The sequence below is a fragment of the Rhea pennata genome, chromosome 12 (genome assembly GCF_028389875.1).
Source record: "Rhea pennata isolate bPtePen1 chromosome 12, bPtePen1.pri, whole genome shotgun sequence".
Lineage (NCBI taxonomy): Eukaryota > Metazoa > Chordata > Aves > Rheiformes > Rheidae > Rhea > Rhea pennata.
The window spans coordinates 17224200-17368378 of NC_084674.1; the positions used below are offsets into that span (position 1 = coordinate 17224200).

General features: G+C 41.0%; 1 protein-coding gene across 5 annotated transcripts; it reads left to right on the forward strand.

Annotated features, from left to right (window-relative positions):
- Positions 1–2083: 2083 nt before the first annotated feature.
- Positions 2084–103995, forward strand: PHF2 (PHD finger protein 2). Of its 5 annotated transcripts, none has more exons than XM_062585630.1 (23): positions 9672–9817; positions 10933–11031; positions 54447–54532; positions 59611–59725; positions 65083–65243; positions 68522–68663; positions 71083–71269; positions 71863–72025; positions 73490–73577; positions 74178–74284; positions 75587–75678; positions 77339–77428; positions 80102–80473; positions 81439–81558; positions 82886–83004; positions 83665–83843; positions 84073–84146; positions 86021–86178; positions 95263–95540; positions 97786–97881; positions 98839–98948; positions 100153–100414; positions 101442–101793. In XM_062585630.1, the coding sequence occupies exons 1-23, from the start codon at positions 9810–9812 to the stop codon at positions 101459–101461; spliced, it is 3126 nt and encodes a 1041-aa protein (XP_062441614.1). In that variant the 5' UTR covers positions 9672–9809; the 3' UTR covers positions 101462–101793. The 5 variants fall into 5 exon arrangements, with proteins under 5 accessions (XP_062441613.1, XP_062441614.1, XP_062441616.1 ...); XM_062585628.1 differs by lacking the exon at positions 101442–101793 and adding an exon at positions 103575–103995 and having other exon boundaries at positions 9674–9817; XM_062585631.1 differs by lacking the exons at positions 9672–9817; positions 101442–101793 and adding exons at positions 25115–25464; positions 103575–103995 and having other exon boundaries at positions 10961–11031.
- The last annotated feature ends 40184 nt before the right edge of the window (positions 103996–144179 follow it).

The window sequence follows — 144179 nt, forward strand, 5'->3', positions numbered from 1 at the left end:
CGCCGTGTCACGAGGTTTCAGCTTGCCTGTGGCTGCAGTGGAGAGCTGCACTTTGGAAAAGCGGCTCTTTTCAGGGAGATGCTCATGGAACTGGAAGGAAGGCCATGAGGATGTAATTTCTCACAGTTCATATGGGTTTGGTACTTTTGGAGAAAAACACAGAGCCCAACGCAATGAGCTGCTACATACGTGTTTCCATATCCTTTAAAATTAAAATACTGACATTACATATGGAAGAAGGCACTCCAGGTTGCAGATATATGTCAACAAACATACATTTATAGCGTGCAGAGAAGACGCCAACTTCTATGGGACTGTCTTATGCCAAAATGCACCGAAATAGATGAATGTTCTGCATAGGTCCATCCTGCAAAGCAGTGAGGTTTTGATAGATACATTACGTTGCAGAATAGTGAAGAACAGGTTTTAGAAGAGTGCATCTAACTTCTGTAATGGTCTCCTAGGCCTTTTCTTCTCCTCTTGCTCCATCCCCTAGACTTGCTCTTCTGCTTTTTGGGTCGGAACTCAAAGTAACTAAAGAACCACAATTGATCAATTTAAACTAAAGGAGGGCAGGTTTGTGGAGGGCAGATACTCATCCCGCTCAGCATGATGGAGGAAAGAGGTTCCTTAGTGCTGTCTCAATGTCACCCAGAACACCCGAGTGAGTGGCTAAAACGCAGGCTGACAGTCTTACCTCTGCGTTACCACGCTTTTAGCTGCCTGTGTTAGAAGCTTAATTTCACTCTCATAAACATCCATGGTGAACCCAAGAATGCCGTTTCTGACACGAGCTCAAACGTACTTCTGTGTAGCAGTGACCAAAGTCGTTTCTATGGCATGGAAATTCAATGGGCTATGTAAATAATTTGAATCTCTCTAATCATCCAAACAGATTCTGCTTATACTGACAACAGCCTTATCTCAGTAGAAAAACTTAGCATTAAAGTTACGTGGATGTCTGGATTTCCCTTGTCTTCTACAGGTGGCTTCTCAGGATTTTTGCAGGCCACTGCAACAAAGCAGAGAAGTATCCATTCTTTCTTTTCAGTTTAAGATAAGCAGAAGATGGTTTTTCCCTTTCCAATGGACATCACACAAAACACTTTATCCATCCGAAACAGCAGCCCCATGCCAGTGGCATCTCCCTCCGTGTGCCCTTCTCAGTGGCTCCCTCACTCCCAAGGGCAGCGTGTGAGCAGCTCTCCAACACGCTGCGGACATGCATCCCCCCACAGGCGCTCCCGCTTTGCCGGCGTCTTGGTGCTGAGCGGGAGGGAGGTTCTCCGCTTCTCCACGCGCGATCCCGGCGCAAGCTTGAGGGCTCCTCTTTCACCTGGGCGCCGCGGTTTACCCGCCTCTGCCCAAGACGAGGAAGCCTGCGTCCGCGCACCGCCGGGCTACACGGATATTATGCTCCTAAGTGGCACCTTGCCGCACACACCCAGTGCCCCACGGCTTTGCTTTGGTACTTTGCAGACCCTGGTGTTCACTGGCATCTTTCTGGTGCAGTAGCCCCGCTCCTGCAGTTGACGCAGTTGGAGTTTGGTAACTTTAAAGGCAATGATACAATTCCATTGAAGAAAAAAGTATTTTTTCCACGTTAATATGAACCAAAATATGTGCATTTTGTACGTGTTTACGCGCCCGTACCCCCTCACGGCCCGGGCACCCGGCACGGGGGTGTTTACTGCGCGCTCAGGGCAGTGCGGGCCACGGCATGCCCGCCCCGCGGGGCCACGCGTGGGCCGCGGCCGCCCCCCCGCGCGCCCCGCGCCGCCGGGCCCCCCTCGCCCGGCGGCGGCCGAGCGCGTCTGCAGGCCACTTTCTTTAAAAAGTCTCTCCCCGTGGCGAGGCAAAAAAAAAAAAAAAAAAAAAAAATCTATATTGCGGCGAGTTCCCTCGAGAGCGCCTGCAAACCCCGCAAAAGCGGCGGGGCCGGCGGCGGGCGAGCCCCGCGCCCCGGCGCGCCGTGCCCAGCCCGCGCCGGCCCCGCCGCCCCCCGGCGGCCGCCCTCGCCCCAGCCCCAGCCCCAGCCCCAGCCGAGGAAATATTACAATGTTGCAAGCTGACGTAAGGACATTGCAAGGAAAGGGCTACATTTCGGAGTGTTTATGAAAAGCCTCGGTACTGTACTGTCACCAGGGGGCATGCAATATAATGCATTTCGCCAAACATTTTGAATAATAATCATTTAACAACAACAACAACAAAAAAGCCCCAGTCCGGTCGGAGCTCGCAGAGCCAGAGGAACCATGCAGCCAAACTTTGGGAAGCCCTTTATTATTTTTCTGACATTGCTAGCTCGCCCTTGAGGAGCCGTAATTGCATTATCTGATTTTTTTCCCCCCTTCTTTCCTTCCCCCTTCTCCCCCTCCCCGCTCCGTCTCTCGACATCGCAAATTTGCGTGCATTTTGGAAGGAGAAGCCGCAAAAGCTACCTAGCGGCAGGAGCCGCAGCGAGCCCTGCGTGCTTGCCTGGGAGTCCGGTGTTGTTTTGAAGGGAGCTAACATGGCGACGGTGCCCGTCTATTGCATCTGTAGGCTGCCCTACGACGTAACCCGCTTCATGATTGAATGCGATGCCTGCAAGGACTGGTTTCACGGCAGGTAACACAAAGAGATCGGGCCTTTTCCCCCCTTTCGCCGCGATCCCCCCGTCTCGCTCGGTGTCTTTCGCCCCCTTTTCTCTCCCGGGCAGAGAGAGGGAGACGGTGCTGTTGGAGCCGCTGCTGTGTGCAGTTTTCCAACAGGCCTTTTTGGAGAGGAGGAGGAGGAGCCACTCTGCCCCCGTCTCCCTCTCTCTCTCCCTCGGTTGTATTTTTTTGTTTTGTTTTGTAAATTTTGCTCAATTCTCGGCACAAAGCTCTCCCCCCGGCCGGGGCTCCGGTGTCAGCGGGGTGGGGGGCTATTGTGCCTCCGGCGGGGCGGGGAGGCGCGGGCGCCGGCTTGTGCTCGCCGCGCTCCGGGCGGCTGCGCCGCGCCGCCGCCGGGCCGGGGCCGGGGCCGGGCTCCGCGCGGGCGGCGGCGCGTTTTGTGCCCCGCGGCCGCCGCCGCTGCTCCCCCTCGGCGCGGGGACGAGCCGCGGAGGGGCGAGGGCCGGTGGCGGGGCGCGGGGACCCTGCGCGCCGGGAGGCGGCCGCGGCTCCGCCGCCCTGTCACCGCGCTCCGACTCGCGGAGCCGCGGCCCCGCGTCTCGCCGGCGCACAGCGGCCCCTTCGCCCCGGCGCGGCCGCCCGGGTGCCGCCTGGGCCCCGCGGCGCGGCGCGGCGGCGGCGGGGAGCCGCGGGGCGGCGGGGTGTTTCCCGTCTGACAGGGCTGCCATCGCCGGGCGAGCCGGCGCCTTAACCCTTGGCGGGGCAGCGCGGCGCGGTGCGGGCGGCGGGGAGCGGGGGGGGGGGGGCGCGGCGGAGGGGCAGCGCGCACGGCAAGGGCGAGGGGAAGCCCCCGCGGGCTGGCGGAGCGCCTGCCCCGAGGCGGGGCGGCGGCCGGCTGCGTGGGGAAGACCCCGCACGCCGGGAGTCCCGCCCCTCCGCCCGGGCCGGGCGGCCGCCTGCGCCGGCGCCCCGCGGGCGGGCAGGGATCCCCCTCGCACCGCGGCGGCGGCGGCGCGGGGTTCGCGCCCGGCCCCACAGCGGGCGGCGGGTTTTCAAACCGCGCCAACGGCCGCGCGGAGCCTCACGGCTCGCGCCCGCCAACGGCCGCCAGCGGCCTCGCGCAGCCCCAGCGCTCGCGCCCGCCAACGGCCGCCAGCGGCCTCGCGCAGCCCCAGCGCTCGCGCCCGCCGCCTCCCGCCTCTGAGGGGCCCGCGGTGCCGCGCCGCCGCCGGGCGCCCGCGGCCTGCGCGGGGCGGGGGGGGGGGGAGGGGAGGGAAGGCGGCCGGGGGCGGGCGCCGCGCGGCTCCGGCGGAGGCGGCGCCCGTGCGGGGGCGGACGAAGGCGCGCCGCCGCCCTCCAGGCGCTTCTCCCTGAAGCGTTGTTGTGGAGAGAGGTGCTTTTGTGCGGGAGACAATGGCAGAGCGGCCACGCTCGAGTTAATGCTGCGCGACTGAACTTCAGCCCCCTCCCCCGTGAGAAACGGGGAAGTTTCAGTTCCAGCGGCTTGGGCGGAAAGCCGAGACTGTTAGAGTCCACAGAATCACCTGGGGAGCTGCCTCTAACGCGGGCCTGTGCGTCTGGTGTCCCAGCTCGGGTCCGGGGAAACCTCGGGCGTGCGCCAGCTGGAAGAACCACAGCAGCGGCCCTAAAATACTAGCGAAGGGTGATGGCAAGGAGCGAGCTCAGACTAGGAAGCCAGAGGCGGTTGGGAGAGTTAATAACCAGACGCTGGCCAAGCCGCCGATTAACTTGTGTCAGTGCGACTCTCTGGAAAGGTGATACTGAAGGATCACCTGTGACTGACGAGGAGCACCAAGGAGGAAGCGACCGGTGCAGAGAAGTTTTCTTTGCATCTGGTGTCGCGAAAGAGGACGATGGAGCGTTCCCGGCTCTGCAGCACTTCTCCCTGGGTGATAAAGATCAGGCACTGTGAGGGATCCAAGTATAGAAGGCGAAATTAAAATCCAGTAAATCACCTAGGTGAGTGCTGTTTATGACTGGTATTCAGTAAGGTTAAGCTGTGACTCTTTCCTTTTAACCGGCTTGAATAATTGCCTCAAAGTAGTTGATGGATGGAGCAGATGAATGCAAGGAGGCTCTCTGCTCTCTCTGCCCTTTGCCGATACCAGAGCAGGCATGATACGGGTTGCTTATTTCCCCCCAAACTAATTATGTACACAAAAAGCTGTTACAGAAACCTAACTGTAGCATTAGGGTTGATATTGCAACTTTTTTTTTTAATAAATGCTATTTGGAAATATGAAGCAAAATATTGAAATAAATAGTTCTAGTGAAAATGTTGGTAGTGGGGTAGTTTACATTTATGGTTCTAGACGTATCTTAAAGATGCACAGTTGCTTGTATTTATTAAGACTTAGGTATCTGTAACAGGGTGAGACTGATTTAGAGGCTTAAAAGAAGTTTCAATTATTGTATAGAACCTGAAAAATTAAGGTTTTTATACAAAATGGTGGTAAAGCGGACTCACAAAAAGCTGAGCCAAAAAAAAAAAAAAAAGTTAAGCTTCCTGTATACAGTAGTGACTTTTGATTAAAACTGATTAGAACTGATTAGGCGTAACGGGTCAAGAAAATGATCTTTGCGTTGTGTAGACAGATCAGTGATAATATCTCGTGAACGCACAAAGAAAGGTATTTTATTTTGTATTAAGAGCAGCGCAGAACTGTAAATCTGTTACAGTATCTTAAAATGGAAGTTGCACCTTTCTGCTCAGTTACAGAGAAGTTTTTCCTTTGTTCTTACAGAGGAGAATTATGTAGTAAAGAAAAATGAGAAGGATGAGACTTGTCATCAAGCCAAAAAATTAAAATAATTATATTTGAGAAGTATGTTAAGTGGTATAGTAGAAAATACCCTATATATGCCCCTATTTGATTTTATTTGTATTGTGGGAACTAAAAAATATTCAACAACAATAAATATAATTCAGGATTTAGTTATAGACTCAAAGCTCTGATGGTGTTAATGTTTATGTAGATACTATACTGCAATCAAAAGATAAACAAATGTGCAAGACTAAACACTATCAAGGAGGCGCATCCAAATTTTAACCTTGTAATCATACTTAGTTTTTTTTAATATGATATACGCTGTGCTTTTCAGGGAAAAAAAATCATTTCTATTTTATTTTTTGTAGAAGTGGGTTTACATGCTTCCCTTCTGACAGTAATTTCCAGATCTTTAAAGAGAAGTATTTCATGGACTTCTTTACATATCAGTCACAATCTTTCTCTCATCTAATGTTAGGTAACAGCTCTGTGGCAGCTTCAACAGTTGCAAATGTAAATTAATATTAGAAAAATATTTAACTTACATTAAATATATTTAATTTAATTTATGCACATTAGAAGCTGGAAACAGGGAGATGGAGCCATCACTACATGACTGGTTAGTAGTTTCCAGACTATTAAGTCTTAACTTATAACTTAGCTTATTAAGTCTTAACTCTTATTATCTTTTCTCAGGAAGGATTTATTTTGTAAAGCAACATTAGATCTTTCTGTAGAAATCATTACTTAATCCTATGAAACTTCCCAGTGATCACTCATTACTAGATGTAAAACTTTGTGTAGCATGCAAGATTATCCATCAGCAAGCTTTCTTCTATTTCTTGGATGCCTTTCATCATTCTGGTGTTAGGACTGCATGTAGTGATGTTATGCATTAGAATATGTGAACTGTTATGTGGCTAATAAGTTTCTTCTGATATACAAAGATCAGGCATCCATGTTGATTTTTTTAGGTCAGTAGGCTCTGGTAATCTTGCCCAAGTAGTGTTGCTGATACAAAGTAAGAAAGAAGTGGACAGAGTTTTTCATCATTAGCTCCATTCCTTTCTTTCTGGAAGTTTTTGGAGAGCCACACTGTTATGACCCCACATGTTACCCAGGCATAGGAGACCCTGAGGCGCTGTTGAACGATGGAGCCACAAGTATGTTCAGAGAATGCCATTTTTGTGACTTCTCATTGGATTGAGTTTGAATCATTTCCATGCTTGCTTGATGCCTGAGCAGCAAGAGGAAAGCAGCTTCAGGATGTCTGGAAAGGACAGAGGTGATCTCATAGGAAAAAATGCTGAGGCAGATGATAGAGGGATTGACTCCTCTATTAGTGAAGACTATACCTTCTTTGCCAGAGATTCATAAAGTTGGGATGCTTTTGCACACTCAGTTGTTTGTGGATTCCTAAGGAACAGTGCAGTTATTTTTTTTCTGCAGTAGTTTGTTAAGCTGGTAGAATCTTTCTGTAGTGCAGCATTCCCAAGTTTTTCTCTTGCAGAGACTGTGGTGGGTTCTTCATCCTCCATGGACCTGATAAATGGTAGTAAAAGGAAAATGTAATTTAGTTCACACAGGAGGTATTTACAGCATCACAGTGGTCACCAGTAGTCTCAGTTTCTGACTTTACTGTAGCCTGCTCTCACTAGGGATATTGCTGAGATATAACCTTAAATTTTAGATTAAGGTGTGGAACTCAAATGAGTGGATGAGCTATTCAAGACTGACTTTTATTTGCTGAGTTGATCATACACTTATTGCAGTAAACTCAGCTGCCCACTCTTGTGTTCAGTGTGCTGCATCTCCTATTATGACTCCATCTCAACAGCCCTGTGTCTCCTAAGATGCTCCTGAAGATCAGATGGCAGCTCTTCCTGATGAGCTGCACAGAACCCTCCTGTGAACAACTGAGTCATATCAACTTTAGGGTGCAAAATCTTATTTTTTTTCCATGTTTGTTAGAGGTGAAAACCTGTATAATGCAGATACTGCACATCATTTTATGGATGGCCATTTGATGCTAGATATTGTACATTAAGTGCCATTTAATGTATATTGTTTGATGTGGATGTTTGGTCTAACGAAGTCCTGCATACCACCATTACTGCTAGTCTCTTGCTTTCCTGCAAAAACCTAATGTTACTGCTTTCCTAGCTCATCCACCTTTCTGTTGTAGTGCCTCTCTGTTATGTGCTCACCTCTTGGGCCTTTGCCTGATGAGTTCCTGGCGTTGTTCTGCATGTTATCCCACAATAGGATTATGGGCAGTAGCAACAGTTGGGAGTTACAGGTGCCTCTCAACTCTGCAGCCTATTGGTATGGGATGCCGGGGTGGGGGAGGAAAAGGAGGGAGTTGCTTTATGCGTTCTGCAGTGAATCTGAGAATCGGCAGCTGCCCAGCCAGTCACTCTGCTATGTCATCTGTAGGCCTGGCCAGACAAATTGCTCTGTGCAGGCAGTGCTGCAGGCTAAAGGAAGTGTTTTCTAGGCCACATACGGTGCAGGCTTGCTTTAGATTATGTGGGACAAGATGGTTCACCAAGTGGGTAAAATAGTTTGGCTAAAGTATGTTGCACTTGTGCTTTTTGAACAGTACTGCCTTCTCACCTGCTGCTAGGTAATGGTGTTGGTCATGATCTATGAAATTTTATGTGGCTTAGATTTTGTCTGATTCAAAGACACCCTCTTTTCAAAACTATGGACCTTTTCTTCAGTTGAAAGCATCTAGTGTAGTTTTTCTGACAGTTTGTGAATGTAAACTCTTAAACATTGGAAAAAGTTATATTTACTGGCAATTCTCTAACTAATAAACTAATTTATTATGGAAGTGTTACAGAGCCTGACATTCATGGCAAGAGAAGCTATTTTGTCCAAGTTGACTGCACTAGAAATCAGTTCTCGATTATTTATTATAGCTGTAGGTTCAGGAAGGTAAATTATTTATTTTCTTCATTAACAGTAAGTATAAGATGCACCTGGTATCAAAGAATGGGATCATACAATCACTCACTAAACAAAATAACAAGAATACTTATTCTTCTACCCCATGTGTATTTAAACTGTGGAACTCATTGCCACAGGTGCAGGTGACATAAATAGCTTACTACAAGTGTAAAAGTTTTAGTTATCTAAGAGTAGTTCATGCAGTTACCATAGCAGCATGAAATTATGGTGGCTGTTAGTCAAGGTGCCTTGGTGGACAAATAAGCTCCACCTGGATTAAGAAATACACTCGTCTATTACCTTGCAAAACTAGAACATTGTGTATGGAGGAGATGCTGGGATGTTCTGCATTTTCTTAAATTTATCTGGTTTTTGCGTGGCAATGTCTAGTTCCTGTGTTTTATGTAGGCTTCTATCTTATCACCAACTTTAGCCAAAAATGAAGATTTGGTTAAAATTTTAGGATTAAGATAATCCTAAAAATGCAGTGCTATTTGCCCTAGTATTATCTCACTGGAGGGAGCTACTAAGGTTAACAGTAGATTGCACAAACAGGATTTTTCTATCCTGTTTTTCAATCCTTCACTCAAACACCTACTTTTTAAAAAAGAACTAAGTTTTAAGTTTGTAAGGTGAAGAAGTTCTGCAGTAGCAACGAAACTGTTACAAAATTTCTTCTGCTCTGGTTGAAATTCGTGCCACTTTAGTTTTCCTTTTAATAATGTAGCATTATTTATTCTGTAAGTTGAAAGCAGTTCAGAGAACGTAAGAACCTTTTCTCACTTCAAATCCTTTCTTTTTCTTCTTTTTTTGCCTTCTTCTTCTTCCTTTTCTTTTTCCATCCAGGACTGCATAGAAGTAGAAATATGTGGCATACGTGTACCAGGACTGGTGCTGGGTTTGTTGGCTTATATTATTGTATGGTCTAACAGTAATAATTCACATCAACTTTCAGATTTTGGGAGCCTGTCCAGATGGTAAAGCAAGGCAGTTTTATGTTACCAATCACTGTTGTCATCTTGATCCTCTGGCTTGGCTAAAACCTGCTAGTTTTACCACTTCATATCCTTTTGTGCTCTATAAAGAAACTAGCTTCAGAGTGGAAAATATATGAGAGTTTTAGAATGCCGTAGGAAACTTTCATTTGACCTCAGTGTCTCCTGGACCATTACAACCAATGCATATCAATCACAACTGCAAGATTACTTTGCAAGTATTTGTTAAAGTACATTCTCATTTTTATAGCAGGTTCTCAAATATATGGGCATGCAGTTTTATCTTGCAGAGAAAAATGCTAGAGTGTTCAAAACTTGTATTTAGTGTAAATTAAAAAGATTGAATGCTTATCCCTAAAAGTTAAGTTTACTTGGAAACTGAGATTCACCCTTAACTCTGCCGTGCTGGAATTCTAATGCTGACGTCCCCAGGAAAAGCACTTGGCACAGCACTCTGTTGTTAAACTATAGGCTTCATGTTCAGGTAAGCATGCAAAGAGAAGCAGATCAGCTTCCTTGTAGTCAAATGTTTTCATTTTTGAGTCTTCCTTTCTTTCCTGGAACACTGCCCAGGTACCAAGCTGGTATTAAGTGGGTGTTAGTACAGGATCTAGTACTACAAAGCTGACTTAGAAGCAGAGTGGTTTCTTCCATCCTGATAAGCTCTGTGCTGTAGGATTCAACATGACTATTAGACAGATCGAGGTTTGCAATGCCTGAGTGTCTTGTATTTAAATTTGCTACTTAGAAAACCCCCGAGGTTCCAGTTTGAAAAGATGTTTAACTGAGACACCATGAGTCTGTTTTTCCAAAGCACTGATTACTCCATGTGTTGCAAATAGGGATTTGGGATAACGACTGCTTAGCTGCTGTGAATGTCAGGGTTTTGATGTGTCAATCCAGAAATCATGGAACCCCCACATTAATGGATGCTTTAGAAAATATGAGCCTAAGTAATACTGAATGTGGTCAGGAATGTGAGAAGAACTGGCCTGCAAGTATGTTGACTGACAAATTAGCGGGCAGTAAGTATAGTCACAGAAGTGTTGTGTGTAGATTCTTTTAATATCAAAGGATTTTTACAAGAGAAAGGATAAAATGTTATGAATTCTAAGCACAATTCAGGTTTAATTAAAAAGAAACATTTAGAAAAGAGTATGAATTAATGACTGCTTTCCAGCAGCCTAAACCTGTAACTAGACTGTATTTAGTAAGCAGTCCTACACTCACCCAGGTGCCTGTTAAGATCAATAACAGCAGGACTGCACCCTTAGGAGGTGTTTGATTTTATTCAGAAAAGTTAAAATAATGTCATTCTTCAGGCAACAAAAATCAGTTCTGCATGCAAAGAAGGGCTAGTAACTGACCCTATTTTTCTTTACTAGAGGGCTATTTAGGCATAAAGAAAATAGATTAAAAAATCTTTGGAAAAAATGGTCAGAGCAGTTTTAACTACACATAGAGAAAAAATGCTGAACAGAAGATGTATTCCAGGATCATTATGAGACTTTCTAAAAGTCATAATTTTTAACATTGTCTAATATATTTTCTTCTCTTTCTGATTCAATATGCATCTTCCTACGAATGTATCCACCTAAGTATTTTGAACCTGTGTTATGTGAATGGAGTTGTTACAGTTCTGCTGTTCTCACAGCTGCTGCAATTGTTGTTTTATACCGGGGATACCTGCCTCAAGAGGTTAGTAATGGGTGTACAGAACTTTTCATCAATAGAGTAGGTTCAGATCTCGCTATGTTTCTAGAGGTTAGGTTAACGGCTGCTCTCTGGCCTTTGTTGGGTGAGTTGGCAGTCTAAGTCCTCTCATAACTTACAGAACAAATAATATACTTGCCAAAAAGCACCCTCAGTAAATCCTACATTTACTGGATTGAGTATCAAAAGTCAAATTCAGAACAAGGTCAGGACTACATGTTATTCTGAAAGCCTTGGTGAAGAGGCACTAAGCTGACTAAGAAATGGGATGTGACTTCTTGTCACTCATGGGGAAGATAAGCAGTATGAAGGAAAGTTAGTATAAGAAGTGGCTGCTTCAGTTCTCAGTATATCAACACTGAAAACTAATGACTGTTGGATATAATGGCTTGTAGTAACAGAAACGTAGACTTCAGCATGGATTGTACAACTGCACAAGGACTTTGGGTAAAAACTTGGTGCCTGAAGCGATGCAACTGCACAATTTAAAGTTAACTTTAGTCTGCCTTCATGAATTTTGGTCACGCTCTTAGATTGCACTGCAGGCATATGCAGAGGCTGCTGCAAGTCATGTTCTGTGCACAAGTGGTTTGCTAAGGCTGTCAGTCTTTTGTGTCTTGCATGAACAGAATGTACTTTCACTTTCAAAAGCAAATTATCTTTTTGCTTAAAGCTTTATCAGCAAAATTATGTTGCACTTCAAAAATACATTAAAATTGTATGTTACAGCAAGTATAAAATCCCACTGTTAGTTTGATATTTTTATTACAGTATCATTCCAGTGGAAAAAGTCCTTCAGCTAAAGGACAGTAACTTTCCAGTTGTAACGACTTATTTTCTTCTTCAACAGAAGTTCATTGTATCTACAATGTTTTACAGTTCCTCAAAATATTTTATTAAAAGAAAGAGTTGTGTGACATTAAAAGCATGGTATAATGCTGCACTATGGCAGTGCTAGAGACATTGCTGTGATACAGGTGTGCTAACTGTCTTTGAAATCGCCTGGATTTTTCATAGTAGCCATTTTTTTGTGTCTGATCTGTGACATGGAGTGTAGTAATGTGTTTATGTTAGAAATTCTTAGAATTGCTGGGTATGAACAGTTGTTCTCTAATCTTTTTTTTTTTATCTGAAAACAGTCAGGCAGTGCACAATCTGTTTTAGGATATCATCTATCCATTCGTTTCCATTGTGTCTAAACACCTTCCATATAAAATATTGGCAATAACAAGGTTTTTGGCAAATGTCAAAAAATCTCTGTCTGACTTTCTACTCTCTCTCTCTCTCTCTTTTTTTTTTTGTTTTTTTTTTTTTTTTTTTTTTTGTTTTCCCCCTTCAGAGTACCAAAAAAGCCCCTGGTTAATTACTGTGTTCAGTAAACTTTTTATTTGCAAAAAGATGTACGTGCTGCATTTGTGAAAAATATTGTAGACATTAACTGACATCAGCTGCAGATTTGTGAACATACTTTAAAACAATATTTCTGAAACTAAAAATGTGCAGGTCAGTCCTGTGTAATTTCGAGAGTCAAATTCAGTCTGCATTCCTTTCCAGATACACTGTACACAACTGTTGCTGCACCTGTAGTTATGATGGTAATGTCATAATAACAGGAGATGCAATAGGCCTGCCTGTCCTGTTGTACCTGAAATCATTCCTATTTGTTCCAAGGAAGTGATTTGTCAACCACTCCAAATAATGGCTGAATAATTTAGCCATTTCTGAAAAAAACTGACTGAGGGACAGTGGTGTCCACTGTCTTCATGCTCATAGAGAAATTGATTTGATCACACTGAACAGTTCCTCATTTATTCTGGTATTTTGCATTTGCATCCATAGCTGGAATTCTAGCCTGGGGGTATATTCAAGATTAGTGGGTAATTTTCTCATGACCTCAAAGAGAGAGAAACCCTTCCTGTTGAGCTCTCACAAGCATTCAATAGAGTTGATGTAAGAGGCTGAAAATGTGTGAAAGATACTCAACAGCAGAAGTAAGTGAAGTTCCTCTCTTCACTTTCTCTCAGACAGATCCTGAAAAAACATGGGTACCCACTTCTCCTAATTAGGCTGTGACTTATTAATGCACTTACAGATATGAACAGATTTGAGGGCAGTGAGTTTCACTGTGCAATTACATGCTAAAAGTTGCTCAAGTAACAGGTGTAGACCTTTAATGTATACTAATCAGCAGTCTTCAGTACTTTTACCATTATTTTTAATATGTAGTCAAGACAAGCAGAAAATTTAATAAAGAATATGCTCCAACATAAAAAGATCAGAACTTTAAAAAATGAAAATATTTTGAAATTTCCTTTCATTGGTCACAATTGTTAACATGATTTCTTAGATCTAGGTAAGAGCACTTGTAGTTATGGTTGTCTTTATGTTTCTCTTGAGTTGCTGGTGGATTTCATTACATTTTCTTCTTCTAGCAAGAAAATGCAGTACATTTACTTTCAGAGATAGCAATTTTTCCTAAAGTTTTCATCTGGCAGACTGAATGGATGTAACAAGTGGAAAAAAAAAAGTGAGATATTTTTGCTAAGAATCATTTGTTGTGATTTTTTTTTTTTTGGTTGAACCTCCTTTTTATGCTGTTTACATCTCAATGGAAAATTGGCAGGAACATTGTTCCTATGTTATATGTGCCATTCAGTGGTCTGGAAAAGCTGGACTTGATATGGCCAAATTATTACGATTTTTAAAATACATAGTTAATACATACCCGTTTTTTAAAATACTAATAATCTTCCACTGCTCCTTTGGCACAATTGCTCTATATTGTGTGTGAATTGAACAGTAATTTCAATGAGTTCAAAAACTAGATGATGTCTCTGGATTTCATAGCTTTTGCACATGTAGTACAAATGATTATAGTATGCATTTGTGATTGTTCATGTGTATAGAAATATACTCATTAAATGTGAGCCATGTGGTTATGATTTACCCCTTTAGCTCACTTCTTTATTTTTTCTAATATGGTGTAAAACAGTATCTCATTGTAAGTTTCAAGCAGTGGGTAGTGCAAAGTCTTCAGTATTCTGATGCCAGATACAACAAAGAACACAAATGTTTTTCATTATGTTTTTGGATGAATGCAGAGAGTAACACAGGACTACATGAAACAGTGATCATTATTCAGGCATGCAATCCCCATAGCCAGAATCTAAGCAATATTGAATCCTTTCTGTTGAACACCTCACCAGAGTCTCTAGATCAGGGCAGGAGGCGGAAGCAGAAGAGCTTAAAGTTCTGTTGCTGTATGGACTGTATCTGAACACTGAGAATAGATATTCTGGATCATTTACTATATCCATTTGTGATTTCTGCATTCAAGATCACTAAACATCCTTAAGTGCAATTGCAGCAGTTGCTAAGGAATATAAAATTAGAAGTGTATCTAGTGTACTTTTAATTTTTTATCTCAAAATGCAGTTTATCAGTTGGAATTAATTGGGAGCAGGACCTCTTGAACATCCAGATCATTAAAGACTACCATAGGTCCTTACAAACTGCCATCCATGTCCTTACAGACTACCACCAAATACTTCTATTCCTGAAGTATTTTATGTGGAATTAAAGAATGCTGTTATGGTGAGTAATACTACTGGATACCTGAACAAATACTAATTGAAAGCAAAATGGTAAATCTGTAGGACTAGTAAGTATTAATTCCATTGCCTCATCAGAAAAACTATGTCACAGAAGTACCATCAAAAACAGTAAGACAGTCAGGATGACCAGATAATCTAAGGCTGCTTTCCAACTGTGGGTAATGTATGTAGGAAAGAAGACTATAGGCAATCTCTCAGCACTCTCATCTCACTCATCCCTACGTGTTATGTGTGAAACACTAAAGCTTATACTCTACCTTTAGCTATTGACTAGAGATTAATCATTCTGAAGACTTCATTAATTCCTGTTCAGGAAACAAGGTCTCTCAGTTAAGCTATATTACTAAAAGTCATAGAGATGGTGGAGAATGTTAGGGAAGATCTCCTGAAAGAGATGAGAATGCTATTTCCTTAAAACTGAATGCAGGACATTTTGTTCTAAAATGGGTGGCCTTATTCTTGCTTAGATAGTTGAGGAGAGCTTGAAACACTGAAATTTGTTCTGAAATGATCCTATAAATTGAAAGCTTTTAATGTCAAAATAGTACTTCACAGAATATTAACCAACTTTTCTTGCATCAAAATATGTCAGCTGAATTAACGCACATCTAGTCTTGAGGAAAAGTCAACAAATCCCTTAGTGAGTTGTTCTAATGGGTATTGGTCTTATTATTGAAAAAAAAAAAAAAGTCGCATTTATTTCCTGTCTGAGTTAGTTTAACTTCAATTTCCAGACATTAGATCTTACTATTTTCTTGGCTGAGTTGAAGAGCTTTCTTTCTCACACAGATGCTTTCTGACATGTTAATGTCCTCCTGCTAAGGAGAGTCACCTTACTTCTTTAACTGCAAGATGATATAACTGTTTGTTTATGTTCTGCTGAAGTAGTAGTTGAACATTGCTCCTACAGTCAAAAAAAAAAAAAAGCTTAATTTTGCATTTCTCATACATACAGCTTTTTTTTTTTTACCATATTTCATTGAATGTCCTCATGTATCTTCCACTCAAAAATAATGTTTCCCTTTTGCTTTGCATACATTTGCAAAATTTATCAATCATAACCAGGAAATGTTTGTTACATGCATTTATCTCATAAAACAGTCAGATATGGGTTTATTGGTTATTTTTAAACTATGTAGTTCTGAAATTGTTTTTCTACCTTTTGAAATAGTTTGTGAATAATAGTAGCAGACTGTGCTCTGAATTTGTAGGAAAAAAAACCTCTCCAGTGTGGTAAACTAGCACTAGAACGTCAGGGTGTAAATATTTAGGAAAAGTCAAATCACTTGAAAGTAGGGGCTCATGGTATCTTTAATCCCAGCTATAACCTAGTAACTTTCAGCAAATGTCCACTGTGGAGAACATTTTATCCTAAACTGTAGGAAAATGTTTTGTGTTTTTGGGTCAGTTTGATTAGGTGTCCTGACTCTGAAGCCATACTCCATCTCTCTGAAACTGCCTGTCTTTTGGAGGTATAAAATATTGTGGTAGTTGGGGAAACTTATTTAGTGTTACTATTGTAATGGTTCACATTCTCTAGTCAGTCTGTCCTAATGCTTAGAAGATTGTAAAACTTTAAAATACAGCAGGACACTATAACAGTACTGTAGAAGAATAATCTTTCCTGAGCTCTACAAGAGGCATACTGGAACTATGAAGATGAGGTGCCCCTGAAATACTTGCTTAGTCTGCAAGAGGCCTGTGTAAACAATTCTCTGGGTTTCCAGTGAATTAAGAATAATAATGTAATTGCCTTCTTTAGAATCTTCTTTATTTATTCAGAAAAGAATGTGTGTCCGGATGTACAAAAATATTCAGCCCATTCCCTTCTGTTCTGACTTTGTCCTCCAGTTGTGTTTTTAACACGTTACAAACCATATCAGGGAAAAAAAGGTAACATTTTTTTCATCCGCAGTAGCATTTCACCCAATAATTTTATTCATAGTCTCCTATAGTCTTATTCTCATGTTTTCATTTTTTTTTTAATTGTGTTATCCTAGATCACTAATGACATCAATATATTAATTAAAACTTAGGTAATCTTTCCATAGTAACTCCAGCTGTGGCCTTAAAAGATCTTGTAGACTAAGTAATGAAAGTTGAGCAGTACTCGGATGAGAGGCCCACAGTGTTGATAAAAATAGTAATGAGGATTCAGTAAACAACATGCTGCCTTTTGAGTCTGTATTGAACCAATTATCCAGTGTTGTGCTAGAAGAAACTGTACTGTTGGAGGAGATTCCTCAGAATTAAACAGGAAGCCAGTGTTCTGACCACCTGTGGTCATTCGAGTACTTTTTGATGATTTGACCAGACTGAATTTTGGAGTGTTAAGTTCTGTTCAGTGGAGTATCCTAAAAGCTTTTTCTTTTTTCTTTTTTTTTTGTCTTTTTTTTATTTTTATTTGGGGGGGGAGGCTGCATGGGGAAGGGGGAAGGGGAGGACCAGCTATGCTTTTCTGTCTGCTTTCCTTGGTTCTTCAACATTTCAACATTTTCTTTGTGTTTCATACAACTGTGAAGCTTAAAGACATTCTGGAATTAAAATTGCTAAGTAAATTATTATAGTCCAAACTGTGTTAAATACTTAAGCAGTATGAAGACATTTATATTTTTAGACATACTGGTTAAACACAGAGTTTAATGCAGATAACAAGGAGATGGGACTGCAAGATTTATGACTGGCTTTACTCTTGATTTCCTCCTGAGTTTTTGTCAAATCAGTTAACCATGTTAGTCATGGATGTAGGATATAACAGTGATAAACAAGTGAACGAGTCATAGCATAGACCCATCTTACCCATAGGTTTCTAGCAAGTCCTGATTAGTTAAAGCTAAGTTAAGTGTTAAATTAGTTAGTACAAATGACGGGTAAAATGTCCTTTGTACTTCTCATTCATTTTCTTCATGCGTATTCCAATTAAAATATTAATAGCTTATATTTGGAAAAGAAAGAGCAATGAAAGTTGTTCTGGAAGACATAGTCAGAACAACAGAACCAAGGATTTGTTAGGAAGATCCGATAGCAGTGCCATGGTCTGCTTTTTGCTGGTTTTCATTTCCCTATGGTTGGTTGACCATCTGGATTATTTCTGATTCTGAATTATACAGTCACTGTTTTAGCCATCTTCTTAGGCCTTCTTCTGTCTTGCATTGACTTGAACTGTGTGGCAAATATGTATCAGTGAACTTTGCAGTATTTTGGGTTGGCAGAAGCCTGGCAAACTTGTCACTGAATGGAATCTTCCTCTGTTATTTGGTATCTTCAAGGTAGAATGTGTGTCTTGAACATACTGTGCTACTTCGCAGCTTGGCAGTGATATGGCATAACAGATAAATGACAATCTACTGTGATTTTTCTGAGTCTATGTCAGAATATTTAGCTCTCATTATATATGCTATTTGAATCAACAAATCTGTGTACAAGTTACAGTCTGCTGTCATAATCTTGGGTAATATTATTTGCCTTCTCTTCAGGTATTTTTTGGATTTCATTTGGGATTTCATTTTCACTCAGCAGAGGTAACCTGATTTCACTTTAAACATAACTCAAAGGTTTGTTTCTGATTAGCTTTATTTTTCCTACTGCATATCCACTACTTGCTGTAACTGGGAAAAATACATGAATTGCTTCTCTGGTCACGTGAAGTGATCTTTTCAAGCTGAATGTGGTTAATAGTCCTGGTTAGACACTGTAGGTATTACTGTAAGATGAATGTTATTGTGTCAGATTCAGTTTTGATGTTTGCAAACTGTGTCAAGTGAGGGGTTGCAAGAAAATTGGTTTCAGTACACATTTAGCCAAAGCCATGAGTTAAAATGCACAAAACAGCTTTGAGGAAATGGTCTAAAGCTCGATTTTGCACCAAGTTTATTTTACTGGTAGTATGCTCTGGTCCCATTTACAGATTAGGGCTGCTCTTAACTTGCATCACCTGCCCACAACAGGCAAGATACTGGGACACCGTAGCTCGGTGCACTTCTCTGGAGGTTCCCTGAAGTGGTCTCTGAGGCCAAATCCTCTCGCTGTTTGGCCAGGATCCACCAGCAGCATTGCACTTAGCAGCCTCTTCCTATGAGAGGGTGCCTGTGATTTAGAAAAGGAGAAGGAGAGGCAGCGTAGCAGAACAAGCACCCTGAAGATATAAATAAAGCTGCTACATTGTGTTTATAAGTAAACTGCAAGATAACTATGAGGCTGCATACTGACTCTCTAAATACTTATGTCCCATATACAATTTATATCACTTTTTACAATACTGCTGGATTTCTTCCATGTCAAAAATGTATCAATATTGCTGAAATTAAGTTACTTTAGTACTATTGGCAAAATTCTCAAAGGGCAGTAATAAGCAGTAATTGTAATTGTTCCTTCATACCAAAAACGAGGGACAGTAGGAAATTATCAACCCAGCATATCATTTGTAGTAAGGGATGCTTTTACCCATTATATTAAAGACAAGATAAGTCTTGAAGTTTTAACTGTTTTGACCTTATGTTTTTTTCCTGGGAAGCTTCCCTGAGGAAGGGGTTGACAAATATTTTTTTGTTGTTTACTAGTGGTAGTAGTCCAGTGGGAGGCAGAAATAAGGCAGAATGAGCAAAGTTATCACTTCATGCTTTAGTAACAGGAGATGTTTTGCAGATACTAAGTAGTAAGTATAAATGCTGTTCAGAATATTTTTTTCTACATTTTCAGGGAGAGAAAGTTGGAGAATCATATTAGAAAGAAAGGTAGGCTTCGACAGTGTGTTTCTTGACAGTGGTTAAACTGAATTTAGTAGCAAGCAAGGTTATATTATCTTTTCAGAGTCCTTCTGACTGCTGACAATCACAGTCTAAAACTGCTGTCTGCCTCCTCTTTTTACCTGATTTTTTTTGGTTGTTTTTGAATTTTACTTTTCATTGCATTCTTGGAACTACTAAATTCTGCACAAAGCAGAACTGTTTACTTTAAATGCAGAACACGGCTAACAGTACTTACTGCAAATGAAGTTCAGCTCCATTGGTCCACTTGTGTTCCCACAGAAGCCAGTGGCAAAATGCCTGTTGACTGCAACTGTGACAAATTCTGTCCTAAGTCTTGCTTGTGCCACAGTCCTTCAAAGGAGCAGGAATAATGAGGTTTAAATATCAGTGGTCAGTATGTGTGCAGATGCTTATGTCTGATTCCCTCTGAGATTACTGAGAGCTAAACATCTACTCAAGAACAGAGTTTAGCTCAAGGAAAGTTTCCTACTCACAAATCTGCTATTATCTGCTAGTGTTCTGGAAAGGGCAGGACTGCAGAAAAGCTGGCATATTCCACAGTAGCTTTGATTTAAAAGCTTGTCATATTGCAGCTTTTCAGATCACTGCTGTTAGGTAAACCCCCAGAGTAAAGTGACTTTTCCACTACTGAGAGAGTTAGTCACTCTGTAGCTGGCTTCTTATTATGAAGATCGGCAAGAGTGTTTGTGGTAAAGTACAATGCTTTTATTTTTTGAAAGTGAGCATACAGAGTAAACCTGCCTTGCAGCAAGAGCCATTCTGAACGTTTTCATTTAATAAACTACAGAATTATCTAAGGGGAAAACCAAACTGTGGCACTCTTTAGGTGTAAGGATTTTCCATTTCAGGGGGAGGAAGGTTGAACTCTGATTTTTCTATTGATAAGCCACAGGCAGGAAAACAATATCAACACTTCATGTTGTGTTTGTAAAATGACATAAGAAATGTCTGGAGAAAAAGAGAAAATGTATTGCTTCCCATGTAATAACTTAATAGCTTGCAAAATAAATGTCCTGGTAACATGGTTACCTTTCTTGGTTGCCTTATCTTTCTGCTATTCTTATGTATGAATTCAAGTAAATGTTCCATCTTGATACATGCAATATAATTTATAAATGCTAATTTAAAGCATAATATTAAACTTAAATAGAATTTTAATCATTTTAGGTCCTGTTACTTGTCTGTGTTCCTCTGCATTTCAAAATAATGTATTGTTAAGAAATGTTTAGGGGTTTCCATATCAGTTTGGAACAAATTAGTTGCATAGATGTGAGGCTAGCAGTTGCTAACACGTTTGGAATAATTTGTAAGTAGACTAAGAATTATAGGCAGCTGCAACTTGTGTTTCATATTGAAAAAAATACTACTACTATTATTATTTACTAGTAATGGAATCATTGGACTTAAGGGAAGGGTTTTTTGAGGGAAAGAATGGTTTTTTAGGTAGCTAATTTTGAATTTTATTGATAAAATTCCATTTCAGATTTACTTTTTAAACTTCTAAACCTTTTGTATTCTTAAATGACATGAAAGACGTGGTAAGTAAAGAGGAAAAAAACCCCAGCATCTTAAATACTTTTTTTTTAAGAAAGAGAAATGTCAATAGTGTAACTAGCAAATTACTGGTAGTGGCAAGTGCTGGGGGCAGTGATGATCTGGCTGTCGAGGTCTTAGGCAGGTCTGTTAGTGCCATGGGGCTGGGTTTGTCATCCTAGGCAGGTTGCCATGTATTTCACAGAATAGCGACTGGTACATTGTTCTGTTTAAAATGCCTGGTTGAATCAAATTCTGATACTTACTAAATTTATGGATTCTTTCATCTGTGTAATCAAAGGAGGGACCTGTCTGTTAGGTGTCTTGCCCAGAATCTTGAAAACTCCTAGGCAAACTTAACTTTCAGAATATTTGTATGTTACTTCAGACACTTGTTTAAACTCCAACTTTACATGATGTGCAAGTCTTTCAAAAGTGTTTGGCATCGCCCTACTTCTCTGTCAACTGCTACGAAAGTGGGAACTCCCGACATTTTTTTGGACCATTGCATGCTAAACTGTTTTGCAAATCCCATTGTGTGTTCTTTGGTTAAATGACAGTGAACCTCTTTTTCCTCCTTGGAAAATGGAAATCACAGTTGTTGCAGTCACTTCTACAGTCAAGCAGCCTTTATCACATGAGTAAGCTCTGGTTCATCTCAGTGTCATGTGAATAGTAATGCTGCATGTTTGCTGAATCAAGCTTTAAGATCTTATCCCAAAATAGACCTTAAAAGAACAGTTTTATAAAAAATAATACAAAGTTAATTTATAGCAAATTAATTTTCTAAGAATCATTTAGCAAATCCCTGGGAGCTTGCACTATTACAGTGTCTAGTAGGCTACTTTTTTTTTTTTTTTGCAAAGCATGATGTCTTTGGTTGAGCTGCTGTTCAGGAAGCTGTAATGATTAACTCACTAGATGCATGTTAATATGGTATGTTGATATTGCTCTGAAATTGTTGATAAACAATGATAAACATGAAATAATGCAATACACAGAAGGCATTTGTCCAGCATTGGCTCTTTGGGGCCTGTTTCAGTAAATAGGGATTCTTTTGAAGTCAGGAGTGAGAAGAGGGGTTCCAGAGTCAAGCCTTGTAGTTTAGTGTAGTAATTATTATTTAAATATGAATGAGGTTTGACTAGCTTTACCACATTGTGTCACATTTATTGTCAGTTGAGCATCATCAATAGACATGTCATTAGTGAGATTTTTTTGCAAACATGTATTTGTTGGCCTAAATACATTTGTCGCATTGTCTCGTGTGAGAGAAAAATCCCTCTTTTTACTGTTTGTAGAACACACAGCTGTTGTGAAAGAGCTTGTTGTGCTTTCACCTGTTGTCAAGTTAAGCTGAGCCTTATGCTGTCTCTGTAAATCCCTTATCAACCTATTATTTCACAAAACTTGTAAAAGTTAAACTAATATCTTGGCAGCCCAGGAGAGAGATGAGGCGTACTAGATAATCAGAGAAATATTTACATTAAGGGTTGAGTTATTAAGTAGAGTAAATCATTATGACATTACAGATGTAAATTAAATAGAAATAATAATTAAATTATTTGAAACTAGATATTAATTTTGGAAAAATGTATTTGAAGTCCTGGAGACTAATAGGGTTCAGATACAAACACAGGTTATGCAACTGAACAAGAAAAAAGAGTCAACAATGGTATGGGAGATTTCTGTTAATAATTTATTCAAAAGAACATCCTTAAATTGTATTGTGGATGATTTGAATATTATCAGTTCTTCATAAATATGAAAGTGATTTCCCTTTCTTTCTTCCCTCCTTGGTATACCATTGGTTCATCGCTGGTGTTTCGCGTGTGGGCAGCACAGTTGGCTTGGATCATTTGCTATGCAAAATAGAGCATGAAAAAAGCAATGTCAGTGTGCTATCAAGACTATGGTGTTTTATATATTTGTGTATGTACACATATAAAAATGTTTGTAGAAAATTATTATAGAATTATATAAAGTTTTATACACATAAAAATATGAAAAGGGATATTGTAGATGAAAATGAGAAACCAACAAAATGTTGATGTATATTTTTAAAGTAAGATCTTAGCATAAAATGCCTGTGGAAATTACAATTATAAGTTAACTCAGATTGAAAAATAAGTAATATAAATGGGCTTTGCAATTAAAGCAAACCAAACATATACAGTACTAGAAATTTTATTCATGTATATTTTAGTACAGTGGTTAATGTTGAACAAAGTTAATGATGCTGCCTGGGGCTTTGTTGTTGTTTAGTTTATTTGCAATGTGCTTATTTGAATTTACTTCTTGTTGTTGTATATGTATTTCACACATCTTCGAGTGCTCTTTAAGTGCATATGGCTTTGTGTATGATATACAGAGCAACTGGATTCTTGATTTGGTGAATAGGTGGTTTGAATGAATATGGCAAACTTTATATTCCTAAAATAATAGCACTCTTTGCATATTACAGTGCCCAAAGATAGCTGGATAAATTAGCGCTTGTTTAAAGAGTGGCGACGTAGTAGTCTGGACGGCAAAGTGCAATGTTCCCTTTTGTGGTGCCATATTTGTGCGCAAACACTTGTGGAAGTAGTACTCTGATCTCGGAATTGATGAAGTGTTTTCTGAGGCTTTTGAACAGTTTCTTCAACCAGAGAACAGAGCAGCTGTGATAATTACCAATAGTTTTATTCTGGACTACTTATGTAGCCTTGGTAACTCAGGTACCAAATCTTAGACTTAATGGACTGTGTAGATTCCAAAAGAGCATACACTAGTGTAACTTCAGCAGTAAAATTGCTCATACATTATCTATATAAATGAGCTCTCAAACCAGTGTGCAGGGTTTTACCAAAAGAGGCTAAGAAATCATTTAATCCTGAGCCACCCCTCGGTGAGATAAACACATTCAATTCAAACACATGCCCACTTTTCGGAGCTTGTTATTTGTATATTTACCTTTTCTCCTTGTAAAAATTTATCCTCCCTGAATGCAAATGCAGATGAGATTTACCTAGTTTGAAATCCAAACCATTTTTTTTTAATCTATATGGAGGAAAATTATATGAATTCTTTTTTGGCATTGGGAAAAAAAATCTCATTTCTTCTCATGTTATTGATTCAAACCGCATGGAGGTTTTCTTTCTAAAATGTCCCTAGAAACTAAAAATTATTCCTCCAAAGAAAACAAAAGTGAAAAAAATCAGCCTGAGGCAAGAGTTTTTGCTACTGAGAATGTGGGTGTTAAAAATCACAGATAAGCATGGTAGTTTGTCATAAAGCAAAATTTGCTGAAATTTTTATAGTAAAATTTTGTAATTTTACATATGCTGTGGAGTGAGGATTTACATACCCATGCATATAGTCATATAGGAAGGACTCTTCTCTTTCCTTCCTCCTCCTTTTACATACATGTACCTCACAATCCAGAAAGAGTGAGATGTATTTAAAATTTGGTAAATGCTTTTGTATAGAGCTAGAGTTTAAATCATGGCACTCCACGTGGGCTATGTAAGCAAGACAGCTGCTTGTTTTACAGCAAGCACACCTTGCTGCCGAGCCAAAAGCAGCATTTCTGTCTGCCTCAGAAGCAGCTGTTGGCTCATTTCTGAGCCAGTGAAATGAAGCTAAAAGGGTTTATGTGCTTGCAGGAGGGGGTGGGTAGGAAATGAAACAAGGTAAAAGGAAAAAGATGTGGACCGAGTTTTTAATGAATGTAAATTACTACAGCTGGCTTCAGTGCGGGCCCCCCAATTTACATTTGCTGAAGGTGTGATCCATGGGTTTTTCAAATGTAACTGGTGCTTAGAGAAGAGGAAGAATGCATGTTTTCAGTGAAAACGGTTGGATTTCTTTATCAGGCAGTCCTTCTAACTTTTTCTGTTGAGACACTTCTTGTTTTTCAGAATGCATAATTACTTGCTAACAGCTAATCAGGTCAGAGGGCTACCAAGATAGAGGTGCATGAATGAGGGTATTACTGGAAAGGTGGGGATGCAGTATAGCTTTTGCAAGTAGTAATGGTCTTGTTGTTAATAATGCCAACCTACTTGATTTACATACTGTTTTTATAATTGTTTTTGTAAATAACACTGCATTATGATTCAATGTTTTGGCTGGAGAGTATCATAATGTATGTTTTCTTAATTCTATTTTCAGCTGTCTGGAGTTTTCCATTGAATTCATGTTGGTCTCGTAATCACTAGGCAGAGCTGATGAACTGGAAATTTTCCTGCTGTTTCCTAAAGCTAGCAAGTTACTTTGAGACCCATCACAGAGTACTAATGGAAGCCTTCCAGATACTGTGATCGCCTGTTACCCTACTAAGATCTAATGCTGTATACTCTGAGAAACTGGCAGTATGTCAACTGAAAGGGGAAATAAATGCTAACCTGATGACCAGTGAGACTGGTATCCCCAACTATAGCATGTGCAATCTGCCTGTTGTTATCATTCAGCTGAACTACATGATTTGGGACAAGTACAGCCACAATGAAAGGGAACAACGTGTAAGTTACAAAATGAAAATTACTAAGGAATACACCAAACTGCAGATATGAGTTTATAATAGGCCAATGTTATGGAGAGTTCAGTTAAGTCATGGATTTTGCATGGCTAGTTTTACTTGGTCATTTTACTGTGGTGACAGGAGATTGTTGTAGTGACATTTGCAATATGTAACGTTCATTTTGTAATAAGAAACAAAATTTAAGGGTCGTGGAGAGATTGCAGTCGGTTTGTAAGGTTTTTACCTAATGGTTTATTTCCTGATATTAATGTGTTTGTCTTCTAAAGTTAATTCCTGGAATCATGGAGGGCAAGAAATTCTCAATAAGGAATATGTTTTACAATGTGGTGTTGGAATTGCTTTATGTTATGTATAATTATGTATAATGTATATTGCTACTGCATTAAAGGAAAAAAATAATTAGTTCAGTCAGCTGTATTGCACATAGCTCTCACTGCACAGTTCTTGCTTTTGGGCTCTGCTTTTTGTGGTCTTCCTCTCTGATGTGGTTCTCCCACGAAGCACTAGTGGTGAAGACTGGCCTACTTGACTCACTGACAAAACTTCCCGGCCAGTACAGAACTTTTTTTTTTTTTTTTTTTTTCCCTAGCACAAAGCCGGGAACGCAGAAGTACAGTGTCTTCCTCCTCTCTCCTTAGACAGCTTTTGTGTTACTCAGTGGTTTGTGAGGTGGCATCCCTATTTAATTTTCATCTTTGAATGCTTGGAATGGCAAAGAAAGTCTGAGTGTTTTTTTTTTTTTTTTTTTTTTTTTAGGATACTCTATTCTCTCAATGTCTGACTGGTGTCTTACAGTCTCAGTTCAGACCAAACTTCCACTGAAGTCAGCTACAGTGCTCTGTGCAGCTTTGGGGTAGATTGAGGCTAGAGCTCTGGATGTGTCTATCCTCCTTTTCCATCATAGTCTGTAGGCCAAAGTAAAAGTTGTGAACTTCAGTCCATTGTAAGTAAAGTCTTTGTCTATTAGCACATGACAGATTAAATTCTTCTGAAAACAAACTATGAAATGTTGTATTAAACTTGTTCGTTGAGGCTGTGACCTTGAACTGTGGGGTTTCAAGAAGCAGAGCAGTACATTATTGCTGAATTTGAGTTTATGACATTTGGCTTTGGAAAATATATTTTTCTCTGGTGTGTACCTGTTCTAGGCAGACCATTTAGCGGTGTAATGCTGGCAGAAATTTTGGTTGTACAATAACTTTAACTACTGTGATTCAAAAACCTTACTTACTTCTGTTTGATTTACATTTTTTCAGAATATGTTATATAACAGTAATGTTTTGTTTCTGCTGAGGAACAAAAGGTGCTTGCTAATAATAGACACTTTTCTGAAGTGGTTTTGACCTGTACTCACTTGAAGTGCTATATTAATGAAAACAAATGAAGGCTAAATCACAGCACTTCCTTGTGAAGAACAGTTTATGCTATTTTTGTTGCATCATTGTAATACAAGAATATTTTGACATTATTTTTCATAAGGGCTGCGTTATCAAGCTTTTTAAGGAGGAATTGTAAATAGCACAGATGACAAATTAAATATGGATCAGAAGATGTATTGATAGCTGAACAGTGATTTTTAGATGTACTGGTTTAGTATGTAGAGAGACAGAAAAGCTGATCCTGAACTCTTTGAAGAGTCAGCTCTGATACCAGTGTAAAACATTGATTTAGCTCGGTTGGTTAGAGTGTGGTGCTAATAATGCCAAGGCTGTGGGTTCAGTTCCCGTATGGGCCACTTGTTTGAGGGTTGGACTAGATGATCTCCAGAGGCCCCTTCCAACCTTACCAATTCTATGATTCTATGATTTCTCTTGTTGGTTATTTTAGCTTTACAGTTATACATTCCTCTTAAAACCAGATGTTAAGTATTGTGATGCCTGCTTTGGGACAAGGGCCTTCTTTTTGTTCTGTTTGTAGAGTGCCTACCATAACAGGCCCCCGTCTTTTTCTCCTTGCTCTGCAGGGGGGCTAATTTTATACAAGTAGAAGTATTGAAGACACTAATTACAGGGAATTGTGTTGATCATATAGAAAAGCAAAAATGTATTTCTTCCAAAGACAAACTCTAGTGTGCCCACTGGGGGCATTGCTACAGAATTACTATCCTTGCTAAGGCATCATGACTAATAATAACATAACAATAATGCCAAATATTCCTGTGATAGGCCATAGTGACTGACAGTACACAGAGCACTCGTGGCTATGCCCCAACTGATTGAGAAGCCGACATGCAGTTTGTGTCACATCACTTGCTATACAGCATAGTTACAGTGAATGTGAGTTTGCAAGTACCTCTACAGGCTAGCACTGACTCAGTGCATGCCATGGATATCGGTTTCTCTGGCTGCTCTTAATGCTGCTGTAAGAAAGAGCAAGTTAGGCTCTCAAACTGCTTTCTCAAAGCACAGTGCCTTGTGACTGCTGTCTGCATGCCACAGTACTTTAAAGACCCACTAATACTACTTGCTGGAGTCCTGTCTTGCTGAAGCAATTTGGTTTTAATTTAATTCCCTTTCCTATCTCATTCACTAGGCAGAATTTAGCCTAAGGTTTTCAACATGTAGATGAAAATGAGTAAATTGCTATTATTTTTTGTTTATTGTTGCACTTGACTCTCAGCATCTATTACAAAGAACACTTCATCACTTAATTATTAGCAGGTAGTAAATAATGGCTTATTTTCATTAATCCAGCACCTAATTTCATGTAAAAGTCTTGAAATGTGTGTGCAGTTGCATAGGGGGTTTGTAGTGATCTGGATGTTGCCTACATGGCCTGATGGCAGGCTGTGAGCCTGAAGGGGGAAAGGGTGAAGAGCAATTTTTGTATGTGAATCCAGTTTTGATTTTTAGCCACTAAAATGACAGTTTAAATCCAGGTTGAATCCAAAAACCAATAATCAGCTTGCAATTAGTGTTTATTCACGTCAATCTCTCAGTGACTTCAGTGGGAATTTTGCTGAGGCAATTTAGTATTTGCCCCATTTGTTTGTTAGAGCTCAGCTGTTGAGGAACTTTATATGAGGAGTTACTATGCTGACAGAAAACTCAAGATAGAGGAGGCAAAATCCTTATGTGAGGATCACAGACTTGGAGACACTGTGCCTGCAAGGTGAATGTAGGACTGGGCCAGGCGATGGACTGACTACAACAACTAAAACTACATATTTGGTTAAAGAATGTGAATCTGCTGGTTTGTTTAGGACAAAGTAAAATGGCCTAACTGCCATTTAAAATGGCTGTCATTACATGAAATCACCTTTCATTGAAATAGGCCAAGTCTCTCTTTCTCGCTACAGAACAGAAACACTCCTCAGATTCCAGGACAAAATACTTCAAGTATGTTTACTCTTTTAAAAGTATTTTTTCAGATCACTTCCCATGCTCCTTTCTGTTCCTTCATTCTTGGGAGCTGAATTGTTTTTGCACAAACTCAGCTTGCCTAGCGCTGTATTGTTTGAAGTCTTGCATTGCAAAGATCTGTGGTTTCTGGTGATTACAGGTCACAAATGTTAAAATAAACCCTAAAGCTGACAGATGGTAGAAGACCCAGACTGGCAAAGATATTTACTTACCCATGCTCTTAAATAAAGGAGTGAGATGAGGAATCCCTACTGAAATGTGAGAACAGCTTTATGAGACTTTATAAATACATGTATTATTTACTTTTTACCATCTTGCATCAAGTGTCCAGCTGAGGTTGGGATCTGTTGTGCTAAGTGTTGTATGAGCAACTGGCAGAAGAGATTGCTTCCTCCACAGTCCATATCACCCAGAAGATAGTACCAAAGTAGAAGATATTAATGTCATTTTATGAAAATGACTTATGCGCATGAATGCAGAAAGTGGATCCAGATCTCCAAGAGTAGCTGACCATTTCCTTATCATAAGACCATTTTTTTTTCTATAGTGTTGTTTTCCTCTTTCCATGTTTCTTTAAAGTGTGTATGCATCACAGATGCAAACAGGAGCCATTTGGCCGACGTGTAGGTCACAAAGCCAAAAATGTTTTGGTTTTGTGTGCGTGGATACAAAACCTGAATTCAAACAATGTCTGTAATCATGTGTATAAACAAGTAGGCTGGGAATATTTAGAAAGAATTTTCTTTGTGCTCACGCAGGAGATGCAACTGATGCTTACAGGAATACTGAGAAACGCTTCAGTGCTTTCAGAGATTCCAGACTGGAAGAGCATTTCCATTACACAGGATGCTAATGAGCAAGCATTAAGCTCTTCTACCTGAACAAACTGTAATGTGTTTCAGAGAAAGACATCCGAATCAAGTTTCCTACTGCTCTTACGCAAAGTCTTGCAACACTTTGTGGCCTCTTTTCTTAGATCTTGATCAAGACTCTGAAGGATGTATTTAAGCGGAGCGGAGGACTCTTTCCATTAAGGTTTTGGAAGCTGAGTTAGTGATTGTGAATGCAAATTTGATTAAAACTTGTACTACACTACCACTTCTCAATAGTCTAGAACACATACATTTGCAAATATGTCAGTCTTTTTTCACTATTATAAATGTTAGCATGTGTGTAGTTTTCATAGTATATTTCTCTGTAATGTCTAACATACCATATTTTTAAAGAGATAAAAAGTGGCATCTTAGAACATTATGAAGAACGATGAGGCTAGGTCTTTTGTTCTGTTGATGATCTGTGGGCTTATTATCTTTGACTTTAGGTAATATTGACCTATTTAGATTTAATGGAGTTTGAATACGGCCACTTTTGCTTATTTAAAAGCTAGTTCAGATTTTCCTTATTGGTCCTTCATGTCACAGTGCTATTATTGAGATTATTGCATCTGTGTCATGGCTAATTAGTAATCGCATATGGTGGATGCTGTATCTTCTTGGCTGTTAGTCACAGAGCTGTGTGCAGCCAGGACTGAGTGGAGTGTTTCATGGAAGGGACTGTGTATTGCACCTAGATGTTGGTGGAGTGTGTGTGGAAAGAGAGGTACGAGGTGTGTGCAGCCCACTAGCACTCTATCAGCCTTTGGAGAAATCCAGCCTTGCGTTTCACTCTTTTAAAAATATTGTGCTAACAAAGGATTGTATTGAGAGATCTGTACAGACGTGCTTGAAACACTTTCTGCTGAGCAGCGTACCCAACTGAAAGCTTTTCTGCGACACGCTTGCACGAATATTTCTTTAGACGATATCAAAACACCATTTCTTTTGACAGTTCTGAAGAGATAGGATGGAAGATGATATGACTGGAGTAGTCCAAATGCAAGAACGAAGATCTTTAGACAAGATATTGTTCTTAAATCCACAGTCACACAGTCTGTGAGCTCCGTGGAGACCCTGGCACTAAAAATGTTTAATAGCCACAAGCTAGTGGATCAAGCTTCTGACCTCTTCTACTCCTGGCGCATAGCTTTACTTCAAATTTTTGGCACTACAGTGTGACAAAAATGGTCTGTCCAAGTATTCATTTTTAGTATTTTATTGTCTTCATGTTTCATAGCAAAATAACATAGATGCTGTCACGCTGAGACAGACTAGGTTGGTATCTGTTTTGTTGGCATTAGCTAACAACTGGTGTAGTAGTTGAAGATGAAATGGAAAAATATGCATAAAGAGCAGAAGGTAACTGGAGAAAGAGGAGCAGGGAAAGATAAAGACAAAAAACATGTGCAAATAAATTCTTTTTTCACACCTGCAGACTATCAGCTTACATCTCATAGCACAATGCTTTGTTGCTCTCATCAAAATCTGTTGTTGCATAGCTAAGAGAGAGTGTAATGCTTTTGAATGCTTGTATAATGGTGCGCTCTGACAACCAGCCTGTTTGTAACCTTCTGCAGCTACCAGGTCATAATGAGCACTTGTAGGTTCCCTGCAATTTCCTTATGTCAAAGTAGCCCATAAAAACTGGAAGTTTTATTACTACGTCTGGCCAGATCCTTTTGTGGACTAATGCCATTTCTTTCAGCTGAGTTGCACAAAGAATAAATTGCCAAATAAGAGGATGATTTGGAAAGATGGATTATTTTTATATTATTTATTTAAAGTACTTCTTGCCTCTTTGTTTTAAGTTTACTCTAGCTTTGCATTTTTTCCTTAAGTTTTGTTTATTCCTGCTTTTTACCATTGCCTGTTTCTCTGTTCTTTCCCTTCTGACTTATTTACCACATGCTTTTGGAAAAATACAGGAAAATCCGGAAGAGAAGGAGTAGAACAAGAATTGGAACAGCTGTAAACACACAGGGCTGAGCAGTTTCTCCACCAAGCAGGTTGCATTTGTCAGAGCCCCATTTTCAGTGATGAATCCTTGGCACACTAACAGGTGTCTCCACAAATGTCCTGCACTAATTGCAAAAATTGTGTGTGGCATATGGTTGAGAGTTTGACCCAGGCTGGAACTGCCAGAAGACAAGGTAAGAAGGCAGTAGTCAAGCAAAGAAACTCAAGGACAAACTTCTGAACTACTGTACAGATTTGGGAAAGAAACTGAAATAATAAGGTCTAAGTTTTAAATGCAGCTATATCTAGATGAGTCCCTTGATTTCCATTAGCATGGTCCTACGTGACAGCCTGGTGTGACTGAGAGAAAAATCAGGCTCTGGTTTTCAAGTTTTCACAGGAAGGTGATGAATTTTGGATATAGGTAGTAATAAGTTGCTGTGCAACAAAATGCATAACCAATTCTCCCCATGTTGTCTCTGGCAAAGGTGACCTTTATTGCCTTTGATGTCAGCCAGACGACAGATAGTACAGTCAGCTGGAATTGTATGACTGAACACTGAGGTCAGTTTTTAAGCCTTTAATTATTTTAAATTATTTGAGAGTGAGATGAAATGATACTTTTATTTGATGTAAAATAACAAGGAGTCTCATCTGGCACTTTTAACCCCTAATCCTTCACCCACCCATTTAGAAACCTTCTCTTCAACCTAAACTTGTTTCTGGCTGGTCTATTCTTATGGCAGCATTGTCTTTTAGCAGTAGGAATTCAGAGAACTGGTCTTAAGTCTGCCACATATTTTCTGCATAAATTACAGCAAATCGTTTTAACTTCCTGTGCTTCAATTCTCTATGTAGGAGAAGGGGCTAATGCCAGCTCCTACCTCACTAGGATGCTGTAAGGATAAATGGACTGGTGATGATGGTAAGGCATTAAGTAGTGCAATGCGCTAGGTCTTATGACTGCAGGTATTTCCTGAGCACAGCACAATGTAGGCTCTTTCCTGCTCTGAGATGCCTTATACTAGATATGGCTAAGCAGTGTCATCTGATACTACAGTACAGAGCTGGAGAATGCTATGTTACCAGTGCTCTGTTGTGGTGACAAGGAGGCCAAGTAAGTCTCACAAGTTTTATATTCAAAGACTAAAATTTCACTAGTCTGCAGCTGGGTTGCAGGATTGTGATCAGCAGCATCATGTCCAGATGGCGGCCACTCACTAGTAGTGTAAGCCAGAGTCAATACTGGACCCAGTACTGTTTATCATCTTCATTAAAGATCTGGATGGTGTGACCTAATGCACCCTCAAGTGCGTTCTGCCTTGGCAAGTTTGCAGTGCATCTGCAAGTTTGCAGATGATAAAAAAGACTAGAGAAGTGGCTGATACACCAGGTAGTTGTGCTGCCATTTAGATGGACCTTGACAGGCTGGAGAGATGGACAGAGAGGAAGTTCAATAAATGGAAGTGCAGAGTCCTGCACTTGGGAAGGGATAACCCCATGCATCACTACAGGGTTTGCAAAAAAGAAGCTTGGGGCTTCTGGTGGATGACAAGCTGAACGTGAGTCAGTCATGTGCAAAATCTTGTGGCAAAGATGGCCAAAGGCATCCTTGGCTGCTTTAGGAGGAGCATGGCCAACAGGTTAAGGGGGGTGATCCTTCCTCTCTGCTCAGCACTGGTGAGACCCACCTGGAGTGCTAGGTCCAGTGCTGGGCTCCCCAGTACAAGAGACATGCACCTGCTGGAGCAAGTCCACCAAAAGGCCACAAAGATGATTTAAGGGCTTGGGCATATGACATATGAGAAGAGGCTGAGAGTGCTGTGTCTGTTCAGCCTGGAGAAGAGAAGGCTCAGGGAGGGATCTCATCCATTTGCATAAATACCTTAAGGGAGGGTGTAAAGAGGATGGGGCCAGACTCTTTTCAGTGTTGCCCAGTGACAGGACAAGAGGCAGTAGGCACAAACTGAAACACAGGAAATTCCGTCAACATAAGAAAACACTTCTTCACTATGAGGGTGGTTGAACACTGGAGCAGGTTGTCCAGTGAAGTTGTGGGTTCTCCATCCCTGGAGATATTCAAAACCTGCCTGGACATGGTCCTGAGCAACATGCTGTAATGGCCCTCCTTGAGAAGGGGGTTGGATTAGATGATCTGCAGAGGTGCCTTCCAAACCCAGCTGTTCTGTGATTCTTTGAACTGCAGGCAGCCAGGTCTTAAATGAAAAAGTGCATTGTTGAAGTGTCTCCACTGGAGAATGAATCTGGCCCTTGGCTTGAAGTTGTAATATCTCTTGTGTATTTACATTTACCTTAGTTAATACCTCCTCAAGGGTGCTTGTGTCTGACTAATGTGTTCTCAATGAGCCTCTGTCCCTCGTGAAACAAACCACAAGTGCTGTAACCTGGGCAACATCTCATCAAAGTTGTGACATCACATTTTCCTTCCCTAAATCAGCCCTGGTTAGTTATATGTGACCCACTATTTTGTATTTCTTTGTTTTCCTTCCTTCCTCTATTGCTAGCAGCAGCACAAAATTACACAGTAAACTCAGTATTCTTCCTTAAGTATTAATATAATAGCCAGTGAGAGACATGATACCCAAAGCATATGAAAAAATGTCAACTAGAAGGAGCCAGTTTCTGATGTTTCCTTGGTCTGTACATTGGAAGAGGTAGTTGGAAAATAACATTCATTTTAAACTAAACATTAAGCTTCCTTTGAATTATATCTTAACAAAAAGGAGAACATCTTGGGTAGTCTTTGATTTAGATGCACTGCATTTTAAATGTGTCCTAATTATAGTGCTCATCACTTAACATTAATTTAATGAATGTCTCATTTATAAAGACAAGCTTGGCAAATAGAAATTAATGCCTTTAAAGCCCACAAGTCTCCCAAAGGAAAAAATCAAAAGATCTATGAAGAAAATGTAACCTTATTATTTATGACAAGGCAAAATACAAAATCACCTGTCATAGGTTTTTCTAAATGGCTCAGGGACCCTTAAAATATGCAGTTTCAAAAGCACTGATACATGCTGCCAGCAGACTGGACCGTGATGCAAGTTGCTGTTCTCAGCCCAACAGCTAACTGACAGGTGTCTGCACACAGGAGTCGCTATCATGTTGGGCACTAATTGGTAGCCTCAGCTTGCAACAAATGCGGAATGGAGAAGAAGCGCCTGAGGTGGTTCTGGTAGGTCAAGACAAAGGAAACTGTGTGTGTGTGTACAAAGGCTTTTAACTTTGAGATCTGTCAATCCAGCACCTTGTCAGAGCACCAAAACTGTCACACAAAACTACCTTTGACCCATACAAGATAGCTGATTTGTTGCTTCTCTGAATTATGATGGTTGTGTTTTGGGGTACTGTATTATTCAACTGGTTTTTGTTCATGTCTAGTGGGGATTCTCTCTTTAAGATCCCTTGGGAGCCTGGCAGAGCCTGAGTGGGCAATGGCGAATAGCCCACTAGCAAATGCAGTGCTCCATGTAAAAGTCTGCTGAGTTGTAACTGCTGAAGTAGATCTCGTTTTGAGTAACGTTTAGATTAAGGATCCAGTCTTACTTGGCACTGATTTGGTCTCAATTTTCTGGATACCATGTCAATACCTGGTCTTACCTAATTATAAACCACTGTCATAACTTCCTGAGATAAAGATAAGGATTGAAAGAAGACATAGTTGTTTTCCTGGTGGATATTGTGAAGTGTTTATAGTGCATATCTCTCCTTTTATCATTTCATTGCTTATATCAGAACTGCTTATTTTTAAGAAACACAAGCTGTCAGATTGTGTCCTGAGTCATTGATATCAATATACATGAAAACGGGGTGCTCTGCTTACACCTTAAGAATCCCCTTTTTAATCCTGAACCATGTTCCACTGAAGTTACAGGAAATCAAATGATGGCTAGAACAGTTATTTATGAACCAGAGTGGAATAAAAGTAGATGATGATGATAAAAATAAAGGGATAGCTTAGACCTATACACAGTGCAACTCTCACAAATCATTCTATTACGGAAGGCTTAGGGTATAGTATGGATCACAGCCTGCTCTTATGTAGACTTCACTGGTGTGTAGCTGGATACCACAATGGCCGTGCTTTCTGCCTAGTCCAGCTTGATTGGATTGCTGTGTTGCAGACTTGTTTTACTCCTTAAATATGATATTAGTCTGCAATATTTAGCCCCTCTTTATCAAATGAGTAAAGTGAGGAGAATTTTCATCCTCATCTTCTACATCCAAATCACCCCATGCAGTTATCCAAAGGGTGGAGAGCATAACTGAGCTTTACACAAAGACATAAGCTTTGCCCTTTGGAGGGTTATTCCTCATCCAAGGGCAACTCAATAGAAAAATGCTGTGATTTAAGGCTTAGGTTATGCAATTTGTTCTTACAGAACTGCCTTTCGATTTGTGTTTGAAATCAGTGATGAGTACATTCTGAAGGGCTTCTTCAGTTTGGGACTGAGTCAGTATCAGTCAATAACTGATATATCTGATGTTTTTTCCTTGGATCTCGTCTATCTTACACTTTTACTCTGTCAGTCTCAGGACTCCCAGATAGCTGACTAGCTTGCAAGTTCCAAATGGAAAGTTGTGCAATTGGCCAACCATGTGATCAGCTTGAACCCTCTCTGGTACAATTTTAAGGTGTAAGTCTAAATTTTTATATCTTTCTGAAACACATAAACATAGAAATCTAAGCTGGAGGCAGCTTTTCTAAAAATTATCATTACCATCTAGATTTTGTCAGGAAATGCTCAGACAAGTTCAACGAGAGCAAAAATGTAGATCAGTATTTACCTTTAATTTGTGCATGGCTTTCAGCATCTTTCAGCCATTATACATCTAGAACACCAGGTACTTCCCACAAGTAGCTCTTGTGAGCATAAGCATTTTGTGGCATTGTTTTTCTTATTTTTTCATGCATGAAGTAGAGTTTGTTTTGAGTTGGAAAGAAATGTGCTAAGATTTGATCATCAAGGTTTTTTTTTTTTTTTATGTTGTTGGTTAAACTTATTTTCAGACTAGGTCCAACTGACAGAACTGGGATAATGCAGCACAGCTGTTTCTTTGTTCTTCATTTGGTGTCAGTGAGGAGGGGTGAGTCTGCCCTGTGGTATCATAGAATCAGTAAGGTTGGAAGGGACCTCTGGAGATCATGTCACTGTGGTGTTGAAGTACATGTGGTTACATATGCCCAAAATGGTTACAGACAGTACAATTAGCAGCACGGGTTGCTTTGCTGTGCAGTTGCTGAAGCCATTTGTTCTGCTGCACACTGCACATCCCTTCTCCAGCCCTCTCTGCCCTGCTGCTGCTGTGGACCCCTGCTCTGCTGGCACTGGTGCCTGCTGCCTCCCCTCTTTCTTGGCACACTCAGCTCATTGCCCCATGTGCTGGTACATCGATGCACTTTTCATAACCCCTGGGGTGTGCATGTTAATGCAGCAGCTGGGAGCAGCTGGGCAGGGAGCTTTTCTCATATAGATGAACCTGCTCTATTTAATTGCTTCCATCTCTGTCACTCTTAAATATATTAGAATATTTTTGATTGGTTTGCTTTGCTGCGTCTTGGTTTACAGACCAACTACTGATAAGATTGTGCAAATCTTCCACTTCCAGTGACAAACCTCCTTTTGATTAGGTTATATTTTAAGACCCTTTGTTGTTATTACTATTATTATTTACTCTTTGTGAAGACAAAATGGCAAAAATCTTCATATTTGTTTGGGTTTATCTTTGCTTCTGATAAAAAGATACACCTTCTCTTGTCACCCAGGCCTAAGTATAAGCTCATCAGAGATAATGAGTGATTTTGTTGCTAGTATTTACAATCTTACTGACTAAAAATGAGAGATTAATCAATTAATCTTTTATATTTTGCCTCTAAGTCTTGTCAGCAGTTCAAGTCAGTAAATATTGGAGTGAGTGTTGGAACTGGCCCTAGATGAGTCACAGTAAGCAGTTGAATGTGTCTGTCATCTAAATATATTACCTTAGACGTTTACACTGCTTTCAAATACTGTAATCTCTGAGCATCTCCCAGATAAAATCAAGAGCAATTCTGTGGTGGACTTCATAGACAATGTTTTGGATCAAAACTGTGGCTATATGAAAAATCTTTTGTGTCTGTCTATGTGTGTTTATACATATATGTCTATATTTGTGTCTCGGTAGGTCTTTTTTGTTTGTTTGCTTCATATCTGGCAGGTAATGAATTTGACAAATTCTGCTGTTGACTTCATAGGATACAAATGTAGAATATTTTATTCTGGAAACTAAAAGTGCCTTATAGTGAAATAGAAAAAGAAAAGATAAAATGACACAACTTAATCAGAAGCTAAACCAAAGGGAAAAGTTGTTCTGAATATTATTTTGACAGAAGGAAATGTAAGATAGAACTTTCTCTGAAACTCAAGAAGAAGGTATTTTATATAGAATAAAATATCCAGTTATGAGAAGACCTGTGATAGATTTGTTGATACTTGAAAAACAGTCTTGTAATTATTTTTTTAAGTTGTCTCAGTACAGGAGTTTTCCCCTTTTTTATTTCATTATTCATATTTAGGTTTCTTTCTATTAATAGAGACTTACAAAGATCCAGTTTCAGCTCATGCATGCATAGAAAGGGAAGGATTCAAAGAGCAGAATATGACTCAGATAATTAAATTTGTTTTGTGTGAATTTACATTTTGCAATGCAGTGTAACATTTTTTTGCATGAAAAATTTTTCATTTTAACTTACCTCCCTTTTGGAAATTGCAATTGTATTGTTTCTACGGTAGTGTGAATGTGGTGTCAGCCCCCCAGAAATAGAGCACAATAGGAAATGGGCATCTCAGAGTCTAATGTGAATTGCTGTTTACATTACTGGATGAGGAAACACTCATGTACAGTAAACATGTTTCACACTTTATGTTAATGTTTTGTCTTCTATGTGGGCTTCCTGTCTCCTTGGTACTGGTTTCATTTTTTAAATTTACATGCCTTGCTTAAAGCAAGAATGAGAGAGAAGATTACATCTCTGCTCGTGACCTATTTATTGTTGCTTCAAAAAAAAAAAAAAAAAAAAAAAAGCAACAGAATTGTCTCTCTCTTTGTGTAGTAGCTTCTCACAGAGTAGGAAACTAAGAAACTGCCCAGGTATTCAGCGGCAGGGAAGAACTGCCAAAGCCCTGTCTCAGCCCCTTGCTACCCATTGCTAATATCAAAGTCAGGTTCACTGAAAAAAGTGCCTGAATCAAAACTGAGTTAGGACTTCAGAATCAGCATGGGCTATGCAGTGAAATGATTTACTGTCATGTATGCCTAAGCAAAGACCATCACCTTTTATTCAGTGAATTTCTTGCCTTTTGTGCAAGGGAATGGATCTTTTGAAAATTAGAGCAATAATCAGTGACCTGTAGCAGGTTGAAATGAGCTCAGAGACCCCTGCAACAGGATATCGAACTCTGTTTTTAATAGATGGCTTTCTGCGCTGCTCAGGAAAAGGACTGTTTTTTCTCTTGAAGGACATCCACTGTGTTTGAATTGTAGTGAACATTTGTCTTTAAAACACTGGCTTTTCCTGATGAAAAACTGGCATTCTTGGGTACTCTGTGGAAGGGGATAGGCCTTTGGAAGTCTAGGAACTTACCTCTGTCTCAAAGAGTACAAACTTTTCTGATTATAGACCCCAGGAGTGACTTCAATCCATCTATATTGCAACCACACTGAAGTGTAATGTAAAATCTTTATCAGCAGTAGTTTTAAATTAAGGTACTTATATGCGTACTTAAGTTGGCTAGACTTCATTGCAGACTAGAGGCCTGTGTAAATGCCCACAGTCCTAGGCTGATTTCCATGGTTCATATGACCATCCATGCTGCAGTAACTTCATCTTCTTTCGATACCCACTTGCAGTGAAGTCCTATCCTCCCTTACGGTCAACACCACGATAGCTGAGTTCAGGGTTTTTGATGAATACCTAAAAATTCTCTGAGTGCTTTTGTTTCCAGAGTAAGGTCAAAGTGTGAAGTTGGTGGATTTTGAAAAGTTACATTGAGCGCATTCAGTATTCAAAGTATCTTGGTTTGTTTGACCAGTGTGGCAGATGAGAAATGACTACGAATTGATTTAGTAATAATTACACATAAGAATGATATGGATAAGTAAGAAGTTGTTATGGATTATCAGAATTTTTTTCAGCAGCTGTACTAATTTGGCTTCAGGGAAAGCTGTGGAAAAGTAACCCGGGACACCCTCGCACACTCCAATGCACCCTTGAAAAATAAGAGGCAAGTTGTTAGCTTAAAGGATCCTCTTTCAGAACATGTTTTGCCAGCTGAGGGCTTAGGGATAGAAAGAACTTTAACTCATGAAAATGCCTTCCTGAAAGCAGAAAGGTGGTGACTTTCGAAAGTTACACATGGAGAGAAGCTGACAGGGAGAGAGCTTCTTGGAGACAAGATCAGTTTTGAGGGAGGTTTGTTTTAAATAAATAGTGCTTGCTTTCAGGAGGTTACTTGGCCACTGCTTACTATTTGTCATTGCTCCTGGAGGGAACAGGATTGCAGGTCTGAGCTTGTGTGAGGCTAGCTGAGCTAATTCTGGTTTGCAGGGCGCAGCAGCCAAAGCACCAGGTCTGAGCACAGTGCCAAGCTGCTTAGAGATACCAGTGCTAGCTTGGGTACTGGAAGTACCACAGCTGCAGGCTACAGAAGTGCCAGGTGCAGTTTTAGTGAAGAGATAAAGAGGCTGTGGTTTCCCCCTTTCCCTTCTGGCCAGGTTGTACACTCAGGTGTCTAACAGCCATGTAGCTGTACTGCCTCCCCAAAGCTTGCACACCGAGGCAGGATTTGCACCCGGATGCAGTGTTCCACGAGCACAATTAGTCTTACGGAGCAGGTTATATCAGCCTGGGCAGAGCATTTGCTAATGAAGCTATATTGTTCAAACACTTGAACAAGCTTCATTGTATCCTGTAAATACGCTCTGAGAGAGTCACTTGATTCTGGCTCCTACAGAGAAGCAGTAGTTGGAGCTCTTGTTTTGAAATTCAGTGTTCTCACAAGAGATCAGGAAGGCCTCCAGGTAAACTGCACCTGCTAATTAAGCATGAGGGTGTTCTGCAGGTCATAGTGTGTGTGTGTGTTTAATATGTGTATGTGTGTGTGTGAATCATGATTGTACAAATATAAGTCTTAGGTTTAGGCAAATCCCTTAGATTCAGGTTGTGCAAAACCTCTAGATCACAGGTTAAAATGTCTTTTCTGGGGATAGTCTCAAACGTATATCTAGAATCTTCATTTCCCCTGAGTTTCCCTGACACTAAGCACATTCATGTAAAGATTTGTTGTTCCTCGGCACAATGGGAGTTTAACTACAGAACCAGGAAAATTGAAATTTTATGCAACTTTATGTTTGTAAAATATGCTCTTAGCTCTTCCTCGAGGCCTTCTTGCTAGCTAAGTGAGAACAGTGATATTGGCTGACTCCTGTAATGACAAGGAATTAGGCATGTAAAAGAGAAAGAGCAGGGCCAGCAGGAAGGTGTGGACTGCCTGGTGACTTGTGTTCAAATGCTAGACAGCTGCTGCAACGAAGAAACAGTCTTGGACTGTACTAGGAAAATACTGTGAAATAAAACTAACACAGCACAATTGTTAACTTCAAATCTTGATGATTTGTTAGGGGAGAAAAGGGTATTACAGTGTCAAAAGTAAATGTGACAGATTGTTGATATCTACAAAGTCTGAATTTTGTTAGGCAAACTTTATTCTACAACTGTCATGGGACCACACAGAATCACTGTGAACATCCAGATTGAGTAGGTGAGGGCACATTTACACAGTTATGTTAAAAAACAGGGCGCTGTAATCTCAGGTTTAGCTATGTTTGTACCTTAACAGAAGTGCCAATATTGTTGAAATCATTGAGGGCTTAAATTTTAAATTAAAGTTTTAGGTTTTGAGTTGCTCCTGCTTGCTTAGATCAGTTGTCTGAAAACTAGACCATTTCAATAGACTGCAAAAGTTTCCTCATATCTTTTTGTGCCAGGTGTCTGAAAACAGTCTTCTAATTCAGAATATTTGAGGGACCCCCTTGAAGTCATTATTTCTTTTTAATAGATTCTTGATTTAAAAAAGGACAAGTCTGATGTCAGTAGGCTTAAATTTCCTCTAGGAGGGTCTGCAGGAAAATACATAGGACTCCACAGATTGGGGAAGATTGGCAAACCACTTTTAAATAATAACATTTGCTAAACATGATATTAAAAGAGCTAAAAAGTCATTTCTGTAGCAGCCCATGGGGACTGCAGCCCTCTTTCCATGCGTTAAAAATGTGAAGGTGACAATTCTCTGCATTACTCCAACTGGGGGAATTGTGTGTTTGTTAAGAAAGAAAAATTAAATTAGTCTTGTTGATACATTAATGAGCGCTTTTTTTCCTTCATAGGAAGCTGAGTTATGTAGGCTGGTTCTGTGGCACTCAGGAATGCCCTTGTGCTGGGTGAATTCTCAGCTGAGCATGTAGGGCCATTTTCTAGTCCTTTGTGCCCCAGGAGGAGTCCAGAGAGACCAGAGCAGGATCCAGAATCTTACAATCAAAGACAAGAAAAATGAAGCCAAACCTGTGCAGTGCTCTGTAAGGAACTTGGCTCGTGACCTGTGTGTGATCAGGTGAATAATTGTTGTTTGTGGAGCAGTGCCCATGTCCTTGGGACACCCTGCAGGGGGCTGCAGGGCCGCATCCCCCAACATGGCTGGGATGAAGTAAGAAAACATGAATTGAAGCCCTCGTTATAATCCGTGTAGACTTTCTGTTTCACTCCATTCTTAACTACGTGTTTAAGAGGAAAGTGAGCTGCTTGTGAAAACAGGCCTGACCTTTAAAAAGATTTTTATATAAAAAACAAAAAACAAACCAAAAACCCCAGAGACTGGCATTATCCGTCTCTGGTGGAATGGAGACGTTTGAAAGATCTTTTACTGCTGATGTCAGGCGTTTGCTGGGAAGCTTGCATCAGGCAAAACTATAAAAACTTTTTTTAGAACTTGGAATCAAGAAAAATACCTCCTGTTCCCCCCACCCCCACCACTGTGAGTTATGTGAAGAGGAACTACTGGTCTTCCTCCCCTGCGGCAGTCATGGGCATGGTCTGCTGCTTACGATCAGTGAGGGGCCTCAACTGACTGTGCTTTATGCTAGGATGGCAGTCCACGACCTCACTGGGATCGCTTCTTGGCTTCTGTGGTGTTTCTTGCTGTGGCATTCAGGCCTTCATTGTAAGTCTGCTTTTGGATAGTTGGAATTACCTTGGCTTTTCTCTCTGCTCTTGAAACAACTAGAAGGCTGCTCACAGAGACTGAAAGGTGTCAGGAGCAAAACTGACATGTGCAAAGTTTGTTTTTCACCTGGTTGGTTGGCTGGATTGCAAAACTCACAGTCTCTGCAAGTAACTGGAACCAGCAATTTAGTAAGAATCAGACAGAGATCACTTGAAGGATATATAAAAACTAACACTGCAGATTACGAGCTTCTGAGTTTAAATACTGTTAATGAAGATCAAACCTTGGCTTCTAAGTGGCTTCTGAGGTGCTTTTAAAAATTGCACCCTTTATCTCAGTTTCACTCAGCTGCCTGTTTCAAGAGGAACCCCCCCCCCTTTTTAATCAATTTTTAACATTTCTTTTGGTGTGAAAAATAACTATTTTTCTTCTAATATGTTTTTAAGTTAAAGTAGTGGTGTAGCATGTAATGCAATCTATTATAAGGACTCGTCTCCTTCCTGTAAATTTAAAAGAATCTCAGTTATAGTATTTTTAATATAAGTAGTGGCTGAAAATGGGTTTTATGCATCTAAACCACTGGAATAGTTTAACAATTTATATCTATGTATAACAGCAATCCAAGCGTTTACAAATAGTAACTCTTTGTGGAGTGGACTGAACTTCTGTTTCCTTTGTAATGTCTTGATATTACAGAAATTGCTGGGGAGTTCAGTGAATGAATCAGATATTTAGTGTTCAAAAAAACAGGAAGTCTTTTTCACCAAGAAGTAACCTGCTAATAAAGATAACAATGGAGGATAGATTATCATTAATACTATTCAGTGTAATAGAGATGAAACTATTGTATCTTAGAGAAACATATTCTATAATGATAGTCTCAGTTGCTAAATATGATTTGTTTATGATGTTATAAAATTTGTTTTATGACTCAGGCTTCAACAATCTGGATATTGTTGATTGCATAAAATCTGTAATCCTATAAATGTAATTTAAGTTCACAATATCTGCTTTTGTTCCCATACCTACTTTTATTTTAACTCTCCTTGCAATTTGTAGAGCTCCATGCTCAGTCAGTCATTTGCAATTAAAAAAAAAATAGTACACAGCTAGCTTAGTTGGCTGTAACCTTTGTTTTTCAGGAAGGTCCTGATTTCACTCACTTTTACAAATAGTTTTATAGAGGTCAAGTAATTCATGCTTTCTCCTGAAGTGCTAATTCTCTGATACATACCACAACTGCAAACAAATTTGGAAAAAAAATTGCAAAACGTGGCTCAGTCAATGAAAGAACAAAGTTTATCCAAGACAGAAAACTTGTACAACTGGCTGAGGTGCAGGGATGAAGAAGTGAGAGCAGCTACTTGCTGTAATACAATGCAGTTTGCATTTCTGTACTGGACTGTAACATGGGTTTAGTCTGTTCCTCTTTTTAAAATGAAAGGATACCTGCTTTATAAGCAAGCAATTAATTTCCAGTACAGTGTGAACACCAAAAAGTGCAGGCAACACCCTCCACACCCCAAGAATTCCCAAGTAGTAAATAAAATAAAAATGGATACACGTCCTTCCCGCATGCCTCAGAGATGGCATTTCCCTCTCCATGGATGCTTTAAGGGACAGTAGGCTCAGGCTTTTCAAATTAATGGAGAAGCATATTTCAGGAGGGAGAACTTTTTTGGCATCCCTCTTGATCTCAGCACAGCAGTCTACTTTGCCTCATCAGAGTTTTGATAGAAGTCTCAGAAAAGGTTGGTTTAGGGATATTCTAGGGTGCTGGCTTGACTTTAAATCCTGCCTGGACACCCCTTGTCAGGCAGTGCTTGTGCCTGATGCCCTTCTTATCAAGCGACTGTAGCATATTACACTGCCTTTCCAGTCTGTGCATACTTTGTAACAACACACAGCCAGGAGGAAGCTGCAGAAGTAGCCTAGAAGTATTCTAGCAGAAAGGCAGTGATGTTGTGCATTTTGCTAGAATAAAGCCTTCTGTAGCGTATGCTGTTGGAAGAAACGTTCCTAATGTCATGCCTCCAGCCCCCAAGCACTTGAACGATTTTGTGGCTTTAATGGGCATGGCATGTACTCTGAACTGCGGACATTGTTGGAGTTACTGGAATACATGTTCTGTGTTGGTGGAGTATTCTTGGTATATACTGTATATGCTTGTTTGTACCTTGATGGCAATATTTGTTTGGACATTTCTCCACTAAGGCACACTCAAGGTCTGCCTGCCCATGGTTTACATTCCCTTAGATACTATAACATAACAGTGTGTCAGCTCCTGCTGACAATCCTGCCTGAAGCTTATCCCTGTTTTTTTTCTCAAACCTCTTGAATTTTAGGAACATTGTCGTAGTTCGTAGAACAGAAAGGAACTCCCTTAAAGATATTTTTGTAAGCTAAATGAGGTTAATCCATCTTGTTTCAGATACACTGTATGTTTGGCTTAAAGTTGTTTCTATTGCCAGGAGGTTAGAGGATGTAAACAGGGGCATTTTTTGTTTGGTTCGCAAAAATAAAACATGCCAAATGCTACTCTGTGTGCTGCTCACACAGCACCACTCCTGGGCAGTGCAGGGAAATGCTGACATTGCCCGATGCGGCTGGCAGGCAGCTGAAGTGTTCTTGTCTCTGCAGAAACCACCAACTGCACCAAACTTTTGCTCCATAGAGGACAATTCCAGTCTATTCACTTTGAGCTCTAATAAGCACTGTAGTTTTATGCCCAAAATTTTAGAAATTCTGGTGTAAGTTTTAGTTTGTTTTAGTACATGTGAAAGCATGTGGATTTGTGAAATGGGAGAGGATAGTGTCACAAAGAAAACATTTATTTGTAAATTCTTCCGAGATAACTTACAAGCAGCAGAGACTAACCTCTAAAGCAAACGATCTGTGTGTAGGTAGCACTACCAAGCACTATAATGCAGATTCTCATCTTCAAAGCACAGAGCAAATGTTAGTTAATTACACTTACAGCAGCCTTTGAGGTTATCAGGCGGGTATTAATATTACTGCTTTATAAGTGGAGAAATTGAGTCAATTGAATAATTTACTTGGGATTAAAGAGAATCATAACAACATGTAGGATACAAGCTCCTGGTTCCTACTTCTGCTCTCATTTTTATGGTGCAGCATCCTGTTATCTCTGCGTTGCCATGGTGCACTGCTGTAATCCTGTCAGTGTCCCATTGACAGAAGCAGCCCGTCAGTGTTCCCCCTGGGTGCCCCTACAACTATCTGACAAATAGGTGTAAGGTGGGGTGTGCTGCAGGCTCAGGCTAGGTGCAGAAAGACAGCAGATGGCAACTGCAGTCTAGAGGCATGAGATACTGCAGGGCACTGGGACGCTGAACCCACTAGGCTAACTTTCTCAGAAATCCTCCTCCTCGTTTGTTTTTAATTCATACATAGCAGACTAGAATATTGCAGATTTTCCTGTGCTTTGCTTGCCTTTATGTTTGCATGTTGCTGAAGCTACTGTCTAGTGTTATTCCCAGTGGGGACACCACAGATGCCCTTTTGTTTTGAAATGAGTTCTTTGTGCACTAGAGGTGAGTATGTGTAAGAAGAACCACTTTTGCCTCCTGTCATGAAATACTAGCTATCCAGTATATCTAGGATTCTCTCATTTAGGTCCTAATTCAGCAAGGCATTTGTATTAGACATTTTGGCAGTTAGACCTTACTTAACACGCATTGCTCCTACCATTCCTTGCTGTTGCATTTTCGAGTGAAATGATGCTTATATGTGTCTTTGATCCCCAAAATGACTTTTCAACTCACTATTTAGCTTTAACCACATCTGACAGCAGGCTTGAGGTCTCAGAAATTCATATGTGTTCTGTGATATTAGGTGATTGATTACATGAGCCAAACCCTCCTATTTATGGAAAATCTTGTCTGTTTTCTCATTAGACACCAGAGAACATATACGGAAGAGCTCTGGTAAGAGTTCACCCAGTAACAGCCACAATACATGAGACTCAAATCCATAGAACAATACTTTTCACTAGTTTCACTGCTCTTGGAACTACTTGTTTCTTTTCTTTTTTGTCTTTTCTTTAGTTTTCTTAATTTAGCTTGCCTCCACCATATTGGCTGTTGCATTTCCAGATGCTGTGATTTGGATACGAAAAACTACTGTCATTTAACTCTGGCCCGTCTGCTAACTGCTGTGTTAGTTACCATTCACTTGTCCTTAGAGAATACCATCGTTGTGGTTTCCATATTTTATTTTTCTTAGTTTGTCCTACTAATGACCTAACTTGGCAAACAAAGTAATCTCTGATATCAAAGTGTATGCTCAGAGCCTAGAAGCATCTACTCTTTCATAGCTATTTTATCCTCTTGGTTCCTGATAGGCCCTTCACCTTCTCAGGCTTATCTTTATATCTGATGTGGTCTGAGCTCTTCAGAGACCTTGAGGGGTGGTGATTCCACAGTCTTATTAGGAGAAGATTGCAGGGCCTTACCCTGTTTAGGAGTCCTTTGGGACTCTTACAGAATCAGGTACAGAAAATGAATGATGAATGATACAGAAGAGTAAACCATTGAATGGCAGAGAAAAGGTAAGCTGGCAACAAGAGAGGAGCATTGAGGGTAAGAAGAGCTGCGTTCTTAGGCTTCCACCTTGGCTCTGGTCATCAATTGTTTAAGACACAAGAAAAATTAGGAGAAGTGTTGACAGACATTGCAGCCTTTCTCCTGTAGATGAGTATGGTTTAGTGCTCAGGTGTTCTGTAAGTCAGGATGCCCTGGCCTGAGGCTTTCCTAATGATGTAGAGCCAAAGCCTCTCCTAATTGATACTGATGAGAAAAACAACATTGACTTCATTGGAGAACGTGGCAGAGGTGGGCCCCCACTTTTTTCTGTTGGGTCTTCATGTGCCTGAAATGCTGTATATACCCTGTGTGCAAAGCTGTCCTTGGGTGTCTAAATTCACTTTCGTGAAATAGACGAAAGCTGTTACTGAAGTGTGAAGAACTTACTGATCCAGGCAATGCAGCTCCCAGGTTTGTGCTGGTACTCAAAGTTACTTGGACTAGAAATGAATCAGGGAGAGGAGAACAGAGTATGTATGTAATTGTGTGGAATAAGAATTGAGGTGTCACTTTTTGTTAGTGTTAACATTTTCTAAGGTTTCAACATGTTCAATGTCAAAGATTGAAAATGGAATTTAAAATAAATGCACAAAATGTAACAATCCAGCAATCTATTTGCTAGTCAAAATTTTAAGATTCTGAACAATGCATTTGACAATGGATGCTATGTATACTGTGGTACTCAGCAGTGAGCTCTGAAAACCTGTATTCTGTGTTTAACTCTACTGTTGGCCTCCTGGGTAATCTGAGCAAATCCATCCAATCCTGTGTCTGACAAATTCCTTATCTGCAGAAAGGTGTAACTGAACTGATTTTCTTTGTAGATAGAGTGTATTTTAGGATCTACTTAGTGAGAAAGGTGTAATCCTGTAGCAGTTTCTTATACTCCTCAGGGAGAAGTGGATAAATGATGACATCAAACAAAAGTTAATAGGTTAATTCTGTAATAACACGTAATCCTTCTGTTTTATTTACATATTACTATTTTCTATTTTATTTCTCTTCAAATTGCTTTTGGTTTGCATGTTTTATTTTTGATATATTTCTATACTTGTCTTCTGGTTGTTAGTGAGTATTAAATGGTTTTAATACACCATATATTACATGAATTAATTTTCTCCTAAAATTACTTAAAACATCTCATTGAAAATTGCAAATTGAGGTCCTCATAAACATTCATAGTATGGGAAGAGTTCAGTTTACACATTTTTATTATTGTTGCCTATATTAAAGGAATGTCACCGACTGTCAAAATACTGAAACTTGAACATCTCTGAACTGTGAACACAGAAGCAATTCTGCTTTAAAGCAGCAAAAGGCAGAGTTTTTAATAACGTAATTTGTATCCTCTGATTGCTAATGCTTCTGTTTGCACTTATTTAAGTCACTGTAAAATGATATATCAGTTTAACTAGCTACAACATCAAAGGCTTTTCTGCCTGTAACAGTTTTGGTAAAACTGAAATACATCAGTAGTACTGTTTTACTTATCAAAATAATTTTACACTATCTCAACCTGAGTTAAATCATTTTAATAACATTTTAAAATCAGCTATTCAGTTGTTTTAAGTCATTCCAACAAGATATTCTTCTATATGCAATGATTAATGTCATATTGAAAGTCATATTCAATGATTAATGTCTTATAAAAGAGACGTGGAGCTACTGGAGAGAGTCCAGCGCAGGGCTATGAGGGTGATGAGAGGGCTGCAGCATTTGCTCTATGAGGAACAGCTGCGACAGCTGGGGAAGAGCAGACTGAGGGGGATCTGATCAATGTGTACAAGTACCTGAAGGAAGGGTGTCAGGGAAATGGGGACAAGCTCTTTTCAGTTGTCCCATGTGACAGGACAAGAGGCAGCGGGCAAAAACTGAAGCACAGGAAGTTCCGCCTGACCGTGAGGGGGAATTTCTTCCCTGTGACGGTGACAGAGCCCTGGCACAGGTTGCCCAGAGAGGTTGTGGAGTCTCCTTCTCTAGAGATCTTCAAAGCCCGCTTGGATGCGACCCTGTCTAACATGCTCTATGAGACCCTGCTTGAGCAGGAAGGCTGGACTAGATGATCTCCAGAGGTCCCTACCAACCTTACCAATTCTATGATTCCATCTTCAGTGCATTTGGGCAAAACTGTGGAACAAGCTTTCTACAGGTTGGGCAAAAAACTAGAATAGTATTTGTTAGCTGCATTAGTGAGTCTCTGTCTCTCTCCCTGTCTGTACTGTCTTCTTGTCTTACATGTCTTACATCAAAACCTTCAGCACCAGATGTTTCCCTGATTCCCAGCTGACATATTATTGCTGTAGCCTCTCACATCTTAATACTGATTCACAGTGAATGAAAGTCTTTGCAGGACATCTTGGGAGCATTTTCTTTCCTCTTCTCTTTACCCTTCATCAATTAATTTTCCCTTTCAAACTTGCTTTGGGCACCTGATGTTTTCCCCAAGGAGGATGTGTTTGACACTGCAAAACTTCTGTCACACAGTTAAAAAGTAGTAGGGAGAGGTGTTTCATAGACAGTGAGAACTGTTAGGGAGATCTGTAGATACTTTCTGAGAGGACATCAAGTTTGTGCCTGCATACATATTTGAGTACCAAATTGCAGGCGTTAGTGGGTTGACCTTGCTATGCAAACGGGATCACATGTTCAGCAATCTTTCAAAAGACTATTGTAGAGTAACTGCTATACTCCTTGATTTCTGAGCTCTTGCAGCAGAGTGGGATTTTGCTGGGACGTCATCATGCTGTTCTGTGGCATCTACAGGCTTTCTGACGCTGTTTCTTGAGCCACTGACACAAATGGCAATGACTACTTCTGCCATTGGTCAAAAGACTGCTTCCACTTCTGCCTCTGGTGCTTGGTGCTCTGTTCCCTGCCTATCCTTCCCTCTCAGGAGCAGTTCTCCATAGCTTCTCCCTTCCAGGTCTATGAAACAGCAATGTCTCTTGCCTCAGTCTTCTCCATTTTCCATTGATCTGTGTGAGCCTTCCCCCCTAGCATCCCTTCTAGCCAGTCCTGACCTCCCTTTACCTCCCCTGCCTCCTGGCAGGAGAGTAGGGCTCAGAGAGGCCAGCTCCTGGTGTGCGTGCCCCTCGCAGTTGTTGCCTCTGGAAGCAGGAACAGATTGTGAGGAGGCAGGCAGCTGTTTCAGTCCTGTGATGTTGGCCAGGATTCCAGTTCCCCAAGCCTATTTCCAGCTCAGACTGTGCTTTTGTAAGTTCTGCCTCAATACTAGATTTGCAGTTCCTTTGCTGAACTTATGTCCATTTTTATCTCATCAGCAGATCCAAATAATTGCTTTTGAGAGCCTTTTCCAGTTCTTCTGTGTTGATGGTAGCATGCTCAGGGTTCATACTGACAGATTAATGTGCGAATCACCGCAGCAGGGCCTGTAGCTGGCTGCTTCAAGCACGCTGCACGTGATCCTTCATTGTCTAACTATGAACCCCTTTGATCATTGTAGGGGGTCAAATGTTTGACTCAAGCCTTTTCTGTGTTTGTGTTTCACTCAGGCAAATGACTGAAAAAAGAAACTGTAGGGCCAAAGTGGAGCATTCTCATGAAAAAAATAGATATATTTTTCCAGCACCATTTGTGCTGGAATTTGGAGGGGTTGAGGGAAAGGACAGCACTGCTCAGCCAATTTAGATGAGATGATTTTCTTCCACTGGAAAAATGTTTTTATTATTATTATTATCATCATTTTTTTAACTGTTAATTGAATCACCTCGAGGAAAAGATGCATTTGTAAATTACCTAGGAGACCACTCCAGGACTTTACACTACTGCCAAGGGCTTGCAGTCTCCATGTGTTTCTCATTCACAGGCACAAATTTGCTGTGGAAACTGATGGCAGTCCAGCAGGAAATCCTTGTTCCTATTCTGATAGAAATATTCTTTAAGAATAGTCTGTATCAATATGTCTTTAACTATGGAAATTCACATTTTTGTGCCTATATGCACATGGAACCTGCAAACAGTTCTGCTTGTGGAAATACCCACTGAGTCAAGCTCTGTTCATTGAAGGAAGGGGGCACAAAGTGGTTCACACTTAGGATTAAGATCAGCTAAAGAATTTCAATTGGGTGATCACTTGAAAGCCAGTACATGTAATTTCAATGTACAGTGAGGACAGCAGTTTTGGGCTGCTACTAGCTGTAAATGGTCACACCTTATTTTAAACTCTTGTTGTAGTTGGAAAAGTTGACTACATCTTTTAGAGGACAGTTTGAGTATGAGGTCAGTTATTTTTACTTTCCCATTTTGTTCTAGTTAAATATTTTTACTTGCTCTCAGAACAATAGCTCCCACCACACTGAAGCCTTTGCCCATTCCAGTAGCTTTTGTGCCTCCTTCTGTAGCAATCTATGCAGTGCCCAAGGGTCTCATCTGCTTAGTTTAGCTAAATATAGACTTTTCAAGCCCTTGTATGGAGCCTAATCCATACCTTTACTAAGCTTGACAAGCTGAATCCAGTGGAATAAGCAGCTGATGCAGCTTTATGGGTAGAGGAATCCTCTACAGTCTATTTTGCTTGTTCTAATCTGCCAGGGTTTGTTTAAGTTTTCTAGGGCTTAGTCTGATATTTTACTGTCTGTACATTCTTGATGCTAAGGACTGGATTGTTTTGTTGATTTTCCTATCTGTAGATTTATTCTTCAGTTTTCCATGCCGTCTGTTTAGGGAGACCCAATACTTTTGTATTTTCTCAAGAAACCGTTTAATACAGGAAACAACAGCCAAAGCTGAGTTGCTTTTACATGATTCAGAAATAATATCCTGTTTACTAGCAGTTCTACTGCTGCAGCTCTCTTTGCAACTTGGACTCAGAAATATATGAATTTCTCTAGTTCTGATTGCAGAGCTTCTTTCAATGTGTCCAATTCAATTTGGAGTGGGTTGAGTCCTATATTCTCACTAGTGTGAGTACAGGCTGCAGCAATATGAAAAATATCCACAAAGTATCTGGCAGCATCTTTTTTTGACAAACCATTTACAGTGGTTATAAAAAGATTTGTTTCCATATCTTAGCTAACTTGGCTTTTTCTAGCTTGGTTGCAGTCTCACTATGAGTTCTGTTAATGCTGTTTTTTTATCCTTAGAGTTACACATCACTGTGTAACTTTGATTCAGAAGTGATTTCACACCCACCTTTGTAAATAGAGGGTCGCAGTAAATTTTAAGGGTTATGTATTTCTTCTCTCAGTTTTTCTAAGAAATTCTTCCTGCCCCAACCATGCAAATGTGTTTGTGTGTGCACACAAAAAAAGTCATAAATAGAGGTCTGTTTAGCCAGGTAGATGGTTTACAACAGTGTTGAGTAGCAATGCATAGATAAGCATATAGGAACTAGGCAAGTATGATCACACACAATCCTTCTTTTAATGCTCCTTCCTATCTTCCAACAGCCAGCAGTTTAGGGCCTTCTTGCTCCTAGACCATCATGTTTAGTAATTACTGATGTACCCAGCCCACATTAATTTGTCTAATTGCTTATGTATAATTTTGGACACCAAGCAACAGCTTGAACCCAGTGAGAATGCTTTGAGAATGCTTCTGTTGCTTAACAGGATTGACCCGTCCTCTTGCCTTGTCCATGGAAGAAAACCAAACATGCTCACTCCCATGCTTTCTCTGGATCAGAACTAGCCACTGAGAACCGTGGATTGGAGTCTTCCTGTACTAATTACCACGGTGCACTGCTGGTGGGATATGAGGAGGCTGAATGCTATCACATGTATGAAGATGACATCTCCATGACACACAAACACACCCTTCCTCTGGCAGAAACTGGGTAGAATGGAGTTTTTTTGCTAATCCAGGAATACTGCAAAGGCATTTTAGAGTGTAGAAAAACTCCAAGATTGTTCATACCATGGTGTAATGTAGCCTTGTCTGTGCATATGATTAAGGAGAAGCTGTCTTTGTTGCTTCGCTTGGACGTTTTTGTCTAGTTGAGCTCTCATACAGCTCTCTAGGCATGGCTCTATCGCAGAGCACCCAGCTTTCTGTAAGGCAGCTGAAACTTTTTCTGTGCTGCAAATGTGCCTTGCAGCCTGGACCATTTCAGACAGAACAAGCAAGAACACAGCCCTCTTTGCTGTGCTCCTTCTGAGGGAACAGTGCCATTCTGCAGTTTGATTATTTGGCTGGCTGCTCCGTACTTTGCGCAACAACTTCTTATCTTGGATACTTCATTGCCTTGCAATTTAGTTTTGTTTTTCCCCAGTGCTGTGTTCTGCCGTTGGATTGCATTCACACAGCGTGCCCACAGGCTGCACTGTGTTGTTACATATGTTGTGCCATCCAAAATAATCTCAGTGGGTGTTCTAAGCAGCTGCCATGATACAACCCATCTTCTTGGTAGCCAGAAGTGCTGTGAGCCATATATCTTCTTTTTCTCCTCATCTTCCTATATTGTAATAGAGATGGAACCTACAGAAGTCTGGCATATGGTATAGCTTGCCATGATTACTCTAGGACCTAGCAGCTGTCTGTACATGCTTGGTAAAGAAGATGTTTTGTTAATTAGGTTATGTTGGATGGTGTTTGAAGAACTCCATGTAAATGCCAAATTGTCTCTCTGATTGGGAAAAAGAAATTCTTTGGGACTTTCTGCCATATTTTGAAGGAGATCCCCAGTAAGCTGGTACCTCATAGCTTCTGAATGACACCTCTTTTAGCACTGCATCAGGAATGTAGGCTGCAAAAAAATCAATCTGACTGTATGTATGTGAAAAACACCTAAGCTTTGCTTTGTTGTAGCCCTTAGCAGTCAACATAGCTGCATATTAAATGCACAGCTTGATGGGATTTTTTTGTTATTAATTATGTGCTTGCATGTTTGGAAATGGGCTCAAGTTACTGTCTTTACATATTCCAGCTGTGTGGGTGTTGAAGAAGAAGAGGCACCAGATATTGACATCTATCATTGTCCTAATTGTGAGAAAACCCACGGAAAGTCTACCTGTAAGTATACTTACTTGGCTGGTCCTCATATAGATAATAGATTCTTTATGTTTAAGCAAAAGAAATGTTTTTTTGCCTTTTATTGTTTTAATAAAGAGAGACATTTAAATAGCTTATGTCATAACAACTGGTATTCAAATGTGAGGTAAAATAGGTGTTGGGGATTGGGAGAGAAAAACATGGACTGGAATTCTGGAGATCTGAATTCAACTCTCTGCCTAGCCTACCTCTAGGCAGTGTGTGTGAGCTACAGCAAGTCACTTTACCTGTCCTACTGTAGTCCTCAATTTGTGAGATGATAATAACACTTTCTTCCTCACAAGAAACTAAAAATCGTGAGATGCTTAGTACTAAGCACTAGAAAAATTTCTGCAGGGATAGCTACTTCTAATACAGTGGTTTTTAGAAACTGCATAATGTTTTTGTCTTCTGATAAGAAGAATAAGAAACAGTATGTTATGCTTGGCCTGGATATAAAACTGTAGCTATTTCAGTGGCAGTCAAAATTTTAGGATGCACTGAGAGTGCCAATTCTTGTAGTTCTTTCACAGGCAAAAGTTCTCCTGAGTAAAAATGACAGTTGATCTCAGTGGGAGTTTTGTCAGGGAAAAAAATGTAGGATGTATTTGCTGAGGTCAGATTAATTCAAAAATTCTTTCTATTATACAACGGGGGGGGGGGAGGGGGAAGAAACCAATCACTGTGGGGGGAAAAAAATGCTTTACTTGAAAGCCATTTATTATAAATAAGCAACAATGATGTGGAGGTTTTCGCTGTTTTGCTACATTATGGCAACATACAGGGGAAGGATACCGTGCTCATACTGTGCCCAGTAGTTGCAAGAATCATAATGTTTAATTTTCAGTGAGAAGTAAGAGATGGATAGAAGCAGATTTCTGTTGCATTAAATATCAATTATTTTAAAAACAAACAATTATTTCTGTGTTGCATTGAAAATTCATGTTGAAGAAGTTTATGGTAGGAAAGGGGAGGAGTCTGAACAGTTCGTTTTGGGAGAAAAATTAGAATCCCTTTTCCACTTGAGCTTTCTGAAAATGAAGTCTGACTTAGAAACCTGAATGGGCAGCTGTTATTCCTGTCTCCCCGGTGGTCATCTGCTAACAGCTTGCTGTAAACCAAGACACCCACAAATTGGGTGAGCTGGCAAAAAAACTCAAGTGGCTTGTCATGAAAGCCTTAACAAAATCAATACGTCCCCACAAAATGTTTTGATTTAAATGGATCAGTCTTTCTAATGGTTTGTTGGAAGTTTTCTGACAAATGGACTGGAAATCGGTCAAACAAATAACCACAAATCATCTTAAAATGAACAATTTACCAGTAGAACGGCTTGTGTTGAAAAGGGAGGGGATAACTGCAGATACTCTGAGGCTATTATTGACCCGGTGTGGAAGAAAAAGCATAGGATTTCTGGCCTCTGAGAGTCTTGTATAACATTGAAATGTATCTGATGCTTTGATTCTTTCCACTTTCCTTTGAATTATAAATGATGAAAGGCATCTACTTTTCAATATGAGGGGGAAAAAAATCAGACAGATGTAGCAACAGTCTGTAATCAGGAATTAAATATGAATTCTTTAAAAGATAGTGGTGCATAATGTTAGAATTCAAGCAGTGGTTGTTTTCATAAAAGATTTGCAAGTTTAATATATGAACTATTTTAAGGAGAGTTGAATCATCAGCTAACTTTTAATATTTTAAGTAGATTTGGCTATTCATTTCTTTTTATTCCAAATAAGATCTGACTTTGGCAGTACGTCACTCACAGTCTGCATTGTACAGCATTGCAGAAAGTGCTGTTTCAGAACACTGTCACTAGTATAGTTTTATCAATACATGACTATCAGTGTGGTAGAAATACCATTATATCATTTTGCAGTTCAACAATATGATTTTTTTCTTCTTCTTACAAATGCATTACAGAAAGTTTAATGATGTACCAGACCAATCATTTAAGAAGTTGAATGTAAAAATTTGAAGGAATATTTAAACATTAGTTCTAGATTACCTTACCTTGAATTTTGGTGAGTTGTAAGATCAGAGGTTCTCAAGATGTATAACAGTTTTCACTATTAACTAACCGAATCATAGATCCTTTTAAAAATTAGGCTGTTATCCTGTAGCCCCTCCTTGCGGAGTGCAATAGGCTAGAAAACTTAAAAGACCAATAAGATGAAGTGAAGAATAGCTTGACTTAATGCATTCGTTCTGTTCATTCTGTCAAGCTTTGTATGCAGTGCATTCTGCATGCACTGCACTTACACCCTGCTAGGACTTCTTTGAGATGATGAGTTTCATTTGTTTGCTATGTATGTGTATGTTCAAACTAGTTGTCTAGCAATATCAGTTTTATAATAAATGTGTAAGTGTTCAAGAGCCAGTAACTCACTAGTAGGATTTAATTATTGCAAGATTAGCAAAGGAAAGCACAGACACCAATTGTTATGCAACTTGTCTGGATTTAAAAATACATGTGTATTTCTGGAGCACACATTCCACAATATATATTTTACAGATGTCAAATTTAAAAATCGTTTTCCTCTTCTTACATTTTTCCACTTTACCAGTGTGGCTTAGTGGCTACTATTTCAGAAGATCGTTTCCTGTCATGTGATGTTCTAAGCCATTTCAATTTAATGAAATTTGTTGGGACTTCTCATTGGGAAAAATTATACACATTCACAAAAATTTTTCTGATGTCATTTAAATAAAATGTAAGTGCTCTATTTAGGCAGACTTGAGTCACTTACATAGCACAGTCTGAAAGTTTGATTTGATTGCTGTCATTTAGAGCAGAGAACATCAGAAATTCCCTTGGAATCAGTTAAATTGCATAGACATGAGCAAAATAAAATCAGACTGAAAGTATTTTTAAATAAATCAATAAAAATAAGTAAAAAAACTAACAGGATGCTTCTAGGTATCATTTCTGTGTAAATACATTAAAGTGTATCTGAAGTCTGGAACTATTCCTTTTGAGATTTAATTTTTATAAAAATATGTTCCCTTTTTCCTCTGGAGGATTATCTGTTGGATAAGAGGGTTATACTTTTGAAAGGTCAAATTTTGATCAGAAAGTTCTGCACAAAGAAATAAGAAATCTGAAATCGTTTAAGAAAAAGTACTCTTTTTTGTCCAGAGCTAGTATTTCTTACATATGTGAATGGCTGTTAATCCTTACTGTGGTGTTCATGGTAAAGATGAAACACAAAGAGAACGGCTGAAATGGGCCAGCTGCTGATTGTTTGGTGTAGTGTAATGGAGTACAGCAAACCATTGCTGCAATCCATGAGATTGCTCCTTCTGGGGGTAGTTCCAGAGGCAGATGTGTATCTGTTGCCTCTCTGAGAGAGGTGGATGCCTACCAGCCCTTGGTACCTAAGGAAATAATTCCTTGTGCTTTTTGAAGAGTTGCAGTGAATTTCTTAAACACACTGATTTGCTGCTTTTTTTTTTTTTTTTTCTTGATCTGCCGTGCTATCTTAAGTACAATAAAAGAATGTGCTTATATGGTGAACTCTTTCACTTTCTGCTATGGCAAGCAACACACCTGTTTCACTGGGACCTATGCTAAGAATCCCAGTGCTAGAGCAGATCTGTTGAGGGGGGAGGAGGCAGTCACTGGAAAGGAAAGGGGGAAGATTTGGTACTCGTGTAGGGCTTGTTTCCTTTGTTACCAGGAGCATTGAATTAATACGCTAAGCCTGAGAGTCATTAAGGTAAAGAACTAGCAGCTTTAATGAATATATCCAGCTAGGCTGGAGAGCTGCATGGAACTAATAAAACCAACATGCTTTGTGCAAAACCTGGGATGGATTCGTTAGTAGATGTCTTTACTTAAATGATTCCAGGGTTGTGGTCAAGAAAACAAAGTTAACATTTTCCAGACCGTATGTGTTATAGCTGTGGCCTCCACATTCATTTCTTAATAAAAAAGCATTTGGTGTGTGTGTGTGTGTGCGTGTGCGTGCATTGCAAAGACTGGGGAAAGGATGCTGTCCATACTTGGTTACTGAAGAGTGTAGTTCCTTCCTCAATTGCTTTGAGCAGTAAGAAGAGCATAAGACATCTTGACTGTGGAGTAAAATTTTGAGTTTCACAATATAAAAGAAAGGTAAAAAAAATAAAAATAAAAGGAAGTTGTGACATATTAAGATTCTGCTATGTTATATCTAAAATAATATGAATATACACATAGGACAAAAAAAAAACTTACTAAAAAAAAAAGGAACGTGTCCAAACAGAATATGATAGTGGGAACAACTGAGAGAGATAAAGCTAACTAAAATAAAAAGCTGAACATTTTTTCTTGTTCTGTGTTATTAGGCTGTCAAAAAGGCAAGGCAGAGCTACACTGACATTTGACTTACTTGTTTGTGCTTATTCCAGCTGACTCTTTTTTCATGATGAACTTGCCTATGTGTCTGTCACCCACAGGGAACATTGTTTAGGGACTTTATTCTTGGTCCTGTCAACTTAAGGCTTAAGCTAGGCTTGTGTAGCAAAACCTAGGAATATAAGGAGTTCTAAAAATTGTGTTTACACTGTTCTTGCACGCACACACACACACGGGTGTTGTATTCTGGTTATAATTCAAAGCCCATCAAAATTAATGTTAAATCTGCTACTTACTTTTGAACAGACCTTTAGATTAAGGAAATTCAGGATAAATATGTTCATAAAGATCTATAGTACATGTTGAAAAAGCAGAAAAGTAGCTTTCTAGGTTTTATGATAAAGACTAAGTGTGTAGTCTGGCAAGTGCGAAATGTCCAGAGCCTGTGTTTGCATGGAACCTGTGGAAGCTGTGCAGCTCAGTAGTTATCCATTTGGTTGCCCTCATGTTACAAAACGAACACATATAATAGATCTTCAGGCTACAGTATAGTTGTCTAATGGAGAATCAAGAGCAATGTTAAAATTTGCAATGTAGCATAGTGTGGGTTCCCTCTTCTCTGCTCACATACAAAGTGCCATGGAGATCTGTCCTTCCATCAGATGTCTTAATAATTATCTTCTACTTAGCACATGGTGCTGTCCAATTCATTCTTTTACAGTGAAAAAGAAAAGAAATTGGCATAAACATGATACCGGGCAGACGACAGAGGTCAAGCCTGTACAGAACGGGAGTCAAGTCTTTATAAAGGAACTTCGAAGTCGTACTTTTCCAAGGTAGGTTTTTCAGCTGCATAAGTAAACAGTGCTGTTATTGTAAAGCATGTGACTGATTTCATAGGAAGCTGATCGTGATCTTTGCTGAAAGCATTCTACAGTACAGGGAGATGGAGTTTAAGAGAACACTGTTTCATTGCTAATGTCTCGAGCTCTTTCCTTTTTTCATATTTGTGCAACCATATTAAAAGTCTGCTGTTGATTGAGCCTGATTACCATGGACTTCAGTAAAAGCGAATATTATGAACACAAGAATAAGACCATGTTTGGCCCCTACAGCGTACGATTGAATAAGAAACTATCAAATTATGGCAAAGAATTACCCATTTCTCAAAAATTCCAGAGGTATTTCTGAAGTCTGTCTCCATCTTGAACAGAACAGTGACATCCTCAGTTACCACAGGGACAAAGGCCCTCTTATTTGGAGTAATGAATAGTGGTGATTGTTGGGTGACATCTTCCACGCTTTATTAGGCTGCTTCACAGCCATTTCTAAGAGGAGTGATTTTCCTCTGGATCTTTAACATAGGTCTAAGCCAAATAAATCCTTAATTATTGATGACTAATTATTTTTAAAAAATCCTTGAAACTTGTACTTGGTAAACACAAAACTTTATTTTATGGAGAATTTAATTTCACTTTTAATTTCAGATTTTGGTCCTAGGCTGTTTAAGGAGAAGGCTGAAAATACCTCTGCAGAGTGTTTGCAGCACTTACAGATGTATTTCGCTTAACTTAGGACCCAGTCTTTTTATTTGATTGGCTACAGCCTTTGGACCTGTTTAATTTTTGGATTAGACTTTTTTGTTTTTTTCCTCTCTCATTTTTTTTTCTCACTCTCTTCTCTTTTTTTTCCCCTCTCTCTTCTTCTTTTTTTTTTCCCCCTCTCCTTTCTTTTTTTGTATACAGAGCAACTGTGCAGGTTGTAAAGCTAATTTCATAAAAAGGAATTAAGGTCTAGACAGAATGATTTCAGGTATTCTGGAATGGCCTCTTAAACTGCAGGTTCTGAGGGCTTCTGAATCCAAAAACCTGAGCTTTTGCATAAAGTCCAAACCAGCAATGTAATTTAATTTTAAATGTTCACATTTAAACTGACAAATTTCTTTCAGAAAAGATTGAAGTTCTTCTGTTTTTTAGCAAATGTCTTCACTTCCCCAATCATTCCAGTGATGTGTTCCCAATTAATGCTTTCAGCACCTTAGTAAAAGATATGCAAGACTTCATGGGATTTCTCCTCCTTTCTAATATAAAAAAAAAAGGGGGGGGGGGGAATCTGATATTCACTCAGTGTATGTACTCTGCTTGCATGTCTGGGAGGTTTGCACATAATTAGAAGATCTGCACTCACATTCAGTATCTCTGAGTCACTCCCAAATTTTGAGAAGTATGGACCTGTATTTTGGTTATTTGCCACTTATATACACGTAAGAAAATCCCTGCTGCCAGAATGAAGCTTCTGAGAAAGAATGGTGTGGTGTGGAAAGGATTCCTTGCAATAGTCAGACCTCAGGCCTCTACATTATGGCATTAGTAAAACAAAGTCCTTTTGAGAATTTTTCTCTTTTAAGAGATAATAAATGAAACCTGCAGATATTCACAGACTAAAACCCAACACTCAGCAATCAGAATCTGATGAACCTGAAAAAAGGGGTCTTGCTTTAAAGATAGAAACCTCATTACTGATTCACAGAACACAATAGTAAATTTTTACTCAGATCAAAGAGAAGAGCAAAAGAGAAAAGAAGTAAAGGTAATTTGTAAGATGTCTGCTTTATAAACGTATTTTCATCAAAGTCCTGTGTCACATACCTTAAATCACTTAAATCCATCAAATTTTATCCTTGATTTTTAAATATTTACCCAGATCTTGGGGAATTTTTGATGCCCTATGTTTGGTATGTGAACAAACAAGTAAACAGAACAACTGGAAAACAATTAAAATAACGTTTTTAAAGCTAGTCTTTTTGAAACTTTCCAGAACTTACCATTACCTCCTCACTTTGTATTTAAGTCTTAATATTTTCAACGTTGAACATCTCTACAGAGAACAGATAGGATGTAGAGGAAGTAGCAGAGATTAGTAAATGGTGGGTGAAAACGTTTGGCACCTATTTAACACTCAGTGAGGTATCTGGGGAAAAGAGTGACAAGAGACATTTTTTCCAATGGAGTTCAGTAGAATATGTGACATTGTTTAACATCTAATTCAATTCGGGAATTCCAAATGCCAAAGTAGCATTAGAGTAGTAATATTGTTAGTAGTAATAGTAATAAAATTAAATTGTTTTTTTCAAATGCTTCAGTGTCGGTGTCAGACTTGCCATTTTGGCATGATCATTACTAGATGCTGTGATACTGATCTCTCTTTACTGCTATGTGTATATTTCTGTGGCACATCCAGAAGGAAATCAGACTTGAACAAGTATGTGAGATTGGCACTGGAGAGTAAGTGCAGAGGTTTAGTGGTAAATCAATATTTGCACAAATTGAGAATTCATGGAAAGGCTAGACTGAATGTAATATATTCCCCAGGATAGCAGAGGAAGATGTAACAGGAAGAATGACAAAAGTAGGATTTACAAAAGGGATAAAATAAAGCAGTCAATGCTTTTGTTAAGTGCAGCTTCCTATTAGTTGCTACTTGATCCCCTGCCTTTTGCTACCTTAGCTGCATTTCCTGTGCTTATTCAAAGAAAGATCAGTGCCAGACATGTTAGACATATCTCAACCTGTCAGATGCTATTTTATTGAAGAAGTAACTGAAATTTGTGAATGTGCTCTAGAGCTTTCTATCAGACAGATGAATTTGATTCATTCAATCTTATGCTCTCCTCTGTCATAATATGTAGCTCTAATCTGTGCTCCTTGTTTCCAAGTTAAATGTTCCCCTTCTCTTCTTTATCAGTTCACAAGATTGCCCAGAGTTTAAGAGGAGTTTAGCTTCAGTTAATTACTATCTACTTTGTCAAGAGGTATCCTAGTTCTCTAGGGCAGGAAACCTTCCATGAACTAATATGCAGACTACGGGGCAGTAAAGAAGTGTCAAGCCCTACACGTGGCAAAGACTTAATTTTCCAGAATGCCACCTTCTTCTGAGATTTTCCCTGTATGTTACTATTTGTTTTTCAGAATTTCCAGCCTTATTGTCTGTACACTGTTGGTATACAATACTGGTGCTTACATAAATAAATAACATTAAAATTCTTGCTGTGGCTCAGAACATAACCTGCCAGGCACCAGTATCAGCACCATGAACCCTGGATCAGTGGTATACCCCACAATTCTCAGTGTTTCATGCTGCTGTCCACCTGTCTGACTCTCTGCATGTCTTTGCTCAGCTTTGCCAACAATCTGCACAGATAATTTTGTGGTTGCCTTGAACCACCTTGCTTATGTATGCCCACACTGCAGCACAGCAGCATGGAGCAGGCTGCCAAGCACTCTGGGAAGCTAGGTAGGTGCTGGAGTGGCTGGTTTGTGCTGGTCCACATCCTGCCACCACTACCCTGCTGGCAGCCCCCATGCAAGCTAGTTTTGGTAACCATGCGAAAACAACTGTAATTCAGAGCTAACGCAGAAGAGGGCAGTCACGTATTAGTCTTAAAGGTTCCTGGAAATGATGCTTTTGGGGGTCGACATTCGATATTTTCCCTCTCCAGCAAGGCTGTGACGCCCCTGTGCCCCCATGCTGGAGGCTGCCTGTGTGCCAGGCAAGAGGAGTGGAGAGGTCTCTCCACACATGACACTGAAGGTCTAAAATATTTCCATAGAGTCCAAATATTTTCTTGGCTAGCAAAGTTGCTTCAAAGAGGGAGAAGCAACAAACAACTTCTGAAGCACTTTTAGGACTGGTAATCATTTAGAGTACAGTTATTTTTCACTTTGAATTTTAAACATTTTACTCTTAAAAAAATTCTAGAAATTTGATTTGAACTTCTGTTGATAATTGCTGCTGTAAATAACTGATCATTTGATGAACTTGCTCATTTGATAAAAGTGCTCTTTTATTAGTCACTTTGAAGCCCTGTCAGATACCTGAAAGGGATTTGCAGAGTATTTGCCAAACAATTTATTTGAGATTATGTAACATTTTTAATATTGCCATATTTAAATTGTAATATTTAACACTGATTTCTTTGACATTGATCACTGATAACTTGACAGATTCTTATACTTGAAGAAAATGGTCTTCCACCATAAATTGTTGTTTTAGAAGTTTCCAGTAGTTGGCGCATTTGAGTTGACTGAATTGATTCCAGAAGATTTTAGTGTACTTAACATACCTGGTAATAAATTGTTTTATGACTTTTAGATTTTTACACCTACTTTGCAAATAACTGAAGTTTAGCAATTAACTGTGATCCTTAGCATAGTTCATAAGAATGCAGTTAGCCATCTAGCATAACAAGATCTGATTCTCCATAGCTTTCTCTCCTGTGTAGTTGCTCAAACCTGTTTAAAAAGAGCACAGAATGCTGCCTAAACATTGTTTGATACCTGATCTGAGCAGGTCTGAGTAAAAGCATAAAACACCACGTGGCCTAGTAACATTAGAGACTACTGATTTTTAGCTCTGGTGAGTGAATTTGCAAAGACTTAAAGATTTAGTTTTGTTTCTATTGTTTTCCTATTCAAAGACCAAGATTTTGACTTATTCTTAGAGGTGCTTTGCATATGCAGTGCTTATTCAAGTTAGTAGAAATTTATTTATTTGAGAGGTATCAAAAGAAATGTTAAAAAATTGTTACTATTATGAATTTGTACATTTAGTGACCAAAAGATGTCTTTGTCTACAGTTGCTGGCATTATATTTCTGTGTATCTGAAAACTGCTATTTGTAAAATACTTTTGGTAAACTTTGAATAGATGTATATAATTTCTGTGAATATGAAATTAGATGTTAAACAGGAAGGGATGTTAAAGGGATGTTAAGGGATATATGTGAAATCAAATGTTAAACAAGTCAGTACAGAGTTCATGTGTATTTAGTACTTACTTCAGTACAGCCACTGATAGCAACATGCAAAAATCATAGCATAGCTGGCATGTATAAAGAAGGTAAGAATAAGCTGTCTAGAATCCATTTGCACTACAGAAAGTTTGGGGCTTCTCTTTAATATTTAGAGATTTTAACATTCAAATAGCAGAGTAGAGGTCTAAGCACATTCTAGATGTTTCAAAAAAGCTGAGGGACCCACTGAACAAAACATACAGCAACAGCAAGTAGTGACCTCTGGCTGACATCAGCTTATGCTTGCTTATTCATAATATTTTTAGCTTTCAGTAGTGAAATGCAGAAGATGCCAACAGGGCATGGAAATACCTTGCCATTGAAACTGTGTTTACTTTTTTAGTGCTGAAGATATAGTAGCGAAAGTGCCAGGCAGCCAGCTAACAACAGAGTATTTGGAAGAAAATGGCTTCACAGAACCCATCCTCGTTCCAAAGAAAGATGGCCTGGGTTTGTCTGTACCTGCACCCACCTTCTACGTCAGCGATGTTGAAAACTATGTTGGTGCGTATCTGGCAAGCAAGTGGCCTTGTATTGTTTAGCGCTCAGTTGCTGCTTTTAAACTTGTCCCTATGTTGTGAAAACTGCACCCCTCCCTGGAATAGCTCTCAACTCATTTCTAGGGCCAGGTGGGCCTTCCCAGCCAACTCCTTGAGCTAGTTCACGGTCATATTACAAATGAAGGAATAAAGGAGAAAGGGATGAAGGAGAGGAATGAGAGGGATCTTGGGACTGTCCTTTGTGTAAAAATCTGTTTAGTTCCCCCTATATAAAAGGAAGACAAATCAGGAGCAATTCAGTGTTTGTTCCTGTTGGTACTTATTTAAATCAGGCTCTTGACAAGTTCTTGGGAGAAGAACCCTTTCAGCTACTCGCTTACTTAAACTCCAGGCTGGGACAGCTCTTATTTTTCATCTTCTAATGCTCCCAGGGAAGATCGGATTTGGAGAACTTGCTTGGCAAGCACACAGTGGCATGCTAGTGCAGGCCAGCTGCAGAGCAGGATGACAGCTGGATGTTAAACAACAAAAATATTTCAGACTTTGTGTATTTGAAGGCTTTAGAAAGATGGAGATGACAGCCCAAAACTTCACCTGTCCTGTATAGACCTGTAGCCCGTATGTGTACCCTTGAAGAAGCAGAGATAGGGAACTGCACACCCTGTACGTATTCCTTATTTCCCCAAGTCAGCTGAGGACTAGTTTGGCATTTGGTGCAAGTTAGAATAATCCTAGGGTTAGTTTTTTTTCCTGCAGCTAGTGTGGTCCTAGTGAGCTATGGCCCTGAGAGGAGAGGGAGTGAAAGGCAGTGTGCTCTGGAATCGCCAGCAGGTGCTTGCCAGCATAAAGGTGCTCTTGCACAAGCAGTCCCATTGGGAGTTTTGCTCCTGTCCTCCAGCCCAGTTTGAACTGCCCTGCACTTGCTGCAGGAAAATCCACTTCTGCAAAGTGATTGTGAGATGCTGCTGCTTGGGTGTGCTCATGTTTCACCGCTTATGTTTTGCTTATGTTTTTTGCAGATTATCAAGTGAAAGTTGTCAGATATCTGAGCCTAGTTATATTAGGACATTTTCTGTGAAACTAGGATGTTTGCCCTGGCTGGCTGTTACTTGCTAGCTCGGAACTGGTGGCACTTTATTCATGAGAATTTGCAGAGAGCATTCATGAGATGAGAGCAGTGCAGTGTATGTGTATGGCCAAGTTAGGAAGGACACTATATTATTGTAAAATATTGCCATCACCCCTTGAGCTATGAAGATGTCAAGCTTCATTATGTAGTGGTAAATTGTAATTAGCAATTAACTCACTCTTGTACTAACTTGCGTATCTTACCATGAGGCTGAGCCAGGCTGCATTGTACTCCGGAGTACTCTATGAAAAGAAACAATCAATGTAGTATCCAAAAATTGTTTCTTCAGGCCAGACCTTAATTGATTACTGCCATCTTGTTTTGTGTTGATGGAATTGTTAGACTGAGATTCCCACTCTGCAAAGGCAGATCATTTTAACTTTTGGTGTCAGTCCATAGAAGAAGGCTTTTTCCATTGCTAGTGGACATTTTGATTCATTTTGTGACACGCTCCTGTCTGTAACCTGGGCAGGGCATAGCATCACATCTTTTCTCTGGTCTTCATGTTATCCCACCCTGAAAGACGTTGACCAGAAGCCATGTAACTGCTATGAAATCACTTGCCTTGTATGTGATCTTGTCTGTTGTTCTTTCTCACTCCTCTTCTGTGTCACTTTGTCAGATTCTGTCTCCTTCCCGTCTTCTGGCAACATACTATCCTTTTGGGCTATGATACCCCCTCTAAAATATCTGAGTATCTGTCTGTTTTTCATGACTCCCTTTTATCTCCTTGTAAAGTCTGTTAACCCTTCCTTCCTTCTATACTGTACTTACCAGATCATTGACCATTTCCCCAAACTGATGGGGGCTATCAGCAGCTGCTGGTGTTCTTGACCGTCTCTGTTCTTTTTTGCAGTGATTGTGTGCAGTGAGGTAACTATGAATAACAGAATTCAAGACCCCTGATTTTATTGTTCTCTCTCTCCCATTACCTTTATAGGAAACATATTTTCCTTGCCCATCTGCTACATGTAGCAGATTTTCTTATTTGACCTAGGCTTTTTTTTCAGCTTCTAGCTGAAATAATCCACTCTCACAACAAAAGTTAGTGAAAAGTGAAAGGGAAGGACACTGGTTATTTAATTCTAAAGCTGGCACCAGATTTTAAAGGGAATGGAACAAATATGCTCTGGTGTAACCTCCGTGTCAAGCTGGCTGGCTTGAACAAAATTTCCCAAGCAAGAATTTGTTTCACTGTTTTGTAGTTTATTACATTGGTCCTAGAATGTCTTTTAGAATCTCAAGTAAGTAACAGAGGACAAAACAGCCGAATAAGATTGCCAAATACATCATTACTGTGCTGGCATAATATTTTGAAAAAAAAAATGGATTTCCTATCTCTCCTAATGTGAGAAGGCTATGAATGAAACACTGGAAGAGAAAAAGTAAGGCCAATTAAAATTGAGGAGAGAAAAGCCTGGAGGTATGCTTTTCTTGCAGAAGGGGTAAGAGAATGTGCTTAGATACAGGCACTCTTCATCAGGCTCTAACTTTCTCCATGGCTTCTCTGGTATGCCCTAGATAAAATTCCACTGATCTAATTGACTAATACCATTGGTATTAACTCTGGACATTTGTATCCAAGCTGCTGTTGACAAGCTGTCAGAGGAAATGTGTAAGTACTAGCAGCTTATTCTCTGTATTCAAATACAGAGTGGATGGATTTTGGATAGTTGTAATTTTAAGTAAAATAAGAAAAGGTCAAACTTTCCATGATTTCATAAATAAAATCTTTAACAGAGCATAATGAAATTGATATTTTTGAAAAATCATTTTGACAAGATATACTGTACAGTATTGCACTCTGTCTAGAATCATGGGAATTTTACAGCATAGTAGGGGTAGGGCTCACTTTGTGGATATCTAAGTATTTGTATATAATTGTCACCAAACAAATCTGTAATGAAATTAATAGATTCAAAGTATCATCAATCCTTTTGATATAAAAACTATAGAAATAGATGTCCTGGGGCATAAATATAGAAGTGATATGTAGATATTATCTATACACCTGTGTACGTATACACGCACACACACAGAGTCAGAAAATAAAAATACTGATGTGTTTGTTAAAATGTTAACTTAGCCATACTATATAAAATGGGCCAAATAAGGCTGCCCTTTTATCTCTTTTTCATTGAATTTATTTTTAGGACCAGAGAGAAGTGTTGATGTCACTGATGTCACCAAACAGAAAGATTGCAAGATGAAACTAAAGGAATTTGTTGATTACTACTACAGTACAAACAGGAAAAGGGTCCTCAATGTGACTAACCTGGAGTTCTCAGACACTAGGTAAGATGGTCCAACTTGCTGCATTGCGCGATGGCCTGGATACTTCACCAGGTTTGACTGATGGAGTTTGAACACCATCTTCCTTCTCCACTGGTGTTCTCTCAGGTTTACATTAACTCTAGCAGTAAAGGTATAGTTACTTCAATACAACTATATGCTAAAGAGAGACAGCTAGATAGTGCAGTAGATCAACTCTCTGCCCTGATAGTGAATGATAACATAGGATGTTTCTAGTATAATTTTAGATATTTATGTGCAACAAGGCAAATACTAATAAGACCAAAGAAAAAGGACCAGGATGACCGCAGAGGTATCATAGAACTGTATATAAGTTTATAGGAAAGCATGAATATAGGAGGCCTTATGTTTTAGTGATGGGATGAAATGGGAATTTTGATGGATGTAAAGCACCAAAAGCCCTTCCCCAGCTGATCTTTTAATATAGTAATCTCCTCAGAGCATTCTCTTATTTAAATGCGTTGTACATCAGTGATCATGCTATTTATATCACACTGGTAATAACTAATGGTGATTTCGATTGCATCATATATTGCTTATTGAAATCCATTTGCATTTAATGTTATGGAGATCATGTAAGTAGATGAGGTATGGCTCTAGGTGTGGCTAATGTCACTGAATGACAGTTTAATGAGAGTAAATTTGGAGTAATTATAATTTCTAATCCTATACTATCTGTAAAAATTTTAATTTAAGTGGTTTTATAAGTTAATTTGTAATCTGTATGGCAACAGTTCAGAATTAGAGTGATGGTAATAGCACAACAGAAAGCTGTTGTGTTTGTGTGTGTATAAACTCCTATCCATATTAGTTCTGAATTTGAAGCTAAGGTGCCTCAGTTATGCAATGAGCTAGTTTCCGTGTGGATTTTAATCTATCCTCCGTGATAGGATACATGAAGATTTTCCTCATGTTTTATATTGGATTCTTCGCTTAAGACAATTAGCTACTGAAAATACCTGAGAATAAAAATGATTGCTTTTGGCAATATGCTTTAAATATATCTGTATTTATCACTTGAACTGAGCAGATGCATCTTTAATGTACTGAACTTCATGCAACTATGTGAATCCTTTTTAAAATTCTTGTAGGCTTTCTGGATAACTAGTACTTCTAGAAGGGAAACGTATTACAGGATAAAGTTCCTTAATACAAACACTACACAAAAAATGATGTGTGTCTGTATAAAAATGAAGAATGGTTGTTTTGGGGAGCATTCTACTTTAGCAAGAAGACATTAGGCTTAAGTTAGTCTAAAAAAGAAGGCTGATGGATAACAACATGCTCATTTCTTTTTAAGGCCATAACCTTTAGCATTTTAGTTAGTGTTTTAGTAGTTTACAACCATTTCCACAGGAAGCTTCTATAGTAATTACTGACTTCAAAGATTACCAGTATTTTCAGTAGAGAATTTTTAGCTTTCTGCTGTTATTGCAGAATAATGGGAGGTCTTTTGTTCTTAAGGACTGCTGGAGCTGTCACTCATATGCTGCTGATTTAGACATTAACTAGCAAATATTTTCTTTCTTAACATAGACAGTGACATTTTAATTGAGTGCATTGCTTCATCTTTCCTTGTCTTTTTAAATGGATCTATTGTTATCAGTATTTGACAGTGAGCATGAATGACACGTGGGAGCATTTAATCGTACACTGATGTGGAGATGCTCTCACTGAAATCAGTTTTTAAAGTTTCTAGCAGTAAACCTTCACTCCCTGCAAGTATTAGTCCAAATTTCAGACTAGTTAAATATAAAATTTATTCATTTTGAGATGAAACACTTTTATTATCTTTTTATCATGCCAGTACGTTGTCTTAGCTGTGATTTGAATATATTGAAATGGTCAACCCAAATTACACTCTTTTTTCCTTAAGAGTTTCTCATGGAATGTAATCAGTCTAAAAAAAGATGACTGTGATTGTCAGCATCAGATAAGACTTATTTAGTTTTTAAGTCTTAAATACTAAGGTTGCAGGTTAATGTGCAAATTTTTAACAAACCATTTTTATAAGAATGCACACGTTTCAATTGTTCTTCTGAAGGTGCTTGGAAAAGCAGCTGTAGTACAGTACTATTGGTGACTGAGCCCACATAGCACTAGATAGGAAGTGGAAAAATACAAACAGCAAATATTTTGTCGTAAATATTGCTACTGAGGTAAATTAATGGATGATTGCCAAATCATCATCCTTAACAAAAAGTTTCATTTCTATGTGAAAAATTTTCACAATTTTTCTGTATTGGTGCAGTCTAAGTGAAGAGCAATTCCACTGATGCTTATGGAGTTACTTAAGATTGCCATATGGATATTAGAATCTGACTCCATTTTTCATTGTGTCAAGCTTATTGCATTCTTTTTTAAAAAAGCTGCATATTTGTTTTTAATTCTCTCTGTAAAGGATGTCCAGTTTTGTAGAACCTCCAGATATAGTTAAGAAGTTATCGTGGGTGGAAAACTATTGGCCTGATGATGCGCTTCTGGCTAAACCAAAAGTTACCAAGTACTGTCTGATCTGTGTGAAGGACAGCTATACAGATTTCCACATAGATTCTGGAGGAGCATCTGCATGGTACCATGTGCTGAAGGTGAGGATTCATGCTTTTGCAGTATATCTAGTAATTTACTAAAGTTTATATCCTAAGACCTTCCTAAAATTCTCTCAGGGATTCAGATCTCTTCTCAGTATTTTCCCTCAAGATCCAATTGTAGCCAGGAGAAATATGTAGAGCTTCAAGTGTTGTAGGTATAGGTTGTAGGTTGTGGGTACAGGCTCAGTTGTGCTAGTTTCTGCTGAGCAAAGAAGCATCTTGGCATGTGAAGTTGTCTGTGGATTGTCACTATATTAGAATATTAGTATTTCTTCAGTGCCTTCCACACACACACACACCTTTTTAAGGCCTGGCAGATGTTAAGCCCTGCAATTGCAGGGTAATGAAATTTAACACTGTAGACATCTGTCCCACAAATCTAAGCAAGCGTGATCAGCTAGTAAATTAACTATTTCCATAGTTTTATACAAAACTCACTAGCAAATTTTATTCAAATAACGTTAAAATATGTAATGCTCTACATTTACTGATATATGTGTGGATATTTTTTGTGTTTGTATGTTTATCTGTGCCAGTGCAGTGTTGCTTGATTTGGCTGCTTGTTGCTAATTGCATCTCTTCTAATTCAGGGAGAAAAAATATTTTATCTTATCAAACCAGCCTCTGCAAATATTTCTCTTTATGAACGCTGGCAATCGGCAGCAAACCACAGTGAAATGTTTTTTGCAGACCAAGTAGATAAATGTTACAAATGCACAGTTAAACAAGGACAGACACTCTTCATTCCATCAGGTGAGTAGGCTGTTAAAGGTGAGGTTTTTGTTTGTTTCAGAAATACTGAAATGGCATCTCTAAGCTACTGAAAGAATATGATTTGACCACGTGCTCTTTCTCTGACAAAGTCTAATTCTCAGTGGAAGTTTCATTTCATATGCTTAAGAAAAATTCAAAACTTTTTTCTGTTTTCTCTCAATAATTCGTCAGCCTTTAAAAAATACAATTAATAGAGTGTTCCACTCTACATCTAGCTGGGTTGAAGTAACTCACAAGTTCAGTCTTTATATGTCCAAGCATGACAATGGTACTTTTTGCCACAGCATCCAACAGAAAGCTCATGTTGAATTGCTTCCTTGCTGTGACCCCCACAAAATCCTTTCACAGTCATTGATTTTCTATGACACTAAGGTACTATAGGTGCCCACCTGAATGTGCATTGTTGTTTCACATAAGGCTGAAGACATGGCTGTCGCAGACTCATTTGTGTTACTTGATAGATTCAAACTGTCACTGAAGCTTAGAGAGGATGGATTTTGTTTTTCTCAGCTCCTGGGAGGAACTTCATGCAGATAGGGAGTTCATTATTAGAAAGCAGAGTTTTAGGTGAACTGAGTTCTTCTCATGCCTCTTGTCCCTCACCTTACTGTGATCTTAGTCAATTATTTCCTCATTTGCATTTCTATTTCCATCACTCCCCTTCATTTATTTAAACTGAAGTCTCTTTGAGACAGGGATGTTTCCTCCCTCTATGTGCCTTTAAACAATACACTGCCTGCTGGATTCTTAATCTGAGTTGAGGCTTCCAGGAAGCACAAATAATTATTAACAGCAGTGGTATATTAGAGGAAGCCTGTAGTAGCGCCGTTTTGCTGTGTGACTGTATTCTTACACAGAACAATTACACATCTGAATATTGCTTTGACCATAAAAAGTGGAAAGTGGGTGTTTCTCTGATGACCATATGTGAAGCAGATGGTGGAATAAACACTGAACAATTTACAGATATTCACCAATTTAAGTAGATTTTTCTTATGAAAGTAAATATTTGGAAAACACTTGTTCCTAGCATTACAGTAAAGTCAGTGTCAAGAGGTGTCACAGATCTTTATAATGATGTGAAGGCAGCTACCATTATATTAGTGCTGTTGCTGTGGCCTTTTACAAGAAATCAACGGCATTGTGAGCAATATGTCACCTTAACTTTCTGTCTATTTGATCTTGCCACACTTGAAGGTAGTCCTGAAACTGGGAGATAAAGGTACTTAGCACCTTTCTGGACTATGTCTTTATTGTGCAGAATAAACAAGGGGACAAATGCAACCTTGTTTTAAGTGTATGCAGTGCTAGTGATGAATTGGACTGAGGAGCCTGGTGGTATCTAGGAAGTTACTAACTGAGATGCGAACATCTTGTTGTGAAAAAAATTTTGTTATTATAATTCCAATTTTTATTCTCAAGACTCTTCTCTTTCTGTTTTAGGTTGGATTTATGCAACTCTAACGCCTGTAGACTGCCTAGCTTTCGCAGGACATTTTCTACATAGTCTAAGTGTTGAAATGCAGATGAGGTAATCTGTCTCCAAAACTTAAAGTTAGGTTGAGGTTCAATTTTTAATAAATTGACCATCCTCTTGCCTAATAATTAGCTGACATTTGCAGTCATGTTTTTGGTGTAGCCCTATTGGGCACTTTTGGAAAATGTACCCATGTTTTTCCCCTTTGGCTGCATCCTGCCATGCTGAAGTATTCTGAGGCAGCGCTTACACTTACTGCAAACTGGAAGGACATGTGAGTGTTTGGCTTGATGTGGCCAAATCCCAAAGGAAGAGCAGTTAAAAACTGTCAGGACATCTATCTATCTTAGAACATGCTATTCACCTAAATAAGTCTTCATCTGCTCAGCTGTCCTCTTTGCCCAGTGTAAGCAGTTGAAGTAGTTCTTTACTGTTGCTGGACAAAGAGTGCAATAAAACTATCTTACATCTGTATCTTACAGTTCCTTACTAGTGTTGTTTTATGTTACACTTTTGGTCTGATGCCAGAATACTTGGTAAGCAGCACAAAGAAGTGAAGCACTGCAAAACGAGCCTCTAAGGTATTTATGATCAGTGCTTTTCACTGTGCAAAGTGCTTGTGACCTGCTAAGTTTATTTTGCTTTGTATTGCAGGGCTTATGAAGTAGAAAGACGGTTGAAAATTGTCAGCCTGACCCAGTTTCCAAACTTTGAAACTGCATGTTGGTATATGGGAAAGCATCTACTAGAGACATTCAAAGGTAAAATGGCTTTATTTTTATTTATTTATTTGCCTGCCTTGTTTGCTTAGCTCTGGGGACATGAAAATGGTTACTTTTAATTTTTGCTGATATGTCACATAGAAGATGGACAAAGGCCAAAATCATTATTGTTAGTGTTCGAAAATTTTACTTTTAACACATCAGCCAGGAGAAATGTAGCTGGGAAGTTTAAGAAGTGTTTCTTGAAATACACTCTGTCTGCCATACTGCTATGGTGTGACAGGACGTGACAGTCTGGTCAAACTATTGTCTGAATCATAGGATATATGCCATCTTACTCTAGTAAGGACCTTAACTGTCCTTCTTACCTATGGTCAAGTGTAGGTTTAATCTGTGTTATAAAATGTATTTAAGTTGCCTCAGAAACAAATAATGTGACCAACTATTTAGGCTTGGTAGGGCAAGTTCAGTTTGGATTCGTTCCCTATTTTTAACCTAATGTCCTATACAATGTGTTAGCCCAAGGCATATTGAGTAGTATTTCCTTTAGTCATAATTCTGCTGATTTTGGTAGAAATACATAGGCCAGTCATATGTACATGGGTTCACATTAACATCAGTGACATGGCCAGCAGGAGTACCAAGAATTAAAACAAAGTTCTCTGTGAAACTCAAGATCTTCTAAATCAGATCCTTTCAGAGCTGATCCAAGCGTTCACGTGTGTATATTTTTTAAAGATGCAGGCTTGGTTTGCTTTTTTTCTCTATTTCTTGTTACAGGACTTTTATGGGGAAACCTCCCAGGTTATTTTATAACAAGTAAAATGCACCTAATTAATAAGTAAGGTTATGGACTCCTCTGAGTGCAGCCTAGAAGGGGGGCCCCCTTATGACCAACTCTGAAGAAAAATCTTAAAAAGCAGAAAAGTTTAGATAAGCTTTTACTCACAAAGGAGAAGTGAAACAGTTTGCTCAGTATAACCATAGTTCCCACATATTGATACTTGCCTTTTTTTAGGCAGAAGGAAAGAACCATTGACAGTGCCTTTTTATTCCCTGAGTTTGGGATGTATGGACATGGAAGCTAGTTTGAATACGTGAGCAATAAAGGAACTTGTATGATTTCCAATGTAGACATAACTTACAGGAACACAGTGTAGAAAGGCTGAGTTAGATTTATAACACAGTAAATATTCACATTATTACCATCAAGTTATAACAGAGGTTCCTTTGTGGTGATCACCTTTCAACGAGCACAGTTAATCTTCTTCAAATTAAAGAATTTATGTAAAACAACTGTAGCTCCCAATGTTTGAATACACTGTCTTTTCCTGTACTTAGGTTTGCATAAAGCTGGGCAACAGCCTCCTGCTCATTTACTCCAAGGAGCAAAAATTCTCAATGGTGCTTTCAGGTCATGGACTAAAAAGCAGGTAGGAAAAACTCTGCTTTAACATTGTATTTGTTAGATTTGTCAGTCATTGAGATAGAGACCACTCTGATAGTGTTTCATTCTACCCTAAAAGAGTCAATGTAGTCAGCTGAAGGGTATGTGATGGGCTGTAGCGAATGTGAAATTCATGCTGAAGATAAAATGCTTTTCAAACAGCTCTTACAAAATGGTCCTGTCAGGGAGGCTCTTCCCACCAGCAGAGATTTCTGAAATGCAAGTTTTTCCTGCAGTCAGCTGAAAGCTGTACACATTCTATTCCCATTTAACCAGGATGAGAAGGAGGAGAAATCACCAGGGAAAAAAGGTGCATCTACTGTAAATTTTTACTCCCTTTGGATTTTGTGTTTTTTAAAAAGTCCAGATTCCTGAAGAATGATAAGAATCGTAATCAGAAAGATATATACATAGCAGCTGTCATTTCTGTCAGTGCAGGTAGTGTAAAGTGCAATTATTAAACAAATATATAAGGATTTTATGGATTTAAATTTCACTGTTTGGATAACTTTTCCATTTCTAGATCCCTTGTAAAGGATTCATGAACGATTGATGTGGGTTATAAGTATATTCTGAGAAGAATATGTGCAGTAGGGTGGTTATATGTAGGTCATACCACATAGCATCAAAAATGTTCTGTGTGGATCCAAGCTGCTGTTATAAGCGTAACTTACAATAGTGTGGTAAAATACCAATCAGCATCTTTTTGTGGACTGCTGAGTAATGATGTGTCAGACGCAACCATTTCATAATTGCACATATGAAATTAATTTGCTTGCCAATTTGCTTATTCCCTTCCCTAAGCTGAGTTGCTGAATTTTCAGACACATCACAGCATAGCTGAAGCATTCCAATATACAACAAGAGCTGTGTAGCTATAGGATTTTTCAAATGTTTTAAGAAGAAATAAGCAGCTGAGTTCACAATGTTACGTGCACAGTTTAGGCCAGTTAGGTGGTTGTCGTAGATTTAAATGTGGTTAGGGACTTGACTGCTGCCTACAGCAAAAAGGTGGCGCTTGAGCCTGGACTCAGAACTGTACCCTGTTTTCCTATAGTAGAGTTATCACAATAGGACTGTTATGTCCTGAAAAAACAACTATATTGGAAGCTGCTCTCTCCATGTCACCCTGTTATTTTCCTACCTGCTAAGCAGCTGTTAAATACTGAGTCAAAGGAAGTCAGGCTGTGTTGGCAGTTGGATAACCTTAAACTTTAAATATTATAGTGTGGCATGCAAATGCAAATGTTGCTAGTCCTGCCGGAGAGCTCTCAAACCCCTCTGCTGATATGGCTAGTGCCTATTATACTCATTGAAGACTCTATCTTGAGACAATCCCTCCTCGCAGATGTACAGAATAAATTTCTCACAGAATCTCATAAAAGGGGATAAGCAGAGTAATGTTACAGTTGCAAAAACATGATAATATCTGAAAAAACGTTATTGACTTTGTGTAAGTAGTTGTCCTGAGGGAGGAGCAAAACACCCAAAAGAGGGGTAAAGTATATTGTTTCCTTATTTGGACTACTGATGTAGTCAGTATTGATTTGAGCACATAGGGTAAATACTGATGTGTCACTTAGTAAGTCTTTTTGTATTTTTGCAAAAAACATGCACAGAAACACCTTGGCTCTGTTCTTTTTTAGGCTTTAGCAGAACATGAAGATGAACTACCAGAAAACTTCAAACCAGCACAACTTATCAAGGATCTTGCCAAAGAAATAAGATTAAGTGAGGTTTGTGCTCTTTTCATAATTTTAACTATCTTATGCATTTTTAATATGCTATAAAATGGAAGACTTGAAATAAATGAATCTTTTTTTCCACTCTGTTCCTAACAGAACTCTTGTGAGATTTAGCAGTAGGGTAGGGTTACTGCTCAGGACTTGTCTGTGGTTGACTGGCCACATGTTCTGGGCTCCTGTTTGCCCTCTGCCTGCCCTACCTCCTTTTTCTCACACTTTTTTTTAGCTGGAGTGGCCACGCTCCCCCTGCATCCTTACATTAGCTTTCCCTTTAGCTAATCCCTACCCCGAAATACTGTAGAACTCAAAGAATGCTGTTGCAGCCCTCTTGATCACTCTCACTGTGACTCCTGTTCATCAGTCTTTTCTATGACATTGTTTATTGTCTGAGCTTGGGTCTGTCGATCATTCTGTTCAGTGTCCCAACAGGAGGCCTAGCTCTTGGCTGGTTTCTAGGCAGAGTTGTTATAGTAAACATGATAATAACTATAAATAAAGAGGTTGCATGGAGATATCGCCCAATAAGTGCAGTATTGAATTGCACTTAGTGCATGTGTGTGACAGTGAAAGATGACAATGACTAGCTCAATCATGTTTTGGGAAGACACTGTGTTGCATTCCAGTCCTTTTCTGCTGTAACCAAAGACTTTGAAACTGAAATCTCTATCATCCTTTATCCTCTTTGATGTATACGATGCATTTTCTGAATGGCAAGTTAAACAGAAAATAATTTCTTTTTAATTAGTCAGACACTGTTAATTGAGCAGCTATTTTACTGCTTATTTTAGCTGGGGGCATGAAACATGATTCTATTGCATTTATCGCAATTGAATTAACTTGAAATAGGTTGTATTCAAACTGATTACCATTTTAAACAAAAGACCATTGCTTTTATACATCTGTTTGTATGGGATGTCTTGAACAAAAATCTACAGCCCAAACTATGCAAGTATGGACTCTTTACATATACTTGTTTAGTGTTTGTATCTTGGACACAACATGACTTCTCTGCATATAGAGTATGGCTTGTTGTTTGATTGGCTGTTGCCTCCTACCTGGACAAATGTCATCCTGCAAATAAAATATTTTAGGAAAATCAAATGTTTTTTATTATACAAATAACAGTACTGACTTTATTCAGTTTGGTAGGAAATTGCACTGTGTAAGCTTCTGGGGTGCCCAATTCTTTTTTGTAATTTTTAGGAGACCTTTTAATTAAGAGACCTTTCCTCTGCCAAATGCTTCTATAATTATAAATTATTTTTAAAGCCAGAAGGCACAATTATGATCACTTTGTTCAACTTTCTGTATACCACAACCCCTAGGACTTCCTGGATTTAATTCTCTTTTGCAGTTGAGCGTATCTCATATGGAATCTTCCTATTTTGGCTTTAAAATTTCCAATGTTAAAGAAATCACCACAAGCCTCATTCCAATGGTTAATAACATCACCGTTGCAAGGCCGTGTCTTGTCTAAATTCACTTCCAAGCTGTTCTTGCAAACCTTTAGAATCAGTTGTTCTCTAACAGCCATAAAAGCAGCTTGAAAGTGTGATCTGTGCTGGGTTAGCCATCTTTAGAGGAGCTGAACGAGCCAGCCAGGTGCTATGAGCAAATATTGGGTCACTTGAGGATTCCTCTGTGGAGGGGGAACTTTTGTCCACTCCAGCTTCCAACATATTCTTTACTTTATTGCAATAGAACAGGACCAGAATAAAAAGAGAGAGCAAGTGAAATAGCCTGTTGTGAAAGAGACATTTCTTTTGGTCAGAGCACAAAGGCTGCTCTTCCAGGAGATGTGGGGCTGCTGGGTAGCATGGGGCAGAGCTGCCCTGTGTGGAAATGATGCATATTAGTCACTGTGTACCAGTGACTCATGATGGTCTGTTGGTGTGTAGAGGGTTCCTGAAAATAATGGGATTTGTTTCAAAAAAAAAAAAAAAAAAAAAAAAAAGTTCAACCTTTGCTTAATATTATCTGAGTGGAACCTCAAGGGTCTCAGGGTTAGGCTAGTACATGCCTGGAACAGATCAACCTTGCAATCCAGCTAGATAAGCTATCAGCATAGCTGTGGCACAGAGCGAGGCCTCAAAGAGCACGGCACAAGCCACTCCAAGGCTCTTGTGGCCCCAGGCGCACTACAGCAGATCCTCTCCCCAAACACGACTCCAGAGACACATGCAGAGAAAATAGGCCAGCCAACTGTATGCTGGGTTGGATAGTGTTAAACGAGACTGGGTATTTCTGACTGTGTCACCCATGCCCTACAGCGTTGACATAGCTGTAGTCTATAAAATCTCTGGGATGAGAGCCACCTTGTGAGAACGTTTTTGTGTAGCGCCAAAATTAATCTAGCACCAAGGGCGGTCCATTTGACAGTCCTACCTGATGATATAACCTGATAACATTTAAGTTCCTTACAGAGGTCGGATTTGTGCAGGAGCAATTGAGGATGGGGAGAAATTAGTGGTAAGCAGAGCATAACTGCAACATGTTGCTGCATGTTCTTCATTCCCTGGCCAGCCTGGTGCCTAAATGCAGAGTTACTCCTGTACTGAAGGTGGGATGTTTGGGTTTATTTCCACACTGAAGTAGGGTGCTGTAGAATATCTGAGTGTGAGACACAGGGGTCTGAATGCCTTCCCGTCTTCTGCTGAATTACAGAATGCTTCGAAAGCCAGCAAAGCAGACACGAGTGCCAACACAAACACCGAGGAGATTTGTCCTGTGGAGAAGGAGGAGGCACCATCACCCGTCCAAGTGACACCTCCACCCCCACCAGTAGAAAAAGTCCCCAAAAAAAAGACTCCAAAAACTGTGAAAACTCCCAAACAACTTAAGCCATCCAAACCCCCCAAACCTCCCAAGCCACCTAAACCCCCCAAGCCTCCCAAAACGCCGAAAGTCAAGGGAGAAGGAAAGAAAAAAGGAAAGAAGGCAAAAGAGAGCCCACCGCCAGCCATCCCAAATCTTGACCTGCTAGAGGCACACACAAAGGAGGCTTTGACAAAGATAGAGACACCAAAGAAGGGCAAGGTGGGTCATGTTTTAACCTCTCCCTGTTATCTCACCAGAGTGGGGATAAAGTCTCTCTTTAGGTCTTGTGGAAAGAAAAAGGAAACAACACAGTGTGCAACTGTGGGTCCACTGAAGTAGAGGAGAGTTTTGTAACTACTAGCTTGTATTTTTTTTTTAACCTGTTTCATTTTGATTTGACTGTGTGCGTGGTTACTGATTAAATATGGGGCCTCTAGGAAACCTATTGATTCCAGCTGAGTTTGGCAAACTACTGCCAGTTTCCTCTCCAAAATAAGGTGAGGTGAAAATTAAAAGAAATTTTCTTCAAATGGACTTCTGTTGCTCTTAGACTATTGTTTTCATACTTTAAGTGTTATTAGCACTCTTGTGTGCATTTCCGTAATCAGTTATCAGAGACAAGATGAAGGAATTCATTTCTGAGGCGTCTTATTCGAGTGAGATTCTGCTCTGGAATGACTGAATGAAGGTAAAACAATACTTTGTTTCCATTTTTACCCAGGTAGGACTTGTGTCATTTTGACTTTAATTCAGTGTGAATTTTGCCGCTGTTCGCAACAGAGTCAGGATTTCATTGACATACTGACGGAGTAATCTAATGTACACAGTTTGTTAAGAAGTATCCATACAACTTTTCTAAAAAGCACTTGAATTTCTTAGCAGTTTGTATGCAGTTTGTGAAACCCATCATAGAGCAATATGCAGGGAGATGACCGTGTTTATACAGGAACTTTGTATGTTATGACAAGGAGATATGACAAAGAGAAATGCATTTTCTGCATCTCTGAAGCAGCAATGTTTGATTGAATTTCATATTTTGGGTCAAAAAGAATGAGTCAGAAGAGTAGTTTTCAAAAAATGTCATGCTATATTCTGGATAAAGCAGATATATTTCTGTAAAATGTTGGTAACATGCCAGCGCTCCTTCCTCATTAACAGTACATGCTGACTTTTTTCTCTCGCAGGCCTCAAAGAATGTTTTAAGTGTTCCCAGTAAGGAAGCTGCTAGTAAGCAGAATGAGGTGGAGAAGTTTGAAATTCGAGAGCAAAATAAAAGCAAAACAGAAGCCAAATGGAAATATAAGGTAAAGTCTGCTGTTAAATTCTGCTGCTAACTATGCCACATAGAGATAGTTTAAGGATGGAGAAATGTTCATGGGTCTAGCTAAGCACAGAGTACAATCCACTGATTTTCAGCTCCCAAAGAAAAAAAAATGAGCAGAAAATAAGCAAATATTGTTGATAAATGAAGTGTGGCTTTTTTTTTTTTTCTGTTTTTTAAAAAGCATTTGCAGAAATTGTCCATCCTCATCCTAGTGAAGCCACTGGGAACAGAGTTAGGAATGACATTTTTCAGTGGTGATCTGGTTTGTAGTCCTAATATTTACCTAGTTACACTACTTTAAATCTGGAGTAGTTCCAAGGAAATCAATAAATAATGATAGTGTAAAAATAGAGTTAATGAAATCTGAATCATGTCATATGAACTAAAAGCTTACCTCGCTGAAGAGCTAATGTAAGGTTAGTAAAATTGATCCCTGGAATAAAACAGTTTTCCTCCAAGTTCCATTTAGAACAAAGTGACACTTAGCTTTCCCACAGAAATAGCTGCTGCTCTGGATTTTGCCTATATTTGAAAACAAATTCCCTAAAGCAAAAACACGTATTTATTTTTACAGAGAAAACTAATAAGAATCCTGACTTTCCTTCCTCAACACAAAGGTCTAATTTTTTTGTGATTAAAAACAGTCACAATTAATGTGATTAGATCAATACATACCAATTAATAACCCAGCTGATACAGCTTAGGAAAATTTTAGTGTAATGCTTAAAAAATAATCGACGACTTCCTTTGCACTGAATGATTTTGATATCAAAATTATTAAATTTATAATTCAAGCTCCTCTGAAAGTATAAATGAAGGAAGCAGGGTTTGGACATGTAAATACAGTCACATTTGTGAGATCACAGGCATAGTGGTTGACTTTGCCCTTAGCCGCACAGGTGCAACGTTGATCAGCAGCATACTTATCCTGTATGCTAATTCACTCAAATGGTTGTTTAGTATTTTACTTAGGTCTGTACCAATTTAAGAGACCGATACTTAAATTTGGCATGAGGTACTGCTTAAAGTTAAACTGGTGCTGAAGTGCTGCTTGAATGGGGACAAATCCAGAACTGGCACTCAGGTAGTCTGAGAATACAAACCTCTACCTCAATTACTTACCACATTTGGAGGGTACCTTTTTCTCTGTATATAGACCAGTAGAGTCTCTGTATGTCAGCTGTTTAGAGGTAAGTGCTTGAGGTCACATGGGAATCTGAATTACTAATTCATTTGCCTTACTTTATTGTATTCTTCTGTTTTTCTTTTTTCTTTTTTCTTTTTTTTTTTTTTTTTTTCCTTTTCAGAACAGTAAACCTGATTCACTACTGAAAATGGAAGAGGAACACAAATTGGAAAAGACACCTTTATCAGGAAATAAAGACAATAAATTTACATTTTCTTTCTCTAATAAAAAGCTGCTTGGGTAAGTAAAAATATGATAATGCTCATCAACTAAAAAGACAGATTAAAAAGTCTTGTGATTGTTTTTTAGACAAGAAGGTGAAAATCTGCATTTCTGTTAAAGTAAAAAGAAAAATGTACTTATCCAGAAAGTTCTTCCCTCTAGAACTTGATTTTACCTAGAATCCAGCTTTTCTGGCCATAACTGCAATGATTTATATTTGAGGCTAGGAGTTTGCTTGAGAATAATGCCTTTCATATACAGGCTGCATCTAATTTTTTGCAATTTGTGTTCTTACTAGTTTGAGTTTTCCTATTTTATATATATTATTTTTGTGCAGATGTTGTTCAGGGAACATTTTTAAGAAACTGTTAAATAACATCTGCATGCCAGAATTCCATGTTGTGTGTGCATTACATATACTGTGTTATACTTTGAGACAATTTTAAATACGATAGTGTAGAGCTACTCTAGTCTACATCATATTTTGAGATACAAATGGTAGGTAGAGAAGTATGTTTATAAAATGATTTGAATTGCTGTGACATTTCTGAAAGTGTTCAATTGACTGAGATTTCTGCGTAAAGAAAGATACTGAGTGTCTTTCTGTCTAGTCTCAAAATGTTTTCCGCTGAGAAAGAGTATAATTTCTGATTTGTAACTTTTTTTTTCTTTTTGTAGTTCCAAGGGAGTCAAAACCCAGCTGAATACTAGTGTGTTTGGGTCCCTGCAGAATTTTAAAGAAGATAAAGCAAAACCTGTGAGAGATGAGTACGAATATGTATCAGATGATGGTGAACTAAAAATTGATGAGTTTCCAATTAGAAGAAAGAAAAACACTACAAAAAGAGAACTGCCCTGTAAGAATATTTCCTATTTTGTCTGTATCTGTACACTAAGTCACGTGTTTGTTATCCAAAACTAGTTTTTACATTATATAATATACACTAAAGAAAAATGTGTTTTACTTGTCAGTTGAATATAAGTGTATTTAGGTTGCTTCTGAACTTGCAGCTTAAGAGCACTGGTTTTGGAAGAGAAAGGGGACTCTTTCCATTACTTTGATTTTTTTTTTTTTTCTCCCCTCAGTTTTATCAGGTAAAAAAGACACTCTGCAGCATACTCCTGTTAAGAAGCCAAAGGTGGAGTCAGTATCATATAAGGTATGCTTGTTTTGTTTTGTTTTGTTTTTACCTATCATAAACAAGCACCCATTGCAGTATGTGGGGCCTTATCTGAAAAGTGCCTGGCAAATGCTATTCCAGATCTGTTAAGCCTTGCTTAATGGTAGATGTGCAGTCACCCAGTCACCCCCAGTGTAGTCACCAGTGAATTTCAATCACAAATTTGAAATGTCTTCATCCTACCCAAATAAGGTGACAGTGCAGTACTGTAAATGCCAGTAGCAAAGACTTTGTACAGACTGCTGTCACATCCTCTCCATTCTGCAGTCGCAACCTGCCCAGAACAGATGGCATTCAAATACTGCAACAGTTAAGCATAATTTTGTACTGTGGTGTGAACTACTTGTACATGATCAAGCCTGGTGGGAAGTATGTGCAGGGACCGTGACAGTTGTACAACAACACAAGAACAGGAGCAAAGTGTAAGAATGGTTGGGAAAGGTCAGAAGGCGCTTTCTGTCATGCCTGCCTTGATGTTACATTGCTGACAGGCGCAGGGGGTCTCTCCCAGGCCATGATCCCAGTGTCTCTGTCCCACACCTTTCCATGTGCCTTCAACAGTGACCATTAAAAATTTACGTTTTTGTGGTTGACTGATGAAACTCAGAACAATACTGATAAAAACTGAAGTCACATTATTTGGAGTTTCATGTTACTAGAAGCCCTTAGCAGAGTCCTCCTCTGCGTATTATGGGCTCACATCTAGAATGCCCTTGATTCAGCATGATGCTTACACATGTCCCTAACTTAAAGCACTAGAAGAGCCTTTGTGGTGTTACTGTGCCTGTTGATAGCTTATCTCTAAGAAGCTTAAAAACACAGGCTTAATTTTGCTCTTAGCTCTTATTTGCCTTAGCGTTGAAGCTTAGTACTGGAAATTAAACATGCTAAAATTTGTTGCTCAGCTGTGGTTAATATAAATCAATGTTTTCAGTATCTGAGTTGGTCATAAAAAGCAAAACAGATTTTTGACACAGAACTGCAGGTACCTAAAATGTTTGACCCTAAGAGCTAAGCAATCTGTGTCATCCTGGTTTGGCTCAGGTATATTCAAGAGCATGTGCAGAGCTTCTTGCCTCAGTCAGTAGTTAAAGTCTGGAGAACAGTGCACAGAGAACAGTGCAAAGCATACTGATACCCTTTGAACAGAATTTTAAGGAAAGGGACCAGTTCCTGCACTGAGCAATAATTGACAGTCTAAGCAATAATTGCTAGGACTTCAGAAGCCTGAAAGCAGGGTGGGAATGGGGAAAAAAAATGGTTCCACTATACTTCAGACTGCAGTGCATAAAGATAGTAGTTCTAGGGAGATAGTCGGATGAAGCAGAAACGCTTCAGCGTTTTCACATGTTTTTGTTTATATGTGCCTATCCAATTTCTCTGTCAGATGTTCCTGTCCTCTTGCAGCAGGAGTGCTAGAGTGGATATGTCTCCAAGTTGACTAAGTTAAGAGTCTAGCAAGATGCAGACCTGAGCTCTAATGCTTGTCTGGGTCAACAGAGATATGACTGCATATTTATTTCTTTTGCTATGGGGTCATGATCTCAAGAGCAGTAGGAGTGGCTGGGGAAGGATTCTGTGCAAAGAATCAGATCTTAAAGCTGCTTTTCTGTGGTTGGAGGGGGACAGGAAAACCTGATGTGCCTACAGACCGCAGGGAAACTGATTTCTGCTGTGTACCTGATGGTCTTTTTTTCCATTTCTTCCCTCCACCCCCCCAGCCCTTTGTTTTTTTAAAACAGCAAATTAAAGAGGCTAGCTCTGCATCTCTGAGAGAACAGTAGGCTGCAAAAACTATTGTGTTGTTCTGGATAACTTAGTCAGTTTTTTGACTCTTTTCCTTGCTTTTGCAGAGTGATGATTCATCCGATGAAGATTTGCTTCACATTGACACAGAGGCAAAGCCAGGGCGTAATTCCAAAGTAAAGAAAGAGAGTGGAAGTTCAGCAGGAATTCTAGATCTTTTGCAGGCAAGCAAGGAAGTTGGGGGTTTAGAGTATAACACCAACAGGTATGCACAAAGGAATATTTTTCCTCCTACCTATAAAGAACAATTGCTTTTGTATGAGTAAAGGGAGGCAAGATGCATGTGTGCATATGTGAGTGAGAGAGAGAATGAATTCTGCAGCTTAGTAACTGCTTTCTCCAGTGAGCAGTTCTTCCTTTGTCCTGTGATCTGGAGGGAAAGGTGGTGGTGGTGGTATAACTTAATAAATTTGCCATCTGTAAATGTTGAACATCCATTTTAGCAATAATACTATAATAGATGAATCATTCAAAAGGAAGAGATAGCTCAGTGAATGCAGCTTGAGGCCATGAATAATGTACACATTAAATTCCTTCCATAAGACATTGTAAGCTGCCACATAGTTCCTCAATTATTTACTGTTTGAAAGAAGAAATTAGGAAACCAACAACCCTCCCTCACATCCATGTTCATCATTCTTTCCCCCTCCAAAACACGTTTTTAAAAAACAGCCTCTCTTAAGCGTATTTCCATACCTAAAATGGAAGTGCTTGCCTGGGGCATGGTCACTTTTCATATGGGACTACTGCAGATAGGCACTGAAGTGACAATGCTTTGGAATGTGGTTAATAAGATGCAACAGTAGATCATTTACTTATCAAAACAGCTGGGAGAAATGAGCAGTGAAAAGAAATGCATTAATTACAAAATTTGTTTTCTAGACTCAAATGATGCAGTTCAGTCTGGAACAAGGACTTTGTTTGGTCTCATCTGAAAACAAATATATGGGTTCACTGCCTCCATTCTTTACAGACCGAGTCTGATCTTCAACTACTGATAGTACAATTAGTCATAGAAGTATGCATGTCATTTAAAAGAAGCTGGTGGGACTCTTCACATGTGGAAATGTCTTGCTTAACTCAGACCTTGGGAACAAAGCCCAGGGAAGAATTTTGAGGAACACTAACTGAATTTATGACTAATATGCACAGAATGGCACAGCAGATATGAACTGTTACATCCCATGCCCCGTGCTCCCAAGCAGTCTACTAAGTACGTCTTTGCTGCTATGCTTTTAAGTGGCTGATTTGTCCCTCATCTATAGAAAACCAGAGGAGTTCACATAACTAGTCTCCACTGCTTCACAAAGGACCGCAGGCTTGATAACTTGTGCTGTGAATAAATTGTTGACATTGAAAGAGGCCTGTTTCTAGCCTCTAAACATGCTTATTGTGCAAATGAAGGAGTTGAGCTGGTTGGTGATACGGGAAAGTGTTGTGAAACACAGCAGAGGCTGTTCTCTTTGGGCACTTAAATAGTCCAGTTTCGTCTCCATTCTGCCTCCATTTGAAAAACATCTTCACCAAGCAGGCAGGGCATGTTGATTCTCTAGGCTGACTACTTGAAGCAGGATTTATCCTACTTATGGTTCATATAGCACATGTTGCATGGAAGCAAGCAGTCTCTTACACCATTTTGTACATGCAAAGCAGCAAAACCAATATGCTTTGAGTGACAAAGCTAATTCTTGTATTCAGCAGCTGCTGAGATGCCACATCAGCACCTTTTTCCTCTCTCCTTTCTCTAGGCTTGCCTTTGTTACACCAAGGCACAGAACCTGTGCAGGGAATAGAAATGACTATGGGAGTGGGTCTAGGAGTTGAGAACAAACTGAACAAATGGAGATCAGTCCTTTTCACCTATGCTATGCCCTAGCTAGATGTTCTGGTGTGTGTGACTGAGGAAATGTTCTGCTTGCAAATTTGAAAGGACCTGTTAAAGTGAAATGAGCAGTTCCCTTTGGAGAGTCAGAGAGGAGGATGTTATCTAAACCTGGGAAAGATTGGAAATTAAAAGCCGTAACTGAGAATTCCAAAAGATATGCTGTGTGGTCAAAAGGGAACATATGGAGTAAGTTACCAAGGGAAACCATAGAAGCAAATTGCAACAGAGAATTAAAAAAAAAAAGGGAGAGAGAGAGAGGTTTTTTTATGTTGTGAGAGATGGAATTTGTTCAAGGCTGCAGTGTAGTAACAGAGCTAGAGAAATCTAAAGGAGGGAGTACTGTTGAACCAGATGTTTCAACCTTCCTCACTTTATCGACAGTTCTGTCTTTTATGATTTAGATAGTTCCAGGAGATTGAAGAAGATCATAAAGACTGTGTTAATGCAGGGTACATCAACTGTGAAGTACCAGGCAGCTCTGTGAAAGACAGGCTTGTCTTTGCGCATCAACATTTATAGTTCATAACTTTTTGCAGCACAGCAGTGGGAAGCCTCATTTCTATGTTGAATGGAGTTGTATGTGCAAAGTCTCCTGTTAGAGTTTTCTGTCTGTTCCTAATGCACTGTCATTGTGCTCATCTCCATGACATACCATGCAGCAAGACTGCAGGTTAAAAAATGCCAATGATTTTAAAATCAAGTAACATACTAACGATGTGTCCTTAGAAGGCTTATCCTGACAATGCTGGTATTTCTACGGAAGAGAGCCAATCTTGGTTTAGTGCTATTTTTCCTCCATTATTGCATTCCCTCTAGCAAGTGGTTCTTCAAAACAGCCTCTATCTCTGTATTGCAGAGAGTATGGGGAGACATGCCAGTGCCTCCAGCTCCCAAGTGTAATATTTTTCAGCGCTTGGGCCCAGATAAGTCTATGGTTCTAGATTTTCCTGATCTCTTTGAGATCTGACCCCATCTCTGCCTCTGCCCTTCAAAAACTACTGAAATACTGCATAGGCATTTGCTATCTATTTGACTATTCCTGTGAATTCCTTTTCCATTCCACATAATGGTGCATAAGAGAATCATCATTTATGTCAAATTTACACTTGCATTTCAGCAGATGTTTAGACATTCTGGCAGTTGGTTAGACATTTCGGCAGGTAACTAACTGTATGAATAAGGTTGTCAGTCTAATATAATTCCCCTACATGAAGCACAATACAAAAGGAGAAAAATCTATCAACCATTTTAAGAATTAAAGAAATCTGCTTCGGCTATGTTTACACTACTAAGCATTTGATGCAAAATTTGGTTGACTGTGATTGCGATGTGCAGAAATACAGGGGTAAGCTGAAAAGACAGGTTAAAAAAACAGTTCTCAAAGATTCTGTTTTTAGCCTGGGCAGTATCTTTTGCTGCCTGCAATGGGTTAAAATTGCCATTCAGTAATGGAGTAGGAGTTAGCCCTTTCATTTTATCTCCCTTCAGCCTGGACTTTGTATCCAATGTATTGGATTCTGTGGTTTTTGAAATCAAAATTGTAAATGCAGTCACATAACTAAACTCTGCCTGAATTACTACACTGTGTGTGGTAGTTTAGTGGGAATGTGTCATGTCAATTCTGGCTCTTGCATAAACAATTAGGTTTTGGCAGTGTGTGTTGCAGCTTGATTGAAAAAGCTCCCAATAAGTGAAATTACTGTGTTACATTTCTTAATTATACTAGGCTTTTTAAATGGTCATAACATGCTTTTTTGAAAAAAGGAAGAAACGTGATATGTGAACATACTATGTTGCAACATAATGTTGATGTGATCCTGCCTGACTCTCCTGCTGTATATTAACAGTTTCCATCTTTCTCTAGCTTGTTTTGCTACCTGTAAGGCAGATAAAGAGTAATTAGACATATATATTTATATTTGTACATATGTATATCTTAGATACTCAATGTAGCAGCACTGCAAGTCAGTCTATGTGGAATGTTCTCTGCTTGCATGTTGATCTGTGCAGCTGAGAGCCAGCTCTGAAGTGGGAGGCATGTACCCATGTCACACCAGTCCTAAAACTGCTAAGCTTCAGTAGTAATTGAGGAAGCAGGTCAGGGCTTTTTGTGTTAACTACCTCATCTGAATTAAGTGAAACTTTATTCCATAAAAAATTAGCTTGTCAGTCATAGCTGACTGAAACAAATCTGCTGATGAAATTTTCTAGATTGCTTTGGAGAATCACATGTTCCAGCACTTGTGTTGACAGTAGCTGTGGGGAGCAGAGAAGAGAAAAGTCGTGCAGAAGGGCTGCTGTAAATGTGCAAGCACTCTGAAAAAATCAAAATGGAATATGGAAAAAAGGCTGAGGGGGCTAATAGACACAGGATCTTCAAATGAGCAAAATTATTTCCTGTTTTTAGAGCTGATCCAAGAATGGAAGGAAATATATTTCTATGGGGAATTATTTTAATTCTACAGCTTTATACATGCATCGCTTCTCTAAAATATTAGCAAGTCATTTCTGTCTCTGCTCCACTTGTGTGATTCTCTGCCTCAGTTGGGTTGAGGAGAAATGCAGAAAGGAGAGGGAAATATTATCAGAGAGAGAGAATGGTGGTTTATTGCCTTCCCCTTATGTTCATCAGCATTTTTCTATAGTTCTTGTTTGTAGAATTCTAGAATAATTGCAATTGGAAGAGACCTTGGGAAGTCATCTAGCACAGCCTGCCGCTCACAGTGCAGCCAGCTGCAAAGCCTGGCTGCTCACGGCATTGTCCAGCGGAGTTTTAAGTATATCCAGGGATGGCAATTATACAGCCTCTCTGGGTGAGCTGTTCCTGGGTTTGGTCACCCTCATTATGGACCTCTTTTTTTCTTGTATCTGTCTGGAATTTCCTCCTCTGCTGTAAGTTGTGACCATGGCTTCTCATTCTTTTGCTGTGCATCTCCAAGAAGGATCTGGCTCTTCTCATTTAGAAAATGTTAAGTAGTTCCTGTGACTTTTTCCTTTGCCCTTATCTTTTTTTTTTTCCTAATTTTAGGATGAGCTTGGGTGATTGTTATATAGAGGCAAGGTGAACCATTAGCAAGTTTGCTCTCATCTTGCCTTTGCTCTTCAGAACTGCTGGCTGCTGTGTAGGCAGCATGGTGATTGCAGAAGCAGCCAGCCTCAGTGAATTATATTCTGCTGGAATTAATATATTACATTTCTAAGTATGAAAAAATAGGTGAAAGGTTCACTAGTGGCAGATCATCTCCTTCCTTTCATAAGCAAAGTAATGGTGAGCCCCCAAGACAGCTGGCAGTAGTAGAATTGGTTCTAAAAAGTGAGGCATTAGCTCCCTGCATTACACCCTCTCCTAGCGTCAAGATTTTGGGATAGTTCCTGTGCCCAGACAGTGCAAGGTGTAGCCTCAGCTAAGGAGGTGAAACCTTAGGCTGTCAGTGCTGAATTGTGTGTATTCTTGCCCCAATCACAGCTGCTTGTGTATTGCCTCCTGTTATGGAATATGCTGTCAGGGATAGGATGCTCCTATTGAGACTGGGTGTAGTGCAGGCAGTGTGAAAGCCAGATACTTTCTAAGCATATTGCAGTAAACTAATCACCCTAAGGTGTCCCTTAGAGCAATGATACCCCAGTCCTTCCTACAGTTTATTTTCAAGAGTGAAAGGAAAAAATAAGATCCCAGAAAAAAAGCTATGCACAATGCTGAAGTGGAGCTCACTGCAAAAGGCACAAAATGCTATCAGTCAATTTATTAGTGTCCTTTTCTCCATTATTCCAATAATTATATTTTAGCTTGAGGAAAAGAAAGCCAGACTGCCAGGATCTGCTCAGTGCCAGAACAGCTGCAGGTTCTATGCTATTATCAAATGCCATCGTGGTTTGTTTCAAGGACCCTTGTCAGCTAGCTGCTCCAAAAGGACCATGGGAGAGGCAGCACGCCGACTGCTTTGCTCCTGCTCACATTTTAAAAGTTTTTCAAGTCATTATTGTAACTCACAGATAGTTCACTTTTATATATATATAATATATTTAACATCACTAGAGCTACAGAACGAGGATATGGCCTTCCAAAGCTTAAAAATTGCTTCCAGTTTCTTCTTGAAATTTTCTTTAGCTTAGAAGGCAGAGCTCAGACACTTTTGGAAGCACATGCCAAGCACATTCTCTAATGAGAAGCACTTTGTCCGATGTGCAGCTGTCTCTCTAAGATGTTTTATCCACACATTCAGGTTGCGGTTTGACTCTCAGAACCATTGGTTTTGATCATATTCCACAATTTATTTGTTAAAGCTTGTGTTGCTTAAGGCAATTCCTCTCTGATTTTCCCATTTAGTGGTCAGTTTTTGATGGTCTATTTGCACTGTTTTGAGAGTCCAGCATTTGTGAAAACAATTGAGAAAGAAAAGGGGAAGAAAATGTGTTAATTTCTTGTAGATGGTGCAAAATAATGCATTTGACAGGGAGAAGGCTATGGCATGATAATGAGAAGATTTAAATATCTCTTCACTAAGTAAGTGTTTTAATGTTCTTTTATTCCTTGAATTGCTAGCTGCTAACACCAGCCTAACTCATTTTCAGGATTTTCTTATAAAAGCAGTTAGTGCCCAGAAGCTCCCTTTATGTCTTGTGCATTACTCTATCCAGAGTCCTGTAATGGTTTAAAGTGGATTAAATTAAGATCAAATCAGAGAAAGTGATGTGGTACTGCTAATTTATTTGGAAATGCTGTATATTAGCAGTCTCTACTGCATAACTATTTTACAAAATTATTGTTACTGCAGAGATTTTTTGCATTTCACTGTTTGCTCAAATTCCAAAGCATTGGAAGTACTTGATGATGATTGGACACTTGATGGTGTATATTTTGCCATTTGCAGAATTAATTTATAGTATTCTATGAAGAGATTAACATTATCCTGTATTGTGGGGAGTGTGCTTTCCTACCTTGCTAGGAGAAGTGTACATGCCAGTCAGAGTTTACACATTCTTTGACCTCAGCCTACTCTGGAGGAATACATTATTTTCTATAATAGATGCAAACACAAAATGCCAGTTACCAAAAGGCAAGCTCCTGTTTGCAAGGTTTTCACCCACCTTGTAATGCACCCATCCAGTCCATATCTCATGAGTCTGGCTTCAAGGATGCTATGGGAGTTTGCTTTGAATCTCTGAATAGGATAAACAACATCCACCCCTCTACCTTTGTCTGCTGAGGTAGTCATCTTGCCACAGGAGACAGTGAGGTTGACAGGGCATGGTTTGTCCTTAGTTAATCCATGCTGACTGTTCCCAGTCACCTGCTGGTCCTTCCTTTCCCTAAAAATAATTTTCTAGAGTATTTGCTCTCCTCCTTTGCTGTCTAGAAGGTGGGCTTGGAATTTGGCTTTTTCCAGTCTTACGAACATTTTCTACTCGCCACGACCTTTCTAAGACAATAGGGAGTGACTTTGCAGTGCTGTTGCAGCCCTCAGCACCCTGGGATGTGTCCTGCCCAGGCCCACAGACCAGTGCATGTCTAGCTTGTTTAAGTGGATCCCAGCTCAGTTTTCCTCTATTTGGGGTAGTATTTTTCTCCCCAGACTCTGCTACTAGACACAGAGAGACCTTGAAGCAGATCTTGCCAGGAAAGGAAGAGTAGATACCAAGTATCTCAGTCTTTCCTATATCTTTGGTCACAAGGTCACCTGCCCCATTCAGCATCAGTCACATATTGTCCTGGGTCTTCCTCTTGCTGCTGCTATGAAGCCCTTCTTGTTGCTTTTCATATCCCTTGACATCAATCATCTCCAGCTCCAGCTTTGGCTTTCCTAATGACAGCCCTGCATGCCCACGTGGTGCTCTGTTTTTCTCTCAGGTCATTTGTTTTTGCTTTTACCACTCATAAGCTTCCTTTTTTTGCTTTTGAGCTCCATCAAGAGTTCTTTGTTCAGACAATCTGGCTTTTTGCCATGCCTGCTCAGCTTCCTGTGCATGAGGGTCATCTGTTTTGGTCGTCTCAGCAGGTTGCCCTTGATGATCGACAAATTGTCCTGGGCCTTTTTGCCCTTCAGAACAGCCTGCCATGAGATCCCACCTATCAGTGCCCTCAACAAGCTGATGGTCACTCTCTTGAAGTCCAGGGTTGTTGTGCTGCTACTTGCCCTCCTCGCCTCCCTTAGGATTTTAAATTTCACCATCTCACAGTCCCTGCAATCAAGGTTGCCATCACCTGTCACATCCCTGATCAATTTTTCCTTATCTGTGAGTTGCAGATCCAGCCAGGCACCCCATATAATCAGCCCCTCCAGCATCTGCATCAGAAAATCCTTCCAGTGTATAGAAGAAATCTCATTAATTGCTTCTGCCCCACCATGTTGCCTTTCCAGCAGATCTCAGGGTTGTGAAAGTCCCAAATGAAAACTGTTGTCTGTGATCATGAGGTTTCTTCCAGTTATTCAAATATTTCCTCTGCTTGCTTGGCAGTGTATAGCACAAGCCCATCACGATATATCCTCCAATGCTGGCCCATAAACTCTTAACAGGACTTGCCTGTTTGTTTCGGTGCAACGCTCAGCGCACTGAAGCCACTTATTAGCACAGAGAGCAACCTCCTTTCCTGCAGTCTGTACCCACATATTACAGCACTCCAACTGTGTGAGCTATCCCAGCTCATATGTGCAATCACAGTGATATCGTTGCTCTGCAGCTACAACTGGACTTCTCATTCTCATGCTGCTTGTGTTATTGGATAGGCACTTGAGCTGGACCCCCTAGTTGCATCAGTTTCTCAAGAGGTGTGGGAGAGCCTGCCCACTGTGGTCATCTGTGACTGGTTCCTTCTAGCCACCATTCCCTCCATCTCTTTGGGCTTGAGTTTCATGTGTGGTCATATGAAAGAAACGATGGAGGAATCTGAAATGAATTTGAAAAGGTGTTGGTCAAAATCAAGGGTTTCATCATTTAGGTCAGTGAAAAGTAATCTTGTTTTCACCAGCTGTAGCTGTATTACAGCTGAGGGATGAGGGATTTGGGGGATTTGTGTAAGGAACTGAAAGAGATGCCTTCATAGATGAATAGTAGAAACTCTGTATTGTAGAGAAAGCTGTTGCAGATTTTGGAAAAGGTTACCTGACCTCTGTTCTCATAAACCAATGACACAGTCTCCAAAGAGCAACACATTACTTGCATAGTCAAGTGACAGACAGCTTGCTGACTTCTGAAGCAGTAATCTGAAATATAATGTGCTGTGCATGATGATATTAACATAAAAATAACTGGTGTCACAGGTGGCACACCCAGCCATTCAAAGGGCAGTAATCAGGAAATCTGTACTAGCAGTGCTGTGTACTGAAAAGGGTGAACTGTTTGTGAGGTGTTTGTGTTTTCCTAGAATTGCTTATAGTGCTTGTATTTCTGAATGTCTTCCTGCAGTCAGCCACCTGCCTCACCTAGCACACAAGAAGCAATCCAGGGGATGCTATCGATGGCAAATCTTCAGTCGTCAGACTCCTGCCTCCAGACATCATGGGGTACAAATCAAGTGAAGAATAACTCCATCTCCACACAAAACTCCAAAAAAACAGGCAGTGGTAGCAACAAAAATGCAGGCAAGCGGCTACTAAAGAAAAGCACGAAAAACAATGTTGATATTGAAGATTACGATGAAGATCAGGACCACTTAGATGCCTGTTTTAAAGATTCTGATTATGGTAAGCACAAAAAAAGGCAGTCTGTATGTGTACACCTGGGTATGCCTGTACATATTTTGTGTGTTTGCAAATCCCCCCCATGTCTCTCATGAGACCTTTTTTTGCTTTTTTGTGGTCAATGACAGTGAAATCAACTGGGTATTTTGGTAAGGAAGAGTGCAAATAGCAAGAGGTCTGCACTGCCAGATTAAGGGAATACTGTTTGATGGGTAGATTGGCTGGAAAAGATATGGCCATCCAGGTAGGATATATTTGAGACATGTCACAATCAGAAGGGCGTACAAGCATGGAAGGCCACTGACCCCACAGCAGTCCAGCAGGGAGCATAGAAAGCAGTCCCAGAAATGTGTGTCAGGTCACAGTACATTTAATAAGAATATCTTTGTCTGCACAATAGCAGACATGATGAGAAATTGAATGTGTGCTTGGAAAAGAGATTCAATGGTGTGTGGCAGAGAATGCCAACATCTGCAACAGAAATAGGCACAAAGCCAGTTTGCACCAGTTATATCATCTCCATCATCATATTCTGCAGTGCCAAAAATGAGCAAATGAAAAAAGTAACAATGTAAAGATTAACGGGAACTGGAAAGCCTGGAGTCCCAAAAGGGGCAAAAGTGGGCAGAGGTTTATGCTGCATCAGGGTGTGTGTGTGTGTTTGTTAAATGTTCCTGGCAAACACAGCCATCAGAAATAATCTGTTACATCTGGAAAAAATGACATGTGTTTTCATGCTCTCAGACATCAAAGCAAAATGGTGATGCTGTGACACTCTACAGAAGGCGGCAGCCTAGGTGCCCTGTGTGTGCTGGCATGCAGCAGTCATGATGGAAAGTGCTTGAGAGAAAGGGCAGCCCATGAATGATTTTGCAGTGATGTAGTTTACAGACAAGTGCCACACATGGACAGGGCTCTGCTCTACTGAGGGGCTTTTTTGGTCATTATATATCTGTGCTGCCACTGCATAGAGAATCTTTATTTTGAGTGGGCTTGGTTTCCAACAGCTCTGCTTGTGCCACATCTGATCAGCAGATACCAGAGTCAATGTCCAAATGCCACAGTAACAGTAAAATCACCTAGTGATGTAACAAATAGCAACTGGCAAGAAAATCAAACTCATGCAGAACAAAGCTGACTGTAAAGTCTGGGACAAAATTTAGACAGATCAGGTGGTGTTTATCCCAGAGGCCTCTTAAGGGGTCATTCAGTAGAAAGGTTCAGGTCCATCTCTCAGATACTCATAAACCAAAAACAGTTCTCAAGGTCTGAAAAAACAGCATTACACCTCATTTCGCTCTACCTGCCTAACTATGCTGGAGTCATAAGGGCCAGGAAGGTATAGTGTTGAATGAAGCAGTTGGCTTCCCTAGCACTGTGAACCTGGTGGGCTCTCCTCATGCAAGGCAGGTTTACAGTGAAGGTTGTTCCTTGCTCTTGAGAGGGTACAAGGGGATATTGTGGTGAAGGAAGCTGTCCTGGTCTGTCCTGTGTGTGAAGGCAACCATGAGTTGTCATAATGTGAGTTGCGACTTGCTGGTATCATCCCAAAATGAGGATAGGGTTTAGACAGCCATGCATGTGGGCAAGCCCTGCAGGCACATAAGAGGGCATAAAGGAAGCATGGGAACCAAGGTGTGTTGTCAGCTCTCTTGTGCGTCTCCTTCCTATGACTGTTGTCCATGCCAGGTAATATGAAAAGCCCCTACCTGTACTGATTCATAGGAATGACCAGTGCTACTGTGAACTGTGTTCTCATGACAGATCACATATATCTTAGTCAAGTTGTTGTGGATGGGGGCGTATGGGAAGTCTGGAGGATTTTTAGGAGCGTATGGGGTAATCAGAGTATTGATTTGCAAGCTGTGCTAGCACTAGACAAAAAGTACTGCATATGCCAGAGGGGCTGCTTTCAAAATTGCAGCAAGATTTGCTTGCAGCTGGCAGAAGCTGAATCCACAGCTACAGATCTGAGACATGGCACTGTCCTTCCCTAATGTCCATTCTCTGTTGTCCAAAGAACAGTGCCTTTTCAAGGAGGTGGCTGTCAGTGCATAGAGTGGCTCACTTCTTCCAGACATCTTGAAGAAAGGATGGTTATCCTAGTGACAGGAGTACCCACACACCTGCATGCGCTGCTTTGACATCTTGTTATGCAAAGGGTCCTGAGATTTGCACAGACGTGTCTTCAGTATCAATGCAGACCTGTGTCTTGAACTGAAACTATTGTCTTTGTTTCTTGCTGTAGTTTACCCTTCTCTTGAATCAGATGAAGATAATCCAGTATTCAAATCCCGATCAAAGAAAAGGAAGAGTTCAGATGATGCCCCATACAGTCCAACAGGTAAGTCCATACAGTCTGTGCTGTCCAGACTCAGGCTAAACCATGCAGGTTGCTAAGGAACCAGTCATTTTTCAAGCAACATGGAAGCAATTTTTCCCTATAATGAAAAGGATTAATCTTTTCCAAAGCTGTGGGAGTTGATTTCAAGTATTCAGACTCAGCAACGTCAGGCTTTCTCCATCAGTTAGCAGGGGAAAGTCATTCCTGGTTGGGTTATTGGTTTATTTTTCTTCATGCTGTTGGTGAAGGAATGACTGGTGGCCATCTTAGTAGTGATGTAATAGTGAAACTCCAAACGGCCGAGTAGTCATGGCTTTTACATGGGAACTGTATAAACGGAAATGAGAACTTAGAAACCGCTTCCTCACGGTTCAGCTGAAATTAGTGGTCTGGAGACTGTCTTTGATATGGTTCATCAAAGGCAATGACAGGCCAGAGGTCCCTAGAAGCCCTTTTGTTGTCATGTAGTGACAGATGGGAGTCTCAGCTTGCTGCGTGCATGACAAAAAGCCCCACATCTCATTGGCTTGTGGCACTGCATGTCCACCCACAGTGGATGGGATGCTGAACATCATTTCATGTGGAAATAATGTTGGGAGACACTAGTGTCCTTAGTGTGGGCAGAAATCTCCCATGGCTTTGGCTTCAGGAGTGGAAGCAGTTTGTAAGCAGGCCAGTGAACGTTAAAATCAGGTAGCTGCAGGGTTACATTGAAGTCAGTGAAGTTATTTGACTGTGTTGCATCTTTTTTTGGCAGTTTCTTCCTAAAGGTTTGTAACTGGGTGGTATTTGTCAGCACCTCCTGCCTTTGCGCACATCCTGAGGAAGGAAGAGCAGAAGCTGCTGTATCCCTGGCTCTCCCTGCTCAGGAGGGCGGAGCTGTGCTGCCCAGTACATGGTTAAGCTGCTCCTGTGGGCACATTCTGCATGTCTTACCTGCATCTTTTTTCATTTTAGCAAGAGTCGGCCCCTCGGTGCCTCGACAAGATAGGCCAGTGCGAGAGGGCACAAGAGTCGCCTCCATTGAAACTGGACTTGCCGCTGCTGCTGCAAAGTTGTCACAGCAGGTGAGGTTGCTTGAGAAGTAGACAGCAGTAAACGAAAGCCCTCCTATTCCCCAGTAACGGTCATGCTCAAATAGCAGTGCAGTGCTAGTCCTTACCTTACACAAGGCTCAGCAGTCCCAAGGGAAATAAATGGAATGAAAGTCCAAAAGTGTTGCAATGGATCTGACAATGCCACAGCACAGAGCAGGCGAGGTATCAAAAGTGTGTAGAAGTATGAGAAAGTTTATCTACTGGGTTCTTGCAGACTGAAAGGTCTAAGTGAGTAACAAAAGGAGGCACCCTGAAAGGAGCGTGCATGAACCATATCTTGTCATGTATGTAACAGTCTGACTGGTGTGACTGCTTTGTCTGTGAAAATCAGCTGCTAGGAAGCCTAAGGATTTACTCTTGTAGAATTTTGGTGAACTGTGAGTATCTCTGGGTCAGTTCAGCAAAGATACTGAGGAACTCCTGGGTGTTGATAAGTTTCCTCCAGTATCCGAACAGGTCATAAGTGCCTCGTGCAGGTACACCCCACAAAGGTAACACTCTGCCAGCTGCTAAGGCGATGAGGTCTGCTGAAGCAAGGTTGGCAAGACACCTTCGAGAGTTGATGGAGATGAAGCCGTTGGTGGGGTAGGGCTTTTGTGATGGGTACTGTGAGTAGAAAGGCTCTAAGAGTGTGATAGCAGGTTTTCATCAAGAAGTGAGCTGAAGGTGTACAAGGGAAGCAGGATGGTGACAGATCAATTTTTCTCTCAGTGTGCATGTGAAAGTGCAGTTGTAAGTGGAAAGATGATGTATGTGTTCATCAAAGGGATGTTTAATATCCTCCATGCTATTGCAAAAGAGTATGAAGATACCTGAAGATAGGAGGTGCCAGTTTATGTGGAGCATCGTAAGGTTTGTACATGCAAAAGTCATGCTGGTCTTCCAAGGCAGGGTCCTTTTGGTCCTGGCGAGCTCCTACTCACTGCAGTGTACACAGAGTAAAAAAAGGAGGAGGTTCTGCACAAAGTGCACACATAGATGCAAGAAAGGCAGCGTGTGCGTGCAGCAGAGAGCTGTGAGCGAGATGGTATCGGAACAGACCCTCAGCAATTTTTACATGGCAAACTTCATTGCTTTTCTCATTGTGTCAGGACCCTAAGCAACGCATCTGGCCCTTGCCATAGCTAAAGGTCTGCTGGAGATTAATATGAGCTTCATGTTTGTCATTTTAAAGGAGGAACAAAAAGGCAAGAAGAAAAAAAATACCAAAAAGAAGCTGTCAACCAACAACGCGAACAAACCGGCTCAGGAAGGCAGCTCTCCAGAGCCAAAGCTGGAGTCACATGCCAGCAGCCTCACAGATCACGAGTACACCGCAGGGGCCAGCACCTTTGGGGTCGCCCAGCCTAACAGGGGATCGCAGCCGATGGCGCCTGGTGTTTTCCTCACACAGAGGCGACCTTCATCATCCTCACAGAACAACGCCTCCGCCAAAGGTACCAGGAAACGCCTGGGGTTATGGTGCAGGAATGGGGAAGGGTGACTCAGTCATATAACCCATGCACTTCACAGGGCCTTCACACATTGTGTCTGCCAAGTGTCTGTAAAAGTGTTTTGGCAGATCGAATCTGTTGGAGATCTGGGCCATAGCCTTCATTATTCTGGCACTTTGTGCCCAAATATGCATATTGCTTCTGGGCTGCTTGTTGCAGGGCGTGAGGCATCCTATGCTAGGAAATATTCCTGAGTATGCCAAGTTAACTAGAGCAGATAGGTCCTATTCTTAAGGAAGATGTGCACTGGTCACGTCACAGCCCAGCCTGTCTGATGAAGCCTTGAGATGAATCCATCGTGGCTGTTTTGCCCAGGGTGAGGTCAGGAACTGGTGGTTGTGTAGTGTTTGTATACCAGTACCTATGCCCACATGTAAATGAAGAGCTCCTACCCAGTGAGTGTAGAGCAGTGTGAATCTGAAAGTCCATCTTGAGAGCTGCCACAAGGGAGCAGAGGAATGTCAAACCTCGGGAGTAACACAGCCATGCAACTAAAACCAAGAGAGAGGAAGAGGTCACTTGTCTGCTACGGGGAAAGCATTGTATAGCTGAGGTGATTTTGGAGTATGGGCTAGATCCTCCTATTCTCTGCTTGACATTTGCAGAAAAAAATGTGATACAGGCAGCTGTGTGGGACAGGCAAAAAAGTTAGTCCAGTGCACTGTGAAAATTAAGTGTGCGATCCTGCTGGGAGAGGCCTTGATGTAGAAAGTGAGGTGATGTGGCAGGCAGATGATTTCCCCTATCTTTGAGTGCAGCAAGTCAGAGAGTAGTGCAAGATGTCCTGCAGATCCCTTTGAGAAGTGCCAAGCAGTAAAACATCAGGGCAACTGAATGGGCCATGAAATGGTGTGAACAAGAGAACATGTACAGCCAGTGAGGAATAGGGTCCTGCTAGATGCTGGCCACGCCTGTGCCTATCTGCAGAACCAGACTGAAAAGGAAATACTTGCCTGGAATTGTGTCTTAGTGGTGAAAAGGTGGCATTAGTAAATCAGCTCCAAGCAAGTGGAAGATGTGATGGGAAGAGGAGTGCTGAACGGAGCCGAACCCCAGAGTCCTGGCTGGTGAGTGTGCAGCCCAGTCAGGGCATCGTGAAGGCATACTGAACAGGCATGTGGATCACACCTTTTCCACGATAGCTGAGTCTCCAAAGGAGGGAAGGAACCATGTGCCAAGGAAGTGAGTGACCTCTCAGGGCAAGGAGCACTTTCAGGACCTCCTGTGCTGGGCCTTGGGACAGCTGGGGGTACAAAGGGGACTTCAAAGTATCTCTCTGCATGGAGCACAGGAAAGTTCTGGGACCACAAGATTGGGCACCACTGGGAATGAAGGGAACGTGGAAAGAGATGGTGGGATGAAGCAGAGTTAGAGCTCTGGGGCCATTTTGTCATCAGGAAAGTCAGAGGACTCAGTCTTGAAGAGTGAGGTGAGACATGAGGAACCTTATTTTCCTTAATGTACTGCCATGCTTTTTGTGGTTGTAGAAGCACATGTCTTGTTGAGCAAAGGTATGATGCAGAGGCTCACAGCCTGCCATTTGGTCTGGTAGAAGGTGTCACCCACACTGTCGTGGCCTTTAAAGCTGAGGCTCTTAATGCAGATGGGAAAACTGAAGAGGAGCCAACTCCGCAGATACTGCACGAGTACAGCAATAGCTGCGTGATGGAAAGGGAAGATGATGTGTGAGGTTGTGTTGCACCAGGTAGTTCTTGGTACCTTGGAGATCAATGGAGTTTCTGGCTGTGAATTATGTGGTAGCTGGTGAGAGGTGGGGCAGAGATCAGCTGTGATACTTCCACAAATAGTGGAGAAGACATGTAGGGAACGCAGACCTTACTGTACTGCTCAGCACATGAGCACAGGTCTGCGCTCATGGTGGTGTTTTCCTTTCATGCATGTGGGGACAGGGAAGGTTTCCCACTCCAGATGCTTGGTAATGCCTTGGTGCTAGCTTGACTATGTAGGAAGTAAGTATGTGCTTGCATGTGTGTGAGTGTGTGTGTGCATGCCTTTCCATTGGCCTTCTGACTAGGCTGGATGCAGATGGTCTCTAGTGCTCATGGAAGAGAGGGAAAGAGGAAATGTTGCGGAGCACGAAATAGAAGCTATGATGGTGTGTGGATTGCTCTCAGTGAGGTGGGTGAGGGATAAACCTTCTCTGGCTAGTGCTTGGCCTGGGATTCACCATGGTGTTTATGAGCTCGGCTCTCCTGTGCTCGCAGCTCTCCTGTAGGTCCCCCTTCCAGGGTGTGCAGAACTGTGGGAAAGGTGCCTGAGCGCCTTGGGGAGTGCACATGTGCATGGTGTAGCAGGCATTGTTTGCAAGCTGGCTGTGCATGCTGCCAGGTGGAGGACCTGTGGGGGTGCATGTGTATCGGGAGAACCTCTCCTGTGCGACACTGAGGTATTGGAGTGTGGAGGCTGGACTTTCACTCTGTGGGGAAGCAGGTTACCCATGAGCAATGCCTCATCTGTAATGAATCAGGCCATGTGCAGCCTTGGCATCTGGCAGGGTTAGGGTACAGTGCGAGGGGTCTCACGGCAGGTTCCCAGCAGAGGAGGGGAATGAGTTGCATCTCCACTGTGAGCAGTGTGTTGAAAGGCATGTGTCCCCGGTAGTGGACAGGTAAGTGGCAGGAGATGCCCCCATGATAATTTCTCAGGGCCTACACATTGGGCTTTCCTGTGGGGTGTGCGTAAGGCTGGTTGGTGGTTTGGCAGAGGCTGTGTCGCCTCAGAGGTGCATGTGACATGATACAGGGTGCTGGTGGAGGTGCCTGCATGTTTAAGGGGTGATAGTGGCAGCTGTGACAGTGGAGGCGCTGGGAAGCGCCTTCAGGGCTGGCTGGTACGAGCCGAAGGGCTGGTGTGGGCTTGTACCATGGGAATGGGGTACAAATGGTCATGGGGCTGCCTGGAAGGTGCCAAGAGCCCAGGGCAGCCCATGTGAGGCTGCAGGGGGTGGGGGTGGGGTGGAGAGGTGTGTTGGGGGCTGCATGGGGTGGGAGCTGCGGCACTGTCCCACGCGTGCGGCCCTCTGCCTGGCTGCGCCTGCAGTGGCGTGCTGGGCCCTTCACCTGCTCCTCTGGTCTGCTTCCAGGGAAACGCACGAAAAAGGGGATGGCCACGGCCAAGCAGCGGCTCGGGAAGATCCTGAAGATCCACCGGAACGGGAAGCTGCTGCTCTAGCCGCCGGCGCCGGGAGGCTGCGGCTGGGGGAGCCAGGCGGCCCGCCGCACCAGGAACGCCACCACTTAACTTTTTGCCACCACAATAATAATCCCTTAACTTTCAGCGGTCAGAGTGTACAGAATCCTGCTATAAATATTTTTTAATATAGTTGTCCTTTCTCAGAGTGCTGAGAGTGACTAGTCCGCAAAAAGTTAATACGACTCTGGGCCGCGGAGCAGCGTACCGCCCGGCCCAGCCCGGCGGCGGGCGGAGACGCCGCGTCGCTGAGCGCCGAGCCCGAGCGCGCCGAGAGGCGGCCGCCGCCGCGCCTCTTCCCGCCCCGCGACGGGGTAAGGAGGGGCCGCGGGGGGGGGGAAGGGGAAGGGGAAGGCCGGGCGGTGTGGGGCGGAGGCGGTGGGGCGCGGCGCGGCGCGGCGGCCGTTGGCGGCGGCTGAGCGGCCGTTGGCGGCGGTGCCGCGGCCGTTGGGGCGTGGCCCGCGGGCGGCGGGGGCGGCGGCGTTTGGCTGTGAGGCGGCGCTCGAGGCGCTGGGTGCGTTTCTCAGGCAATCCCGTGTCGTACTTTGTAGATGCGTTTCCCGAGGCATCCTTTTCCTAGAATGTAGCTTGTACATAGCTTTTGGAATAACAACAACTTGTTTTTTATAAGGGGAAAGTCTCTTCGGAGCTTCGTTTGTACGGGCGCGGCCGCGGCCCGGGCAGGGGTGGGGGGCCCGGCGGGCCCACGCTGCCGCCGATACCAGCTCTTTGTGTAACTTCTTGTACGAGGAGGGAGACAGTTATTTTACTAGCACCTTGTGGAGTGTTTCCGTGTTTTGTGACGATGTAATTTATTAATGTTTGTAGCTTTTTATATTTGTACATTTCTTATGGGCTTTGTTTATATACACACATTACCGGGGCGCGGCGCCCGCGGGGAACCAGAGCCACCCGCAGCCGCGGCCAGGACGGGTGAGGGCCGCGAGGGCTGCGCCAGCCTGGGCGTCGCGTCGGCTTTTTTAATTATGATTATTAGTATTATTATTTTTTCGCGACATGTACATTTCTAACAAAGTTTATCGTGGCTATCTATCTATGACGGTGTTTTATTTACCGATTCATATCAAATGCTCTTGTATCGAGTTCTGAAATCTAAGTAAGCCTAGAGCAAAGTTTTAAAAAAAAAAAAAAAGCAAAGTAAACTATTTCAGGTTTTGTATACAACCGCCTGGGCCTGGCCTTTCTGTGGGGTCAGGGATGGGCAGGGTGTGGGTGGGTGGGTGGAGGTGCAGAGGGAGGTGGGGTGGGGACAGAGGCACTGCCTGCTCCTCCGTGTCCTGTTTAGGGGGGAGGAATAGACAGGGGCAGGCAGCAAGGCAGGAGAGGGCCAACAGCCCAGCGTCCCTGTCTGCCCTGCTCAACCTGTCCCCTCAGCACCCTGGTGAGAGCAAGCAGGCAGGGAGCACCACTGCTCCTTCACAAGCACACTGCGGCGTGCTGAGGCAGCACCTGGGACAGCTGTGCCACTTCTCTCTCTTTGCCATACCACCGAAACCAGCTCTGGCTTTTCCAGCATGGGCTGGACTCCCCTCCCTTATTACCCACCCTAGAAAGGCTGTTCCTCAGTTTGCGTATGGGTAACATACCCCATCGTGGACCACCTGTCTGCCCAGGAGTGCTCTCATCACTCGCCCTCCCTAGGATAAGCACACACACTTGGTTTCCCTCTGCTTCTTCCCTGCCTCTTGGAGGCTATCAGCTGCTACAGGTTTCACCTACGTCATCGTTTCCTGTGCCACTTTCCAAATGTTTCTTCATTACCACAAGAGAAACTGAATGTGAAACCCACAGATACACACATGCAGTGCTGCTCTAGCAGTCCTCTTTCCTAACACAAGGGTGTTCACATCTCCCACATCTAGGCTGCTACCTATTACTTGGCAGTACTGTGCTGGCAGCAACATAAGCTGAGACAGCTGACCTAGCCTGCACGCAATTACCATGAATAACAAAAACAGTGAGGCTTGTCTGTTACTCCTCCTGAGGGCCCTGGCAGGCTCAAGGTTAGCAGTGAAGAGTGCTTACCTACAGGTAAGCAAGATGTGGCTTCAGGCCCCAGTCATGTTGTATATGCATGTTCTACTGAGGTAATAGATCATGATGGTAGGGTGGGATAACAGGAATTGCTTCATTGATCACATCTCTTCAAAGAAGTGCCTTTTCATGAAGCTTCATCAAAAGTAATTCCTTAAGCACAGACAGCAGGCAAGGCCAGCTGCTGAGGATTTGTTTTCTTTTTGGGAGGTTTCATCTCTGAAATGCACCTCATGTCTCAGGCCGCAATTGACACACAACAGGGAAAAGCAGAGGCCATGTGTGCACAGGAGAGGTGGTTAGCTGATACTACCTGCAATAGAAGGCATTGCAGAACTGGTCCCAGTTAGATGTGTCATCTTTCAAACCAGGCAACCAGTGATGACACACCAGCAGTGGATGAAGACACTGTTTCCAGGCAAGGCTCTGAGAATCCCTTTTGATTGATTTCAGATCTGAAAAAATGTTGAGAAATTACTTTCAGCCCAGGATAACCACAACTTTTGGCCAAGGACAACATCCACTTCACTGTCCACTTACCTGGCTCATCTATGAGGACGTTGTGGGAGACAAAAACCTTACTAAAACGGAGATTAAACAACATCTACTGCTCCCCCTTCATAAACCATGCCAATCATCTCATTGTAGAAGGCTCCCAAGTTGGTTAAACATGATTTCCCTTTTATAAATCCATGCTAACTACTCCCAGTCACTTTCCTGTCCTTCACATGTCTGGAAGTGCTCTCCAGGATGAGTTGCTCCATCACCTTCCCATTGACAGAGGTGAAGCTCAGCAGCCTTTAATTCCCCAGATTCTTCTTGCCCTTCTTGAAGATAGGGGTGACATTTGCTTTCTTCCAGTCCTCAGGAACCTCTCCTGATTGTCATGACCTTTCCAATGTAAGCAGGAGTTGCTTTGCAATGACATTGATCAGCTCCTGCAGCGTTTGTGGGTGCATCCCATCATGGCCCGTGGACCACATGTCCAGTTTGTTTAAATGTTCCTAACCTGATTCTCTTCCACCAAGGGCAAGTCTTCCTTGCCCCAGACTTCCACTTTGGTCTCAGGGGTCTCAGATTCCTGAGGGTCAGTCTTAACAGTAAAGATTGAGGTGAAGATGGTATTCAGTACCTCTGCCTTTTTTGTGTCCTTCATCACCAGGGTCCCTACTCCATTCAACAGCAAACCCAAATTTTCCCTAGCCTTCCTTTTGTTGCTTATATACTTGTAGAAGCCTTTCCTGTTGCCCTTCACATCCCTGACCAGATTCAACTCCAGGTTGGCTTTAGCTTCCCTAACCCCCTCCCTGCACCCTCAGACTGTGTCTTGCTATTCCTTCCAGACCACCTGCCCCTGCTTTCATGTCTGATACTCTTCCTTTTTATGTCTGAGCTTAGAAGCTTCTTGTTCATCCATATAGGCCTCCTGTTGCCTTTGCTTGATTTCCTGCCTGTTGAGATGAACATAAACTTCAGTTTGGAGGAGATGATCCATGAACATCAACCAGCGATCTTGGACCTCTCATCCCTCCAGGACCGTATCCTGTAGGTTTCTTACAAGCAGGTCCCTGAACAGGCCATAGTCTGCTCTCCTGAAGTCCAGGATTGTGATCTCACTCTTTGACCTGCTCCCTTCTCACATCCATTTCCTGGTTGCTGCAGCCAAGGCTGACCCTGATTTTCACATCTCTAACCAGTCCTTCCTCTTCTTTTATAAGCACGAGGTCCAGCAGAGTGCCTCTCTTTGTTGGCTCCTTGATCACCTGTGTTAAGAAGTCATTGTCAATGCACCGCAGAAACCTCTTGTATTGCTGTGTTGTGCATCCAGCAGAGATCAGGGTGATTGAAGCCCCCCCAGGAAGACTAGGACATGCAAGCATGAGACTTCTTCCGGTTGTCTGAAGATGGTCTCTTCTTCCTGAGAAGGCAGTCTATAGCAGATACCCACAACAGTGTCACCCATGTTGGTCTGCCCGCTAACCCTGACCTGTCAACTCCCAACTGGCCCCTCACCCAGTCAGAGCTCCATGCATGCCCACTGCTCTCTCACATGAAGGGTAACACCCCCCACCGCACTGTCTTGGCCTCTACTTCCTGAAGAGCCTGTATCTATCCACACAGCACTCCAGTCACGTGAGCTCTTCCACCAAGACTCTGATCCAAGTGAGACTGTAGCCCTGGAACTGTGTGTGTCAGAGCATAGTCACTTCAGAGAGGCAGGCTGATTTCCCAGAAAGGGTACGCGCGTCTTCCCCATAATGCAGCACCGTAGGCACTGCCTTATTAACGTGCATACGCCTGGGGTGAGTCCACCTTCGCTCTATTTGGTTGACAGAGAAGCTGCTCTTCTGTTTACATACCCCCAGACCCTTTGCTCATCAGTGTGGTCCACCCGTTCTTCACTTGCTCACTGATTGGTCATTCTCTGTCTCTCCCCATCATTCCTAGTTTAAAGCTCTCCTTTAGAGAGCTTTAGCTCTCCTGCTCTCCTTGCAGGTCTTCAGGTGGAGCAGAAGCTTTCCTCCTGGTGCCAGAAGTCACCAGCTTCCAGCCTTTGCTGTCACGGGAGTTTCCACCTTCTGATCTTCATATAGAGAACCTCTTATGTACAAAGCCCGAGAGAGTATGCAAATCACCTGAAATGTGTGGCACAGGCCAGGTTTTGTGGCTATGTTCTTAGAACTTCCTTCATGGGCAAACAGAGCATGGATGGAGAAACAACTCTGCTTGCAGCTGCTGGGAGTTTGGCTGTTCCTGTGTTCTAGTACAATGCCACACAGTGCTTGGACTTTATGAACCAGACAAACCACACCAATGCATGACCTTTTTAAACACATGCTGGCCTTGTTCTCCCTTTACAAATGACAGAGGAACAGAGCATGCTGCTACACTGCTCCCTTTGGTAGGCTACATTAGCACATACCCCTGCAGATGTCCAGTGTCCACTACTGAGATTCCCCCTCTGGCTCCGGATTTGGACTGACTGAATGCTCTATGCTGTTGGTGAGTTTTGGGGGTTTATCTTGCAATATGTTGCAAGGGCCAGAGACATGTTGGACTGGAGGGAAGGTGGTTTATGGTAATAGCAGATGTTCACCAGCTGGGGGAGTTCACAGTTCAAAAACAACCACAACCTATAAAATAGAACCTGTTGTAATAAAAGGCCTAGCACCTCTTACGGCTTGGTGACACATTACAGCCTTTGTTTACCAGATTTATTGCAGTGCATTTGAGGCTGCCCTATGACTCATTCCAAGCATACAGCCACCAGGAGCCCAAAGAGGCCACTGCCACGCTCTGATCCAGTCCGTGAAGAGAACACCGTCAGAAGTAAGCAATGACAAAGCTTAGCTGCTGCAGGCCAAAGAAGACCACGCACTGGCATGCACACGCTGCAGCACAGAGCTGCAGCTCTCCTCCAGTAACAAAAGGTACCAGTTGCCATTCCAGCTCCCCTTTGCAATAGCCCAGGGCTGGCATGTGACAGCGTGGTGCAAGACCTCACTGCCCACATCCCTTAGATTTGGGTAGGAAGAGCCTTGCTTTCACAAAGTCTGTTTTGGACACCATTAGAAAGCATGCACAGGAAAGCCCAAACACTTCTTACCAAGAACTCAGCTGGGCATCATTTGCAAGCACAGAAGCTTTTTCAGTGACACAGGCCCATGGCTATTCACAGGCAACAGAAGTTATACGCAGCCCTGCTGAGGGACGGGTCAGCCGATTCTGCTTCCTAGTCTGGTGTGATAGACACACCTGCAAATGGCAACAGTATGGGCAAATTTAATTTTTGGACAATGTGATTTCATGTATGTGCAGCATGGCTGTTGGAAGTGAACAGTTTGAAATGTCTTTACACTTTCCAAAGCATTTCTTACCCTTCCTTGTCCATAGCCAATAGCAAGCTTTGAGCCTAGCACAGAAAAATGTCCTTCACATGCTGTGTCTCAGATAATTCCATGATGAGATTTTCAGAATTGACTGCCTTGCTAGGATGCTAGGGGTTTCGTGCCATTCTTGACCTGGTTTATCTTTGCTTTTTCGGTTTTCGGTCATCTCTCTAGGAGAAACACATAATGGCCTGTTACAAATCATTACTCTTCTTTCTTTCCAGTGGATGATTTCTTCATTGGACAATCATTTCAAATCTCTCCAATTTCCGTAGTCATTATCACTTCTTTTGCCTGCGCAATTTCTGCCCTTCACCTATGTCCCCAAAAAGTCACTTTCCTGCTGTTGTATTCTTATGCACCAACTGATGTGGTATGTCACTCAGTTCTGGCGTTCACTTCGAATGTCTTGGTAAAAGTATAATAGAGTCTTTGTCTCTGCAGATGTGCTGCTGATCCCTTCTTGGACAGACTCCAGAGGGTTCTGCATTTGACAAGTTCCTCTCCTACACAAACACAATATGAAAGCTACAACACGCTCTGGAAAATGGAGGGCTGGACCACTTCACCCTCTGGCTGGCATGATGCTTTTCTCTCTACACAGCAGCCTGATGCTGACAACAGGTCTAAAGGGCACGTGGCACAAGTCCCATCACTCTTCAGCCTCCCCAGGAGGGTGCTCTAGCAGGCCTCTGAGCAAGCACAAGTAGAAGCTGTCTGGGTGCCAGTGAGACAGAAAAGTCATGTGTTTTCATCCTTACACTATCTCATTCCTAAAAGTACAGCCTGTACAGTTGCTGTCTGCATGACACCACCAGCACCCCTGCTCCAGTTTCCCTGCCTTGCAGCATGGTCCAAGATCAAATGTGCAGTGATCTTGCTCTCTTACATCATGTCAGCTCTATAGACAGTAAGAGTATGTATGTTTTGAGTTCACCACACACATTTTAGGCCCTAGTATGGTCCTGCAAGCCCCCATTTACGCTTGAGGGGAAAAGCGCCTGTAGCTAAAGCCCCTTTCCACCCATCCCTCTCCACAAGCACATGATTTTCTTGCTTTGTGACTATGAACACAAGAATGAGAACAAAACACCACTGACTGAGTTGGCTGAGGACACTAACTCGATTAGCTTCACACGTACTGTAGTGGAGTCTCACTACCTTTAATGGCTACTTGGTGCTTTGCAGGCTCATGTGAAATGCTTCCTAATTCTTTTTTGCTGATGTGGAGCTGCATGCAGGAGGATCAGTAAGTGAACTTTAGAGTTTGCTTTTGTAGTGACTGCCAATTGGAAATTCCTACCTCCACTGCCCAACATACAAAGGATGTCATTACTAGGAATGTAATTTTTGTACAGATATAGTCAGGGAAGCTGCTGACTGCTTCTGATAAATGATCACTAATAACATTTGGGTTTCTGCTGTTTCTGTCTTTAAACTTCAAGAGTCAGTCAAAAAAAATGACACTTGGCACAGCCCCACATTAATCTTGTAAACCTTGCATTCGTTTCTGATCATGGCAGAGTTTGACTGCACTACAGAATGTTTGTTACTTATAATAATGGCACGTTGCCATCTTGCAATACAAACACTGTTCTTTCCATTAACATCTGACATGGATTTGTAGTACCCACCCAGCAGAATTCACAGCATTTGTGTAAACAGTTTTGAAGTTGTTCGCTGTATGATGTTATGAAAGAAAGTCTGCTTTTCCTCTTCTCTTAAAAGTGTAATAATTATAATTAATTAGATTTCCTTCTGTTTTCAGTATGCTGCAAAGACACACTTTGAGGCCCATTTTTAGGTCACTATTCTATCAAACTTTACACAATTCTTTCCCCCAGCCTACTGTTACTTACTAGCCGGTTAGATGCATGGCACACTTCTCTGGGAACCACGGGTAACAAACCTTTAATTGCTGACCAATGCTTGACTAATACTTCTTTGACTGTCCCAGTAGCACACGGTGGTGTGCATTTGCAGACCATGTTTAAAGAGGATCTGCTCCTGTAAAGAAGGCCCTGCAGTCTTCCTCTCACCTTTAACTCCATCGAATTAATAATTAGCACTCACTTACTTACTTACACAACAAGGAGATACGTCTTTGTGTTGAAGAAGTGTGTACACTACTTCTTCATTTACTGTTTTAAAAGCTTTCTTTGGCAGTCCCAGGAAAACATGATGCACCTTTTTGTCATGAGGTCACTAGGCATCTTTGGCTCAGTTCCCTGCACCTCTAGGCCCGTTCGCTAGCAGCATCGTCACTCACGCTCAGCCATTAGCTGAGAGGGCAGTTGACACCATGGGCCAGAGCTCTCCTGGGACCAGTGGCTCCTTTGCAGACATTGCCTCACGGTCACACAAAAATCTGCCTGCGCAGGCATACAAGCTTGTCTGACTGTGGCAACAGTAAAACCACAACCCCTGCACTGCTACACATCTCCTACCAGTCTCACACATCTCGCTCTTGCCTGGCTGCAGTGGCGCTTTCTCCAGGAGGCGATTAGCCTGGGGATGGAGCACAACATCTGTGTGTTGTGTTGCTTCACAGCAGAGAGGCAGACGACAGCATTTTGAAACTGCTGGGCGTGCAGTTCCCCAGTGTGCCATGAGGAACAGAAGTGTTGCCCCAGCGCTCGCTGCAGAGGTGTGGGACAGTCACTGGACTGAGCATCACACAAAGCTGGCCTCCGATGACCTCTGTGGAGGGTAGCATGCACCAACAGCCAGCATGTAGCACCACAGTTTGTCTTTAGGCTGTTGCTGCTTTCACTGACTTTGGGGATCAAGCCACTGCCTGGTTACAGCAGAGATGTATTTCTAGAGCATGAATTAGGCACAGATCCATTCCTGGCCAGCAGGACTAAGGTGACATCCCACAGGGAGCAGAAAGAGTGCTTTCTATGAGCCAGTAACAAGATTTTTCCATCTTACATTTCAAATTACTTATCTTTGTCCCCAAATGTAGGACTTTCACTTCCAAATGTAATGGCTGGGGCTAGCACCATGATTCCCAGCCAGGGCCCATCCCCTCAAAGTGCCCACCCTTTGTGCCCACAAACCCTGACAAGGATGGGATTCAGACCACCTTTTGGGAATTACACAGGCAAGGATTAAGGCTGCTACCATCAGGTATGTGTCTTCAAATATTCTGGAATCAGCAACTTCTGTGCTTCCAATTTGCTGTCCCAGCTCTGGTCACAAAAACAGAAGACATTTTATTATACTTAGCAGGAGGATCTCGAGAACAAGGCCAGTCACATCTTCCCTCTCACACATCTTGTTCATTCTTCATCCACTGTATGGCACAGGGATAATCTAACTTAGAAGGGATTTGTTCTCCCTACATTTATGGTGTGCAACAAATGACTGTTTTTCCGAAGTCATCTCCCCTTTTAATTTAGTGCTACTCACAGACCTAAGAGAAGTCACTGACCTAGAAACTTCCTTTCCTTCCTTCCTCTCTAGCCTTTCTCTTTTTTTCTGTAGTAGTACCATGATGTGCCTCCAGCCCTAGCCAGACTGAGTCCCCTTTGATTAGTAGCGGGCTGAACAAACAAGATGCTGCTGTGCAGACACCATTGCTCAAAGCAGAACGCACAGCGTTACGTAGCACACAGGGACGAGCCACTTTATGCAAGCAAGGAGCACCACTGCAGTATGCTGGGCAAGTGATGTGAGCAGTGCTCCTCACACAAGGCAATCTCTACAGGATCAGGGCTTTGCTTTGGTGAATTGACTGTGTTAATTTAGCCACTTTCCCCCAGGATACCACAACATTCCTTCTAACCTAGGAGTTATAGTGACCGGAACATGCTGGGCTAATGTAATGCTGTGATGCATGAGCAGAATGCTCAAGAGGTCTTAACACAGCCATGAAAAACATGGTGTCTCAAGGTCACAGGAGCCATTAGATGGATTAAGTGCCTATCATCTCTCTCTCTTTTGCTCTCTCTTTGCACAGCCAGGGAGGGCTTTATTTAAATTGCATGTGATAAGCTTATAGGTAAACCACTCAACACATACTGACATCATTTGTCTTACTGTACCTCCAGTTTGCAAGGCTGAGCTCAGTAATTACTTCTCTCTCTTCCTCCCCCCCCCCCCCCCACCTCGAGCAAGCTGTATTCTGAGGAACTACAGCTGGATTAAGAGTCTGCTGCCTAGCAATATCCCATGGCAAAGAGAACAAGAAAGGACAGAGTGGAGCAGCTCACCTTATTGCATATACAGTGTTGTAGCCTTGTGATGGCCTCTGCCAACCTGGGCTTGCACTGCCACAGTCTCTCTCAGCTCTGAGGAGAAACATCCCTGCTTAGTGCGCGTTTCCTGCCTGGCCAGGTCCTTGGCCTGGCTCCAGCAGGACCAGCTGGGTGCTGACACAAGGGAAAGGATGGGAGTGTGTGGCTGGGTAGTCTGCCTCTGAGCAGCTTGTGCTGTCCCAGGCTGGCAGGCTGAAAGCTGGATGATACTCCCAGGCTGGCCAGTGACTTGCTGTGGAAATTCAGAGCAATCACTTCCGGCTGTTGTGCCGGTAAGTAGCCTTTGTTTTTCCTGTTTCTTTGGATTGAGAACTCCCAGGATGAAACACAGTTCTGTATTTTAGCTACTTTTAGTGATTATGATCCTGCCAGAATGACTTTGATGTGATTCTTTTGTTGCAGTGCCCAATTTGCCACATCTGTAAGGCTGTACAATAAAACACCTAGTTTCTGTGAACTGTGTGTCATGCCACTCTTCACCAAGAAGGCTTGATGACCCATCAGCCTGCTTTATCTAGGCTCATCGCACTTGCTGGCAGCAGAGGCTCTCTTCTGGAGGCCATTTTTACACCTTCCTTGCTGAGCTCAGCAATTCCAACCACATAGCCACTTTATTTTTTTGCTGTCATATAAAATAATATTTGGTGGGTTGGTTTGGAAAACAAACACCTTCACAGAATAGGAAATATCAGACAGTGCAGTCCAGAGGAGGAAGAAAGGGAAGAAGGGCTGAATGCTTCCTAGTAGCATTTATGGATAAATTTATTGGAGCAGACCATAAAATAGGACACAGAACAAGTTATACAATTAAAAAAACACACACACACACACTGATAGCGTATGGTTTACATGTCCCTCACCAAAGGTTAAAGGCTGGAACAGCTCCTTTCAACATACTTTTTTAATACAAGCTCACCAGCCTCATTACTTTTCCTCAAAATGTGCAAACCTTTAACTTCTCTCAAGGGATAACTTGAAACTCACTCTGGGAATGAAATAATAATTAAAGAAGCCCACGGTATGTTTCGTCACTGTGTGGCCTCCAGGGAGCGAGAGGAACCCAGGCACGTTCTGACCTAAAATGCTTCCTTTGTGTGGGGCTTTTGTTCACGACATTCCACCCATTCTGCCCTGTCACGTCTCATAATAACTCCCAAGTCCACTGAAAGAAAACTGTCACAGCTAAATGTACCTTGGCTGCTTACAGAGAATATAAGCTATTAACAAGCTTGTTATCCTGAGGAGGTTTTTGCACAAATTGTTCCCTGTCCAGCATTTGGCATAAGCAGCAATGACAACCTTTTGACAGATGCTAGTGAGAATAAAGATGCTGTGGCCTCGGACCATCTGTGGGGATTAAACCTTCATCACATGGGGTGACTTTTCTGCTCTTGAGACAAAAGGAACTTTTCTTTTTCTTCAGCTAAACTCCTCAGCTTCTCCAAGACACTGTTTCATCGCCAGCTGCTTTCATCATAGCTTGTCTATCACAGAGTCATTCAAAAACCACTGTAAATGGATTTTTTCCCCCTAACATTCAGAGAAAGCTAATCCATGATGCCTATTAATACTTTTCTTAATCTCTGGCTACAACCTTTTGCCAGTTGATCCTGAGCTGTTTCAGGAAAGTTCGAGTTGCTGCTTAGGCCACCAGCTGCCAGCTCTGATGAAGGTCTGAACTAGCCACAAATTTCACACTAGATTGTGCTTCCTGCAATATTCCACTGTCTGATGCTTTGCATCCCACTCTGGCACATCTGCTATGTATACATTCATGCCAAATGATACTATGCTGATGCCTTCCACTGCACTGTCCCAGGAGCAGGCTTAGAATTGAATGGTTTGTACGCGTTAATTGTCAATGGTAAAACCCAGGATTTTTCACATCAGTAGTTTCTTCCTCAAGAGAAGTCTACATTATTAATGGTGTTGGTGCCCAGGAATTTCAACCAAATCCACTGCCTGATGTGTAACTAGAGCCAGGGAATTCAGAAGACCAAGTCAGGTAAAAGTGTAATTACTCACTTGAAGATATGAAGGCATTTGCAGGGGTCCAGAATGTTTTCACAGCATTTTTCTTAGGCACAGGAACTGATTACTGAGTCTTATGAGAGCTTTCCTGAGGAGCACAAAAGGGGGTTGGAGTTCTTCCCTTTCTCTAGGTGCCTAATAATTGCCTGCCTCCCACCAAGTGCTTCTTAGGGCAGTATGAGGATAAGTGTTGCTGTGGAGCCCCCAGTCAGCCCAGTCTTGGGGATCTGCCTTTCAGCAGCATAGCAGGATTTTGCCTCCCTGAGAGAAAGCTGCTGAGCCCAGCTGTGGCCCAGTTATTGACCTCAGAGCTCCCTGGGGGCCGTGATCCATGAACAACTTCCAGTCTTTCGTGGAGAGGCCGGATACTGCGCTTCATCTGATCAGTGGTTCTTGCAGTTTGAGACGTGGCTGCGTCTGGGTCGTAGGTGCCCAAGGAGGTAGCATGTTGAGTTCCTGTGTATTGGAGACTCTTGGCTACTGATAAGCTCAGCAGTTTGTCTTGCTGGCTGTAGTCTACTCACCCAAGACTTATCAGCAGAACAAAATGGTTCCAGTTGGCTCTTTGTGGTGTTGCACAGCCCTGTGAAGTAGTGGCTCCTGAAGCAGCCTGATTACAGGGGGAGCTACTATGGCCACCTTTGCAGAACTAGGTGTCACAGTGGGGTCTATCATCTACTTACTGATTTACTTTGAGCACTACCTATATCTGCATGCTTGAGGTTTATGATAAAAGTGACATGCTCAGGCTAGAATAAGGAATGTCAACACTTCTGCAGCTCCAGTTGTTCCAGTCTGAAAGTCAGAGAAGTTTGGATTTTATTACCTTGCTCATCCACCAATGATGTCACACACAGAGGAGCTCTGGGCTGGCTCAAGAAAACCGGACTCTATTGCAAGACTGATCTGTCGTCGTGACCAGCACATTCTCCTTTGCTTTGCCAGCGCTAAGGGTACAATCCAGCTTCACTGACTGGCTAGAAGGCAGCTTTGCAGAAAGAGACCTGGTGGTCCTAGTGGACAAGCAATATATGAGTTGACAGTGTGCGCTTGTAGAGCCGTAGGCTGCCCACATACCAGGCTGCACTAGTAAAAGCAGAGCCAGTAGGCTGAGGGCAGTCAGTCACTCGTCAGTCAGGACTTGTGGGGCTGCCTCTGGAGCACTGGTGCCTGGTTTAGGGTCCCCCAGTACAGGACAGACAGACATAATCAGATCTAGTGGAGGGCTGCCAGTATGTTCAGAGTGCTAGAGTACATGATGTACAATAAGAGGCAAAGGAAGCTGGCTCTGTTTAGCATGGATAAGCCTGAACGAGAATCTAATTGCTAACTTCTATGACCTCATGGGGAATTATAGAGAAGATGGAGCCATACTTTTCTTGGAGATGCACTGCAAAAGGATGAGAAGCAATGGACACAGGATGAGGCAATGGAAATTCTCAAAATTCCCCCTGGATATGAGGAAAAACAAAATTAATGAGAGTGATTAAGTGCTGGAACAGGCCACATATAGAATGCCACATAGTGGCATTTCCATCCTTGGAGATATTCAGAAGTTGACTGGAAAAGGCACTGATCAGGCTGATGTAGCCTTGAATTTGGGAGCTGGACTAGATGACCTCCAGCAGTCCCTTCCAACCAGCACTATTCTGTGATTCTATTACACCTGACATGACATCATTACTGGTAGTTGGAGTGGCCCTGACACTTCTTTTGGCCTACTTCTACATGCTGAAGACAGTGAAGTCTTGGGGTTCATAGAGCTTTTCCCTTGCACAAGGACATGAGTCCAGTTATATGAAGAGCACTGCGGACTACTTACAAAATTCAGAAAATAACCCTGCACACTAGTTTGTTAAGGATGTTCAAAGTGACATTAAGCGTCACAGCTTTTTTGTAAGATTCTTAGTTATATCTAAGGAAAAAAACAAAACAAAATAAAACTGTAGATTACCATGATCATTGCAATCCTCTGTTATGTGTACAGTGTCACAAATAAGACTAGAGGAACAGAAAGAACCATTTGCTATGAAAAAAAAGAAAGGGTTAACTCTAGAGTTCATTCATCCAATGCTTAAAATTGATCAGCAAATGAAATACATCCAGAGAAATCAATTAGCTTCAGTAAAGAAACTCTACTATTTGTTTCAGTATATGTTAGTGGGTTACTGTAGCATATGAAGAGGAAGCAACATCAGATGGGTCTTGTTTATATGGTGATTTATCTCACAAAAATGACTCAGTCCTAGTGTTTGATGCTTCTCAAAAAAAGACAGTTTCTCTTCCCCCTGCCAAATCCTGTTTCTGAAAATTGCAGTCCTATTTTCTTTTAAATTCCTCTTATCAGCTTGCACTTCTTTTATCCCTTGCAGAACCCTACTGGATATTTTTCAGGCAGGACTGTAGTGTGCTCAACTGGATTTCCACAGATTTCAACCACTTACCTAGCAAGAACATGCAGGAAGTATTATCATGTGTTTCACATGTGTTGTTACTGGCCAAAGTGCATGTCCTGTTTTTACGATGCTGGACAAACACTTACCCTTCATACTCATAGTAGCTCAGACAGTGTGATGAAATTTCCTACTGACCAAATTCTGTGCTCTTTCCAGGTAGATTTGTGGTGTGAAAAAGCTGTTATGTTACTCCATGAGTGTCCTGCTGGAGCAGCCTTAACACCCTTCATGTTCTAGAGCTTTCTTTGCTCTGTATTTAGTATTTTCTTCTTGGTGAAAGTGCCTCTTTATCTGACGTCTCTTTAGATGGAAAGGAGTGAAGTACAATTACTGTATCTGCAGACTGTTGGAGCTCCAAACTGACTTTTTATAGGACATGATAAAAAACAAATAGTAAAATACAGGTCTTGGTAATGCAGTTGCAGTGTGCGTTGCTGATGATAGCTCACGTGTCCGTGCTGGTGTAGGCCCCCTCCTCACTGACTGTCTAAACCCACAGAATGAAAGAAGCAGCTCCAGTGCCAAAACTGTCCTTCACGTTGTAGCCAAGTAGGCACTCCCCAGAGTGCTCCCATTCCTCAGTCCTGCAAATGAGTGACACATGGCCAAGGTCACAGTTCTGAGGACACAGACGAGATTATTCTGTAAGAAATTTTGCAAACGTCATGGAGACGTCATCTCTCTGTCATACAGAACTCCCTGCCCCTTCTGCACTGCAGCCCAGCTGTTGGCCCAACATGGCTTGTAATGGGTTTACAGCACTTTCTGCAGGAGAGGCCTGAACAAAAACTCAAGACTGATTCTGAGTCTTTGGAAGATGACAAAACAAACAAAAAAAATCCATTAACCTCCATGGGCTTTAGATCAAGGAAGCTCTTTGGCATCCAGAGGTCAGCTCTGTTCGTAGTAAGTACATCTCCCCACAGCACAGGAAGAATCTCAGAAATCATCTAGCTTCTACCACACACTAGAAATTTTTTCTCTGTTAATGCCACCTATAATGAATTTACATTGAATTCGTACTAATTCATCTTTCTCACAGAAATGTTCTATTATTAATTGCAGGCCTCCCAGCAATACTCAGAACACTCTAGAGACCACCCACATCCATTGTAAGAGGATGGCGCCATCACCACAGACAGTTAACCTTCTACTGCACAAAGAGTAAGAGAGATAGATACAAAATAAACACCTAAAAATCTCACACTGACAAATCTTACATGTAATAGATGGTGAACTGGCTGTTTTAATGTAACTTACAAAAAGCTCATAAAAGTCTTTCCTGCCCTTTCTAATATGAAGTGGCCAATAATGTGCCAATGTCAAACAGAGTTTTCAGGGAAAGGGACACAGCCACCGCCGTGACTGTCACGCAAACATTATTCCATGCACAGAGGGGAGCTTACAAGAATAAAAGCAAAGACTGTTTTGAGAGAAGTAAACAAAAGGATGGTATAGACTCATCTTCAGCAGAATAGGATTACAAGAGATGAGGGGCTGTTGGGATATGCAGTCAGACTGAACATGTGAGGAAAGTCATGGCTTTTTGGATTACTGAAGGTATATTAATCTGTCACTTTTGTTAAAATTACTGGAATTTGGGGACCTTGGTGTACTGCAGAGTCTGGCAAAGTTCAGTGCCTTCATCAGTTCTTCTGGCAGGCCATAGCTGTTAAGACTGGAGACCAGCAAAACTATGAAGGATGACATTAATACGGGATATTTTTGCGTATGTGAAAATACAGCACATTCCTCTGCACACATTCCTTGTTATGCAGAATATGAACTAGCCTGTAATAAAATACAAAAGCAAGTAAACCAAAAGCCCTCATTACTGTGATGCCCAGACCAGATTCTTTGCTTCTACAGGTTTCAGATTTGCTGTCAAAAGAAACTTAGTGCTTGCATAGTGTTATTGACATTGTAGCTCTGTACAGAGCTAGCTCCAAAACCACACATTATTCTCTCAGCAATACTTGAAGGAACTGTAGCCCAGAACCAGATGACTATTGACTAAGACTACATTGAATACCCTTTGGTAGGGCTAGATAACTTGTATCGCATACAGCTAGATGTCAAAACAGCTCTACTCTTCCTACATCATTTCTGATTTTCCTCATCTATCGTTTTTATTAAAGAGCAACAACAACTCAGTTACCCTGCAAGAGCCTCATAACATATTTTCCTGAATTTTAACAATCTTGGTTTGCTAAATGAGGAGTACAGGGAGAAATAAATGTGTACAAATTGTGCAAGTGGTTTTTGATACTTGCTTACCTTGTACTACTCAGATGTGAGGCCTCATCTGGAGTACTGGGTCCAACTCTGGGCTCCGCAATACAAGAGAGACATGGAGCTACTGGAGAGAGCCCAGTGTAGGGCTACGAAGATGTTAAGACTGGAGCATCTGCCCATGTGAGAGCTGGACCTGTTTAGCCTGGAGAAAAGAAGACTGAGAGGGGATCTTATCTTTATCTATAGGTCTATAAACACCTTATGGGGGGTGCCAAGAGGATAGGGCCAGACTCTTTTCAGTGGTGCCCAGCGACAGGGCACAAACTGAAACACAGGAAGTTCCATCTGAACATGAGGAAAAAGGTCTTTACTATGAGGGTGACATAGCACTGGAGCAGGTTGCCCAGAGAGGTTGTGGAGTCTCCTTCTCTGGAGATACTCAAAAACCTGCCTGGATGTGATCCTGTGCAACGTGCTGTAGGTGACCCTGCTTGAGCAGGGGGGGTTGGATTAGAAGGTATTATATGCAGACCCTTTTGTTTTCTTGTACCCCACAACTTGTGCTTGATTACATACACGTCAAATACTGCAAATAAAAACCTAGCCACAACCACCTAAATCTCTGACAAACCTCTGAAAATGGGTGGGTATGTCATGGAATATCACCAAAAGGTCAACAAATTGTTGCTGAATTTCTTTTTTTAAATATATTTCATTTGCCAGTAGTGTGGTCTATGTTTCACAATACATTTTACTGTACAACCTAGTCTGCTTTTAAAACGGAATAACAGAATTTGAAAGAAAACATGACTTCTAAGATTAAGAGGTGGAATGAGAAGTAAGCCACCTGTCAGACGGGATAAGAACCCAGATCTTTTTTTTTTCCTTTGAATTTAACCAATCATTAAAAACATAATAGTAATATGTTTTAGAATTCTCTATAAGGTCTAATTTTAGGGTATTTGTACAAAAAAACCTGCCTCACACTTAAAGCCATATTTTCAGCTGTTAGCAGCTTCTTTGCTCTGGCTAGTAATGACAAGAAACCAGACCCAGTTAGAGTTTCTTCTTGCCAGCAGCAATGTATTTACGTGCAGAAGGTGGGGGGGGATTTTTTTCTCCAAACTGTCCTCACTGTGGTCCTATATCATCAGTAACTACTTTTAGCCATGTAAAGGCATTTCATACATGCACATCTGTCTCCTAGAGTTTACATTAATCTTGCTACCAATGCATGTGATGGATTTGCATAGCTGCAAATAAATAGACTACTCTGAGTCTGCAGTTCTCAGATACATTCCTCATTCTGCTTGGTGAGATAAATCTTGGCCCAGCTCCCTTTTCCAAGGCTGTAACTTACCTGACAGATCTGTGTGAGGACAGCAGAAGCCCCTCCAGTGTCTCCTGCAGAACACTCATATCTCCAGGCTGGGTGCCCAGGTCTAAGTGGGCTGCCAGTCGCAGCAGTGCAGCAGCATCACAGGCCAAAGGCGATTGGGAGGGGGAGAGAGAGAGTAGTTCACGGCCTCTTTTCTTCTTATTACCAGTTGCGATGGGAAGACACAGTACTATACTGCACATTATTCTCCTCAAGGGACAAGAGAAGAGCAGAGACAGAAGTGTGGATCTTTGCTGTGCACTGATTCCAACAGAGAGAGAAGTATTGTTTCTGTAGCTAGTAAAAGATTTGCTATTTCTTTGAGTGCTGTTACTGTTAGCATTTGATCAACAGTCATGCCTGTGTACCAAAGGCAGACTGGCAAGACACTATTTAAAAGGCATTTATCTTGGAAAAAAATTGCTTAGTTTTGCTTTCAGCCAATGCACTTGTGGCTGGATGGACCTATGTGTAAGCTGGCTCCTGATGCAGCCCTGCTGCACAGCCCCAAGATAGGAGTCCCAAGAAACCTGGAGCTCAGGTCTTCTTACAGATTTACAGGGTGCATTACATTGCGGCTTTATTTTCAGTAATGAGTAACTAGGATGAGAAATCTAGAAAAGGATTTTTTTTTTTAATTGGGAAAGACATCACTTTGCCCTTCAGTATATTCCTCATATATATATATATATATATATATATGTATATATATAGATGAAAAACAAAGTAGCCTTAGACATAACAATAGCTAAAAGCCATACTTCACATTGGTATTCATTGTTATTGCTATTAAACGGCTGTTATTCATAACACAGCCCTACAGTACTTTGGATCTTAATCTTCCTTTGTGGTGTAAAATGGTCCAAACAGCTGCTAAATGGAACAAAAGTGTAATCCATCAGTATCAATTTGACCAAACATAAACATCCCATTTCCTTGCAGACAAACATGGCATAGCCTGAGCAGCCTGAGCCTTGCTTTGACCATCAGTATGACAATCCCAAAGTTTTAACATTATGGAAAGCTGTGGTACTTACCTGGGGCTTGCATGTGGCACAGCTGAACGTTTTTTAGGGAGTTTGGTGGATGTGAAAGGCTGGAAGGAGGTTGGTACCTAACATTGCTTTACACAAATGTGCCCCCAGTTTGTGTGTGTGCTTTTTGGGGCTGGAGGTTCAGAACAGATTATCTGAGCCTCACAGACTGATTCCAGCTGGAAGGTCCCAAGCACAACCGCTGGTTGTCACTGCTGATGTAGGTAGTGTTGTTTCATAGTGATAATGCTGGCTCCTTGGTGTGCCCAACCTCAGGGGGGTCTGGTGCTCATGCCTGGTCAGAAGAGCACTTTTCATTGATCAAAACATGAAAAAAAAAGTCTTAGATGCTCTGAGTATGAAAGCTGCAGCAGAAAACAGCACTCCTTGCATTTGCTGTACAACAAACCACACTTCAGTAGCTTTTTACTTGAAGGCTAGCAGAAACCATCTGCCAAAGGGAGGAACGCTTGAGCCTTCTCACAGTGTGGAAAGACATTGTCGCCTAAACAGTTTCTATCCTTGGAGCTTTCAGAAATGGAACAAGAGGAGACTCCCCAAGCCACAGCATGCCCACTATCTCTTTGGTGGCTAGTGTGTCCCAACATGGTCTCTGAGCCAAAGCTAGGGGGGGATCTCTGCTGCTCAGGGATTTCTGCTGACCAGCTGGGCACCAGACCACAGCTCAGACAGGCTTTATCAGGTGGATCTTTTATCCCCATTCCACTTACATGACTCACTTGGCCCCTGCTCCCACCAGCACCAGGTAGTATCAGTACCTGGGATAACCAATATATTTCAAAAGATTACCAGAAAAAATATCCTTTTAGGGAATAAAAATTAAAACTCGAAGTTATTGGTATGAGGTTCCTCTTGAGACCACATTGCCAAGTACTTTTTAGGCCTCCTACCCTATGGCAACAGCAATTGCCAGCATGCTTCTGGCAGCTTGGAAGTGACCATGACTGGAGGAAGAAGATGATCAGAAAAGTCTGATTTTAAGAAACAGAAATGCTTTTTTTCATTTAATGCAGAACTTACTTATAAACCTGAAACTAATCTGAAAAATGTTTCTCTTGTTTGAAAAGCATGGCTGTTTTGAACACATTCACATTTCTGTGCATCTGAGGTTCAAAGGAAAACAGGCACTCACCATTTGAATGCAGTGTGGACAGCAGGTTGGGATAGGCTGGGATGGCGTCATGCTTGTCAGTCTAATCCCAGTACACCTCCTGTGTGCTGAATCTTTTATTTACTGTGAATGAATGTTAAGAGATTATAGAGAAGCATAGAAGAAAAAAGCAGAATCAAATACATAGAAGGTAATTTGCACTGACATGAGGTACATAGTAGCAGGCAGCAGATATACACCTGCTTTCTCCACAGAAAGGTAGTTTGTAGTGGGAGAAAATTCTCTCCAAAAAGTGAGTCGAAACCAAGTCCTGTTAGGCAGCTCATGAAGAGAGAAGAGCCAAAAATAATAAATTACAGATCTGGAAAAGCATGTCATCTTCACCCTCAGCTGCTGCTCTCCACCTGCTGGCCTGAGTCACTGCTTTGACACCTTCTGCAAGTGTGTAAGTATTGATGGACATGACCATCATAGGCTTTCTCCAGAGCACAAGGCTGCTGGAGCAACTACAGAAACAAGAAAAACATTGCTCCACCACAGCAAATGCCTGACACATTGAGGGCTCCTTGCAGACTGCCCAGGTGACCTGCACCTTGTCATGAGTTTCAAATGAGGTAGTAGATGGCACTGTATCTAATCCAGCTCATCTGGAAAGTGCACTTCAGATCTTTGCTTTCACTGCATCTCAGTCAAGTAATAGCAGTATTAGCACTGATGATTAATATTGAGGCAGGCCACTGTGCCATCTAGGAGAAATCAGCCCTTACATACAGCAAAGGAAGTATTATGGCTTTGAGTCTAGGACTATATGGGAGTTCCTCTTTTATCTAAACACTCAACCTTCTAAATCTTCCCTTGTAAAAGAAAATTATCAACAACAGGGCTTTGTTAATAACTAAAAGATTTTAACATATTGCAAGTGCGTGCAAAAAGTCCATGTGCTTTTAGCTACCATCAGTCCAGATTCAGAGTCCTTTTCAAATGTGATCTGCTGTGTCATAGTAATTGGAAAAATATGGCCAAATATGTGTGTATATACATGCACATAGAAAAGGCAGTTTTCATTAAACAGCATTATAACAGAAGAACACATGCCAGAAGATTTTAATCACAAAGGTTTCCTCTGATTTCCTACAATGATGAAATAACACTGGGTATACAGAATGGTACATTCATCCACTTGATAGCATGCAACACTCACACCTCCAAGCAAAAAAGAGTTAAAGCCAGAAAAGAGACATGCAAGAGTGGGCTGGAAGCTTGGAGACTGACATTGTGAGCCTCATGGATCTTTATTGTTCAAGTAGAAATTAGTGCCAAGTCACTAGGAGATAGTTCACTGCAAAAAAACGCAAGTCCTCTGAGAGTGAGACCTCTTCATTTGCTTGCAGCAACTGTCAATACAACATCTACTACATGATAAGGATATAAGCCAGTTCTTATAATAAACATGCAACTACACAGATAAGCGCATGTTTGCTTTTCTCTCAGTTTTCTTCACAATGCTGTTTGCCCTTACGTACATCCAGAATCAGGTTGTTATTAGAGAAGCACTTGAAAGGGAAGAAAAACTCTAGCAAAGATCAGAGAGCTGCAAGAGTGGCCTGGGCTGCCCTCCCTGGTCAGAAGCATGTGGCAGGAGTATTTCTGTTGCCAACAGTGCTCTCAGCTAGCTGAGCCTGCCAACGGCCTGGTAACTGCCAGGAGGGGTCAGGAGCCAAAGCTAAGGCTATCCTACAGGACAGCTGCCCACCAAGGCTATCATCACCTCTTCTGCCACAGGAAAACAGCTCCAGCTTGAAGTGCTCAACTACTAGTTAATAGGGGTTCATGAGCAGGCTAAGCACTACATCAAGCTGGAAGAAGTGGAGTGCAAGACCTAGAATGTATCTGTCTGTGCTTCCTTTCCATCAGTGTTCCTGTGCTACTGGGACCTCATTTCAGAAAGGTTCATATTCATATTCATATAGTAGAGCACTTTGCAAGTGTACCAGAACATAGAAACCCTTTCTCTGCTTCCCAGATAAGAAACATGGAACTATGAGTTATTACAGCAATATGCAGAACACTCCATTGCACTACAGCAACTTGGATGCTGGTTACATAAAAGCATATAGCAACCATTCCTGAATTTAGTAGAGATGCACAAATACCATAGGGAGCATAGGCAAATCGACTGCTGCACACATAGCTGTTTTCAACCCCCAACTTGTGCATGCACTGCTACAAATCTGGCAATCAACTTGACCCCACATAAGCGATTAAACTGTGTCTAATCCCATCTGTTTACTTTCAGTGAGTATACACTGCCCCTTCTCCCCCCGCCCCAATACTGGCCTGTTGAACTGTGCTTATTCAAAAGCAGAGGTGCCATGCCATTCTGCAATGCAATGTATCCTGTTTACAGTACAGGAGAATTAGCCAATCTGTGTGTTTATGCATGATGTTAGCTGGTCTACTGCTGTAATGGGAGTGCAAAGATCATTGTTTTAGTTTGTAATGTGTTTAACTTGTTTGTTTTGAGGCTAAATTACCAGACCTTTCTGTTAGGGAAAAAGAGAATCGTTTTTTAAAGGGCCTCTGTAACATGAACCCAAAAGTTAGACGTGTCCTTTAAACACATCCTGTGACTAGCCTAGGTACATGTGACACGTGAAAGAGAATTTGTAGTGGCTGCCAAAAAAAACAGTTAATATGACAAAGGAGATTTTAATTAAAAGATATTCATTCATTACATCACTCACAAACACAAGCTCCATGCACCATGCTCTTTGCACGTGTGTGACAGGAAACAACTATACTTTCAGAGCTTTTGGCTTGGGCTGTATATACAAGCTTCAGCTTCATGTTGGCCAGATGACATTTCCAAAGGATACAGTTGAGGTGAACTGCTGCAGTGCTGCAGGACCCCAGGGGTGCTGAATCTTGTATTTCTCCAAGAAAGAAACACAGAAAGCAAAAGATTTCCCTTGAACGACTTTGGCATTGGCCTTCATTTCATAGTAGCCTTTCTCAAAGCCTTCCAGATAACCTTCCTGGTTATCTGAACGTTTACAACCTTCGGTCCCTTTTTTCCTCCCACCATCTGCATACTGGACAGTTGTTTCTGTGAACAGTGTCATTACATGCAGTGCGATCTCCTGTAAGACACAGTGCAAGCAGGTGACAGGAAAGGTTTTCAGCAACTGCTCTTTTTGTGCAAGAGGACTGTGCCAGGTGGGAAGCTCTGTGGGAAACGCCAGTCAGAGTGAGGCTGGTGAGCTGGCTCTTGCATGCCAGCATCTTCAATACACTCAATCTCAAGTGCTGTGAAAGTAAATTGCTTCAGAGAAAATGACTTTCAAAACAGCATCTAAGATGTGAGCCTGCAAAAAAGCTGTACATTGCTCTGTGGGATCATAACAAGGTAAATGAAATGAACAGGTCATATGAATAACTGCAAAATAGAAAGAGTGGAACATATGATCTTTGGAGGAAAAAAATATGCATTTCATATAATGGCCCTACAACGTAAAATGTTTAGAAATATGAACCCAACAGAGCTAGTAGGTTTTTTAATTGGAAGTGTAGAGTTTTATTATTTAAAAGGTTTTATAAAGGAGTTTTAAATAGACCATGGAATTGCTATAGCCTTTTTTTTGTGCTGGAAATTACCCAGCCATTTGGTTTCTATTTTTGCAAAAAACACAAGCTTTTTGAACAATCATTTGATATGCTTGTTGATGCATCACAAAAAGGAGATATGCTTTGAATTCTCCTTAAAAACCCCATGTAAACACAAGGCTTATGTATAATTGCAACAAAATACCATCTCCTTATTGAGTGCTTTCACATGTAATTTCCTCTCTGACTACTGCATGTAAACACACTTATTGTATTTGGTAAACTCCCAAATCTCAGGCACAATCAGGATCAATAGCTCAACAAAGGCAAATTATAGTTTAAAATATCCATGTTTTGCAACAAGATGCCTAGATGGTAAAAGAGAAAGAAAAAGAAGAAAGAAACATTTTAAAATAGATGGGTGATTGGATGGCTCCATTCTCCACTTGCCTGTGTCCCGAGTTTTCACCCCCACATCAGCCACAGTACTCCGCGTCCAGGGACTGGTCTCCAGACCAAAGAATAAACATCCAGCCACAGAAGTGCAATTTCACACAGACAAAAAGGATGCCTCCTTGAAATTCTGTATAATGATTTTGGTCAGGAAAAGACCACTTCTTCCCACCCATGAGGTTGTGTGCATTTTCTCCCTAACGGCGTGGCCCAAAGCAGCAGCAGGCACCTAGCCACTGCCTATCCCCGCGGGCACTGCAGGCGCCAGCCCAGGCCAAAGCATGAGGGGGCTCCCGGGAGACCTCTTGTTCCTTTGCATCAGGAACACCATAAAGAAATAAGCAATATTACCTTGACGTTCTTCCCCTAGCAATACTGTTTATGCATATGAGAAGAAATAGTAACTAATGTAAAAATGCAACATGACAGGAGACTGTAAGAAGGTTACTAATTACCACTGAACATGTGAACTGTCTTGCTTTCCAGTGGGGAATGTATTGTTTTCTGTGCAGATAACCGATCAGTGCGTATTCTCCTTTTGCTTCCTCACAGAAGCACAAACACCTTCACCACATACACAAAATGTGGTATGCATTTTCCATTTTTTTATTTTCAGTGTCTTTGGAGAGACTTTCAAGGCCTTTAAAATTTATTACTAAGCCACTGCCACCTTCTTCTCCACTGTTGGGCTTTCTGGATAACTTGCAGAACATTCAAATCCTATTTATTTGTAGATGAATAGCTATGAAATCCTCTTGGGAAATTCCAAGATGCTATTTGTATCTCTAAGGACATATCTCATCGGTTAATGTGGAGGGAAACTCCGTGCCATTTTTGTGTGTGATGTTCAATGAAATGCCTACCAGTTGCAAGCAGCAGCCCACCAGTCAACAAAATTGGGAGTAAAAATCTCATTGGTGTATATTGATAGTCAGTTAAACTCTCTTGCCCAATATCAGACCTGCATGCACTATACGCGTTTACTTACATTTATCCTATCATCAGCACAGAGACTCCAAAAACAGCTAATGTGCTTGTAGCCAAAGAACAAGAGTGACTGTGACAGTGTATCCTAGTGCCAATTTAATCACTGCCCTGTACTATTTCTAGGACAAATGCGAGTAAATGCAGTGCATCCAGATCTGAGGTTGATAGAAGCTCTTCTGTTTAGCTCAGATGTGAATAAAGATGCTTAATAATGGTAATCAAACTTCAATTTTCCTGCACTAAAATTTATATTAAAACTTAAAATAGATACAATTCCTTTCATAACCCAAGACGACATAGATTTGGTATCTGCTTCTTCAAAGCTGTTCAGGTTTCTGTATGCTGAATTACATTGCTCTCCTTTTGGGCTGAGCACAACATGGGATTTGACTCTCTGACTTTGACTCTGCAAGTGTTACTGTACGGCAAAGCATTCGATTATTAAGCTTTATTCACATGCAGGCAAGCACATCACTGCAGTACATAATATTATTGACAAGAAAGAGCTATGTAATATGATTATCCTGTAAAAATGTCATGATTGCAAAACTGAAACACTTTTTCCTGCATATTCTATGTATATTTTTTGTTTCCAAATTTTGTTTCTGCTATGCCCTGATTTATCAAAACACTAGAACACATGCTTGACTTCAAATGCCTCACTGCAGCTAAAACTAATTGCACACTTAGTCTTTGATGGCTCAAGGTCATAAAGAAATCACTAGCTTTTCAAAACAAATACTTCAATATGTTAATTGCTAGCAAACCAAATACCACAACCTCTTTGGTTATGGATGAAGGTTTGCATGGTCTTGACTAGAGGGTTAACATGTTTCTGTCTGGGATTTCCCGACTCAAATGCAGGCACCACACAGTTGCTCAGAGCATAGCAGGCCCAGTGCTTGCTGAAAGGATCAGACTACATTCACGGCTGTGGCCCAGGCAAATAGCACATATACTGCACATTTACCCGAAAATGCCTGACCAAATGTATACAGCATGACAACTGTGCAAACCCGCCGCTTCCCAAGGGCTTATTTGCAACATGTGCAATAACGTACTGGGCAAAAATGCAGCTCTGCTGATCCTGCTGTCACATGTTTGGGTCAAAGATACCTAACTTGTCAGAATTACCTGAACACATCTGCAGAGTCTTCAGCATCCCTTCAGAAAACACTTCCCATCTGGCTGTGGATATACGATAGCCCTCTCCCAATCACATAGTTCATGTGATCTGTTTTTTTGCCTAAAAGGGTGAAGATGGAAGAGAACGTAAAGCACGAATGTAAGACATGGATGGAGAGATGACAAATGGACATAAGCACTATCTTTAAGTTCTTAAGGATAGATAATACCAGTTCTACAGTGCCCAACACTTTGGCACCTGCATTGTCACTTTGGCTTCTCCTTACTTTTTTTAGCTTTTCTGACTGAGTAAGGCTGAGGAAGAATAACACTCTTCTCTGTAAATGCAAATTCTTGTTTATCTGTGAAAGTCAAAGGAAGTGAAACAAAGATTGCTAGGTATCTGATGCCTTTATATATATATATAGTGTGTGTGCGCATGTATATATTTATATCTATATATCTCTATCTACATATACGCTTATGTAGTTATATACAATTAATGTGGATTCATGCTATCTACATATATGCATTTGTAGATATATACACCTAATGGGAATGCAATGCTGCCCAAATAGAATTCCCATGGGCCATACATTGCTCTAATGGCCTGGGGAGATTCTCTCCCTTCCTCTATATTGGACACTTTCCTGTCCAAAATTCTTAGATAGAACAATAATATTTTAACAGTTGCCGCTTTTTAAAGCACGATTATGGCCAATCATTTCTCCCTGGCAGTTGCATATTTAACAGAAGGGAAAAATTAAACTTCCTGGGAATTAGGTTATTTAGGGCATAAATTTCAAGGAAATAGGTATTTAGGTCATTTGGGGCATGGTTTTTATTTTCTCTAATTTTCAGATTACTTTCTATTAGGTCTCTTCAGAGTGGAAACTTCTTGATGTGAAATAGATACTATCTAAATCATTAGAGCTCATTCATTGCCATGTGCCACCTTTTAGAGCAATTAAACCTGACCTTGGGGTTACCTCACTGAACATTCACCGACCTAGGGCACTTCCTCTGAATACGAATAAGCTTGTAGTACAAATACAGTCAGAAAGCAGAAACGCTCCTGGCACAGATAATGCCTTTGTTAAACAGAGCCGAGGTTCATAGGCTATTAGAGTATAGAGTCCATTGATTTAGAACATTCTCTGGTGGGATCAGTTCTGTTTTTTTTTTTTTTTTTTTTTTTTTTTTTCTCCTTTTTACTGACATCTGGAGTCTATCCTCTCTACAACCTCTCAACCCCTGCTCAAAAACAGAAAGTGAGAGAAACAGACTCACAGACAGACAGAAGGAACGAGCCCAGAAATGCTTTGACAAACTTCTTTCTAAATTTTTATACCAGGAGTCTTCTAACGTTAATGTTTTTGCCAAACGTTTTTAATTAAACTCAAAGCAATCTCAAAAATACATCCCCGATTCTCTCGTGTGGTTTCTTCTCACTTTCAGACTTTAGGCAGTTCTTCCTGTGGTCCCACTGTGCAGCACCTGTGCACCAGATTTACAGCCCTTTGATAAGAATAGGGCAACTAACTTCCAGTGTGCGTGTGGGTAACTGATTTCCCTGGAAATATCTGAGGCCAACAAACCCATCATACTTATTTCAATGGCTTCTTGCTTTGGCAGAACAAATGTGGAAGCTGCCTGTACTTATATTAAACAGAAATGAGATGCTGGCAAACAGTTAAGTGGGGTCTTGTTTAGAGAATGAATCTTTTTAAATGCTGCCAAGGTATGCTAAACAATAACTGTCAGGATCTGTTAAAACAGCAGAAAAACAATATTTGGTACAAAACTGATTTTGCTAGTATTTGTTCACAAACTGCATTGTATATTTATTCCTGTTTACCCTATGAATTCTCAACAGTCCAAGACTTTTCCAAATGATTTTTCTTTTAGTTTTCGTAATGTGTTAAGTAGGGAAGAAATGCCATATGGAATTCCTTTGATTGGCAGGGCAGCTCCTCATTAGGCTGCTGACCTGAAACATAACCTCCATCGTGACCTACAGAGAAATGCCTGGGACCCACCTGCAAAGTAAAAGCCCGTTTTTGAGAAATAACACCAGATTCATGACAGCTGATGGTGCTACAATTCACCTTCAGCAAACTTTGTTAACTCATATTTCATTTCTTTGGTCCAAAGATGGGCCTCCATAGGTGTCTTTTTAGGCAGTGGTGATTTAAGAGATGCTACATTTTTTTCTCTGTTTGACTATATCTACTGTATTTAACATGCTGAATTATATAATATTGGAAAGTTTTCTCTATTACCTTTTCCCCTAGTTTCTGGCCTGACGTAGATGCAATTTATATTTCTATGTTGGCTACAAATAACATTTCAGTGGTGCTGGTCTGAATCCATGAAGAGTGCAGAGTAAACTGCTAGCAGGAGAGAAAGACTTTTTTCTGCCAAAATAGAAAGTAAACTTTTCTGTATTATGACATTACTGGATAAATCATTGCACTTTTTAACATTTTTTTTTATACATTCAGGCAACAAAGTCTCTGTTACATTGGGATATTAGACTATTTTTGTAGAGCAGCAGTTGAATATGCTGTTCTATTTAGCTGAAATGAGTGTTTGGCTTCAGTTTCAGTAATAGCAGTCCTGTGAGCATCACCAAATTCACCCTTGAGAATGGGCACTGTTTGCACCTCAAGAACAGAATGGGCATGACAGAAAAGTCATCCTAGTTCTTGACTTCAGCTAGGTACTTCAGACACTACTAAACAGTAATTATCCAAGCTGAGGGTATTCTGGACATACACGTTATTCAGATGCTTCTCAATAAACAAACACTCCTTCCCAAACAAGTCATCCTATTCATTTGCAGATTGAAGTTAAAGCTACTGAAATAGCTAAATCAAACCTCCTTCCTCCTCACTAACATTATCCTAAAGGGAAGGAATGGGAATACTCTGAACCACTTCCGAATGCCTTTAAACTGTCCCTCTCGTACCTGAGGCACACAACGACCCAGCACAGCATGCAGCGTGAAGGTCAGGACATGCCATGCACATGGGGGCAACGTTTTCAACCAGAATCTGAAAATGTCATAAGAATTAATAAAAGATCCACAGCCACAGCAGATTTTGAAGTTCAAACAGAAATTTGATGCAGGTGTAATACCACTGATATCAATAACCGAAAAGCTGATGGAGACCACTTTCATCTGGCTTCATCTAAAAACTCCATCCAAGTAATAATACAGCAGAATTATATTGTTATGAGAAAGGTTCTTCATGTTGATTGTTACCTTTATAATTGTTGACATGTTATAAAAATATTTGTGCAACAAAAGCTTTCAATTTTAAAAGGTTTGGAGACAGTATAGGAAAGTCCTCAAACTTCTAAAGCCTCACATCTTGGACCGGTCTGAAACTTGCCAATTTTACCTCCACGATACAGAGATCTGGCTACAGTACTCTGTCAGGAAATAGAAGCTAAAATTTGGAAGGTCCATGTAGATATATGATCTGATATTTTACTGAACTCCACCGGTAGGCATTGTTTTCCAGGCGTGCTGAATTGTTTGATTGCACATTTTTAGTTACATTTAATGTAGGTATGTCCCTTTAACCACAAAGCTTACAGTATCCACAAAGGGATTATCTGTGATTGTTGCAATATTAAGTTCTAAACAGTTCCTCACCAGCCTGATTAGGAAGATTTGTCTTCTAAGCTGTAAAATTTAACATGCTAATGAACAATAGCATGCTTTACAGCAAATTAAGATACAGTGGGACGTTTCCTTTCTCTAAAGTACATTATGTGTCTACCACATATTGCTATTTAAAGAAAAAAAAAATTTTGTATAGTTCAAGTGGCAGATTTTGTATTAAACATGACTTCATTATCTTAGATTGTCTATAAACAAATAAATAAGCATTATATAATATTACACAAAAATAATCACGTCACTAATCATACTAAATTACTGTACCTATCCACTTGCTCTGGCTCCTACCAGACATTGCATGAATTCAATGGCTGGATTGTGCTCTTTCAAAATCCAGCCTACATTAAAGTCATCTGCTTGACTGGGACAATAGCATTTTCAATAATGAGGTAAAGTGAAAGACACTTAAAGAGTTAGAGGCTATGGGGATTGCTGGTCTTTTTCTCTTCTAAAGGGAAAAATATCTTTGGGCTTATTATAAAAAAGACAAAATAATCACAATTCCAGATGGAAATCTCATCACATAATCCAACTAATTTTTTTTTTTCCAAGTGGAGTGGCCATTAATTCCTGGTTAATAGCACAGTAATTTGGGGATTCTGAGTGGATTGAATATATGAATATATAAAAGAATCAAAATATGCACTCAACCTAGTTTAACTAAAAACTGGAGATCATTCCATTTTATGACAGAGAATGTACTTTAGTCCCAATTTTCAACTGAAGTCTTGCATTTTGCCTGTGGCTTTGATACCACAACAATTTAGAAACCCTGTGTAGATGAACAGTTGTTTTAGACAATAGATTACTTGGAGGCAGAGGTCCCGTCTGCAAATTTACAGTATTTTAAAAGTAACTGCCCCTGTGTTTGCAATAGTCTTTGGTCTGTAATCTTGATGCTTTAATATATTTGTCATGTTTATTTAGAGAATAGATCAAAGTTACCCACTTTAAATATGAAACTACAGCCCAGGATCCCCAGAAGATGTATGCATGAGTTGTTTGCTCCGAGTTTCTGTTCAGGCACGTTCCCTTCATGCTACATACATGACATGTACTTTAAACAAAACTCCCTATTTCTGTTTCCCTCCAGCTGGAATGCAGCAAAGCCGGATGCCAAAGACTTTGATGATAATTGTGCCACCTGAGATTTTCTATTACCAGAGTGCTTGTTTTTCAACATTACAGGAGCAGACTGTTGCTTCCTAACACCTAACAAAGCAGAATGACTATTGGAAGAAGAAAAAAATTCTGTGGTGAATGAACAGATTCACAGTGAATACTCTGCTCTGTACAGAGCTGAAGCAATGCCCCAGGCACTTCTTCAACTTCATATGTATTGCAGGAATTGGACTATTCGCTATTACATACCAGCAAGTGCAATATTTAGGTTCACAAAAACAGTGTTCTTCTCCTTCTCTTGAAGTTTCTTTTATTATATGTTGACACTCTCTAGAGATCAACATGCTTTCTCTCTGTGTAAGTGTTTTAATTGAAAACCATCATGTTATTATGCAATGAGCATAATGAAATGTCCCCCATGTTAGGATCTCAAATAAAGGCAGGAAATTCATACTACTATCATTCTTCGCATAGAGTCAACAAAATTCATAGTACCAGCAGCGAAATGCAGGATACAAACAAACCTTTATTTGCTCAGTGGAAATAATGCAGCTGTACTTCAGCAGCTGTTTCTGCGTAGGCCAAAAGAAAAAAAGGTTGATTGCCTGATTACATGAATACAAAATTATACTTTCCCTGTCCACACAAAAATAAAAAAATAGAACTTGTATTTTGAAAGCAGTTCTCTGACCCACATGTTCTCTGACCACAAGGCAGATAAACTAAGCAATGATCAGAAAGGAGCTAGCAAAAAGAGCAAAGAAACGGATGCTTCCTATTCACCCAGCATCCCTGATAACACCAAGTGTGCTCATGGATGGCTCTCCTACCATTACACGGGAAAGACTGGTTTGCCATTGCTTTTAAAGCCATTGCTGGTTAAAGTCTTTTTGCTAGTGAATATAGGATCTAGACTAATTAATATGCCTAATAAATAGATTACAAGTCGTAACTTAATTCCTATTAAGTACATATTTCATCCCAAAAATCATCAGCACAAGTTGTTGTTGTTAGAAAAGAGGCCAAGGAAAAGGTTCCAGGAACAGCTCCTCAGTACTGCAGTGGCTGAGACACACTAGCATGGCAGCATCTGTGTTTACAGTGGGTTTCTTCTTTTCAGCCAAACTACAAGTATCCCATTGCTAAGGTGAGCTTCACTGTCACAGGCTAACAGTCCAACACCTCACAGAATTTCTACATTAATATGTGAAATTAAACTGAAATCCTTGGTTAAATCCAACACATTTTTTGCAAATCTTAGAAGCTTAAGTATCTCATTACCATCACTACTCTGGTTCCTTTTTATCATATGATTAGAAAGAGTAAGGGTTGAAAAATGAGAACTACATGTGAGTATGTGTGTGTTGGGGGGGGGGATTGGCAATAATTGTCAAAGCAATTTTGCCAGTTCTGCATCTGTCATTTGCAAGAGCAATTTGCACACAAACAACCTGGAAAGAGTTTTCTCAGATTACAGTAAAATTTATGGATTTGGAAATTTCTCCTCTTTTGGATTAGCTCAGCCTTCTTTATGTAACCTTTAAGTATACAGAGAAGTGCAAGGAAGGTTTTGATGGAAGCAAAAGGAATTTGGTAGCACATGAGTGATCTGTAAATGCAGGTCTCTGACAACTACAGTGCAGGGCCATGATCCAGGAGCTGCTAACTGCTTTCAGTTGTTAAGGGTGCAAGAGCACAAGACCTCCTGGTACTGCTTCTTTTGTAAACCGAGAAGAAAATTAAAACACTTTTTGGCTGATTCTGATTTAACTGATTATTTAAGGGGATGGGGGAGGTCAACACAAACAATAGAAATTTCACATTATATTGCATCACCACTTCAATATCAGATTTTCCTAACAGGCTAGACAGCTGGAGAATTGCTGAACCTCACTAGCACCGAGAAAGCTGATGAAAGGAGAGAAAAATAACATAGACTTGCCAATAAAAAATGTGCATTGTATATTCGTTACAATTAACTGTTGGTCTCAGCCAAAGTCCATTATGCAACACAGATTAATCAAAACATAATAAACCAGCTCAGTTATTTTGCATAGCTGGTAATCTCTTCTATACCTCTAGGTAATCTCTTCTATACATCTATGATCACAACATGATAGGTGTTTCCATATATTTTTTTCAATTGTACCTTTCTAGCTCCTCAGATTAAGAACTGATATTTAAGTGTCAAGCTGCTTAAAAAGAAAGAATGCCATCATTTTACATCAGAAGGGAATCAAGAACATACTGTTTATTCTTCATCTATCTCTATTATATCTGATTTGATAAAGAAATTAAATTGGGAGAAACTTGTGAGGTAACCAAAGAGTCTTCCCACTTAGAGAGCAGCAGGATTATCCATACATATTCCATGGTAGAACCAGTAGGGAATCAAGGAACACCTGCTATAATTAATTCTACCTTTAAAAGAAATGAAAAAATAGCAGTGTCCTTTAGTTAAAAAAAATGCAGAAGCTCTTGCACTGCACAGACTTGATCCAAAATCCACTACTGTCATTGCTGGTAACTCTAATGGGGCTTGGGATTGGATTTGGTATTCACACACAGCACCAGAATCAAGTCCACATCTTCTTCTCTTGGCCATTAGAATGGAAGAGCCAGGGTAGAGGGGGTGTGCTGCAATACTCATTTTCCTTGGAGCCAAACGGTTCAGCGATGGACGGGTGTGCAAACATGGGAGACCACTGCAGGCATGGCCTGGTCATCCTTAAACGGTCAAACAAGTTCATGAGGGCACATTTTGATTCTGTTATCCCCACCTCCTTTTTTTTTCCTTTTCCTTTTTTTTTTTTTTTTAAGTGCCATTACATTACTGAAAAAATACTTACACTTAATCAGCACTGCTTAATCCTATTCACTTCCATCTGTGCCTCTTTGTAGCCTGACACCTCTCCTGTCCCGAGGCCATGGAAAGCGAAGGGCACTTAGTGTAGCAGGACTCTGCAGTGTGGGGGCCTCTGGGGAGCAGCTGTCCCCAATCATCCTGTCCACTGCCCTTTCATTCCCAGATTACATCTTGTACCAACAGTTTGTGTGTGGGAAAAATCAAAGATGTCAGCGGCTCCTCCCAGGACGTGCACTTTGCGTAAGGTGCCCAATCACGGAGGCTCCGGCTTTTGACCTTTGCACTTGCGAAGCGTAATGAATTGGGGCCAGTTTGCAGACGGTCACCGCCTCCAGCGGGTACTTGCTGTCATTATTCAGTCTCCATCAGAGCTCGGCATTAGAATAATCACTGACATGCCAAAGCAATGAAAGAAATCTGTTGTTAACTGGCTGAATTGGTTTGTTCCAAAACTAGAGACTTCCTGATTCTGGCATATTGCATAATGGTACAGCTTTTTTCTTTCTTTTTTCTTTTCTTTCTTTCTTTCTTTTTTTCTTTTTTTTTTTCTTTTTTTTTTAAGGGGAGAAACGAACAGGATAAGAGATACCTGCACTGTACCCTTCCTTCCCTTGTTTAGTGGTTCAAGAATGGTTGACACTAAATCCAAGAATGAAATTTCAGCAACCACACACAATAACGAAAGTGGAATGCCTGAATAAATCCTAACAGACTAGAGCGATGTGATAATGAAAAGAATTTCTTTAACATTCGTTTTTCAGCTAAACTCCTTTCAATAAATCTACTGAATTACTTGCATTTACTGTTCTAGGAATGTATCCCAGTATTTAGTTATGACTGATCTGAGTATCCTCTATGGTTTGAAATGAAAACATATTTACAGTTTTTTATGGGTGCAACTTTGAACCGTAATTTATTGCAGGCAAAAGTTTGTGTCTTGGTTGTCAAACTAACTAGAGAACAGAAAGGGAAACTGAAGACCCTTTAACCATTTGACCTTCATATTGCAGCCGCCTTACAGAACCTACTCTGACCTGCTGCACTGCTCTTCAGAGCTCTCACTCCGTGGCTGAGTGCTGTGGGTTGCAAGGACACTGCGTTTCCTCTCCATCCAGTTAGTGACACTGATTCCTTACCCTTCTTCGCCAGGCTTCTACCCAAATGCTGTTCTGTGTTACTACCTTTCTTACTGCTAGCTGCCTATCTGCTAATGTCAGCCTTTTAATTGTTTACTTAGCATTTAAAATAAGCATTTGGGAGAGAGTGATCATACTGGGCTGGCACCAGAGGCAATGCCACGGGATGTCCTGCACATGGAGGTGCCGAGCCTGCTCCAACACAGCAGTGCACGGCCTTTGCTTTGTTCTGTTTGTTTTTAGGTTCAAATACAACCCTCAACACCACAATAGCCTTATAGAACCATAAAAGTAAGGGAAGTGCAATTTTACAGATGTTTCAGTGAAGTACAGGACAGAGTAATTAACCAGATAAATTCATCAAAGAAACCTGTGGCTGAGCTAGGAGGTGAATCTACCTCTTGGCTCCTACTAGGTTATTCACTAGATCACACCAACTTCCCTGAGTCATAACAAGTAACAGATAGTTCAACAGCTTTATAGAGGGGACAGATGGGCCAAAGACCCTCCATTCGGTTCCAGCCTGCCTTCCGAGACGCATGCTGAGCTCAGTAATCCTGCCAGTTCTCCCCGTTGGCTCAGGCGAGTGTTATCGGGCTGTGTCCAAGCCTTCGCCCCGTCCCCCCGAGGTCCCCATGCGTGGAGCGGAGCCCAGCTCTCCACAAGCAGCCGGCAGGTTTTCCGGGCTGGGGTTAGAGCACAGCGCTGTTGAATCGCAATCTTCAAGTCTGTGGTTATCCAGGCTAAGCTACAACCTTGTGAAGATATATCTGGCTCGTGCATAATGACCTGCACTCAAAGGCAAGACGTAGGTTTTATTAACTTAGTAAATACTCATAAGTGGTTAAAAGTTCAGAACAGAGAGCCTGAGAATATCGTGTTGAACTGTTATTAATGTTTTAAATAATTATATATCCACCCTCAAATAAAATGCTTTTTTCACTGCAGAAACACTATTGTTGAGGATCTCAACTGTACTACTAGATAAACTTGTCAAACCCAGATAGTATTTTATGAGTGATTTAAGTACTTTTTTCCAATTTTTAAACAAAGGCTTCTCTTACAGTTTGGCTAGTAAAATGCTTCTTAGTACCTAGGTCAAATTATTGTTATTTTATGAATAGTGTGAGATGATGCTATCACTCTTTCTTCCACATTTCAACAGCTTCCTGTTGCTGACTTGTTAGCAGGTATTTTGCAAGATTAAATGGCCTGATGTTATCAGAGTGTGGGGCAGAGTTCTGCATGTCCGGACTGATCTGATTTACTGAAGCACGGTATCCTGCTTTCACTGCTGAAAGAAATAATCTTCATTTTTCATGCCACAAACTAAAAGAAGCTGTCAGGTTTGCATAAACAACGAAAACAGATATTTTGACAGGGAAATTTAAGTTTTTCCTCTGTTATTTTGTCTAATATTTCTAATGTTTTGTCTATTGTATTATATTTAAGATTGCTTAAAACAGGAATCGAGCAGGCTGTGTGTAACTTGCCTGTTGAAGAGTTGAAAGGTTTATCTTACTGAGGTAACAGCGGCTCGTGACTGCTCTGAAATCGTCTGACCCGGGCCGGCCGCAAGCCGCTGGGCTCAGCCTGGCCACAAGGATGGCTGCGGCCAGCCTCAGCCGCCGGCAGGGCTCCTGACGGGGAGCCTCTTCCACCACCGACCTGCTCGTGCCCTAGTCCTCCCCACGCAGCACCCCCGGCAGCCAAAGCTGAGCAGCGCCTGGAGACTTCTAGTGCCCTTCAGGAAGCAGGGTGAGGGAGGGCAGAGGCAAGAGTCATTTAAAGGACAGGAGGATGGTTTTGTGAGGTAACGTATGTACGCTGTAGGTACTGTCGTAGGCAAAAACCTATAAATAACTTCATGTTTCCTAATGGACAATACTGCAGTTTAAAGAAATCCATTCACAGTTAGGTAAATATCCTCATGTTTCATGCAAACCCTTAAAAAATAAACAGTTTTAACATATAACATGTCTATTCCAGCCACAGCCTTAACACTGACCATGCAGTCATGCCCACTGACCCTCAGATATGAGCATTAACTCAGCCACGTTGCATTGCAAACATTTCAATTAAGATCTGTAGAAATTACTGAAGCCCCACTGTGTAGGGGCCAGGCCATGTTCATCTGCTTCTTGCAAGACAGAAATCTGACATTCTGCCTTTGCCTCCAACCAGTCTGGGCTACCCTCTGGCCAGGCAGCATGTCAGTTGAGGGCACCCAATACCCCCCCTCTGTGACCCATCCTCCCCCGAGAAAAGCCAGAAGATACGGGACTATTTTCCTATTCACCCCCAAAGACACAAGACCCTGAACCCACACCTTACATGACAGTTCCATATACACTATCTATAATACTTCTGTTTAACTTTCTGTAGAAATAGAAATTCTAGACCTTTGACCACCCTTTAATAGCAACAAAGGTTGTTTGTTGGTTACGGAGCAAGAGAAAAAAATGACATGTTCCAGCAGAATGTTTTATATTTTCAGTCACTGGTTTGAAATATCTGCTCTCCCAAGAGTATCTGGTATCTCTAGCTGCCTCTTGCCTATAAGATAGCACTTTGTGAGCTCAAATTCATGGGATTTCTGCTTTTCTCTTTATGTCATCTTTGCTACAAATCTTTGGAGTGCTCCCGAGTTTCTGGCTCTACTTCAGACTATACAGACTTTGTTAGAGTCACTGGCATCCCCTTCCCTACTTACTCAAAGGGATTCTGCTAGGTGACAATCTCTGCTTAGTTACTGAATTACAAAAGTACACACACTTGTTTTAAGAACATCTCTCTTAAACAAATACCAATCACAAGCGTGTCAGTACTATAGTAGTTTTCCGGGCTACTAAGATCCGCTTGCTGTTTCCTTTAAAAATAAAACAAATCTCACAACACGTCTTGAAAAATGAGGAAATTTAGGTTATGAAATCTTGGCTTGCCACAGCTCATTGGTAAAACTTGCACTGATTTCATTGGAGCTCGGGTTTCATATCTTCTCCGGGTCCACGACAAAGGCAAGTTAATTGCACAGTGTCGGGGCCCCTCTCTTGGAACAGTTTACCAGTCCCCTCCTTCATTCATCAGGAATGTGTTAATTTAAGAGTCTCAGCTCAACTCAACAGTGATGGCATATCTACAAGCAAGTTAACAGCTTGTGTAGGTACCTCCAGTATGAATTACAAAGTTGTTAATCCTCCACAGGTTTTAATAATCATTTAGTATTTACTGAATATACTGTACTATAAATGTCTTATTAAATCTAAATTAAATGCAGATATGGAACATAAATGTGTTATAGAAATTTATGAGGGATCTTGGCAGAGTAATTTTTTTTTGATATTGCTGTGAAAGCTGCAGAATTTCAGTTTTAGAATTAGTATAAATTACTGTGTGTCAGTTGTCAGCTATTACAGAGTGCGTCCGCAGTGGTACGTCTTAAAACCCAAATTTGATTAATTCATCAAGTGGAATTTCCATGTTTGTAAAAAGAATCAGAAAATAGATATACTTTCATGTCAGTACACCACTTTACCACCTGAGATAGAAGGGTGCAGATCCCACCTTTTCCATACTGACAAAGCTCAGTATTTGCAGAAACAGCGCAACTTTGTGTTACAGAATTCGAAGAAGTTGTGCACATCCCAGAGGCTGGGAACATTCAGGTCAAGGATGCTTGTTTGGACTTTCAGCATTTGTTTCCAACATTTAAGGATTTCCAATCTGGTACAGCTGGTCACAGTACCATGATTTGATTCATGAAGGCTTCCAGAAAGAATAATTAGCACTGAATTTGTGGTTCTTTTCTCAGCATTTGTTTGCTAAATTGTTTTAGCCCTAAGGCCTTAGTCTGACAAACCACTTCAGCAAATGTTTCATTTTACACCCTGAATAGGTCCATTGAAGCCATGTGGGATAGTAAACATACATTTAATATGTGAGGCCTGCTCACATATTAAAGAACATTGCTGGATCAGGGCATAAGTTTCTGGCAAAGTTCAAGAACATTTTAGACACAAGAAGTTGGGAGAATAGTATTTCCAACATGTTAGCCACTGTTCCTAGAGTGTAATCCAGAGAGCTTTCTGTAGCAATTTGTGATCTTTTACGAAAAATCTGAGACAAGCACAAGGCCATTCCACACCATGAGCCACATCACCATGATTAGCTCAGTGCTGATCCAATGTCAATAAACTTTGCTGGGAGACTCCACTATCTACTAAGAAACACAGATCAGGGCTCCTAAAATGCTCTGTGATGATGGCAGAAAGGGAAAATCACGAGATTTTTTTTGGAAGGCAAAAGATATATGGCCTAATAGAAGGCATGTCTCAAAAATTTAAAGTAAGCTAAAAGCATAAGGCATGCCTACATACTTTTTTTTGCGCTATCTAGTTATCATTCATATTGTGCATGGCTATCAAAACCAAGTCAGTGGCACCGTCACAGTTCAGTCCTGTAGAAACAATACTGTTCATTCACTTAGGTTTTGGTTTCTGTTTTTTTCCTCTGAGAGTGACCATCTGCACTTCTGCACCTCTTAGTGCAACACAAGACTGGAGACATGTCCTTGATTAAATTCAGGGAAGTAATTCCCAGCAGATGGCAGGTCTTCCTTGTGGATAGACAGACACAAGTGTATCACACACCATATAAATATCATTAGAAGAGAGTGCTTTATGTGTTGAAATGCCTTTGTTAGAATTTTCATTAGCAATGCTGTGCATTAATTTGAGATCCTTACTTGTTTTTTAAAAGAAAATAAAACCTACAACAACAATTTCAAACAGCTTATAAACCAAACTGTCAGTGACTGCAAAGCTGGACCTCATTCACACAGAAGGCCTGCCACTTGTCTATGTGGATGGCCAGTCTCATTTTTTCCCTGGCTGGGGTGAAACACTTTATGCATCTTTTTCTTTTTGGATGGCTATAGGTGTACAGTGCAAAAATAAACCAGACTCTACAAACTTTAGAAAGGAATCATGTTTCTTGTCCCCTTATCTGTAAAGCCTGGACCTTATCTGGAGGAATATAAATCT

Excerpts from the sequence above, each read along its gene's own strand:
- PHF2 (XM_062585628.1), top strand. Across the intron at positions 80,474-81,438 it reads AGACACCAAAGAAGGGCAAG|GCCTCAAAGAATGTTTTAAG; the intron begins GTGGGTCATGTT and ends TTTCTCTCGCAG. Across the intron at positions 84,147-86,020 it reads TGGAGTCAGTATCATATAAG|AGTGATGATTCATCCGATGA; the intron begins GTATGCTTGTTT and ends TTGCTTTTGCAG.